A 144,179-nucleotide genomic window follows, 5' to 3' on the forward strand; every position below is an offset into this window, starting at 1 on the left:
GGTACAGCATGTACAGTTTTCAATTTGTAAGCCAGAATGACGTAAAACAGCGAATCAAAGAATTCAACTTTATTTATAACTCATAAAGGACAATGCTGTTGATTTAAAAATACTCCTTTCCAGGCCTTTTGTTTTCCAAATAAAATTGATGATAAGATGTTGAAAGCAGAGAAAACTGTGCATCTTATAATCCGCATGACTTTATCAGATGACAATACCAATACTAAAATAAAACTTAGCATAGTTATATTCTTTAATTCAATCACAGACCTGCAATATCACAGTTGTGTTCTAGTATGTATAAAGAAACCCACTTTTTTACTATTTATAAAACCAAAGGTGTATTTCCTTAAACTTATAGTCAAATGAGGAATACCAATCATGCAAGACATTATGAAAAACGATGCATGTTTTAGTTTATAAATCATTATACAGGAAAAATCCTGGAAATTTGCTAAGTCATCAATCCACTAGAATAGTCATAATAGACTGTGTTGCGAACCAATACTTGAGTTCCCTGTGTAAACAATGTCTCACTATTTTTTTGGCCACTAAGTATGTCCATATACCGGTAAATTTCAATAGATTAACGATTGTTGTTTATAACTTACAGTTCTCTCGTTTCACAGTTGTAAGATAATCAGTACGGTTTATTGATACCATCGTCTTCTGTCAGGACAATATCATGTTTTTGTCTGTGTAAGACTTGGAATTATAAATGTAGAAATAATTGGCAAGATGAACTCTTCAAATTGTAAAACAAATAACACACATTATAAAATCCAGTCGTTATGAAAGCATGCGTCGAATTTCTAATTGTTGGTTTCTATAATGTTTGCTTAGTCAAAGTCATCAGTGAGTCTAAAATTGGAAGAAAATCGACATAATAGGGCATGGAAATGATTTTTCAATGCCCAATTAAGGATGGCCAATAATATGTTAACCCAATTATTTTTTATTTAGGCCCAATTTTGTTGAGCCTGCTACAAACAGCAAAACTAGAGAAGAGACTGGGTTCCGCAGAAGCATTACGATTTCTTTTAATTTCAGCATTTTGCAAGAGACTAACATTTTTTACCTGTAAAAAAAAGTGGAACTATCCAAATCTGAGTTCTCTTTTATAAGTGATAATATCAAATGGTTGTCTATCTGTTTTCGGGGGTCTTAATTCTACATTTTCTGAGGATTTTCATACCCTTTCCAGTTACTATAAAGTTTTACAATTGATATGTAGATGCGATACATAAATAGTAAAAGAAAAAAACAAATATAAAATCGTAGTTAAATATGATTTGAAATTATAAAATCAGATACATATAATAATGTATGAAACATATACTAATGATACCCAACTGACTGAAGAACGAATAAAGGCAACAGTAGTATACCGCTGTTCAAAACTCATAAATCCATGGACAAAAAACAAAATCGGGGTAACAAACTAAAACCGAGGGAAACGCATTAAATATAAGAGAAGAACAATGACACAACACTGAAATGGACCAAGCATCAGACAAAATCCCACGAGTCCAACAAACGAAGAGTTGAACAGTTACAGGTCCCCCTTCAAAAAATCTCAGACTAAGTATAAAAAGAGGATTTAAAACTCAGATTCGAACTATATTAATTATTATAAACTATATTGAGGTGGTACCCAACACCTTTACTATTTCTACCACTGGGTCGATGCCTCTGCTGGTGGACTATGAGTCCCCGAGGGTATCACCAGCCCAGTAGCCAGTACTTCGGTACTGGCATGAAAATACGGATTTTTTGTGTTATTAAAATTTGCTGTTACAAAATATTAGAAATTATTATAAATTAAGGAATGTATCTCCCTCATGCAAAGCTCTGATTCCTTTCACGGATTTGGCTATACTTTTTGGACCTTTTGGATGATTGCTCTCCATCTTTTATGTAAGCTTTGGATTTCAACTATTTTGGCCACGAGCATCACTGAAGAGACATGTATTGTCGAAATGCGCATCTGGTGCAAGAAAATTGGTACCGTTAATTTTATTACTAAAATTAATTTAGATCGTTTAATTTTCATAAAATTTTGAAGAAGTATTTTCTTTGACTCTTTGACAAACATATAAAAATTTCAAAAAATTTGAACCAACCTTTTAATCAGAAAAGTTACACTGGTTATATAGCAGTTTGACACTTATTTTGATCACTGATCCTTATCAACACAACGTAATTAAAAATTTTAGCTGATTTTACAAAGTTATCTCCCTGTAGTGTTAGGTACAACCTTTAAGTCATATGAAACTTCAAATTAAAAAACAACGTTATGCATACGTTTTTTATAATCAAAAGAGGGACGAAATATACCAAAGGGACAGTCAAACTCATAAATCCAAAACAAACTGACAATGCTGTGGCTAAAAATGAAAGAGACAAACAATAGCAGACACGACACAACATAGAAAACTAAAGAATAAACAACACGAACCCCACCAAAACAAGGGGTGATCTCAGGTGCTCCTGAAGGGTAAGCAGAGACTGCTCCACACGTGGTACCCGTCGTGTTGCTTATATGATTACAGATCCGGTAAATAGTCTAATTCGGTAGGTCACATTCATAAAAGGGAAGGGGATTGTAGTTTCGACGTAATGAACATATCCGATATCATTTGTGAAACAGTTATTCCATAACGGTTAACCAACTCGTGATGGCGTCCGTAAAATTTACGAAGTGATGATTTCAACTTCACCATTTGAAACTCTTGCTTTAATAGCTTCCTTGTGAGGAGCAAACCTCTATCAAGAAAATCATGATAGGAAATGCAAGCACTGGAATATCGTATCAATTGGGAGATATATACCCCGTATGCAGGTGCTGCTGGAATGTTGCTACTTAGAAATAAAAAATTCACAATTGGAAAGCTGAAATCATCTCCTTTGTCGTAAAGTGTTGTTTTCAACCGACCCTCGTTGTCAATTTCTAGATGCAAGTCAAGATATGAAGCCGACTTAACTGTATCTGTAGTATCATGTATCTCTAGTTCGATGGGATAGATGCGTCACATAATTTTGAATTGTTTAGTGAAAGAACATCATCTATAAAGCGGAAATTAGAGTTAAAGGATATTGCTAACTTCTTATCTTTCTTCCTAAGAAGTTCCTGCATGAAGTCAGCCTCATAATAATAAAGAAATAAGTCGGCAAGTAGAGGGGCACAGTTTGTTCCCATTGGAATACCGACAGTCTGTTGAAAAACGTCCTCCGAACGTAACTAATATGTTGTCAATCAAGAAATCAAGCATCTTGATAATATCAGTTTCAGAGAATTTTTTGTTTGAATCAGAGCGATTCTTTACAAAGTAGGATTTATCCCTCCCTAAGACAAGATACTTGTATCTACGTTGGCCATTCTTTTTTATGAAGCAAAGTAATACCAACTCTTCCAATTTGTCTTTTAGTTTGGAATACTTGTGTAAAGAGTAGAAAAGTCAAATGTTTTAATACTGCTACAAGATGAAAGAGAGTTATATTGTATGTACTTAAAAGATCTTTGGAATTTTTAAGTATCCACATCTGATTCACGCCACCTCTAGAATAGGCAGTTTCACAATAACTTTGAAGCCCGTCTTTGATTGCTGATAAAATAGATGTTAATAATTTAGAAAGAGGTTTCGTGGAGCACTTGGAAGACCCAGCAATATACCGTTGTAAGTACACTTATGTAGTTAAGGTATCCAATACAGTGCTAGAAGATCCAGTTCTTCATCTTTGGTTGAAATTCCAAAGGAACAAAGAACAGACCTATATGATTATCCAGGGTTTCCTCTTTGGTAAGTGTCGTGAGGATATATGTTGAATGTCCAAGTGAATTGTCAATACCTACCGGTAATTCGTTTATCAAGCAGTTAATGTAATGACTTTTACACACAAAAACGATGTTATTTGAGGCTTTGTCTGCGGGAACAACATATTTGTCATGGAGGTCGGATAGGTGTTTTGCACTATTTGGGTCTTTAAAGATTGACGTAGCATGGGCATTGATGGACCCATTCAGTTTCTTAATTCTGATTTGTATCAACGACCTCATGGACTTAATTCATTCGGAAAGAGTGTCTACGTCTTCCTTTCCACGCTTAGCCCATTGCCTGGTATAATCCTCGACTGAATCCATCAAAATTTTAAAAAGTTGTATTTCCAATTGATGGATTTAGGCTCACGATATTTCGGACCTTTCGATAACACATTTCGTAGAGAAGTGTTATTAACAATGTTGAGGTCACCGGTTATAACGTGGCCAGCAGGATTATATGTGAACTGGGAATTAGCACAATAGTTATCAAAGGTACCAGGATTATAATTTAGTACGCCAGACGCGTTTCGTCTACATAAGGCTCATCAGTGACGCTCAAACAAGTACACAGTTGAAGAGCATTGAGATCCGAAATGCCAAATACGCCTAAGGTAATCTATGCCTGGGATAAGAAAATCCTTAGTTTTTCAAAAAGTTCAAAGTTTTGTATACAAGAAATTTATAAAAAAATTACCACATTATTGATATTCATGTCAACACCGAAGTGTTGACTACTGGGCTGGTGATACCAAGTGCAATCAGGAGGTTTAGACTTGAGGTCGTCAATATCGAGATCCTGCAAAACGTGTTTGTAATTGAAAATTTTAGTTGCAATAATTTTGGTATAGGTATAAGAAATGATTGGTGCAGACTGGTCTTTGAAATAAGGAGGTATTTTCGATTGAACAGATTTATGATGAAGCATATTGCTTAAGTTGACGCCATCGAGACCTTTGTTGGCAAAGGAACGATTAAGGAAAGATCCTTTCTCTTTTTCATCTTTTCCAATGCGTACTGGCTTGAAAAGTCTGTGACTTGCAATATCCAAAATTATAGCTTCAAGTTTGTATTGGTTTGAATGAGTGTTTGTAACAGTGGATTCCAAACACAAATTGAACACAGAAAGAAGTTTTGAAAGGGGTAATAAATAAAGTTTCGTGCGAATGTGATGAATACCTAACGGCTTTTGTATAAATGGCAGCAAGTCATTAGTAGAGACATCATGCAGAGAATGTGATGTATAATGACGAATACCATGACTGCGTCTACGTCGAGGAGTCGAGTTGAAAATATTCATCACATTCACCGAGTTACATGAAGGACTAGATATAATACTTATACCATCAATATTGTCATTGCAACCATAAGGTGTCGCAACTCCAAATTGTCTAATCCAGTAGTCCTCTTTTTGTCTACGGAGAGTCGTTGAAAGATTTGGATTGTTAGAGCTATGGTATATCTTTTCGATAATGCGAACTGTCATAGAAATCATGGAATAATCGGGCTGATTGAAATACTGGTATAGAATGTCGTTAGCATTGAAGTTAATGTCTGATCTATGACCGCACATACGTTTGTTTTTTAATTTGGAATTTAGTTTATACATTTCTAGTATGATAAAAGGGTGTGTATGTTTATTAATCTGGTGACACTTTATCAATGTATTCAATCCTGATATATGTATCATTTTTTTTTTTTTTTTTTTTACTATTTATAAAACCAAAGTTGCATTTCCTTCAAGTCAGACAATGATTGAGGAATAGGAATCATGCAAGACATGAGGAAACACGATACATATCTTAAAGTTTATAAATCTTGATACAGTAAAAGTCCTGAAAATTCAAGTCATCAATACCACTGGAAAAGTCATGATAGACTTTGTTGCGAATCAATACCTGGTTTCCTTAGTCTAAACGAATGACAGCAAACAATTTCGGTTTTGATGTTATATTTGTTATTCTCATCGGATTTTGTCTAATGCTTAGTCCGTTTCTGTTTGTGTTACATTTTAATGTTGTGTCGTTGTTCTCCTCTAATGTTTAATGCGTTTCCTTCAGTTTTAGTTTGTTACCCAGATTTTGTTTTTTGTCCATAGATTTAGGAGATAACTGTATAGTATTTTAAGCTTGGCCTTCGTAAAACGTCGATTTTTACTGTCGCAAATTGAGTTTAGCTAACGACGCGAAGGCCAAGCTTAAAATACAATACAGGTATCTCCATTCTAATGCCACATATTAACATAAATTTCATTTAATAAATATTTTGGCATGAAAATGCCAAAAATGAAAAAGTCCGCGTAATTGTTGCATCGTCTTAAGCATTTAAACAATGTGACGTCATATGTATGCTCTGGTTGTCAAACATGAATACTAAACGTATTTCTACCTTTCGTATTGCTTCAGAATGGTTTCAATATAGACAAAAAGAAGATTTTGAGGCTCAGAATGCGACTATCTTGTTTATTTTTTGAGAAATTACATACCCAAAAAATATCGGAATTCAAAATGGTTGCTTTCTTAGTTACGGACTGGTAGAACATGGAATCTAAACCCTCAAAATATTTGTCAACGTCCAATGAAAATTGTCGTTACAAACTTATTGCATTAGAATTACGAGTTTTGAACAGCAGTATACTACTGTTGCCTTTATTTAAACTGATTTTCATAACAACGTTAAAGTGGACAAAAATCATATATTATGTTTAATTTTATCACCTTGCACTTTAACATTTGGACTCAACAGATTGTTCAAAATTATGACCAGTTGAACAGTTTGGTTAAATACAACAAATTGCAATTTGGTTAGAATATTTAATGAATTCCAATAGTTGAAGAGCATCACTAACAGTCAAGTCACTGTAAAAGTCAGCGGTCCGTAGTCGGTGTGCATTGTACTTTATAAAGTTTGATAGATTCATGACTTTTGTTTAAAACTAATAGTTCTTTCATTAAACAATTGTACGATAAACCGGTAGGTCTATTGATTCCATCGTCTGCTGTCAGGACAATATCATGTTTCTGTCCGTCATTAGAAATTTTATGTATGTAGTTTGAATCACTCCCTGCTACATACACATCACCACGATCATCTAAAGCCACACCAACCGCACGTTTCAGGTCAGGACTGCTGTATATCTCACGTTCTTTTCCATTGGAAGTAACGACGTAGACTTTACCACTATCACGGTCTGTACAAAAGACATGACCTTCTGTATTTGCACATATATCTGAGGGATTAAAGATTGTTTGTATTGTATTCAGAACTTTACCATTGATATCTAATATGGTTAGAGTCTTTGCTACATTATTTACCCAGATGTTATTATTCTCATAGGTGATTTCTACACAATTTCCTGCAACTTTAATTTACCTACCAGACTTGAATATTGTCAGGTTAGTGATCTGAATACCTTCATCATATACAGATACTACAGCATGGTTGCTGTCATACAAGGAAATACATTGTGGTGAAGAATCCAAATTAATTATTTTGGGTTTGGATCCATCAAGTTTACAAACATAAAGTTTGCTTTCAAAAAAAGAATCAAGGAGTATCCTATTACCAGGAATAAAAAAAAACTCTAGTAATACTCACTCTATCACTATATGATTTATTATATCCGATAAAAGATATTTAGAAATATTTAGAAAATATCACGTATTAATGACTGTTAACCAAACAAATAACTACATGTAAACTATCTTTATCAAATAAATTAGTCCAAGCTATTAATAAATAATAATCTTTTTCTGCCATACTCTCAGTCTCTGTAACAGATAGTGTCAATTTCCACATACATCTCATAGCTATTTGTAACTATGTAACCTGCAGTCATCATCTTCATCCAACTGCTAATCAATGGGGTGTTTTGAGGGGGGATCATAGTTATGAAACATCGTTCTAAGGGAGGTCATTATGTTGTTCATAAATATTAAGGGGGGGGGGGGGTGTAAACAAAACATTTTGATGTGAAAAAGTAGTAAATTGTATAAATATAAACTATTAAAAATGTGATGATTTACGGCAATATCATATCGACAGTTTGCTGAATATGCAATTTATATGAATTTTTGTATTTCCGACCTTCCATAGTAACAACTTATAAAGAATTAGTGCCATATCAAACCTGACGCACTGCTCCATCGCTCTATCAGCAAATTATAAGATAAGATAAGATAATTGAAGAGAAGATACATTTTATTTTTCAAATTAGGTTCCCAGGGGGACATATATATTCTTAACATTTAATATTGATAAATCATACAGTATTTACATGCTGAATATTATAAAATAAACTATATATAACCTCGGGATATAACTGTTATATGTATTGGTAGGGATGTCAGTCTAGGTATCACTTTGCGTAAGAATATAGATTTTTAAACAGGTAACGATTGTGGTTGTTGTATCATGCAAGGACCATTTAAATTAAGAACTGGATTCGTTTTTCTTACAAACAGAGCAGCTGCTGTTAGAAATTATAGCGATAGAAACATCGAAGACCTACATTGATTCGAAGCGATACAAATTATAGAGGAGTGATACGGTCTTAACAGATTCATTGATAATTTTCAAAAATGTCAGCAAAAGCCGGTGATAATCCATTGAATGTTCTTAAAGTGAAAATGAAACAATTAAAAGCCGAGAATGACAAGTTAAAAGATGATTTAAAAGAAAAATCAGCACAACTAGAGTTTTCTCAACGGACCATTGACACCGTAGGTGTTGTCTTTAATTCTGTTTTAGCCTCTAGCATGTTTAGGGACTGGTCAAAATTTCTTGATGCATGGGACCGGTGCAAACTGTAATGGGACAAGCACTTTTTGTAGTGTTTACAGGAATGGGACTCAATGTTTTTTCATTATTGGCAAGCATGGGACATGAACTTTTTGAAACAATGTCTGTATATAAAAAAAAAAAAATTTTGATAAATTTTATATAACAAACAAAAATAACATCATGAACATCTAGCAATGTGAATTTAACAGTTACAACATAGCAAATTCATTTTCAAGATTTAAAGAACAGTGAAGGCAACAAAAAAAAATTTTGAAACAGAATAAACATGAAAAAATACTTTGATATAAAATTAAAAAAATATGTAAAAATTTGATTAGGTATTTTACATGTATACCTGTTTAACAAATGTAAAAAAACCGAATTCATGGATAGTGTTTCTGCACAAAAAAGCATGATTGTCAAATATAAATCTGTCCTCCCATAAAGCAGAGTTGTCTCCCATTTATCAGAGTTGTCTTTCCTGACAGAAGGTATTTTTCTATTAAACATCACTTTTATTTTTACAAAGGGAAAATTCTGAAAATTTGTGAAAATCTCCATTTAATATGCTTTGGAAGTTTCAATAAAAAGAAATGTGGTGTATAAACCAGACATACTTTTAAGAACATTGACAAAATGTGTGATTTCCATGTACTTTCTATACAAATTATCTCCCTTGGGTTGAAACAGAAATTTTCAGGAAAATGGCCATGCAATTAAAAGTGCTACTTCAACTATAATTAAACAAAATGAATTGTTTTAATGTTTCTGTTTTATTTTGTACATGTAGACCATAATTCCTTTAATAAAACAAAAATCTAACATGCTCAGAAATGATGTTCAGTGATGACCCCCTGAACTACCTTAATCATAAATGTTATTATCATGATTATGCAAATTCAACAGACATTGTAGAATGAAAACTCTTTTTTTTTTTATTACATACTGGCTGTAGAAAAAGAATGTTTGTGGAAATTTAACAAACACAGTAGCATACTACCAAAAGAAATGATTGGAATATTCATTCAAAGGTCATTACAAATCTGGAACCCACACCCAACAAGCTCTGAATAGCCCAGATATAAATATATAATCAATCAAGCTGCATATAAAATTATGTTGAGATAGTAAATTTTACTTTTTTCCCACTTTTAAAAAAAATGTTTAAAATACAATATTGTTGTAAGTGGAAATTGGAGATGTTCACTTCTCTAATTTTGATGCTATTTTCACATTCCTCTCGTTTTAAATTTGAAAATTTAACTGTCTCGAGATGTTCACTTCTTCTGGTATGACTATTCAAATAATGGGGAATGTTTTATTCTAAGCAGAAAAAAAAATCATATTTTTGTAATTATTTTTTTTTGGAAAATTTACCTACCCACTGTTAATTTAGAACAGTCAGATTCTAAATTAAGCTGCAATTTTTTGGAAAAAATGTATTCTACCATACACTTCATACATGTTAATTGTTTAATATTGCATGTATCATTTATTATAATCAATAACATATTGTCATCTGTTTGGGCTCCTGTGTTGGCAATAACATATGCTTATGTATTGTTTTGTTTACTTTATAATAGCAAAATAGATACAGGTCACATAGTAGCATTATTTTTTAGCTATCCAAATACATTGTAGCATGAAATGTATCCACAACTTTGATCATGTTTTTGTGCTTTAACATGGGACACACACTTTTTTACTAGGTAAAGTGCATGGGACAAGCATAATTTTATTCTGCCAGTAACCATGGGATCAAGAGAATTATTTCAGACAATTTTCTTTTTGCACCGGTCCCATGCATCAAGAAATTTTGACCGGTCCCTTAGCATAGCGTTTATAGTTAAAAAAGCTAAATGTGTATATATATCTTATAGAATTATCATTAACTGATAAATATTTGTTAGCATGCATATCAAATTTCAAGTGTATTATATATTTTCTTTGATGATAAACGTTAAAACGAGACCATAGATATAATAGCTATTTTATCTATGATGATACTTATATCTATTCATGACCTCCTTTCCAAGTTTTAAAAGGGAGACAACTCTAAATCAATATGACTATCATGTATATAATTGAATAGGTTCAATATTATAAAGAGAAAACACATTATATATCTAGTAAATTACGGCCCATAACACTTAAATTGATTTATATAACTCAATTGAGTTTGTAAAATAGGACCTACCAGTAGTGGGCGTACTATGACCCGTTGATTGCCCTAGCTAATCGGGGATCATTAGCCTGTTGACCACTTGGATAAAAGCCTGGGGAATCATAAACATTAACATTTGGTTAAAGTTGTGAACTTTTGCAACTCAATGAAGCAATATTTGATTGGTAAAAGACTTTTTTTTAAATAATGATTTGCTACTATAAATACATTTATCATTGTGTTAAAAGGTCGAGTTATCTCGCCTTACACAATATCGTTAGTTCACAATTAAATGAAAATATATAATTTCTGTAAAACCTTTCACTAATTAAAAAAATATCAACTTAAAAAAAGGGAGGAGATTATCTAATTGGGTGTGGAAAAAAAACATGATCTGAACAAACTAATGTTTTATTACAGAAATTTCTGCTTGAATAAGATTAACATTGTAATATCAAAAACTTTACGTCTGAATAAAAGTTTCTATTTTACAGAAAACTGTGATACTAAGTGAACATAATATAGAAAATGACATAAATGTTGTAAAGATACATTTATAAAAACATGGAACAAATTACAGGAAACCCCTAACACTAAATTACTTTAATAATATACTAGTCAATAAAAGAAACGTTACAAGACATTTTTTTCAAATTGAAGATAAAGTTTTCCGTTCATTGGACCAATATTGAAGGTAGTAATACTTAATCATTATGGAAATATAAATCCGTTTAAAAAAAACATTTTTTTTTGCTAACGTGACATTTTTTTTGCGAATTTTTGTTTTTTTTACAAAATTCACATGAAGCGACAAATTTAAAAACAGAAGTTCCAACTATTGATGCCAACCTATCATTTAAAGGTAAAGACAGTGTTTGCCATTAATATGTTTTTAAAAATCATACAGTTTATTCGTTTATTTAATAAGCAAAGTTCGGCACCACGAGAAATCGTTAAAATGTTTACTTTATCAACTGATTTACCATAGACAGTATGTGTAAATTGACATTCAAAAAGCGGTAACAATCTTAAAACTAATCCGAAAGGTTTCAAATTTACGGTGTGTTGTTTTCATATCTAAAGCATTGATTTGAGACGAAAATAAAATTATTTTTTTTGCAATTTTTGAGATTTAAAAAAACCCACTTTTTTTCCAAAAAAATTGAAAAAGCAATATTTCAATCCATTAGTTACAACATGAACATAACCTGATAAGCATATTGAATATTTTTTTTTAAATTTGAAATTTTATTTAGTACTTAGAAAATTATGTGTCAATTTTTTATTCAACTTTCCGCAAAACTGATTTGCACCCTATGATCGTTTTCACGGAATTTAGATACCTTCCGACAAGTTTTGATTTTCATTATTAAATGTGCATACATTGCAAATGAAAGCTTTTTAAAATAGTGTATCTCATTTTGTTTTATATCTAATACTTTTTGATCAATTTTATTTCAAAGTCGTGTATCGTTTCTTTTGTTGACTAGTATAGTTCATAAATATTAAGGGGGGGGGTGTGCCAAAAAAACAACCGTGCAATGTAAAAACTTCCATTTGTGTTGCCAACAAAACATTTTGATGTGAAAAACTTGAACCGACGCCTCCCCCCCCCCCCCCCCCAGCTGATAAATAATGACAATTCCTTAAAATGATACAACCAGAGACAATTAAGAATTAACTGACAGAAGAACAAAGAGTTGAACAGTTTGAGGTCACCCTTCAAAAATTCACGGACAACTCCGTTAATGTATAAAATGAAGATTTGAACTATAATAATCATCATAAACTATCAAAAATGTGATGATTTTCGGCAATATCATCTCGACATTTTGCTGAATATGCAATTTGTATGAATTTTTGAATTGTCGACCTTCTATAGTAACAACTTATAAAGAAGTAGTGCCATATTAAACCTGACTCACTGCTCCATCAGCAAATTATAAGATAAGATAAGAGAAGCTAAGATAAGATAAGATAAATTTTATTTTCCAAATTAGGCCCCCAGCGGGACATATATACACATAAAATATATAATTGATAAAACATACAGTATTTTAGTGGAGTTAACTATTTTTGGATTCTCATAAATTCTATCTATAACTTTTGGACTAGTTTGAATCTCGGTCTATTTCTGTAATTTATTCTTATATACTCTTGATTTTCTAACCCTGTATGCTTACATTGCCTATGTAAATTTTAAAGTTGTTTGTATGCACATTGAACGACAAATTTATGTGACGTATACAAATTTTCTGACGTCAGACACTCAAATCAATCAATGTGTTCGTAGATAGTAGATGTTTTGTGTTCTGTTAAATTGTTCCTTTTAAAATTGTTATAAGATGATGACTGATGTACTCATATTTTGACTATTTTATTAATTGTGACTGTTTATTTAACACATCATGTAAATATAACGGAATTTGATGAGACTGTTATTAAAGTGAGAGGGTTAGCGCTATAGAACCAGGTTTAATCCACTATTTTCTACATTTGAAAATGCCTGTACCAAGTCAGGAGTATGACAGTTCTTGTCCATTCGTTTTTGATGCGTTTTGTTATTTGATTTTGCCATGTGATTATGGACTTTCCGAATTGATTTTCCTCTGAGTTCAGTATTTTTGTGATTTTACCTTTTACATGCATAACATTATAAAATAAAACTATTATATATATTGGTAGGTATGTCAGGCTAGGTATCACTTTGCGTAAGAATATAGATTTTTAAACACGTAACGATTGTGGTTGTGGTATTATGCAAGGACCATTTAAATTAAGAACTGGATTCAATTTTTCATACAAACAGAGCAACTGCTGTTAAAAATGATAGCGATAGAAACATCGAAGACCTACATTGATTCGAAGCGATACTAAAAGCCGGTGATAATCCATTGAATGTTCTTAAAGTGAAAATGAAACAATTAAAAGACGAGAAGAACAAGTTAAAAGATGATTTAAAAGAAAAATCAGCACAACTAGAGTTTTCTCAACGGAGCATATACACCTTAGGTGTTGCCTTCATATCATTTCTGTTTTAGCCTTTAGCATGTTAAGCATAGCGTTTATAGTTGTAGAAGCTTTATGTGTATATATATCTTATATAATTATCATTAACTGATTATACGTATACGTATCTAAATACTTCAGTTCTGCAACACCTCTATTACAAGTTAATAATTATTCCTATATAGATAAAACATGTAGTATCATATTTTGTTTATATAACGAACAGAATTAATTAATATTTAGGTAAAGATTGAATGAAACGCAATCAAAACCTTATGGAACTGATTTGATATTTAAATCTTCGAAGACTTATCGCTACCTTTTTGATACCAAAAATATAGTGCATTGATCATAACAGTCTATAAATCTTATCCATGAACATTTCCAGAAATCTATCGATGTAATATATGCACAGATATTCAAGACCCATAATGATGTTACCTTTGTCAAGAAAATTATACAGACATTTATCGATGTAATATATGCACAGATATTCAAGACCCATAATGATGTAACCTTTGTCAAGAAAATTACATAAAGTTTGCAAGGCGCATGTATCTAATAACTGTTCTAAATAAATGAAGTCATTGTTAAAGCCATTTTTAAAAATTGGAGTAAACTTACTTTGTCTAGAATTGCTATTAAATCAACTACAACCAATGCTTTAAACAAGGCATTTTATTTAATATTACTTCCCACTGATAAATTAAAGCAATCTTTCACCCTCAGTGCTTACAAGCACTTTGATTGTTAATTATAATATGGTTAGATGTACATTTTAGCATTGTCAAGAAATCCAAAGTCTAACAAGAAAAATCAGTATGTTAGAGGAAGTTATTATGAATTCGGAGGGAGGATACACACATGCAGCAGAAAAATTAGAAGAGGTCAATAAACTATCAAAGGCTGCAGATGAAATAGAAAGGTATATATTCTTTTTTGAGCCATACCAACATCATATTAATATTGTTTAACTGTTTCCTTCATAGACTTGTCTGTATAAATCATTCAAATATAGAATAGCGTATGGTATTAGGATTTAACATAACTATTTACTTGAATTATGTCAAGCTTAAGTAGAGAAAATTTTGAAACGGAAGGAATGGTACATGAATGTATGCTTCATGAGGAAAAAAAATAATAGAAAAAAGTTAATTTTTATTTAAAAAATGGACATTCAGATTGGGTGTGTACAGTTCTTTTACATCTCAGCATGAACAGTTACATGAATACCAGTTGACTGTGTATGAGATGGTACAATTTACATTAACAAGTCACTTTCATGTTTCATTTCCTCCAAAAATATAAAATAAGATAATCATATATAACATCTTTGATATCTACTTTCATAACACACATGACTTAAAAAAAATAATTATACAGAAATATTTGCTAAAGTTGTGAAAATTGAACTTGACCTTCATTTAAACACGGACAACAACATATATGAACCTGCAGAGTAGAAGGATTTAAAAATGCACCAAGTTTGGACCATTCGGGTTTAGTTTAACCTAACTGATTGCAGAGGACTAATACTGTAAACACAAACACATTACTAAGATTGCCTTATTCATTTCAAGAATTAAACACAAATATAGCAACTGTTTATAACGAAACCATTTCTAATATAATTGATTCTATTTGATGGCTCAGTTGTCCACACAAAATCATGACATACTTGAAGTGTAGTCAAAATTAGTATTATAATTCAAATTCTTTATTTACAAAACAAACAAAAACAAGTTTTGGTTATGGAAAATACATAGACAAAACATAATAGATATGATAAATTACTTCCGCATCGGACCTCCTAGTTCTACAAAAATACCATATCTATCTGTCCTGATAAAAGCAATGGCATTTTCAAAAGGGAATATTATGTGTTCTATCTTAGAAAGAGATTTCGGCATAGCTTCAATTAAAAAACGACAAGTATGTTTTATGATTCTGCTAAGCTATTGTCCAGATGTTTTTTTCGTTTATTTCTTATAGATTACTTGCTTTGCATTATAGTCAGACGTCCATTGGAATTTCGAACCTCCACTGATGAAGAAAAATTCTGATTCTTAGGAGTTTGCCTGATTTTAAAACCATTGATGAAGAAAAATTCTGATTCTTAGGAGTTTGCCTGATTTTAAAACCATTGCTGAAGAAAATGAGACGAAGTACAATGAGCTAATAAGAAAATTAATGGCTTGCAGGTAGAATTATTTCCAAGACCGATAGAGGTCGACGAGCTTGAGAGAAAAAAAATGATTCTCGATGATGGGAGAATAGAACAGCTTTGAGCTGCATGTAATAAAACAAACATAACTCATTACAAACGAAGCGCGACGCAAATTTGACTGAGTAAAATATGTGTTCAGTGGTTGTGGCTTTGTATAACTTTTACCTTTTTTTCATTTAGTAATACCGTCAATAAATACACCTTTGTTTCTTTTTTTCAGGAATCTTTTGAAAACTAATATTTTTTTTTATTTAGATGGCATCATTTATGGCATATTTATGTTCCTGGTAATAATGGTAAAATGTTTTTAATAAGTATGTTCAAATCGTCTTAATAGAGAAAGAAAGGTACTAGAAAGTCGTAATGTAGCAGATGACGAAAAACAACACATGAAAGAGGCCAAATACATTGTGGGGGATGAAGATGACGAACAAATAGATGCTCTGGAACAAGAACTGAAAGAGGCCAAATATATTGCTAAGGAGGCAGATAGAAAAATTGACGAGGTGAAAGAGTCACAAAAATCTACTTTGAATTGCTTTTCATCTTGTTGCAAGAAATAAATACTAATTATTATTCTACATTTCCTCTTAATTATAGCTTTTTATTAATTCTTTTACTGTATTAATTTTGCTCTCAGAAATAAGAAGGTCTTGGAAAACCTTGAAAAATGATGAAAGGATATAAACAACGTGAGAAACAATTGACTGAGGCAAAACGGAAACTAGTTGAAGAAGCCGATATGAAGAGGTGATTTATTTGCATGATCATTTGGGTTGCCTAACAAAAGACACATATAGACTTAGCAGATTTGTTCTGAACTGTTTATATCTTTTATTTTGTATGCTCAATAATCCATATTTTTGCATTTTTTTTGTAATAAGATGATAGCAATATGAACCTCATTAATATGTTTGCTGATGAAAATAATCTGTACAGAAAAGAAATAAGACTTTTTGTTATTCCATACATTTTCGCACTGTCGGGAATTTAGCTCTATAACATATACATTAACTTTGCTACCAGACATTTATGTATTATGACGTTACTTAAAAATAAATTGAGAATGAAAATGAGGAATGGGTCAAAGAGACGACAACCCAACCAAAGAGCAGCCGAAGTCTACAAATGAGTCTTTAATGCAGCGAGAGTCTCCCTTATCCGGAGGCAAGCTGAATTCAGCATGCCCCTAAACAAAAATATATACTAGTTCAGTGATAATGGTCGTCATACTCAACTCCGAAAATTCAAAAGAAACTAAATTTAAAATTCATACAAGACTAACAAATGCCAGAGGCTCTGACTTTGGACAGGCGCCAAAAAATGCGGTGGGTGTAAACACATTTTTTTGAAATCTTAAACCTCCCCTACACCTCTAGCTTATGTAGAACAAACGAACACACAACAATATGAACAGTAAAACTCAGTTCAAAGGAAATCAGGGTCCGGTGGCAGACGTTGAATAAACGCAGTCTTTACACAACGCATGTATCTACCTTAAACAACATATTATGGTGCCGTAACTGACGGGAAAATGTGTTCAATATTAGAAACGAAGTTAAAGGCAATACTTGCAATCAACAAAACAGTAGCGACGAAGCTTTGGACACAATTCATTGGAAACACATAGCAAAATTGCAATGCTAAAAATAAACGTTACAATGACAAAAATGTCCATGAATCTACTGCAAATGGTATACATTTTCCAGGAAACTGCATGATAGTCTCTGATGTTAATACAATATTGAACATCGTAAAGCAAACAAAAAACAAACTATGTTTTAACTGTCTAGGAAACCACCGTGTTTTCGAGTGTAAATCACATAATATATGTACAAAAATTAAACAAGGAACATCAAACTAGAATATGCGAAGGAAAAGTAACATCTATAATGACAAGACATCAAGGAGAAGGTTGCTAACTTTCATTTACCAAATATATTACCCAGATCATCGCAATTACTTATAAGAACAGGATTAAGGGACACAATTGAAGTGTCAACTTTCGGAGACGAGGAGAAAAATTTGGAAACAGCAACCGTTCAACCATAAACTGATAAAGGTGGAATTGCAAACATTTATACATTGAAAGAGGCGCGAAAGATACCAAAGGGACATTCAAACTCATAGGTCGAAAATAAACTGACAACGCCATGGCCATAAAAGAAAAAGACAAACAGACAAATAATAGTACACAAAACAAAACATAGATAAATAACAACAAGAACCCCAATAAAACTGTGGTTAATCTCAGGCGCTCACGAAAGATGGTGGCACTTGTTGTGTTGATCATGTACATACACATTCGGTATATAGTCTAAAATGGTAGGTCATGTTCGTGAAAAGGGAACGGGGTTGAAGTTACGACACAAAGAACATATCTGATGTCATCTGTGAAACGGATTTTCCATAACGGTCAACCGACTAGTGATGCTGTCTTTAAAATTTACGAAGGAATGATTTCAACTTCACCATTTGGAAATCTTGTTTCAATACTTTCCTTGTGAGCAGCAACCCTCTATCTAATTCTGATAGGAAATAAAAGCCCGGGAATATATCTTACTAATTGTCAGATATCTACATCATATGCAGACGCTTTTGGAATGTTGCTACATATAAATGGAAAGTTCACACTTGAAAAGCTGAATTCATTTCTTTTGTCTTAAGGTTTTGTATTCAACCGACCCTCATTTTCAGTCTCTAGATATAAATTTCGAGAAACGAGAAACACTTTAGCAAACCACATAAAAAAAACTACTGCACATCAGATTCCTGACTTTGTGCAGGTGCAAGTCAATTTTTAGATTGTTTCACTTCAAAACGAGATAAAATACGTAACACGCAATTTGTCATACTTGAAATATTTAAATTCGCACATCATATTAATCGAGGATCACATATGGATAGCTTTGAAGTCCAAATACAGGCGTTTGTGGAGTGGATACCCCCCTTTTTTTAAATATTTTTTTATTACATTGGAAAATATTTTTTTCATAATTCATATGATATTAACTTAGTTTTTTTACTTATTTAAGCTGTTCAAAGTCTCTTCAATGCGATTTCAAAAATATAATTAAAAAAAGTTCCTATCTTTATCTTCCAAGAGGATTTTTGTGTTATAAAAACTTACCTGACATAGTAATAACAATGATAATCAGTCCCCTTTTAACTGAATTTGAAAAAAAAACAATTGACAGGTAGAATAGATTTTCTGCAAGTCGAAACACAAAAAAATAAAATAAAAAATACAGCAGCCAAATACTTAACTTTGTGAATTAGGTCCACTTCCATGGTCTCTTGCAAACATTGATGGTACACTTGCAAAGACAAATAAATCTGTCCTGGTTGGTCTTTTAGAAAAGGGCATTGAACAAAATAATTGGATATTTGATAGCAAGTCAGTAATTCAATCAATAAGTCTTTTTTTTTCTGATTTGGCAATCGTTGTTTTAAAAACCATCCTTTTAGTTTCAAAAAGGGCTCTCCGCATTGATCAGTATCCTACAATATCCATAACAAATTGGGATCCTTGGGAGGGCAAATCATTACGGTAATTTCTAGACCATCACATTCGTGTCCTCAACAATGGACGACATTTTTGTCAGTTGGTAGAAACAAAGTTGCTCTTGTTGATTCTTTGTGTCGGAGTGGGGTAAACAGTCCTATAAATTTACACCTGAAAGTATTATTTTTTGTATCACATGGAAGTATGTGTCATAAAATATATGTTGAAAATGAAATAGTGATAAGTGTAGAATGAACTGAGAATCTAAGCAAACAGGAAGAAGCCACCACAAAAATGTTTCTTCATGCAAAACATGCAGCTGACAAATGTTAGGGGACGACCATTTTTTGGGGAGGAGGATTTGTTTTTGATTGGTCATTTATTTTTGTAAACTGATAGGACAGATCATTCATTTTCTGCACTATTGAAGCAAGATTTTTCATTTTCATTACAGCAAGGGACTGATTATTCATTTTCACAACTATAAAATGATATTCGAAAACACACAATTCTTAAATGATTTGTTTAATATAAATAATACATGTATAGTCAAGTCATTATATACCTTTTAATCAGAATGAATCTTTTATATTCCCAACTGCATATACATGTATTGCATATATACATAGTATTAAAGATTGGTTGCAACTAACCTCTTTTGAAAGTATTGGCAAATATATTTCGCCAAGCGGAGCGTGTCAATTGTGATTTGAAGGGTTTTGCAGCCACTGAAGGCCTAAGAAGCTAAAGAATATATGATGCAAAATCATGCTTTCTGGGTGTTCCAAAGACCCTTTCATAATCTGAAAATGCAAGTTATGTTTAAATTTTAATTTTTTGACAATATTTTGGTCTCAAAGCAAAACGTATAAATTCACTGTAAGATTTTAGTTTCTAGGGACAACATCAAAAGACCAATGTGCATGTCAGATAAAGAAAAAAATGGAATTCACATAGTTTAGTTTGTGGCTGCTTGTTTGGGCCTTGAGCTGCTCGGCAAATATGTTTGGCATTACTTTCAAAAGAGTTTTAAATTCCTTGTACGTATGCAACATATGCAGTTTGGAATTCAAAAGATTCACTATTACAGGCGTACTAAATTATAATCCTGGTACCTTTGATAACTATTTACACCACTGGGTCGATGCCACTGCTCAGGAACGTTTCGTTTCTGAGGGTATCACCAGCCCAGTCGTCAACCTTTCGGTGCTGACATGAATTTTTGGAAAAACTAAGGATTTTCTTATTCCAGGCTTATATTACCGAAGCCGTATTTGGCACAACTTTTTGGAATTTTAGATCCTCAATGCTGTTCAACTTTGTACTTGTTTGGCTTTATAAATATTTCGATATAAGCGTCACTGATGAGTCTTATGTAGACGAAACGCGCGTCCGGTGTACTAAATTATAATCCTGGTACCTTTGATAACTATTATAGGAGGAGGATTAATTTTTATTTAATGCTACATAATGACTTGACTATACATGTATTATCTATTTAACAATAAAAGAAATGAAAATATAAAATAGATAATCAGTCCACTGTTTTCATGAAAATGAAAAATCAAGCTTCAACAGTGCAGAAAATAAATAATCTATCCTTTTAGTCCACAAAAATAAATAACCGTTCCATAAAAAAATCCTCCTCCCCTCCCCTTTGAATATCAAATGGTCGTCCCCTTATATGTGTCTGATCATATCAAGTACAGTGTATATAGGACGGAAATAAAACTTTCTCGCAACATAGTACAACTCCTTAATATGATGTTTTAGCGAATATTTAATTGAATTACATTTTTTTCTGTTTGTTAGTTGATGTTAATCGTCAATAGAATAATAACGATACTTTATCAGTCAGCGGTTCGTAGTCAGTGTTCATTGTACTTTATAAATATTGACTGAATCAAAACAGTTGTTTATAATCAAGAGTTCTCTTGTTTCACAATTGAAAGATAAACCGGACGGTCTTTAGATTCCATCGTCTGCTGTTAGGACAATATCATGTTTCTGTCCGTCATTAGAAATTTTATGTATGTTGCTTGAATCACTACCTGCTACATACACATCACCACGGTCATCTACAGCCACACCACAAGGATCTTTCAGGTCAGAACCACTGTATATCTCACGTTCTTTTTCATCCGATGTTACGACGAAGACTTTATTACTATCAACGTCTGTACAATACACATCACCTTCTGTGTTGGCACAGATATCATACGGATTTAAAGTTGTTTGTATAGTATTGAAAACTCTACCATCAATATATATCCATTATGGTTAAAGTGTTCTTTTGATTTTGTATCCAGATCTTATCCTTTACAATAGTGATTCCATTACATTTTCCACCAACTTTAATTATCCTACCAGGTTTTAATGTTGTTAGGTCAATGATTTGTATACCTTCATTACCTACAGATACTACAACATGGTTGTTGTCATACAAGGTAATACGTTCTGGATTATATTCCAAATTAATAACCTTGGGTATGGATCCATCAAATTTAGTAGCATGGAGTTTGCTTTCAAAAAGCGAAACAAATAGTAACCTATCACCAGGAATAAAACAACCTGTATGAATAGTATTAACTCCACCACCTAATTTCGAGATCTTGAAGGAATTGGTCAACGACAATTTTCTTTCGTCTTTGACAGGAAACTGACCTTGTTGGTCAATATCTAGTACAGACATTGGTACTGAAACATTGTCTACCGTTATTGTACCCAAGTCTGGTATTAACTTCTCTATGTTCGATTCTGACTCTGAAGGATGATATGTTAGTATAGGAACAGTTTCTGCTTAAATTTCTCTGATTTCTAATTCCTTCTTGTGAATTTTTGCATTTATACATTTTACTGCTTGAAATAAATGAATTTCAGATGTATTTTGCTTTAGTGATTTAAGATCTCTATTCCATGTAGTCAGCGAGTCAATGCTGGACTTGACGCCAACTTTATTTCGGGATACCGTCTCGTTACAGTGTGTATATTTATTATCAATGTCTTTATGTATATCTGCTTCTAATTTATCTAATTGTGTTATAACTCTTTGTTTCATTTCCGTCACTCTTTTCTTGATATTGTTTCGACTTTTCTTCAAATCGTCAAGTGCTATCTCAGTTTTACCCAGTATGTTTTCTGTTACTTTACTTAGATTGTCCAATCTTCTCTCTACGTCAGAAATAGCTGTGCCATCTTTAACGCCTCTAGCAGCTTTTTCAATTGTAATGATAGGCTTACAATTCTGATGTGATACAGGTACACATTAATCGCAGATTACTTTGTCATGTTTACAACAGAACAGTACAATCTTTAGATCGGGATGATTTGCACAGTTCTTGGACAATTTAAGTAGTGAAGAACTAAGTTGTTGTATCTCTTTCATAGGTATTACTTTGTGGGATGGGGTCATCCTTTCATGAGCTCTGATGCATGACTGGCAAACAAGTTCACTGCAGTCACTGCACCAGGATACGGCTTTTATGTCTTCGTTATGACGGTCACAACCAGCACAAAATTCACTATCTGCCATACTGAAAGAATAGAAATACATAACATATGCAGATAAAGTATGATCGTTTTGGTACCCGTCTGTAACCTCAATTTAATAATGTTTAGTAAAGAATATGCTATGCGGGACAAAGTACACGGTTAACTTTTACAAAATTGTCCCTTATGATATATTATAATAAAGGCCTGATTTTAGAATCATTTGTAAATGCTCCTTTCTCAAAACACTTAATGTCAAGAACATTTTTTAATCACTAAAGCTACAGACACCTGTATTCCATTTATTTCAGGCAGTTCAATTTGTAGATGCGATAACCCAGCAGAAGAAAGAGAATATCAGATGAATTCAAACATTGATATTTGGGAACGTATGCTTCAGAAAAGTTTTGGCAGTATGATACAAATCATTCTGTAACACTATTGTGACTACGCGTATATCGAATGCGGAAACTGTTAAAAATTATGAACAATCGGACCAATTTTTGTGAAAGTCTTAAAGTATTAATAAAATTCTTCGCCAAGCGCAACCTGATACGAACGTAGAGGTCGAACCCTGAACAGTTGGGGAAAGTATGTACACAATATTCAAGCTTGATACTGTCAGAATTTGGAATGTGGTCAACTTGTGACATAATATAGGTTTCTGGTCAAAGATTTTAAGATATATTGCGCAATACCGTACATTCACCGTGAAGATTTCTCTTTAAAACTTAAAAAAAAAATGAGATTTCATAAATTTTGAAAAATAATATATGGGTTTTGTCCTTTTTTGGCCCCTTATTCCTGAAATGTTTTTTTTCAATTATATAGAGATCCATTCAACTAAAGTTTATGTCCGTAAACCAAATGTGTCTTTGGACGACCATGCACGACGACAACAGCATAGTATTATACGAAAAAATGCGGTCGTATAAAAACTACTTTTTTTTTAAAGTTTGTTATCAGTATAGACCATATTTATTTTGTTTTGTTTTGAAATCACTGTGAGGAAGGGAAACAAGCTTTTTAAAAAAAAGAGGCTCAAACTAGTCTCTGCCGGTCATTTTTTTTACAGTAATGAAAACGAATACATGTATTTTCACTCTCCATTTTATTTCAAATAGTTTTGGCAAAATGCAACAAATAGGTAAAACATTTCATTCAAGAACAGTAACTCATACAGAGAGTCGATAAATGACTTCGTCAATGTTCAATTAATAGTAGATCATGTTCTGCTGTCTACAAAAGTTACAGAAAACACTCAAACATGGGGTTATGATCGACCATGTGATATACGATAGATCTGAATTTTACTAAGAATGCTGTATAATCTTATTAAAATATTGAACTCGGATTTCGTTATGCATGTACTACAAAAAATTTAAGAAGAATAATCGTTGTTGACACTCTTAATTCCTGTTCCTCACGAATAGAAATGTTTGACAGTTAGTAACTTACAAGTTGAATTCGAAGATTTCACCACCAAAATAATTAATATAATTCCAAAATTGAAAAAAAATGTACAGTAGTCGATGTTAAACAAAGAACAGCTATACCCAATCTGATTATTTCTCACTCCCTTTTTATTCTATTTTCTATCTAGTTATTAGTTTCAAGCTTGTATTATATATTCAAATTAAATTATTTGCAAATGTGTCAAAATGGTTGCCTAACAGGAATAATGATTCAAAAAGCAGGGATATAGATTGACTAGCAGTGATAAAAAAAACCAGCCCAGTCAAACACCAAAGATCAATTATATGAAGACTGATCGCAATTGGTAGAGTTACAAGGAGAGTAAAAGTTTATGACGATGCACGGACGCTTAAATGGTGTCAATAACTCACACAACCTATACGACCGAGTTTTAAGCATTGAAGAGTTTTAGAAATAAGACAAAATACAAAATAAAAAAAATTTAAGAAATTACTCAATAACTAAAATTATGGAGAATAGATATTGCTTAAAATACAATCACTTAAAAGTAAATCCTTTAAATTTTTATATTGAACTCGGCTATTTTCTTATTATAGAATTCTATACCAAATAATCGCTTTTTCTATTTAAGAATAACTTTTTATAAAATACAATGCATAAGGGTCAGAATGTGAAAAAAAGGGTGTCCTTCAAATCTGTCTTTAATATTTTAAGCTACTAATAGTATTAAATTAGCCCATTAATGTGTATTCTTTATTTTAAGAACCCCATTGTTCTCTATTGTTATATTTTTGTTTCTTTGTTCTCTTTATTAACGTTTATTCTTCAAATTTTGCCCATTATAAGATCTTATAGAATTTCTTCTATGTAAACCCCTATCATTACAACTTTTGTAGTGACAAAATTGAACTCACTTACCTCATTGTTAACAAACAATGCTAGGTCGTTATGAAAAATAGCCTTTCATAAATAATTTTACGTAGTTATAATTGCTTTACAAACCAAAATAATATACAACAACAAAAGTAACCATTCTTCGGCTGTTTTCTTCTCCTGCAGTCCTTGGTCGGTTTGTCGTTATTGGACTCTTTGACACATAATAAATTATTCCCCATTGCCATTCTTAACTTTATTCCTGAATACGAAGAGACTTCCTTTACAAAGCCTCTAAGTTTATTGTTTGTCCTGGTTATTATAGTGTTACTTACCTAATAAATTTGTTTTTATGATATTTTTTTCATGTTAACAGACTTCTTTCGTTTTAGGTCGGAATTCCTATTTGATTAAAGGGAGACAATTTAATTTATCCTAAAGGTAATTTAAAATAAATTTGCGCTAAAATTTAAATTGTTTGCAATATAATATATATAACAAGATGGTGTATGAGTGCCAATGAGACAACTCTCCATCCAGTCATAATTTGTAAAATTAAAACAATGCACTAGTCAAATTGCGGTCTTCAAAACGGAGTTTTGGCTCACACCGGACAACAAGCTATCAACGGTCCAAAAAATAACTGGTGTAAAACCATTCAAATAGGAAACCAAAAGTATAATCGATATGTGAACAAGAAGCTTTATGACCCAAATCAACAAATAACAACTACTGAACATCAAGTTTCTGAATAAGGAAAGCTGTAAACAATTACAACAGGTTCAAACGAGTTGAGGGGTTCCAACCTTCATCCTTTCCATAAACAATATATATATGAGAGCCCAGGTGGTCGTGTGGTCTAGCGGGACGGCTGCAGTGCAGGCGATTTGGTGTCACGATATCACAGTAGCATGGGTTCGAATCCCGGCGAGGGAAGAACCAAAAATTTGCGAAAGCAAATTTACAGATCTAACATTGTTGGGTTGATGTTTAGACGAGTTGTATATATATATATATATATATATAGTTTAACAGTTACGTCTTTACAATATTTAAACAATACACAAATTGTGCTATTGCCTGAAGCCCTATAATATATGCATGTAAGTACGGTAGAGACGTATCATTTTTTAAAAACATAAACAAAAAATATAAACAAAAAATAAAATGAAATTGCATTTCAACAGGGCAACCGCATAGTATACTTGGTGACCTCCCCTTTTCCAAAATCGTTTTTGTTTTCATTTGATATTTTTTTGCAATAGACTGCTATATATTATCAATTCCATTTAACTATCCATTTATTTATACAGCGGTCAGATGTATTATAATATAATATGCTGTTCTTCAAAAATAAATTCATAAAAAGCAAGTTTGATATATATAGTAGTAAACTAACGACGAACTGCGTATACTTGTATTAAAAAGGACGTAATATTGTTCAAATCTGATTAAGTATATCCAAACCAAAGGTATTTTCCTATAAAGTCCTATAAATATCAACAAGAATTTTTAATAATTAAATTCCTGTGGTATAATTGAAGTTTAAAGTGACACAGACTTCGAATTCCCTAAATTATTTTCCACAGATATGTTTGCATGTACGTATTATGAATAAAACATGTTTCAAACACCAATTTTGGATGAAAATATAAATTTACATTTCAAGAACATTTCCACCTGAAGCAAAGCAGATATTTAAAAGTTATTACGACGTCAAAAGGGGATATTGCAGAGTGGGACTGTTAAGTCATGCAAACCCGGTGTGAAGCATTACCTGTATATGTGGTGGCTGCCTGGAGATTTGTATATCCAAACCAAAAAATATATACACATGATATATGTTATATATATGCGCAGAAAAAAATGCGTCGACTATAGCGTGCTACAGAAGCACATATTAGATTAATAGAAGCTGATTATGTAAACATATTGCCTTCCTAATGAATGCAATGCTGTAGCGGGCAGAGTTTACGAAAAATCAAATCACAAAAGTAGCGAACTCCTAGGAAAATTCTAAACTGAAAGTCCTTAAGGGCATACGATATAGTTACAGGGAAGGTACTGACGTTGCTAACGTAATTTGTTATTTTCGCGACGTCAAACTGTGACATATCGGGAAAAGATGCATTTTTCGACTGATTTTTATCATTCAAACTGATTTAATTTGAAAACGACCCCTATTTTTCAAAACGGCATTTTGTTTCATTTTGCAAGGAGATTATGTGAACCAAATTTTATAAAACTGTAAGTAGAAGATTTTTTTTTATTTTGATAAACATGCAGTAAAAAATGACGTTTTTTTTCCTCAATTCATGACCATTTGATAAATATGAGTTATTTTTTAATACAAAAATTGCATATTTTTTAGGATATTTATAAAATGCAGAAATTACCGATCATTTAACAAAAAACAATTTGTGTTTATCTTTTATAACAAAAAACAATTTGTGTTTATCTTTTATAACAAAAAAGAAATGTCTTTCTTTCGAAAAAGAAATTACGGCCACAAATCTGAATAGTGCTAAAAAATTACAAAATTTCGACCTCATTTTACTCAAAAAGTAGCACATGAAGGTTTATTTTTTATTACATATTTGATTTAATCAGGTAAAACATAGCCTATATGCAAATTTTCATGAACTTGTACATACAGGATCAAAACCGATACAGTTACAGGGAAGGTAATGACGTTGCTAACGTAATTTGTTATTTTCGCGACGTCAAACTGTGAAAGATCGGGAAAAGATGCATTTTTCGACTATTTTTTATCTTTCAAACTGATTTAATTTGAAAACGAGTTCATGGACGCCTATTTTTCAAAACAGCATTTGGTTTTATTTTGTAGTGAGATTATGTAACCCAAATTTTATAAAACTGTAAATAGAGGGTTTTTTTTAATTGTGATAAACATGCAGTAAAAAATTACGTTTTTTCTTCAATTCATGAACATTTGATAAATATGAGTTATTTCTGAATAAAAAATTGCATATTTTTTAAAGATATTTATAAATTAAAGTTATTACCGATTATTTAACAAATAACAATTTGTTTTTATCTTTTATAACAAAAAAGTTATGTCCTTCTTTCGAAAAAGAAATTACGGCCACAAATCTGAATTTCGAGCAAATATACAAAATTTCGACCTCATTTTACTCAAAAAGTAGCACATGAAGGTATATTTTTTATTACATATTTGATTTAATCAGGTAAAAAATAGCCTATATAAAAAATTTTATGAACTTGTAAATACAGGATCAAAACTGTATCGTATGCCTCTTTGTTTTGCATATCAATATGGATACTTCCTAATGTTTGGTTGTACTGAATATGTATAGATTATAACATGCCTTTTTCCATATTGGCCCTGGTATCATCCCGAGACTCCCATATCGGCATCGAGGCTTTAGCCGAGGGCCGATATGGGTCGAGGGATGATACCCGGGCCAATATGGAAAAGACATGTTATAATCTTTTTATCACATATTTAAGTTCTGCAGAAAAGAGAAAAAAGGTCAATTATAACAATTTAATGATACATAAAAGGTAAAATCTTAAATAATTTATTACAAACGTGTCGTTCAGGATGCAATGACGTCACGTCATTAGGTACAGGGCACAATATGGATATCTCTTTTTTGCCCCGGGCAATTTTGAGATTATTGCATATGCAAAACCTAAGGTATTCATAACAAATATGTGATAAGTATGAAATATTTCCCACTGAAATTAACGTAAGCAACAAACAACAAAATATACCGTATTTGAGTAATGCATAAATCTATAAGAAATGAGAAGATATATACGGTATATGATGAGTGCCATGCAATGAAACAACTCTCTACCAGAGACCAATTGACATAAAACGTAATAAAATGCAATGTTACCCATTTAGATCCGAAAAGGAGGAAGATATATATTTTGCTTTAATATAAAAAGTTTGTCGGGAATTACAAGTTGAAAGGGTCTTGCTTATAAAATTCAATTTACTTTCTTTAATAGCTGTACATGAAAAAAGGTTAATTATAATTCATTTTCTTATTTTTACAAGCTTTGTATAATGTGGAAAGGTATATAGCAACGCTGTAGGCCCAATTTCATTTTCACTTCTATACATATGAATCTTATTGCAGAGAAATAAAAAAAATCGAAGTTTTACGCTTCCCAAATTTGAAAATTTGAAAAAGAGTATTTTTTATTCTCTCGTGATACAAACCTTTTTCACAACTTAAGAACCTCATCTATTTTATATCTTCCTGCGAAGAATGTGATATTTCACTTATCATTGTTAACTACATAAGTGAAATGTATAATTAGAGAAAAAATTATAATGTCAATATATGAACTGTGTAATTGATGGCTCAACTTATAATGTAATATATATTATAACATATTTTTTGTAACATAAGCATAATATTTTAACTGATAATTTTAAAGAGGAGGCATGATGTCAAAAATAGTATTATAATTAAAACTAATAATCTATGTTTTTTTTCAATGCTACATGTATTTTAGTAACAATCCTATTGTTTGGATTTTAGACTAATAAATTCTTATTAAGTCTTTCCACTTTTCTGTGGAAAGACTTATTGTTTTTGTTCTGATTATTAAGTCTTTCCACTTTTCTGTGGAAAGACTTATTGTTTTTCTTCTGATTATTAAGTCTTTAAGACTTATTGTTTTTGTTCTGATTATAATTATTTAGTCTTTCCACTTTTCTGTGGAAAGACTTATTGTTTTTGCTCTGATTATTAAGTTTTTCCACTTTTCTGTGCAATTGCAATTTATCTCCCCTTCTACACACAAAAGTATATGGAAACTATATATTTTTGGAATCAGTGTGAAAGAAGCTATTATCATTATTATTATTATTATTATTATTATTATTATACGGCTAAAGTGATTTATGCCCGGGATAAAAATGTCTTTAGTTCAAAGTTTTTGTGAATAGGAAAGGAGTAGGTCCGGTAAGTGCCGATTTTGGCCTCAAATTTCAGCTTCATCTGACGAAAGATTTTGAACACTTTTTAAACAGTCAAGTGTCTATTTCAGTTGATTCAATTAGTTTATGTCAACGATTTAACTGATTTAGTCATTAAAAACGCTCCGATTCAAACTAAAATATGAAAAATCTGTCAAATATGCAAAAAAGTTATACTTTTCAGATGTTTTTAGTCAAAAATGAAAGTGGCCGCGTTAGTGTATATCCTCAACCTTTATAAATGTTATGTGTATCATCAAATACAACTTACATTTCATTATAAAGAATGAACACAAATGCAGCCACTTTCATTTAAGACGGAAATCGTCAAAAATTTAACGTAAATGCTAAAATTGTTAAGATTTCAGTAATATAGCATGGCTTAATGATGCTAGGTCCCAATATATGTGCACTGTATTGTCAAAAAAAACAGCCATATTTATATAGCAGAAGCAGTCTTCTTTCCAATTAATAACTAAAGGTTTACATTTTAACATTTTTTTAAAACTGCTATATTTTGGGGCCAAAAGAGGGTTTGCTGGACAAACTCCTTAATCATGTTTATAATAATGACCATATTTATTGATATTCATGTCAACACCGAAGTGCTGAATACTGGGCTGGTGATACACTCGGGGAAGAAACGTCCACCAGCAGTTGCGTCGACTCGGTGGTGTAATAGTTTTAAACATGTAGTTTATGTAAGATTACACAATAACGCAAAGACGTTGTGACATTTTTCTACGGTGCCATTGCGATATTCAACATGGAATTTTTTTGGGGGAAAAAACTGATTATATATGAATAAAAAGATGTGAAAATAATGTATAATTAAATAACTATTTATCATGAATATACCACTGTGCGGTCTGCAACAATGCACATTGCACTTACTGTATTGTAAGTTATATTTTGTTAGTTACGTAACGCTTCACTGGTTTTGATATCCTGTTGTGTTGTCGTTGATGGAATATGTTCGTTGTTGTTCTTCATGTTGTATCGACTATTATACTATTTAGTTGTGTTTTTCTCTAATGTTCTTGCGTATTTTGTGTTGTGTTTCTGTCACGTGATATTGTTCAATTTAGCAATATGTTATTTAACGTTGTCATGAAGCAGTAGTACGGATTGGCTTATAATTAAACCAGGTTCAACCCACCATGCTCTTAAAATGTCCTGTACCAAATCAGGAATATGGCAGTGGTTATCAAATAGTTCGTTTTTATGAATGTTTGCGGTTTTTTTGTGGGGTATTTTTTGCACTTCAGTAATCCTGTATTTCCTTTGTTTTCCTATTATATATGTAATAGTTGATGTGTTTCCGTCGGTTTTAGTTTGTAAATCGGATATATTTTCTTTCAATCAACGTATGACTTTTGAACACCGGTATACTTTTGTTGCTTTTAATCATAAAAGGCACAAACATGATAAAGCGTTAAACAATTCCTAAAAGAAAACCAACGGCATGATTAATAATGCAAAAAAGCTAAAACAAATATACAGTAACCAACAACAACATATTAAAAATAAATATAAATTATGTACAATAGTTATAAACTATTCTCTGGAAACCAAATATAAATAATGGATCCCAATAAAGAAAGGCATATATCAACTGCTAACAAAACGGCATGACAAAGATGTTAATGTGTTTGCCCATGGATAATTAATTAATATGGCACACGCTTTCCCTTCTTTAAAAATAAAGGTAACGTTTTCGATAAAATATTTAATAGTATATTGATTGAGGTAAATAATTCATGTTCCTTTTGTTCACGTTTTTTTTGTTTAAATCATGAAAAATAAGCATCGAAATGAATTAAGCAAAATATGTTTTTTTAATTCAAATTAACGTTTTGGGATTAAAAACGCCGAATAAATATAGTGTCGAATTGAATGTGTTTATTCGGTAATTCTCAGATGAATCAGCTAATCTGAAGGTACGGAATCGGCCGAGTTAAAACAGATGTTCAAAACGAAAGATTTGATTTCTAGCTAAATATCATACATTAACAATGGAGGTATTTACAGTAGTAGTATTTCTTTATAATGTTGGAGTTGCATTTTTTCAGCAATGCACCGTAAGAACATTACGCGTAGATGCAGATAAGACTGGGGCTAGGTTAAACGGATATACATATATCATTTTCTCTAACATTGGTCCGAATGCATGTTACAATGAATGTATTCGAAGAACAAAGTGCCATTCATTTAACTACAACAGTATAACACGAAGATGTGACATTAATAAAATGACAAGTAGCTCAGCAACAGATTTTGTGGACGAAACTAATTGTGTTTATGTCGATATGACACAATACAGAGGGGTGAGTAAGATTGTAACTACAGACTAAAGTTTGGGGCATTGATATGGACTGTCTATGAGTTTCAGTAACTTAGGTTATTTTTTTTTTCTTCGATTTGTATATTTGTGGTTTTTACTTTTGATTGCATTTGTATGGGTTTTTTTTGGGTTATTCTTTTTTGTTGGTATTCTTTTTATTGGGAAGGGTTTTGGTGATGTGTCTTTTTGAGCATTTTTTGTTTTGTTTTATAAATGCATTTTTTGTTTTATTGTTCAGCAGATTTTATCTTGTTTTTAATAAATTCAAAAACTATATGGATTTACTCAATATCAATTTATCACTTCAACCGAGGGTATCACCAGCCCAGTAGTCAATACTACGGTGTTGACATGAATATCCATTATATGGTAATTTAAATAAATACCCTGTTACAAATTTTATATTTTCGAAAAATTAAGGATTTTTTATTCCAGGAATAGCATTTGGCACAATTTTTTTTCTTCAAATTTTGGGTCCTCAATGCTCTTAAACTTTGTGTTTGTTTAGGTTTGCAACTATTTTGATCTGAGCGTCACTGATGAGACTTATGTAGACGAAATGCGCTTCTGGCGTATTCAATTATAATCCTGGTAACTTTGATAGCTAAATAGGTATTTTTGTTGGCTGCATATTTATCTTAATAAAATAAAATATGCTTATTTGTTCATATAAATTGCCACAAATAATCTGCATACATAATCCAGCCATATGTAATGTATAAAAAGAGGTAAGTAACCATTTGACTTAACTTATTTTTTATATCGGCTTTGTTTAATCAACTCGTTATTACAATTTAGATAAGTATCAAACTCTTAAGACCCTTAGCTAACTCAGATGAAGCAATATTTCATTATCTGAATTTAAGCATGTCAATAATTTTTCGATATACTTTTATTTTTCAATATCGTAAAAAGTACATATATTAGATGCTGATGCATGCTAATATTCTTTTTGGTTATTTTTGCTGACAAGTTAAATTTCAATGATTGTTTTCTTTTTTAGAATAAGTATGTTGTATAAAAATAAGTAAAATATAAGTTTTGAATCCTTCCTTCGTCCCTCATCTGCTACTGACAAAATCAATCAAACCAAAAAAGGTTTCTGTAATTTATCTCTTCCGTTTGAACAATTCATCTAAACAAATTAAACAATGTAGATTTGTAAAAATTGAGAAATAATAAGGTAATTCAATTTATATTTCCTGTTTTACAGTTTTACGTCTTCGTCTGTTTTTTTTAATCAATTTGCACTGAAATTTAGAAATCTATTAGAAGACAATAAAAAAGTAAGTTAAGTTGATATAACGAGCCACATAATAAATATTATTATTTACAAGATTTATGGAGCGTATTATCTAATTAAAATTACTCTAAGCGCTTAGCATAAAACAATAAATACAGTAAAAAGAGGTGTTAAAACATTAAAACAATCATTACAATAAGAATGAAATAAAATTTAGAAACATATATAAAAAACAAGATGTACAGAAAAGTTTAAAAAAAACATCAATATTAAAAGGCATGTTATACTACAACGATAAGAACACAGTTAACAAGTCATTGTCAGTATAAAAAATTAAATGTAATCACTAGGAGCGATCCTTAACTAATGTGTTTTCATTTTTTCTTAAAAAGTTCGATTGAGTGTTTATGTCTTTGATGGCTAGGAAGATTGTTCCAGAGGCTAGCAGTTGCTTTGTCGAAACGTCTTTCTCCACAGATTTTGGTGCGTACAGGAGCTGAGGTTGTATAAACTGCATTGCATTTTCCGATATCTAAGGGATCTTGACGTTTGATAGGGTCAAATGAGTTCCTAAAGGTAGAAGAGCGCTAGGCCATGCAGGATTTTGAAATTATACAAAAGAAACTCCAACATGAAGTTCAAAACCAAACTGACAACACTACGACAAAAAAAAAGCGGAAAACGACAATCATTCTACGTACGTCATGTTGTGTCCTAATATATTGTGGGTTCATACATACTACTAATTCCACTTCAACAAAGACTATTCTGAATTACTTTCCTCGTAAATTATATCATCATATAGAGTTCTTGTTTATATCAATTATAACAATAATTCGTTTAAATATCGGCTTTATGTGCAAAAGCTTCGGTTACTGACACTAATTTTACTTTGTTTACCCTTTTTTTAGGATTCCTATTATGATCCATGTCCCGGGAGCGATGCTTGTGTTGAGGGAGAATTTTGTCAGACTCTGAAAGATAACATAAATATATGTTATATAGATGTGAAAGGTAAGGTAAAATTGGTTCTTTATATAGCTATCATCTAAGCTATTATTGCAGTTAAATTATCTATATCATTAAAGTACACTATCACTGAACAATTATATATTTGTTTAGGGGCCAGCTGAAGGACGCCTGCGGGTGCGGGAATTTCTCGATACATTGAAGACCTGTTGGTGATCTTCTGCTTGTTTTGTTTTTGTTTTTGTTGTTGTTTTTTTCTATGGTCGGGTTATTGTCTCTTTGACACATTCCCCATTTCCATTCTCAATTTTACTATTCATTATTCCATTCAACGTGTTTTTCGTTCTATCTTTTGTATATTTATTTGTCTTAGAAATCTACAAGGGAAATTACTTTTACAATGTATGCTTGAAATCATCGTATCAAAAATTATTGTATATGCATTTACGAACAATAATTTAAAGTTCCTGCGAAGACACTAAGTCTTGTGAAAGTGTTGAACAATTCAAACGAAAAATCAACGTCTTAATTTATGACAACAAATTCAAATAACAGGCATGGATAACGTCATTAAATGACTACCAATCACCTGACTTAAGACAGCCACATTAAGTTTGTTATAGGAATACATAGGTTTATGAGCGCGCAACTCCTCTGCTCGCCTGGAACACGGATTTAATTTTACTGCACATCCGAAGACTGAACTGTTAAAATAAGTTGAGAATGGTCGTTATCATCAGATTGGTTCAAAAGAGAGAAAACTACTTATATAAATAATAAAAAAAACCACAAACTACCGATTAATTAAAAATATAAAACGATGTGGTATGATTGCCAATGAGACAGTTATCTACCAAAGTTAAAACGAAGATGTAAACAAATGAATTCAATAACAAACATATTAACCGATATAAAGAACAAGAGATAAAATATTTTAGATTGTAAAATTAATTCGCGTTACAATAATGAAGATTCACAGGGGTAAGTTTATCAAGCATGTGATAACTAACATTTTGATTGTCTTGATATTATTGCTCTTTATAATAAAATATGTATAATGTCATATATACAATTTGAAACTCATAAACTATTGCTTTTTATTTAATTGAATTATATATTATCGATGTCTTTACGTTTTGTTTATCCTGTTACCAATCAATAGAGAATTAAATAACAAAATCTTTTGTTTTGATCAGATGTTTCATTTTGTCAACTAATATTAAATAATAAATGTACCGTACGGTTACATATCAGTTCACACAATACTAATATTTGGCAAAAATATCTTTAACACGTTTATACAATTGCGATCGCCCACAACACTAGAATGAAATGCAGAATAGACAAATTTAAAGTGTATGAGGAACCCAATCCGATTTGCGGGAAGGAAATGGTATCTTCTTGTGGAAAAAAAAGTTTCCGTCCAAAATTGATTTTTTAAATCTTGTCACAAAAGTGCCTTTTTTCTGGAATAAGTATAGTTAATATTTGACGAATGCATATGCAAATCGTGTGAAGTTTGCTGTATGCATGCATGGTTTTAAACTTTATCTTTGAACTCAAAAAGTCAAAAGTCTAAAACAACCTTTTTGTCTAACTTCGCATGAACAATTATTCGACATTTTCCAAAGGTATGACTTATGTCTTAAATTTGGTAGACAAATTCTCATCCATATTGAATTTGTATGATATTTACTCGACAAATTTCTCGACATTTTGACAAACTCTTGATATTTGAATACTATCTACTGTCTAAAAATTTCACGACAAATTCTCGACATTCGTATTTGTTTTCATGATGGCTTGACATATTCTGAACATTTTGAGTTGTGTCTAAACTTTACTTGACATTTCTAAGTTTTACAAATCTAAACCAATATACATGATACAACTTTTTCTTTATTTCTTTTATATAATATTCTGTTGTGTCAAGTTACACTTGTAACAAAAAACAAAAGTTTGGCATGTAAGGTAGTTGAAAATTTTGGGTATACAGATATTTTTATTAATACAACAAGTATGGACACAGACGCAAATTGTCAGTGGGGTTAAAGGTCGTTACAAATGTATTGAAAGCTAGACTGGAAATGTGTAATAACAAATTGAGTTGATGTGTACATGTCTTCATTCAAATGCATTGAATGATAAAAAAGGGGGCTTCAACTTCCACCCCTCTCTATGAATTAGTTGTTTGAGTGTTTGAATATGGAGTTTGTTAATAAATAGCTGCACTCTAAGCGCATGATATGTCTTGATTCCTTTAAAGCTTGCTTAAAGGTTGAACTATTTTGTTTTGTACAATTATTTGTCTATTTGTTTTCTCATTTCATTTGTTTTATATTTGTCATTTTAAGGTCTTTTATAGCTGACTGTGCTGTATGAGCTTTTGTCATTGTTGAAGGCTATTTGGGGACCTGTAGTTGTTAATCTTGTTTTAAATTTTGGAATGTAGCTGGAAGTGTTTATGTGAATAATTAAGATGGGAAATGAGGAAAGTGTCAAAGTGACAACAACCCAACCATAGAGTAGACAACAGCTGAAGGCCTCCAATGGGTTTTCAATGTAGCCAGAAACTCCTGCACTTATAGGTGTCCAAAAACTATAAAATCCCTTATTTTTTTATATATAAAAATGCATAACACAGTTTCTTGAGAGTAGGGGGAAGTGTTTTCTAGTTATTGTCTGAAGTGTGGATGATGGACTGATAGACAACAGTATACTATAATATGTTGTGTGTGAGGCATTGGTATAATAAAATGGTTTTGAATGAATAATGATTAGAAACTGTTTAATGCAGTTATTGAGGGAACGACAGTGAAGAAATTGCTGAGATCAATGCGTTTGAATCCAAAGAATTCAATTTTTGTTGAAATGAAACAAAGTTCAATTTTTGGCCCTTTGGATCTTAATGTAGACCAATTTGAAAACGGGACAATCCTGTGCAATTGAATATTTCTGGCTATTGGCAATACTGTGCAATTGAAAATTTCTTGCTATTGCGCAATATTGTGCAATTAGATATTTCTTGCTATTGTGCAATACTGTGCAATTAAAAATTTCTTGATATTGCACAATACTGTGCAATTGGAGATTTCTTGCTAGTGTGCAATACTGTGCAATTGAACATTTCTTGCTATTGAACAATACTGTGCAATTGAAGATTTCTTGCTATTGCAGAATACTGCGCAATTGAAAATTTCTTGCTATTGCACAATACTTAGTATAATAGTTTTTGACCCCGATTTGGACCAACTTGAAAACTGGGCCCATAATCAAAAATCTAAGTACATGTTAAGACTCACCATATCAAAGAACCCCAAGAATTCAATTTTTATTAAAATCAAGCTTATTTTAATTTTAGACCCTTTGGACTTTAATGTAGACCAATAAGTAAACAGGACCTAAAATTAAGAATTTGGACATGGTTAGATTTGGCATATCAAAGAAGCACAATACCGTAATTCATTTTTTTGATGAAATCAAACAAAGTTTAATTTTGGCCCCTTATTCCTTGGGACCAAAACTCCAAAATTAATCCAAACCTTTCTTTTGTGGTCATAAACCTTTATAGATTTCTATTAACTTATACTAAAGTTATTGTTCAAAAACCAAGAAAAATGCTTATTTGGGGCCTGTTTTTGGCCCCTAAATCCTACACTGTTGGAATTAAAATTACCAAAATCTATCCCAACCCTCCTTATGTGGCCATAGACCTTCTGTTTACCAATACTTAAGTTATAGAGCAAAAACCAAGAACAATGCTAATTTGGCCCCTTATTCCTAAACTCTCGAGACCAAAATACCCCAAATCAATCCCACCCTTCCTTTCATGGTCATAAATCTTGGGTCTAAATTTCATATATTTCTATTTTATTTTGGAGTTTGCAACAGTAATTATTCAACTACTCATTTTAATACATCATAAAGTATTAAAGTGTAAATGTCATACAGTCATTTCGATGATGCCTCCGCTAGCATATAATGTTATAAAGGTACATAAATCAAGAACTGTAAAAGTGAAGCTGCTAAAAATTGAACTTAAACCGAGTTTAGAGGTACCGGTAATAAGCATTGTATACACATTTCACTAAATTTAGTTGAGACAAACTTGAGAAATTTTTCCATTTGTGAAAGGGGATAACCCTAGAATGATAATCAAAGTGCTTGTAATCACTGAATGGCTATTAAAGACTGCTTAAATTTATCAGTTGGTAGTAAAGTGAATTTTGCATTGTATATTGTATATATAGCATTATTTTAAGTCGATTCAACTTCTATTCTGGACAGAGAAAGATAACTCCAATTTTCAAAGAAGATTTCATAAAGCAATGGTTTTAGGTAATATTAATTCAGCAACCATTCTGGACAAAGAAAGATAACTCCAATTTATTGTCTTGAATCTACAAAAATGTTTATTTTGGGCCCTCAATTCCTCTACTGTTTGCCCCATAACCCACAAAATAGACCCCAAACTTCTACTTATGGTATTAAATATTATGGTACAGTTTCAGAACAATTGAAATACTTATACACAACTTTTTGTACTGACACAAGATTAATGTGTGTATTGGGCACCTTTGGAACCCTTATTCATAAACCTTAGGGACTATATATATATAACCGCCCCAAAACAATCCCAAGCTTCCTTTTATGATTATAAATATTATGTTATAATTTAATGGCTTCCTTTTTACTTATACTGAAGTTAATATCTGGAAACCATCCGTCTTGGGAAGACGACGACAGGATACCTACATGTATTTCAACTGCAAAAATTTCTGTGGTTGTATAAAAATTTCAAATATGTACAATGAAATATAGTTTTAGAAATTGATAAGCCTAGAAAGGCCTTATAATTTTTTCCCCACATAGTTGAAGGACCATTTACACTCAGGACCGAGTCATAAGTAGACAGTACAGTCTACAGATGTATTAAAACAACCTAGCATCATATTGCTAGTAGTGGGAGTAGCATTCTTGGGCAAATTTGTTCTTTTTTTTTTATAATATGTTTGGTTCAAATCAAAATTGAATGCTTTTATCTCCCTAATACTTACATTGTAAATAGAGGTGGTACTACTTTGACAAATCCTTGTACATGAGAGTTTTCTGTCAAATCTTTATTTCACAAAGAATGAATTGCATAACAATGAACTGAGCTCAAAGCAAAGTACTTTAATAATACACTTAGACAAAGAGCTAAATCCAGTGATATACTTTGTACTTAGGTCCTTCATTAACATCCATTGACCAAAACCATATCTCAACAACATTCCATACTACATGGTTGGATTTGGAAGTCCTGAAAAAGAAATGATTTTTATAACATATTTTAAGTATGTATACACAGGTTAAAACTTTCTTGTTGTATAATCATTCCGTATCTATATATATATAGCTAGAAACTATCAATTTGCTTAATGCACATATTGATAATCATATATGTTGAGTGTACCTCTGTTGGAAATAAGAACACACAAACTTCAACCTAGTTTTAGTCAATGGACAAAACATTCATAACTATAAAATATTATAGATCTAAGACTTGTCAGTGTCTATTTACCATTGCCACTGAATCAGTGATATATGTATTGTACACATAATTATATACATGCAAGACTAAAACTAAAGTACATACATGTTTGTATATAAGACTAAAACTGACATTCAGTCTTTACAACATCTTCATTCCCAAAGTCATTTTCAAATCTGACTTCATGGTGAAATAAGATTCTGTATCTACAACCAATTAAAAGGAAAAATCCCTCTGATAGACTAGCATTTAAATCCGATTTCTAAAATGGAAGCTAGGACACCTTGGAACTTAGAACTAAAAAATATCGAACAATATATCTGATATATTTCAAATGCATGTACACTTGTACATGAAATAATATAAATCTCTAAAATTCACCATATTGTTCCCTATTTCATCTTCTGTTAGATACTGTATATCCAGTGGCGGATCCAGAAACTTTCTTAAGTGGGGGCCCACTGACTGACCTAAAAGGGGGCTTGCTCAAGTCATGATTCAGTGATTCCCTATATAAGCAACCAATTTTTTTCTCAAAAAGCAGCCCCCGCCCCTAAATTCGCCTCTGATATCAACCTCTAGATGTCTTTCAATTACATTCAGTTTAGTGTGGGTTGATTTTTGATTGTTGTACATGTTACAACCAGATTCCCAGCAGGGAGCAACTTTGTAAGACCACAGAGGTTCAAGCTTAGATTTTGAAATAAGGAGGAAAATGTAACCTTTTCAATTTATAAAACAGGCTCAACATCATTTCTATACATATATAAACATATTCTAAGTTGTGGACACACCTTCATTTAATATTCTACTTCAATTAGTGGAGGAGATAATTTTTTAAGTCTATATATTGTCCTTGATATTGAGGTTATTTTGACACAGCAAAATATAAAGAAAATGTAAACTATGATCTGGAAATTGACTTCGTTTTCACAAAATAAGCCCACTTAAACTGAACTTTAAATGCAAAAGACCTCTAAATGGCTAACAGATATTGCTATATAAAAGAATAGTCCATGATTATACATGTACATGACATTAAAGAATTCATGAAATTTACACTGATTCTGTCAGTTGAATGGACTAGAATGAGATAAGTTATATACATGATAGACATACAGGTTTTTTCCAACAGTTGTGTTGTAAATTAAATTAGTTGTATTTTATGGTTGATATATTTATGTATATACATGTATGTAAATCATTGGCTCTTCAACCAATGATATTTTACAATATCCATTATTTGTTTATTTTTCTATTGTTGGTATTTTTCAGCATACTAAAAATGTTTTAACACAACACGAGCGCAAGCTTGATAGGGTGTCCTCACACAGGGTTTTCGCTGGCGGTCGCCATTTTCACAATTAGCGAAAAAATAATACTTGTGGCGATAAAAATTCGTCATTTGCTAAAGAATTTGGCGAAAGAAATATATTATATAGAAAGATTTATTTTCCTCCTTCTTGTTTATTTACTTTTTTTTTCGAGTTTCTCGGACTTTAACTTATCAGACAATACTCGGAATTCACCTTGAATGACCTCATTAAGATTTTGACAGAAAATCAATTATCAGCTGATTGCAATTTACAGCTATCGACAACAAAGGACTAATTAAAAAAGGTGTTGATTGAATTGTTTGACAAAATGATATGTTGAATGGCTTTCACTAAATGTCACATACAGGAGTTATTTACCACTTTTCGACTCACGTGTTTGAAGAACTCTTTTGACGTCTCCTCTCCATGTAAAGATAGTTTCGAAAAGAAAGCTGTTGTTGTGACAATAAATGTTAAAGGGCAAGAAAAATCTCCGATTTAAAACTTGAATTATCCTTTGACTTTGGTGTAAGTAATTGATCAGGGAGACTACTTTAAAGTCGTTTGAGTGACACGCGTGTTTCAAGCATAGTTTTACATCTCAACTTTTTCATTTAAGATGGTCAAGAAAAGATGGTCAAGATGGTCGTTATGAAGATATGAAGAAAAGGGAGGGGGGTGGAATGCATTTTGGCGTCACAATTTCAAATGACATAGGATAACATATGATCTGTCCATATACATGTATGACGGTAGAAATGGGGGTATCTTATTGAAGTATTCTTGCCAAATGAAGATTAAACAGTAATTCTTAGACATGACCATAAAAGAGGGGGGATATGACCTTTATCTGGACTACAGGATCAGGTGTTTTTAAGCTCGGGATTATCCCCCCTCATAAAATGTACACTTTTTTCCAGAAGATTAAAAAATAGCTGAATTTGACAAATCACACTATTTGTTTTCCAAAAATAACCGAAATTGGATGGGGGTTGTGTGTATTCACATTATTTGAACAACTCTCCTTGGGCCGAAATAAAAAGATCCGTGTTTCTGTTCAGGTAACCCGACCGACCCTGTTTTTTAGCCCCGACCTTAACTTTTATATTGGATCTTTCAAAAAAAAATTTCAACCGACCCTGTTTTTTGACACAGGCTTCTGATAAATGACATCATATTTTTTCTCTCTTGCTTCCTCTTGCATAGAAAGCCAGTAAAACATTTTATTAATGTCAAAAGGTTTTCCAAACAGGTTAAAATCCAAGAAATTTGCACAGCAGGTGCTTCAAAAACATTGCAAATGGCCCAAGACCACAATTAATGACCCCACTGTTCGTTGTTCATGAATGTAGTTCCTTTTAATTAGTCATTAGAGTGTATTTTTCCTGAATTTTTTTTCTTTCCTTCCCCACTCATTTCTTAGATTTTATTGGGTGGAAATGAAAGATCAGCTAGGTGAAATAATTTTTTGGATGTTGTATGTCACCAAGGTTCCTCCAGAGCACTGTTAGATAAGGGGGAGCTAACTCGTTTGTGCTGGAACCAAGGGACAGGGGGTCAGTCTATCGCTAGACTTAATGTTCTGATAGGCATAGCTAAAACGCAAGGAAGGTTTTCATAATTTAATTACTGTAACAATTTAAACGAATGATGATAACAAATCAATTAGTAAACAATTCCAAATAATAATAATAATCTAATTAAAGTACAAAGTATCAAATCTAAATATCAAATCCCAAGTAAAACTATTTTTCTTTAAAATGTAAAATATAAAATAAATGCCAAAATTACTAAATCATAAAATATACTTAATCTCAAATTCAAAAATGCAAAGTCTCAAAATAAAAGCTTCTCAAAAGTATTTTCTAATTTAAATAATGAGTCAAGAGATAAATTTTGTCTCACACTACACAGTCAACTGGTAGACTGGTAGACAGTCTTATAGGGCCAGTATAATGACGTGAGTAGTGTGAGGTTACGCTTCCGAAACACTGACTGCTTTTCCAAATTTACCGACGATATTTATACTAAAATCCAAAATAAATAAATATGTCTCGACATGTTAATAATACTCTCATTAGCAAAATTATACTTTAATTGACAAAGCCTAATCCTGTACTGTTTTGATAAAATTCTTAATTTTCAAAGTGACATGTGTTAATTACAATTAATATTTCAAAATAAAGTGCTTTGACCAAACTGTGACATTCCGAGTACTAATGCCACAGCATAGGTAAAATTAATTAAACAGATTAATTAAAACTTTTACAAAATACTAACATTAAATTTTCTTTCATAAAATAAAACATATTTTTATCCAAAATAACACTAACACAAATTTAAGCCAAATTACACACCATGACATATTCCCCCCTACTCCAATATGTTTGTCCCCAAACATGATATATACATTCACATCTTAACATCTTAAAAATATATCAATACACTCTATACAAATTATATTTAACCTGGCGCCAGAAAAAAAATATATACAATAATTGTCAGCTAGCTAGCTTCTCTCAACCTTTATATTTTTGTGTAAATCTCTAAAGAAAACAAGACACTTTAACCAAAAGATGTAGTAATAAGAAATAGTATGCGTGCACTCACACTAAATCCTAGAACTACCTACCCCCAAAAAAAAGTTTTAGAAAAACTAAATAGATTTACATGCTACTAAAATACTATTTTCAAGTCTCAAACATTGTCCTAACAAGTCACAAATTGTTTAAAACAAATCACCATGGATTTATCTCATTTTGGAACTCTCTCGTTAACTCTTTTAAGAAAGTGTCAATGCACCCATTCGGCACTTCATCAAACCTCTGCCATTCTGGAGGCATATTTGGGTTCATCCAACTTAACAAAAACTCCATTTTTCCACTATTGTCAACTCTTGCTTCATGTACTTTAAATCCTTGACCACAGCTACTAAATTCCTGTTTCAGTGTTCCTTGGTGTTTTTCCTGAAGATAGTTCAATTTCTCTTTCAGCAATCTCTCCTCAAATATTGTTGTAAAGTATTTGATAAAATTATGAGCATGGTTTCGAACAGATGTAATTGAATGCCACCTCTGAATGAATCCAGTTTGAATAAGAAAATAAGCCCTTTGATTTATAAAACGCACTGCCAGTAATTTTTCAGGTTGTAAATATTCCAAAGAAGGGTTGTTGTTGGTTGATATCACATTTACAGATTCCTTTTGAGAATTGTCACTAGTTTTGTTGTTTTCATCATTTCCTTGTCTGTTGGATTTATTAAAGAATTTGTGATTACTTTGATTGAGAGGTCTTTTTCTCTTTTTCCCGCTCATTGTTCTGTCCGCATGAAATTGACGCACTATATTTGTTGGAATTTTGCATGGAAAATGCCACTCAGTTTGTCCTATTTTGAATTTTATTTTGTAATATAGTGTACCATTACCTCGATTTGAAGCCATTAGACGGTCAATGTTTTCTTCACTAAATGGAGTACAATTTCCACGTTTACAATCTTGACACGATGGTTTGGTGTTGCCAACAGGTGGATTTTGTGGTTTGTTCTGATTGCTGTTGTCTCCAATTGTCTGGTCTCTGTTTGTTTGTAGTCTGTTGTTGTCATTATTACGCTGTCGTCTAATGATGTTGTCATCATTTCTCTGTCTTCTGTTCGATTGTTGTCTGTTACTTTTGTCGCCATTTTGCTGATCTTGATTTTGTTGTCTATCATTGTTGTGACCATTTCGCTGTTCTCTGTTCTGTTGTTGTCCGTCATTGTTATCTTGTCGACCTATTTCGTCTGGATCTAACTCATCGTCATTATTTTCATGTTCTGGAGGCGGATTAGTTGGTCTAGTGTTAGGGTCATAGTATGGTTTCAACCTGTGAGCAGTTACTAGTGACTTCACTTCTTTGTTGTTCGCACAATTCCTGATTCTATATGTGTGGTTTGATCTGTTCACAAGAGTTATATAATATGGACCTACCCATTTACGATGCAATTTTGGAGCCTTTCCTACGGGAACTTTTGTACAATAAAGCCAAACTCTTTGGGTAGGTCTAAATTCAGGTTCTTGTGCTGTCTTGTCATATTGGCGTTTATTTCTCTCTTGGGCTATCTCTATGTTTTCTGACGCAATTTTTCTAGTTCTCTCTAAATTTTGTAGAATTCTTCCTAAGAATATCCTGTGATCTTGGGCCAAATGTTCCTTAGGTATTAAAGAAGTGTCTATTGGTAGACACATCTCTCGTCCAAACAACAAGAAGAACGGTGAGAAATCAGTTGACTGCGTTGCAGGAGTGGCTCGGTATGCCATCATGATTCCTGGTAATAGATGAACCCAGTCATCTTGCTGATCCTTAGCATAACTGCGTATAGATTGGAGAATAACGGAGTTCATTCTTTCAACAGATCCATTGGTTTGCGGATGATAGGAGCTCGTCAAGTGCCTTGTAATCTGAAACATTTCAGATAATGCTTTAACAAGGTTTGAGGTGAAATTCCTGCCGCGATCTGATATGAGAACTCTAGGTGCTCCGTATCGTGAGATAATCTCCCTGTACAGTATTCCTGCTACCTCACCAGCTTCTTGTGTTTTTAAAGGGAATATTTCACTCCACTTAGAATAGCTGTCCACCACTAAAAGTACATGCTTGTATTTGTCTGGAGTTGTAGGTAGACCACTAAGTATGTCCATATGCCATCTACTAAATATGTCATCACTTATTTGTGGTTTAAGAGGTGGTCGTTTAGCACCATAATTCCTTTTCGATTGTTGACACACTTCACATGTCTTAACGTATTGTTTAATATCCTCATACATTGAAGGCCAAAAGTACTTATTGCGAAGAGATGAGTATGTTCTGTCAAAACCTTGATGACCACCGCCTAGAATACAGTCATGGTAAGACCTTAAAACGTCGTCACGTAAAATTCTAGGAACAGCTATCTGTTTCACTAAACGCTCATGTCTCGGTACTTGTTTACACCTCTTTGAATAAAAATGTTTTAAAATTCCATCCTCTATTTCAAAATTGTATGCTTCGGCCACTATTGTTCTCGCTAAAATTGCATCATCTGGCAATTCTCTATTGAACTTATATTTGTAAATTTCTTCAAAGTCACGACACTGTTTTTGATGTTTGGATAAATTCATAAGTTCTGGTTCTTGAATTTCAGTTCCTTGTATGTTCGCGATTACATTTTCCTCACTTTCTCCTTTATAAAAAAACACAGTTTCAGTATACTCTTTTTCATTAATATTGTACAAATGTTCTGCCAAATCGGTTGAATCTTGTGCTATTGAATTTGTGTACTGTTGCCTGGATAGACAATCGGCAGTATTCTTAGAGCCTTCACGGTGTATAATCTTGAAGTTGTATCCCTGAAGTAGCAAACTCCATCTTCCTAGACGACCTTGACAGTCTTTGATTTTCTGCAGATACTTAACAGATACATTGTCGGTATACACAGTGAATTCTTGATTTGCCAAATAATGTTTGAAGTGCTGTATTCCATCCACTAGAGCTAGTGCTTCCTTTTCTGTAATATGCCATCTAAGTTCAGAACCACGAAGAGATCTTCCACCATATGCAATGGAATGCTCCACTGTCAACTAAACATCTCACTTGGTGGTCCTCTAGTCCAATTTCGACAAAGTTCCTCTCCATGGTTGTAGTAAACTGGAAACTTGCTGTTCCTGGTATTACACTGGATAGCCTGGCACATCTGTCTTTTTGGCAGCACCATCCTTTTGAAATCCTTTTTCTACCCATGATGAAATTTCTATTCCAATTACCAAACTGAAACTTAAAGTATTTTTGTCAGTATACTGTTTATGCTCAATTTTCTCTACCTTAAGTTATAACTTTATTAATTATGCAAATACAATCTTTCCTGAACTAAATGTTAAATTCTCTCTACTATGAGTCAAATTTCCAGATCGTATAAAATTATTTGCACAAGTACAGTTTCTCCTGAACTGAATTTTATCTCCTGTAAAGTTTTTGCACAAATAAATATTTATCTAAAGTTAACAGATTCACACCAAGAATCAACATACATCTATACTTTTCACTTAAAAGTTATTAAAGTGTATTATAATAGGCAAGATTTACTTATCTTTTAGTTGTGTGTTGTATTAATCTGCAACTTGTCTCTCCTGCTACTGGTTCTCTCTTCTTCTCATTGTCTCTCCTACTGTTGTCTCAATTTTTGAAATTTTAAGTTTTAAATAATTTTGAATGAATTTTGCCAACCTACATTCTAGCTATGCAGTTTCAGAATCTAATTTGAATCATGCCCGGGTCCTCCACCATATGTAACAAAGGGGCTGCTGGCTCAGTCGCTACGCCTTGTTACGGGGTCATAATTTTATGCGAAAAATCATTAGAAAAACGTTTACACCAATGACAGGAACTAGTTGTTGCAGTTATCAAAGATCAAACAGATTCACTTTTGTTTTCATTTAATTCCAAGTCCAAGAAATAAACATAGGACAGTGTCAATATCAAATGTACGACTCCTAACTGTAACTATCTCGACTCTCTGTTCTTACTCCTTATCCACACTATTTCTATTCTCTACTTCTACTCTACTCTACTGTTTTACATTTATTTTCACACAGTATTTATACTATTAATCAGACAATACTTCATTTGTAACAATACTCAAATTAATATGACATTTCATAACACCTAGCAATAAGTAACAGTTTTCACATAACTAATATAAAAGATAATTATAATTCCTCATATAATCTCATTAACACATATTCTCTTATATGCTTAATTCTCTCACATTAATTCTCAATCTGTCACAAATCCTTAAATTTCAAATGTCACCAATTAACTCACATTTTGTTTTGACATGTAAATTATTAAATTTGTAAAACAGTATTTTGTAAAAGTCCAATTTTTGAATAAAATAATAAACTAAAATATAAGTCCAAATTAGCCTTATGACATATGGCTCCTCCTCCACTAAACACGTCCTCGTGTTTATAAAAGTTAGTAAAATCTTCCTCCATTTTCTCTTCTATCATGTCTATTGTTTCGACGATGGTTAAAATGTCCATGATGATACTCATCTTGTTGTTGAGTCCATTGTTGCGGTTGTGGATTCCAATGTTGTGGTTGTTGATTCCATTGTTGCGGTTGTTGAATCAACTTTTGCTGGTTTTGGATCTGATGTTGTTGCTGGTACCGTTTTATCACTAAATCTTGTTGTTCATTTTTCTTTTTCAATTGCTCTATTTCTTCTTTCCAATTTTTTAGTGATTCTGTATATTGCTGGCCTACTGTTCTTTGCAATTGCTCATAATCAAATGCTAAATTCACATACTTTGGATGGTTTGCAACAATTTCCTCATAATCTTCATCAAATTTACACTTAACTAAGTGATGCTGTCTTCTTTCCTTGTTGCACGCTTCCATGATCCTCAAATTTTCACTTTTTAAAAATTCATTCCTCCAATGCAGATTAAACATATCTAGATCTTCAGGTGTGACTTTAAACTTTTCTATTTCCTCTTGTAATTCCTTAATTTGTATAACATGTGAATCTAAACTTGTCTTGATTGATTTTAGCTCTTCTTTCAGATCACTTATTTCTTCATCTTTCTTGCTATGTTGAAATTTAAATTTTCCAATGTCAATATTTTTCTCTTTTAATTTTTCTTTAATTCTTTTCAATTCAACTTTAACTGGATACGTTGTGTCCAAAGCACTTACAAAAGCTGTATTTCTGGTGTTTGTAAATGGTAATTCCAGCATTTGTCGTTTTCTGTCAAAATGTTCATTGAATCTGGATCGGTCCCTGTCTGCTCTCTTCTTACTTTTCACTTTGATGTCATTGCACTTCTGATGTCCTTTTACTTCCACTGATGGTTTATGAATGTTACACATTCTTGCATAATGTCCCTTTTCTCCACTTTTATAACAATTTTTGAATGTAGCAAAACATAATCTGCTATGCCCAATTCCACATTTACCACATACTGGTCTTTGACTTCGAAAGTTCGATAATCTCCATTGTGGTCTTAAATTAAATTCCATATTGTCAGTTGTTGTTTTTAAAGGGAAACACTCACTTGTTGCAGTAAAGGTATCTGGTATCTTTGTTGAGATGATAAGTCAACATGCCCGGGTCCTCCACCATATCTGTCACCAAGGTTCCTCCAGAGCACTGTTAGATAAGGGGGAGCTAACTCGTTTGTGCTGGAACCAAGGGACAGGGGGTCAGTCTATCGCTAGACTTAATGTTCTGATAGGCATAGCTAAAACGCAAGGAAGGTTTTCATAATTTAATTACTGTAACAATTTAAACGAATGATGATAACAAATCAATTAGTAAACAATTCCAAATAATAATAATAATCTAATTAAAGTACAAAGTATCAAATCTAAATATCAAATCCCAAGTAAAACTATTTCTCTTTAAAATGTAAAATATGAAATAAATGCCAAAATTACTAAATCATAAAATATACTTAATCTCAAATTCAAAAATGCAAAGTCTCAAAATAAAAGCTTCTCAAAAGTATTTTCTAATTTAAATAATGAGTCAAGAGATAAATTTTGTCTCACACTACACAGTCAACTGGTAGACTGGTAGACAGTCTTATAGGGCCAGTATAATGACGTGAGTAGTGTGAGGTTACGCTTCCGAAACACTGACTGCTTTTCCAAATTTACCGACGATATTTATACTAAAATCCAAAATAAATAAATATGTCTCGACATGTTAATAATACTCTCATTAGCAAAATTATACTTTAATTGACAAAGCCTAATCCTGTACTGTTTTGATAAAATTCTTAATTTTCAAAGTGACATGTGTTAATTACAATTAATATTTCAAAATAAAGTGCTTTGACCAAACTGTGACATTCCGAGTACTAATGCCACAGCATAGGTAAAATTAATTAAACAGATTAATTAAAACTTTTACAAAATACTAACATTAAATTTTCTTTCATAAAATAAAACATATTTTTATCCAAAATAACACTAACACAAATTTAAGCCAAATTACACACCATGACATGTATTTAAACTGATTTTGATATGGAATGAGTGATTAGGCCAAGTACAAAAAGGTCATATTTACAGTTTTCGGAACATCTCTTGACTTGTCCATAGGGGTATGGATGTATATTGGCTAAATTTGTAAAAGTGATTGCTTCAATCTTTCTGAATTTTGGATATATTTTTGGACTAGTGCTATACATAAGACACACAAAAAATTTGACAAAAGTGCATGGTGCAATTTTTTTAATGATACAAAATGTTCAAAAGAAATGATAGAGAAATTAATTGTGGTCTGTGGCCAAATGGCACACTTCCGGTTTTTGAAACTAATTAAGGATCCGGACTTGGAAAAAACATGATAAATACTCAATAACTCAAATATGAAATTTTGAATCATCACCAAAAAGTACAGATCATGTGACCATCATAAGAAACATCTATAATTAGTTTCATGAAATTTGGATAAGTCGTTCTCAAGTTACGGTGCCACATGTTTAGGCTGGACAGACAGAGGGACACCTGACATTTGTATACCTTTATACGTCCCGTCTTTGACGGACGTATAAAAAGCAGTACTGAGCGTGCATGTTACGCTAGAAACATTCAAAGAATAAAGTTTTATAACTTCTTAATGTCATATCCAATATTTATCAAAACCTAAAGGGGAGTTACATGTATCTTACTTCCTATATTTTTTCATGGATGTCAATACACCTAATCGCTATTTATTCCATACCGGATAAATTCTAAAATTACACAACTTTTTCATCCAGTTGAAGCTATCTGGGGGCCGTTGAAACAATTCACCATGCACAATACTTTTTAATGAGACCCGTTTTAACTTATTGTAAATACTTTAAACAAAATAATTTTTTACTTCAATTTTTATTTCGAAAAAAAGTGGATCATACTCAATTAAAGTTTCTTGATGATCGCTTTCTTAAGTTTTTCCTCCCTCAGCTCTCTACTAAAAAACCTTTATTTTCGGCCACATGACCCAAACAGGTTGTACATACAATGTATGACTGTTTTTCCCAGATTGGACTAAATAGCGATAATTAAATAAGGTGTAATTTCCGGGATTGTTGAAAACTTGCATATTCATCACTATCTGATTTTGTGGTTTTAACGATCCAGACAGACAAATAGCAATAAAATGTTTAGGAAAACATGACCTAAAACCTCCTTCATATAAGACAAAAAACATGGGAACTCATACTGAATAGTCAAATGTGTACAATATGAAAATTTGAGTTAAGATGGTAAAATCACAACTCAGCCGTTAATGTAAATGGACCATAAGTATGACTGTTGAGCAAATTTAAAGGGAAATGACGGGGAAGGGGCAAATTAGCGTTCAAGGGGAGCAAATGCTGTTTAAATTGGTAAGCGGGTTTTAATTATAGAGGGAAAGTGGAGTCATCTTTTTAGACTTTAGTTACATGTAAATATAACTTATGTAGACTTACCTTCTAATTCTATAGACTATTAAAAAAAACCACACACACAACTCGGAACTATTTCTAATTCACTTGCACTACTGATATGCAAACCTAAATACAAAAAGGAAAATATCTTAAAATAGTGATTGAAAGATTCATAACACTTTGAAAGGATAATTCAGACACGTGTTACACGGGGAGCATGTTAGTTTACAAATAATAATGTCACGTGATCGCGCACTGACCTCGCATGCTGCATCGCCATTACAATTCACTAATACATGTACATAACCATTTTCATGCAAACATGCAACGTGAATGTGATTGGTTATCAAATAATATGAAAATAATGCATGAACCGTTGAAGAAGAAATTATTTCATCAAATACAATGTAGATTGGATTTTCACTTTCGACACGAATAGGTCGAGTTGACATTCCTGTCATCGGAGATAGTATTGAGATAAATGGGATAAAACGGACCGCCAAAAAGGTCTAGAGAAGCACATCAGTAGAACCTTAACATAAATAAGTAATACTTACCAAAATTTCTCTAATTGATAACCTATAGAACTGAAATTTCACAAAAATACCGGTAAATAATTTTGCAGATTGATATGTTGCTGGTTAAGTTGGCGCGAAATAAATATTCTTACTCCTATTGCTTAATGTAAAATTTTTTTTATAAAATTGAATTTGACTACAGTTCAGCATAAAAAAAACGTGAATATGCAAAAGCCAGGTAATATGTTAATGATAAAGTGTGTATAAGTTTTCTTAAACGAAGTTACCCGTATAATTACCAAGAATTACATTTGAGCGCAAAGTTCTGTATGTGGTTTGGTTGGTTTATGTAACATTTATAATTTAGACTGGGATCCTGGCTAATCTTGACCTTACGACGCGCAGCTAGATTGGACCGAATCCCAGGCTAATGTAACATCGTAAAACTCTGGGTAACGGAATTTTTTGCGTTGCTATAAGATCATTGAGGCCATCTATTTTTATTGCGGGTTCCACATATTTAAATCGGAATTATAGAAAAAATGGAATGTTGTGAGCAGAATCAAAACAGAAATGATGAATACTGCAACATTTCCAGCAAAATATAAATAGGATGGAGGATCTGTGTACTCACATTATTTGTAAAACTCTCCTTATTCATGTGAAGCGTGTGCTTTACATCGAGGCTTATTCTTTACATCGAGGCTTATAATGCTAATCATCGACGCAACAGTACTTCAACCAATCAGACAATGTTTATTTGGGGCATTCGATCGATTTTAACTCAGATTTTGGAATATTTCAATCGAAATTATAGAAAAATGGAATGTTGTTAGTACATATAAAATAGAAAATGATGAATACTTTTAGCTAAAGATAATTTGGATGGGGGTTCTGTGTATTCACATTATTTGCACAACTCTCCTTACTGATGCCATATTTTGGAATTTCCGTGACCTAAATGGTTCGCGAAAATTAATATTTTTATATATAGTATAGTTAATATGGTATACAATTGAAAGTATCAGCAATACAAATGTTGGTATGTTGGTATACACCAATTCAAATATCCATAATATTCAATGTTCGTCTTAAAATAAAATTTTTATTGTACATGTAATAAAATAATGTTTTTAAACATAGCAAATAATAATTATTGTATTCTAATTCTTTCAAGGAGTTGTATCTTCTCACTACACATACACAAGTTGCGGATTAAACAGCAGAAAATGTAAATAATGTCATCTGTTGAACTATATATTAAATATTAGACATAAACAGAATATTCCCCATAAAATTAATTATGTATAAAAGGTTTTCCACATAAGTTATACACAATGGATATGGAAAATTACTACTTTACCTGTTATCAGCCATGCCACTTTTCAGCTGACTGGCCAGGCCGTTTATCAGTTGACTAACTATGCCACTGCAATTTCAAAAGTTTGTTGAAAGATTAAAGAAATTCATCATTTTAATTAAAAATTTCGGAATTAAAATGGATTTTCTTCATCAAAACTATGAGGTGTAATAATTTAAAATAAAAACAAAATGGATAATTTCCATCAGATTAAACAAAATTATTATCTACTCCGTACTCCGGGAAGAATATCAAACTGTATTGATTATCAATGATTTATATAGTAAGCAATGGTCTTATGAAATTATTCTCAAACAGAATCTGACATATTTTTTGTTCTATGATTTCTTAAGAAAAACATTCCGGAGGGAAGATATATCAAATATTTAGTTTTGATAAGAAAAAAAAAATATGAAATTCAACACTCTATATTGAATAACAAATAGTTGTTCTAAAGTTTTTAAATCACGATGGGAGCAAATAATTTGTTGCATACGAAAGCACACCCCCCTTTTTTTTGTAGCCACATACGAGCACAAGATGAATGATGGGATTCATAAGCACATGATCACATTTTAAAACGGGAACAAGTCACTCATTTTAGAAAAGCAAAATTGACTGGCATTTTTTCGACCAGCAAAAATCTAGAATGCTTTTTGTTAGAAAGTACGACATATATAATATATAAATAATTTTGTAAAACGTTTCATAAAAGATTAATCAAAGTTACTCACTAATCAAAATTATAATAAACACATTTTATACCGATGGTAATTATCGATTTGTTATTACAAGTGAATGGCAATATGTCGACTTAAGGAGATAACTTCCAAAAATTTCTATAAAGAACTGTCTCATTGGCGATCATGCATGTACCACATCTTCGTTTTTTTTAATGTTACACAAGACGTCACCGTCAAGGACCATAGTTAATCTTTAATATAAGTTATAGTCAAGATGATTTTTTTTTTTGATAACAATTGCCAGAAAGATGTAAAGTTGAATCATCGGCATAGAAAACAGTGCAAAAAAATTTCAAATAAATAGGAAGGTCGTTTATGTATAATAAAATCAGAAGGGGGTCTTATATCGTACTTGGTGAGTTCTTTCATTCAAATATGATTTCAAAAAAAAAAGAAACAGCAGTATTTTCAAATCAATAAATTTCAAGTTTTTTACAGAGAATATCATTATCTACTACATCAGAAGCTTTCTTAAAATCTACCAGGACTGCTAAGTGGATATTACCATCATTCATATCCTGTATCCATTTATCTATGATGTTGATAAGGGCAGTTTGGCAAAAGTGTTCTTGTCGAACCCAGATTGTGCTGGGTGTAAAAGATCTTATCTTTTTAGATAGTCATACAAATGTTTTGAAACATGCTTTTCTAAAAGTTTTGATAAAACGAGAAGTACAGACGTTGGTCTATAATTTGTTGCCACGAATTTTTCACATGCTTTCAAAACAGGGGCTACTCTTGCATTCTTTAGAACACTGGGTACTGTACTTGTACATGTTGTAACTATTATTCTGTTAAAAATGTGAGTTAGAGATGATGTTATGAAAGGAGAACTCAATTTTAAAATTTGTGGTCCTATGTTATCAGATCCGGGAGATTATTAATGTCAAGTTTGATCATCTCATTGAATAGACCATTTATTGTGACTGGTGGAATTGAAAATTTTACTTGTTCTGACTTAGTAAATCTCTTTTGTTCAAATTAAGTTAATTTTGCTTATTCATGAGTTTTGCTCATACGTCTGTCAGTCCTCAGGTTTTCAATACAAGGTGTATAAAACTTATTAAAATCATTACAAATGTCACTGACGTTATTGGTTTTAACAACATCTTAATTTAAAAGTTCATATGGCTTTTCTTGTTGGGATGGGTTAAGACTATGAATACATTTCAATAAATCTTTAGAATCTTTTGAATTATTTACCATCTTTGAATACAAATTTCTTTTTGATTCATCGATTATGTATTTTGTCCTGTTTCGCCAAAATTTGTATTCGGACCACATTCCTAATTTATGGTATTTTTCTCTCATTTTTCTGGCATATGCAATTTCATTATTGAACCATTCAGGTTGTCTGTCTCTTTTTACTCTTTTAGTAACAATAGGTGCATGTTTATCTAGAACTGCATTAAATATGTCATTCCTCATCTGAATACATGTATTTGAGTGACTTTCATGTCCAAATTTATCAAAGGGTGCAACAGGTCAGGACCACTACCTTATATGGAAATGCATAAGTTAGCATACTTATGTTCTCGCACATGTATATGTTTATTTACATGTGACGCAATTTATTTTTACCTAGGTTTTTAACCAATCCACTAAATGAGTCACAATGCATGATGGACTACTACGTGTTTACAATCTTCTAAGAACACGTGTTATTTACTGAAATACAACACATTTTTTCGTGCAATGCGGGATTCACAATTTCGCTTAGTTTTTCATTTTGTGTATCCTCATTTATAGTTCGTGATATAAAGTATTACTTCCATGCTCAGATTAACGAAGAGTTGTTTCTATGCGAAGAAAACAGGGTTTGAATTATCCGATAAATAGCCATTAACATGTTTGACGATGGCACAGAGATTCATGTATTTGTCCACCAGAAAGCAACGAAACAACAGCGAAAAAAACACAATTACCCATGAGACAAACTTACTAGTGTAAAGTAAGCTGTCGATAACAGCCGGTGCTGATATTCACGAGTACAGCAATTTTCGTATAGATAAATGAATGCAAATGTGTGATCCTTGAATTTTGTGTTCTTAAAAAAGGCATAGAAATATTTACATACATGACAGTGTTAACAAAATCTATAATTCCAAACTGTTCCCTTTGCTTTGAAGGTAATGAAGTCAGCAACTGTAGTTTCAGTGTGTTCGTTTTTAACAGGCTCAGACTTTTGCCAAACTGAATAAATCATTACAGCTGATTTCGTATACCTGCAAAGTAAAACTTTGGTTGGCTTGCTTGCTTTGTTTGTATAGTTGTTTATACAAGCTTTGAAATAAGATTGACATCTTTAAACAATATATATATATAGGCTTAGTTTAACTTGTATATTTTATATTTTGTACAATATACAAACAAAGCAAGCAAGCTGACCAAAGTTTTGCTCTACATGCATTAGGAAATAAGCTGTAATGATGTTATCCATATGTATGTGCGACATGGTGGAAAATTTTATATGTTTTGTGAAAATTGCAGCGTTGGACCTATAATAAAAAAGAAGATGTGGTATGATTGCCAATGCAACCGCTGTCCACAAGAGACCAACATGACACAGAAATTAACGTTTATAGATCACCGTACGGCCTTCAACAATGAGCAAAACCCATACCGCATAGTTATAAAAGGCCCCACTATGACAATGTAAAACAATTCAAACGAGAAAAAACTAACGTCCTTAATTATATAAAAAAATGAACGAAAAACAAATATGTAACTCATAAACAAACGACAACCACTGAAATACAGGTTCCTATCCAATATATTTATTTTGATGGGATAGATTTCTTCTACTTTTATACATTTAGTTGGGCCGAATTTTTTTTTTTTTATTGTTTTACACAAGTAATTTTTGGGTCATTTATAGCTTACTTTTCAGCATTGAACCTATGCCTGCTTACTTTACTGAAACAGAATAAGTCTTTGTTGGTAAAATGTCTCTTTGGCACTCATACCTCATCTTCTTATTTCTATATACAAAGCACGTTTTCGAAAAAAAAAATATAATAGGTAATATGGCACCCACTATGGGGTGCGTCTAAACACTGCTAAGGAGTCCTTAGTGCAGTAAGGACTTATAACATGCCACTAAGGACTAGATGGGGTGCTGTTACATGCAATTTCTTTTCATATTATGGTAGAGAATGATATTTAATGCATAAATTTCAATTTTTGTAGAAAAATAATCATAGATGAATAAGATATTCAACATTATTTAGACACGTGCCCGTATTTCTCTGATGTGCCGAAAATCAATGAACCGTTTGACACGTGTCATATTACATAACTGATTACACGGGAATCATTGTATTTGTTGTGTTTAATGGACAAGATTGGTAAAAAAATGAATTGTTGTTGAAATACTATTAATGTGTTTTTTTCAGAATGAAGAAGTATTTTTTCTTAAGTGTATTGAAGGTTTTTTTTAATTTGATGTTCATATATTAATAAATGACAGAATACGGGCGACGACGGACATGCGTTCGAACAGGTATGGAGCCGAAACACATTATTTTGTTTCTTGTGGTGCACTTTTCAAAATTTATTTTCTTATATGGAGACGTTAAGCAATGTATTACTGGACAACAAGTAATCAATAAGATAATAAACTTTTTACTACATGCAACCACCCTTGTACGTTTGCTATGGTACTTTTTCAAAATTTTATCCTTTTTTTTTAATTTACATATGAAGACGTTTGAGCAATGTATTTGGGGACACAAAAAAATCCATCTGATAAAATATATTTACTACATGTAACCAAACTTATTTAATGCAAGCTACAAGTAAACAGACGGATTTAGACAGAAATCATGTTTTTGTGCGTATGCTATGGTTCATTTTCAAATTTTATTAGTATCATATGAAGAACACGTTTGAGCAATATATTTCTGGACAAAAACGAGTTCAATACGATAATAAATTTTTGCAACCAATATAAAAAATGATGTGGTAGGGTTGGTAATGAGACAACTATTCACAAGAGACAAAATGACACAGAAATTAATAACTTTAAGTTACCCATACGGCCTTCAACAGTGAGTAATTTTTACAAAGCACTCTCAACATTATATCTTTAACTTTAAATTAACAAATGCAGGAAATTATTCGTAAATAATGTACTAAACACTGTGGAACATTTTGAAAAACATTTCTCTTTCATATATTAGAAATAAAACCTAATCTGACTAAAATTCGTGAAATGATTATTTTAAACTTCTTTTACTTTTAGAAGAAAAAAAAACAAATGTCAAACAATTTCAGATTAATAAGTACCGCCTTTGTAAACTGATATCAAACTGGTTGAAAACTAGTGGTTTTGATAAATCACAAGGACGCCACATGATTTTTTATCAATTCAATCGTTTTTCGTACTACATGTAGTACGTAAAAAGCAGTAATAGAAAGTGGACAAATAAAAATCATGATTTATAGGTGTTTTTTTTTCGGAATTTACTCATGTTTTAGTGAAGCCACTCGTAACGCATCTTTGTCGGAATTAGAATAAAAACAAAAAAGTTATAAATATATATATTCATTTTGTCTTCATGTCTCTTACATAAACATTTTACCAAGCTGACCACACTCTTACTTATTAGTTGGCGCACATCAACATTAAAACCTATGGCAAATAACTATGTCGGGAAATAAATGAAACAAAAGCAAAATTATTTGTCCTTTTAATCATTTTAACTTTTAAATAAGAACAACACATTTTATTATGATAATCAAGTATTAATCTTTTCGATACAATTGTCAATTTCTTAAATTAAAGAATATATGATTGTTTAATCAGTTGTTATATTATTTGGCACGTGTCAATCGGTTCATTGATTTTCGGTATATCAAAGAAAAATGGGCACGTGCCTAGAAAATGTTGAATATCTTTTTTATTTATGATTATTTTTCTATAAAATTTATGCATTAAGTATCAACCTTTAACAGAATATGCAAAAATAATACGTATAACAGTAGTCCTTCTAGTCCTTAGTGGCATTGTATAGTCCTTAGTGCACTAAGGAGTCCTTAGCAGTGTTTAGACGTACCGCCCACTATGATCCAGAGACTTTTAATATTGGAGATATTTTACATATGTCAGGACAGCAGCCAAATGATAAAAAAACCCTGAGGTATATTTTGTGATAAAATTAGCAACAAACGGATATTATCGATGGATGAAACTATAAAAAAAAAAAAAATGAGCTATAAACCGTACCTCCCCTTTTGTCCAGGGTTAGGACCCCCTTTTAAAATGGCTGGAAGCGCCCCTGCCGCTTTCATAAAACTTAATTTTAGCATACTGAATATTATGATGTTCTAACTTTAAGTTCAGGTCCTGTTAAAAAAAATTTACTCATTCAGTACAGAAAGAAGTGTTTCAATGAAAGTTTCATGTTTTTCTAGGCAGAAATGATTTTGGAATTACATTTAAATACTGGTTGAAAAAAGCTTAAATGATTTTCTTACTGGACAGTGGTCACTTCATTGGATAGTTCACTGTTTCGTGTCGTGAAATTAATGCAGGTCCAATTCATACAAATGTCATAACAATGCACAAAACCGGTTCAACTACTTTTGCAAGGCGGAAAAGAAAGTCGAATCCTGAAGCCAGTAAACAATATTTTTTTAATCTGAGCATGCAAATTGAAGATTACGTTATATATTTTACATTAAATATATTTGCAGAATAAAAATATTGGTAATGAGAGTCCCAGACAATATATCAGTTGACTGTTTTTCCCACTATTTCCACGTGTTTTAAGTAGTATTTTACTCGTAGTAGCCCACAATGCATTGTAGTTCATTGAGTCGATTGGTCAGTTTTTCAAGGCCATATTGGCCTTGTGTTTTGGAAATTACTATGCAAATATATTCTGACGTCAGAAAATCTAGAGTTCTCGACCTGTGCAATAGCTAGGTACTTTAGAAAATTTGTCTGATTGATTTTTTTAAAATTCTGTAAGAAATGGTATTATGAATATCTTTTTTACTATAAGAGGGATTTTTGTCTTTTCTTGTTAAACAAACAGGATAATGTTATCATTGAAAATTTATCAACATGCGATTCTAGTATCAAATCTTTATTGGTGACATAAACATGATCAATTAGTGTACTATAATCAGTTGCAACTCTTGTTACGTCTTGAATTATCTGCTATTATCTGAGTATAGGTTTCTAAAAAAACTTATCGTTTTTTTGGTTGTTTATTAGGTATACTGGTTTACTTTGATAAATTGTTATCTTGAAGGAGAGTTGTCTCATTGGCTCTCGTACCACATCTTCCTATATCTATTAAATAATACGGTGCAAAAATACTAAGAATTGATTATAATCGTATGCTAAAACAAAATTATATACAATAATGGTAAAATAAATAAATAATTAAAAACACGGTGTTACAAATAAAAGAATAAAAAAACGAGAAACCCAATCTATACCTTCGTCAATTTAAATTGAATAGCATAAAGATTCTTAAAGACCAAACAGCCTATTGATTTCTACCTGTGATTTTTTCTTAAACTTTTGACGGAAGAATTCATATTTCAATTGTGTATTAAGGAATAAAATATAAAAAAAATGAGGGTTACAGACTTTGTTTTGTCACTATGGCAATCCCAGTTTTGTGTGAACTGCAATATGTACAATATTAGGTTGTTGTTTATAATTTTCAGTAATTCAATAATACCGAACCTTCAAGCATAATTATTTTCCACATTGAACTGTAGATATGTATGTATCGATTTTAGATTGTAGAGTTAAAGATTATTGGTGATTACATTCTAAAAGTAAACATTCGAATGAAAAATGATTACATTATTATCACCCAATGATTTCTTCTAAACAGTTCAAGAAAGAATGTCATTTCTGTTATCTTTTAAAGAAAGTCACTAAAACTTTATGTCACCGACCTTTCAAAAAATTTATGAGTAATTTTTATGTGTTTTTCATTTGTTTTTTTTTTAGAAAAAGAGTTGTCTTTCTATAGAACACCGAATCTAGCTGACATCAAAGTACAAGTTTCTATTAATTTTCCCACATTAGTTCATTGTATTACATGACGTTTGAAACATACCCAAACTAAAATTATAGCAACAATATACATCTATTTTATTTTTATCTATTTTATAGTATAACATGTATATAATACAAGAAAACGCATGTATGCATCAGTTTTTGTCAGATGTATGTTTATAAACCGAGAATCTCAGCTTTCGGGGACACCTTTCTTGAAACGTCACATTTTTTCGAAATCTCCATTTACTCCGTTTTAAAAATTAGTTGTTATTTCTCCTACCTCGCTTTGAAAAAATGATTGAAAGTAAAAAAATAAAAATGGCAATTGACACTGCCACTGCCATGGTGTGTACGGTAACCCTCTGTGTTATTTGGTCTCGGGTGGATAGTTGTCTCATTGGCAATCATATCACATCTTCTTATTAGAATTTAAGACTATATAGTGTTTAAGGACGGAGTAGTTTATACCATTCAACTTTCTGACTTAGTCGGGCATGTAAAAACTATTCCATCTCATTGGTAGATGTATAATTTTTAGACATAAAAAAATTAAGTAAGTTGAAATGATAGGCAGACATAGACAATCAATTTTTAAATGTTACATGTTAATGGCAATTTTATTAAGAGCGATTTAACGGGCCTTGAATACAGTAAACACATAGAACAAATCAACAGGAACAGACGCCTACAGGTCTATACTTAACAAATAAACATTTTTCGTTTGAACTGAAAGAAATAATCTTCCATCTGAAACAAAAAGTATTTCTCAGAACAGAATAAATGTAAAAGATTACAGTTTTATGAATGGCGGAAAATAACATATCGATATTTTTCAATCTTTCCGGTCTTTGTAGCTTCTTGTCTTTTGCGTTTATTTTTTTCAATTTCTACTGAATACTTATAGCTACTGTATCTCATTTTAACTTTACCTAACCTATTTTGACGCGTACATCATATTCGAATCCATGAAATATACGAAATGGGACGTTCGTATCTGCCACATTTTACCGAGCTAGACAAAACATCATAGAGCATTCATATCATAATCCAGTTGCATTAGCTTATGCGCATATATAAGCGTCATATCAATATGTTTCTTTATTTTTTTGTCTTTCTTGTACCCACTTTACCCAGGTAGACAAATCATCATAGAGCTTTCATATCATAATCAAGTTGCTTTAGCTTATGCACATAAACAAACGTCATATAAGTATTTTAATTTACCTTTTGTCTTTCTTGTGCCATAAAATGATCATTATTGATATTCTTAAATTAGTTCAATGATATTTCAAGTCTACATTACATTTTTACAAAATACATTTTAATTTACAGAATGCTTGAATGATTGGATTTCATTTTCTAATCACTGTTATTTGTTTGTGTATACGAAGATGTCTTGGGAAAATGCAAAGGTAATTAATAATAATATACAATTATGGCCCGCTGTGGAGGTACATATCTAAAATGATGTACCCCAGTAAGGGTCATAAAAAATGAAAACATAAGCAACACGACGGGTGCCACATGTGGAGCAGGATCTGCTTACCCTTCCGGAGCTTAAAGGTTGTTCCTAAAATTCGTGTTTTGTGCATAGAAACATAATTGGTTGTTTTAATACAAAAGTGTCGATACGCTGCTCAGTACACATAGGATACAGTGCTTTGGTATTCGCCGTTCAAAATCGAAAGGATCATGGTTAATGTCAAAGATATTGACCCGAAAATAACGTCACATCATTGACTAAATTTCTATTGTTTATACGTTATTATACAAAAACACGTTTTGATAAACGCTTTTGAAAAATATTGCCCATAATAAATTTGGTAACGTAGCTTTTTAATTGCGCAAATCTGACGTTATGTGTCAGTTGTTTTGATTTATATATGCTCTCTGTATTGGCCTGTAACACTTGTGGTCATTAGTGAAATTGATAATAATAATTCTAGAAATACTACTTCGATATGTTTGGTTGAACTGCTGTTCAGTCTTGTATTTTGTATCCGTAATTTGACAAAGATTTTGTCTATTTCTCTTCGACTTATAGGTATCTCCTGTCACTTTTATATTAAATAGTAAACAAGTTTTTTATTCAAAAGTTTTAAATAATCCGATTTCTTATAACGTAATTTCATAGCACTTTTGTGTCCGACATTGTATATTTGTGTTTGTAATATACACTTCTCATTCATGATGAGAACAAGTTATCAGTAAATGCAACAAAAGTAGATCAGCAACACATACAAGAGAGATGTATCTGTAATATTAACTGAACTTTTAAATAGTGTTCTATTGTAAGGGTGCATTGAGCTAATTGAGGATAAAAAAAAGATTTTTCTCAAACTGCTATATATCCAATGAAAGTGTTGTTCAATTTATTTTTGAAATTTTTATATTTTTGTCGAAGGATAAAGGTAAATTTTATGTCTATTTTTTCCTAAATGTCACGAGCAAAATTAATGTTAGCAAAAGTGACTGCTACCACTTTAAGTGTTGAACAAAAGCGGCAGTAGTATATCTCAGTTCTATAGCCATACTTTGATTAAGCCAAAAAAAAAAAACGGGTTACAAACTGAAACACATCAACTATTAGAGGAACATTATGGAATACATATTCACTGAACTGGAACTTAAGTAAACTTCTACACAAATAGAAACTGATTAATTGAGACGGGTCTAGATCACTCATCTGCTGATATGGCACCTGCTGATTTTGCACCATTAACCTGCCAATTTTACCCCTACGTAGAACAATTAAAGTTGCTTCCCTTTGTACACTAACGGGTTGTAAATTAAAAATTAATGCCATGTTACTTTATTAATTAAGTTAAATAACAGCTAGCATTGGTTATGTAAGATTGCAGGAAAGTATGATTTAAATGGTTTGTAAAATTTGAATTTACTTTTAAAAGTTTTGTCTTTTTTATAGTACATAAAATATTGATTTGGGAAACAATAAATTGTAAGATTTGTATTAATCTTGCAACGATAAAAAAAACCAACAAGTGAAATGAAATTATTTAAACTAAAAGGAGGAAATAGGTTATTTCTTTCTTAAAATTTTATTGTTTATTAAAAGAAGTTTGCCACACAACTAATATAATTGTATCCATGATTTTATAATGAATGCAAAACGATGATTTGAGTAATTTACAAGATGCAAAAAGGGGGAGGATAGTCATTTTAAAATTTGACTTCGTTCACAGTGAACATGATTGTCATGATAAATGTAGGTTATCCTTACACTTTCAATGTAATCATGGTGTAAATGTATTTTATAATTTGTACATACAATCATTATGTATTTTATTCACATATATTTTTATAGAGGAACCTTGATATCACTAGTGTTAATTTGCTTTATCTTCTTTTCTTGTGTTCCAAGATTTGCTTTTTTAATTAGTAATGACTCATTTCTTCAATTATTCAACATAAACTGACTCTCAGTTTCGCTGTGGTGTTGTCCTAATACGGGTGGAGACAGGACGTTACGAGAGTCTTCCAATAGATCAAAGAACTTAAAAATTGTTTTGTTTGTGACGATATAATTGAAACGGAGGAGTATGTATTGACTGTATGTCTGTTGTACGATGATCTTAGAGACGAACTGTATAAGATTTTAAACTTTTAACGAAAACGAACATTTTAGTCTATTGCCGAATTCCTTGAAACTTTCATTTATTTAAACGAGTGAAAATATTAATGTGATACAAAAATGTGTCAAAACCTGTAAACTTATTTTAGATCGTAGAAGACGAGTTTTTATACCTATAATTGATGTAAATATGTTTTAATATTTAACTTTTGTTTTATAATAGCTTTTTGGAAATTTGTAAATACTATAGTTCCTTTTTAATCCGTCTCTCATAATTCCTTTTAGAATGGCATTAATAATTTTAAGGTTTCCTTTTATAATGTGAATTGTGTATACTGTATTATTGATGGTGAGATTATTATTGTATTATTGTATTGTACAACACTAGCAGAAGAAGTATATTTAATTTACACTGATACAGTAATATTAAATTAATTGAATGTGGTTTGTTTTACGTTCAGCATCAAATATTTCATGCATGCTCATAATGATATCAAATCAATAATCATGAATACAACCGGAAGGTCTTTAATCGAAATCAATGTCGACAAAGGACTAGGGGCTATAAGGGCCATTTTTAGCCCCACCCCCAAATTTCATTTAACTTGTTATGTTGTAAGTCTATACCATAGACCTTTTGAAAATAATTGAATTTTGGGTCTAGCTCGTTTATTATGTTGCCTAGCAACCACTATAATGGCGGAGTTTAACTCATCAAATATGATTATTATACAGCTTTAATATATCTATATTTGAAATTGAACCTGTTTAGCATGTAGTGAACTTTACACGTGTAAACTATTTAAATATTACATAATTAATTGTGAAATTACACTGGAAAATGAGGGTATATTGGATAGAGAAATTGAAATTCAGCCTTGACACAGCCCACCTCCATATCCGGCAAGGAGAACTTCTTCCAAGGGCTATTAACGTACAGAGAGCCTGGCACTCTATCTCATCACGAGACAAAGGATGCAAAATCTCCTTTCTGACTAGACGTGGCTGCGTATTTCTTCATCCAAAGAACGCCCAACATTCTCAGGGACTTTACTGTCGGTTCAAAGACAAAAGTGATCATATTTCTGCAGTTCCTGAGTCACTTTTGGGGTTTAACACAAATATAATATTAAAAGGGGTCTTACGGGACTTTGCTTTTATATCAGAATAAATTCAAATACAAATACAAATACTTTACTGTAACAAACACAATTACAATAATTGGCAATGGCCCATACATATTTCAGTAAATTATAACAACATAATTCAATATGTTATAGTTTTAAAAGAAGCCAAATACACATTTCTATATACCAGATATTTATGTAGATAAGAACTTGTCACTTTCAGGACTTTTAAAGAATTACTATTAATGCAGCTTTTACGATATTAAGCTGATTTTCACAACAACATGTAGGAAGTATATTTAATATAATAGTTTTAAAGTTTATTCTGTAGTCGAATTACTTTTTTTTCACATTTCAGTAAAAAGTTATTTTTATCTTCTACCTCACCCGATTTACATACATTACAAACTCGTACATCGGCGCATGGGTAAAACTAAATGTCGCCCTTTTCAATAGCAAGATTGTGTGCACTTAATCTTATTTTACACAGAGATGACATTTCTAATTTATTACTTAGAACAACAACATAAGACCAACGCTGACTTGAATTATGAAATTGTTGATAAAGTTTTAGTTTGGCTGAATCGTGCATTTTTGATGATTGATCATGTGTGCACTGATCAATAAATCGTTGTTTAAAATACTTGTTAAACATTGTTTAATATAGACAACTTCCCCCCAGCTAGGTTTGAAAATCCTAGATTGTTTAAAATAGAATGCATTTATTTGTGCACGGGTTCTTTTTTTTTCAGTTGCCAGAAAATTTTGGATACAAGTGTGTTTTCAGACCTAAACATATGTTAAAAAAACTTAATAAATAAAATGAGATTTTTTACCACAACGGTAGCGTGCAAAGTTCGGCTCTACAATAAAACAGCATTAATTGCTTCGCAATGAACACCTAGAATTTCTTTTATGATTTCATATGGATTTTTTCCAAAATGGAATTGTCTCCCGAATTATCAAAAACACCACAAATCTCACTACAATACAGCAATATCGGATTTACTAATAAATCAAATAAATCTTTCTAAAAGTTTACAAGGATTATCCAATCATGTTGTTTTCTTAATCTTAAAACATGCTTTCCTAGCTTTTTCCATTGGTAAGGATTCCGCTAAATTTAAGTTGCCATTACACTTTAACATTATTCCCAAGTAACAATTTTAAATTGGGATAAAAGATGACACCATGATGAAGATGTGGTTAAATATTTTCTGCACAAGACATGATAAATATTTTGTAAAATTATTCTAAATTCTTTCGGTATTTTTTGTGAAAGATGAACCACGAGACGGCGTGCACAAAGTTGACGGCAACTGTAAAATGCGCTTTTTAATAGCTTAAAGCATAAAATATTTATATGTATTTTTAATATTTTTTTAAGAAGATTTTTTTTCATTATAAAATGATGAATGCATGCCATAAGAATCCTCATTACTAGTAAGGTAGATTAATATTTAATCTATAAAGCAAGAAACGGACATATAGAAAACGGCAAAAAATCGGTGTAACTTGTAACATTAACTTAGCAAAAAATAGAGTTTTATACAAATTAAACATTTTATCCCACATTTTCGTATAATAGAATTGTATAGATTCAGACTCTGACATTATATGAAATTTACCGCAAAAAAAATCAAAAATGACCATAGTAGATGTGCTTGGAATGATCTTCGTTATGTGTAAGAAGTAGTAATTTGGAAGGACTAATAATCAAAATGGAAGAATCGGTAAGAAACAATATGTAATTGCTATCTTTTTATTTTCAAAATAACTTGGTATTCGTAATGTGAAAAACCAGAGGTATAATATTAAAATCTGCAACATATGAATGATTTGATAGTCCAGACTGAACACCTGGGGCCGTGTCAATGAAAGTATCCTAGGATATGTCCTAAGATAGGTCTTAGGACATTATTTATGATGGTCTTAGGACGTGTCTGAGACATGTCTTAGGATGTAAAACAAAGCTGTCCTAGGACTGTCCTAACTACGATGGTCCTAGGACCTTCCTAACGCATTTATTTAATTGAAAATATATGTAAAGATTTGTATGACATAGATTGAATTGTATTTTATATGTAAAGACAATATATAGAAAACAATTAACGCAAAATAAAAGTTTAAGTTTTTACGGAATACTAATAAATACGTTATTAAATATGATAAAAGATATAAATGAATTTAATACGAAAACAGAAGTAAATGGTCACAAAACTTTGTGATATTCGTGCTGCAATTTTAGTACATAAACTAGTTTTGTCCTTAGGTCCACTCGACTACATTACATGTATCGAATCAGGATTAGGTATTTTAAAAGAGAAGTAAACGTTTTCCCATATTTGAATTATTCAAAATATATTGCTTATGAGGATAGTATTGTTTAAGCTTCAAAAAAGGCAGCACGAAATAATTTAATATAATACAATTAAATCTTTAACAAACATTAAACAATATTTTTTTATTATTAATTTTATCTAATGATAATTTAATATTGTATAAGTATTTTTAGTATTGAGTTTATGCCATATTTGTTGTTTTTATTACATTTTAGGACATCTTAACTTTTAGGACTATCCTAAGACACCTTATTGTATATCCTAACTTTAGGACCAAGTTTAGGACATATCTTAGTTTAAGAGACTTTCGTTAACCCGACTTAGGACTAAGACGTGTCCTAAGACCATCCTAAGACATGTCTTAGTCCTAGGACAGCTTCGTTGACACGGCCCCTGAATTTTTTAAATGTCCAGCTATGATGTTACAATCTAAAGAAATGGCGTTTTAACTCTGTTATCTGAAAAATATCCACGACATCGTCGCTAATTATTTCCATTATATTGCTCGTAGCAAATATTTATTTATATTTTCAAAATGTGCATTTGCTGCACATTTTGTTCGAAAAAAACGAAATATGCTGAACGTAAATGTTAAGAATTATGTGATAAACTAAGTGTCCAGTGTTTTTGTTACGCTTACGTTTTCTGAGGGAAAATACCGACGTCATAAACGCCGTCTATATATATAAAGTGTCTCTTTTGGCTCTTTCTTTACTTCTAACCTCATCGGCTGAAATGACTTCTTCCTATAAACAATTCTGAAAGTTTCTCTATTGATCCTTTCTTTATTTATAATATCATCTGCTGATATGACCCCTTCATATAGACACCATAGAAAGTGTCCCTGTCGACCCTTTCTTTACTTATAAAATCATCTTTTCATATGGCACCTTCGTGAAGACTCCAAAGACAGTGTCTCTATTGACCCTTTCTTTACTTATAACATCACCTGCTGATATGACCCCTTCCTATAGACATCTTAGAAAGTGTCTCTATTTGACCTTTCTGTACTTATAACATCACCTGCTGATATGACACCTTCTCATAGACATCTTATTCAGTGTCTCTATTAAACTTTTCTTTACTTAAAACATCCCCGGCTGATAAAACCCTTTTCTATAGACACCATAGAAAGTGTTTCTTTTGATCCTTTCTTTACTTATAACATCACCTGCTGATATGACACCTTCGTATAGACACCATAGAAAATGTCTCTATTAATCCTTTCTTTACTTACAACATCACCTGCTGATATGACACCTTCCTATAGACACCATAGAAAGTGTCTCAATTATTCCTTTCTTTACTTATAACATCACCTGCTGATATGACCCCTTTCTATAAATATCATAGAAAGTGTCTCAATTATTCCTTTCTTTACTTATAACATCACCTGCTGATATGACCCCTTTCTATAAATATCATAGAAAGTGTCTCTATTGATGCCTTCTTTACTTATAACATCATCTGCTGATATGACCCCTTCCTATAAACATCATAGAAAGTGTCTCTATTGATGCCTTCTTTACTTATAACATCACCTGCTGATATGACCCCTTCCTATAGACATTATAAAAAGTGTCTCTATTGATCCTTTGTTAACTTATGACATCACCTGCTGATATGACCCCTCGATATAGACACCATAGAAAGTGTCTCTATTGATCCTTTCTTTACTTATAAAATCACCTGATGATATGACACTTTCGTATAGACACCATAGAAAGTGTCTCTATTGATCCTTTCTTTACTTATAACATCACCTGCTGATGTGACCCCTTCCTAAAGAAACCATAGAAAGTGTCTTTATTGATCCTTTCTTTACTTATAAAATCACCTGCTGATATGACACTTTCGTATAGACACCATAGAAAGTGTCTCTATTGACCCTTTCTTTACTTATAACATCATCTGCTGATATGACCCCTTCCTATAGACACCATAGAAAGTGTCTCTATTGATCCTTTCTTTACCTATTATATCACCTGCTGATATGACCCCTTCCTATAGACAGCATAGAAAGTGTCTCTATTGATCCTTTCTTAACTTATAACATCACCTGCTGATATGACCCCTTCCTAAAGACACCATAGAAAGTGTCCCTTTTGATCCTTTCTTTACTTATAACATCACCTGCTGATATGACCCCTTCCTATAGACACCATAGAAAGTGTCTCAATTGATCCTTTCTTTACTTATAACATCACCTGCTGATATGACCCCTTCCTATAGACACCATAGAAAGTGTCCCAATTGATCCTTTCTTTACTTATAACATCACCTGCTGATATGACCCCTTCCTATAGACACCATAGAAAGTGTCTCTATTGATCCTTTCTTTGCTTATAACATCACCTGCTGATATGACCCCTTCTTATAGACATCTTAGAAAGTGTCTCTTTTGGCCCTTTCTGTACTTATAACATCACCTGCTGGTAAGTCACCTTCTTAAAGACATCTTAGACAGTGTCTCTACTGAACTTTTCTTCACTTAAAACATCACCTGCTGATATGACCCCTTTCTATAGACATCATAGAAAGTGTCTCTATTGAACCTTTCTTTACTTGTAACATCACCTGCTAATATGACCCCTTCCTATAGACATTATAGACTGTCTCTTTTGATCCTTTGTTTACTTATGACATCACCTGCTGATATGACCCCCTTGATATAGACACCATAGAAAGTGTCTCTATTGATCCTTTTCTTACTTATAAAATCACCTGCTGATATGACACCTTCGTATAGACACCATAGAAAGTGTCTCTATTGATCCTTTCTTTACTTATAACATCACCTGCTGATATGACCCCTTCCTATAGACATCATAGAAAGTGTCTCTATTGATCATTTCTTTACTTATAACATCACCTGCTGATATGACCCCTTCCTATAGACATCATAGAAAGTGTCTCTATTGAACCTTTCTTTACTTGTAACATCACCTGCTAATATGACCTCTTCCTATAGACATTATAGACAGTGTCTCTATTGATCCTTTGTTTACTTATGACATCACCTGCTGATATGACCCCTCGATATAGACACCATAGATAGTGTCTCTATTGATCCTTTTCTTACTTATAAAATCACCTGCTGATATGACACCTTCGTATAGACACCATAGAAAGTGTCTCTATTGATCCTTTCTTTACTTATAACATCACCTGCTGATATGACACTTTCCTATAGACATCATAGAAAGTGTCTACATTGATCCTTTCTTTACTTATAACATCACCTGCTGATATGACCCTTTCCTATAGACATCATAGAAAGTGTCTACATTGATCCTTTCTTTACTTATAACATCACCTGCTGATATGACCCCTTCCTATAGACATCATAGAAAATGTCTCTATTGATTCTTTCTTTACTTATAACATCACCTGCTGATATGACACCTTCCTAAAGACACCATAGAAAGTGTCTCTATTGATCTTTTCTTTACTTATAACATCAATGGTGATATGACCCCTCGATTTAGACAGCATAGAAAGTGTCTCTATTGATCCTTTCTTTACTTATAACATCACCTGCTGATATGACCCCTTCCTTTAGACACCATAGAAAGTGTCTCTATTGATCCTAAAAGTTTCCTTACTTATAACATTATCTGCTGATATGACCCCTTCCTATAGACACCATAGAAACTGTCCCTGTTGACCCTTTCTTTACTTATAACATCACTTGCTGATATGACACCTTCCTATAGACATCATAGAAAGTGTCCCTGTTGATCCTTTCTTTACTTATAACATCATCTGCTGATATGACCCCTTCCTATAAACATCATAGAAAGTGTCTCTATTGATGCCTTCTTTACTTATAACATCACCTGCTGATATGACCCCTTCCTATAGACATTATAAAAAGTGTCTCTATTGATCCTTTGTTAACTTATGACATCACCTGCTGATATGACCCCTCGATATAGACACCATAGAAAGTGTCTCTATTGATCCTTTTCTTACTTATAAAATCACCTGCTGATATGACACCTTCGTATAGACACCATAGAAAGTGTCTCTATTGATCCTTTCTTTACTTATAACATCACTTGCTGATATGACCCTTTCCTATAGACATCATAGAAAGTGTCTACATTGATCCTTTCTTTACTTATAACATCACCTGCTGATATGAACCTTTCCTATAGACATCATAGAAAGTGTCTACATTGATACTTTCTTAACTTATAACATCACCTGCTGTTATGACCCCTTCCTATAGACATCATAGAAAATGTCTCTATTGATTCTTTCTTTACTTATAACATCACCTGCTGATATGACACCTTCCTAAAGACACCATAGAAAGTGTCTCTATTGATCTTTTCTTTACTTATAACATCAATGGTGATATGACCCCTCGATTTAGACAGCATAGAAAGTGTCTCTATTGATCCTTTCTTTACTTATAACATCACCTGCTGATATGACCCCTTCCTTTAGACACCATAGAAAGTGTCTCTATTGATCCTTAAAGTTTCCTTACTTATAACATTATCTGCTGATATGACCCCTTCCTATAGACACCATAGAAAGTGTCCCTGTTGACCCTTTCTTTACTTATAACATCACTTGCTGATATGACACCTTCCTATAGACATCATAGAAAGTGTCCCTGTTGATCCTTTCTTTACTTATAACATCATCTGCTGATATGACCCCTTCCTATAAACATCATAGAAAGTGTCTCTATTGATGCCTTCTTTACTTATAACATCACCTGCTGATATGACCCCTTCCTATAGACAGTATAAAAAGTGTCTCTATTGATCCTTTGTTAACTTATGACATCACCTGCTGATTTGCCCCTCGATATAGACACCATAGAAATTGTCTCTATTGATCCTTTCTTTACTTATAAAATCACCTGCTGATATGACACCTTCGTATAGACACCATAGAAAGTGTCTCTATTGATCCTTTCTTTACTTATAACATCACCTGCTGATGTGACCCCTTCCTAAAGAAACCATAGAAAGTGTCTTTATTGATCCTTTCTTTACTTATAAAATCACCTGCTGATATGACACTTTCGTATAGACACCATAGAAAGTGCCTCTATTGACCCTTTCTTTACTTATAACATCATCTGCTGATATGACCCCTTCCTATAGACACCATAGAAAGTGTCTCTATTTATCCTTTCTTTACCTATTATATCACCTGCTGATATGACCCCTTCCTATAGACAGCATAGAAAGTGTCTCTATTGATCCTTTCTTAACTTATAACATCACCTGCTGATATGACCCCTTCCTAAAGACACCATAGAAAGTGTCCCTTTTGATCCTTTCTTTACTTATAACATCACCTGCTGATATGACCCCTTCCTATAGACACCATAGAAAGTGTCTCAATTGATCCTTTCTTTACTTATAACATCACCTGCTGATATGACCCCTTCCTATAGACACCATAGAAAGTGTCTCTTTTGATTCTTTCTTTAGTTATAACATCACCTGCTGATATGATTCCTCGATATAAGTAAAGAAAAGGTCAACAGGGACACTTTCTATGGTGTCTATAGGAAGGGGTCATATCAGCAGGTGATGTTATAAGTAAAGAAAGGATCAATTGAGACACTTTCTCTGGTGTCTATAGGAAGGGGTCATATCAGCAGGTGATGTTATAAGTAAAGAAAGGATCAATTGAGACACTTTCTATGGTGTCTATAGGAAGGGGTCATATCAGCAGGTGATGTTATAAGTAAAGAAAGAATCAAAAGAGACACTTTCTATGGTGTCTATAGGAAGGGGTCATATCAGCAGGTGATGTTATAAGTAAAGATAGGATCAATTGAGACACTTTCTATGGTGTCTATAGGAAGGGGTCATATCAGCAGGTGATGTTATAAGTAAAGAAAGGATCAATTGAGACACTTTCTATGGTGTCTATAGGAAGGGGTCATATTAGAAGGTGATGTTATAAGTAGAGAAAGATCAATAAAGACACTTTCTATAGTGTCTATAGGAAGGGGTCACATCAGCAGGTGATGTTATAAATAAAGAAGGCATCAATAGAGACACTTTCTATGATGTTTATAGGAAGGATCATATCAGCAGGTGATGTTATAAGTAAAGAAAGGATCAAAAGGGACACTTTCTATGGTGTCTTTAGGAAGGGGTCATATCAGCAGGTGATGTTATAAGTTAAGAAAGGATCAATAGAGACAATTTCTATGCTGTCTATAGGAAGGGGTCATATCAGCAGGTGATATAATAGGTAAAGAAAGGATCAATAGAGACACTTTCTATGGTGTCTATAGGAAGGGGTCATATCAGCAGATGATGTTATAAGTAAAGAAAGGATCAATAGAGACACTTTCTATTGTGTCTATAGGAAGGTGTCATATCAGCAGGTAATGTTATAAGTAAAAAAAAGATCAATAGAGACACTTTCTATGGTGTCTATAGGAAGGTGTTATATCAGCAGGTAATGTTATAAGTAAACAAAAGATCAATAGAGACACTTTCTATGGTGTCTATAGGAAGGGGTCATATCAGCAGGTGATGTTTAAAGTAAAGAAGGCATCAATAGATTCACTTTCTATGGTGTCTATAGGAAGGGTTCATATCAGCAGGTGATGTTATAAGTAAACAAAAGATCAATAGGGACACTTTCTATGATGTTTATAGGAAGGGTCATATCAGCAGGTGATGTTATAAGTAAACAAAAGATCAATAGAGACACTTTCTATGGTGTCTTTAGGAAGGAGTCATATCAGCAAGTGATGTTATAAGTAAAGAAAGGATCAATAGGGACACTTTCTAAGATGTCTATATCGAGGGTTTTATCAGCAGGTGATGTTATAAGTAAAGAAAGGATCAATAGAGACATTTTCTATGGTGTCTATAGGAAGGGGTCATATCAGTAGGTGATATTATAAGTAAGGAAAGGATAGACTCTATCCAGTTATTGGAGAAAAAAATTAAATTGATATTCATCTCAAATGATGTACAGTATACTCATATCTTTCACAATATTGAAATATACAGCAATTTCCCCCCAATTTATTTAAATAACTATACATGTATATGTTGCTTTGGAGAGGAACCAAGAATATATTAACAAAATTTCAAATGCAGAATTTTTCAGGAGGACATTTGTCATAAATTCGGTAAAAGGACAACAAGCATTCCTAAATTTGGGTTTAAAAGCGGGTTAAACACACGTCATTACCATATAACTTTGTAGGTTTAACTGCACGAGAACTCGTTTAAAGTTTAAATATATAAAATTATAAATCTATGTAGACTTTTCATTTCTGTGTCATTTGGTCTCTTGTGGACAGTTTTCTTATCAGCAATCATATCGCTTATTCTATATATCTGTTGCACTATCACGTAGCTTCTTTGATAACAGATAAAAATCTACAAAATCTAAATCAGACCCTAATTATATGCAATGGAAAGTATGATTATTTTGTATTCGGTTGCATACATGGTGCTTATCATAGTGGTCAGAGATGAGCACCTGTTACAGTTGTCAGCTAATGAAGACATTATTAATTACTTCAATGACATCTTTATTACATCTGTGTCTTGATATGTATAATATTGGACATTAAATTGCATTTTATTTGCATTTGATTGCTTTATTATTGAGAAACTTAACAGATGATTAACCCTCAGTGAAGTTAACGTTGTTACGCTTATTCGCCAATAGTTTCCCCTTTAATGAAATAACTGTTTATAAAACGTCTATATCCAATCCATACATCAAGGTGAAAAATTAAATAATAGTCCATGCGCGTATTATTTTGATATGATGTTAGTATAATAATAATGAAGTATGACCGTTTATTCATACAAAACGTTTTTGTAAAGAAATAGAAAAATCCAAAATAGTTGAGACACCAACTGATAATCTATTCAGTATATTTTTTTTTAAGTTGATGTCTCAACCAGACATGTCAAACGATATTTGAGATGTTTGTCAAAGAATGACAAAAATAAAATGAATAGATAATATTAAATTCTATGCTATATGCAGCACTTTCCCATTTAAAAAAAAAGACATATTCACCCTCGTAAACATAAAAGATTCAGTTTTTATATTTCTATAGCTGGGTAAAATGGCGTTCCGGCTAAATGTAAATCAAGAAGGACTTTCTCGCTCCTTATCTTTTATTTTAGCAGTCCGGCAAGATAGAAAAACAAACTCCAAACTAAATGCAATATAACATGCAAACAATAACAATATATATAAGCACAAGCAATTAAAGGATTAAGAAGATTAATATATATATTTATTTCTCAACAAACCAAATTACAACGGTATAGAGATACACACACAATAATTACATAGTGTATATGTACAGACATACAAAAAATATACGAAAGCAAGAGGAGGTACATATAATATATTACGATATACATATCAAACTAAATGATATCAAGTACATGCATTACCCAGGAGAGCCTATATGAATATTTACAAGTCTTATATATTTGCACAAGTTATTAAGATCAGAAAGAATTTTACTATTCACCAGTTCATTAAATGTCAGGTTGATTTCTATATTTTTTTCTCAAAAACTGTTTACGATCATCATTGAATACAGAACACATAAAAATATAATGAAATTCATCTCCGATGTCGCCAGAATTACAAAGTAAGCATTTTCTATTTTCTCTTGCAACATTTTGCCATCTTTAGTCTCAATAGGAAATCTATGACTTAATTTTAATAATGCCTACCCATGTTATAACAACAATAAAGAATAGCTTGCATCAATTATTTCGATTCTGAATAGGAAAATTAAGGTAATTTCTATGTCCGATAAGTATAAGTGTAAAAGCGTTCGTGTAGGCTCTTCGATGAACTTCCCTTTTTTGTTTGTAAAGAAGCAAACGGCCTTACTGTGATTTTTCAGAGGGAGGAGTTTGAACAGCCAGCATGATTGTAGTATCTAGGCAGTCAAGTATGTCATTTTCGGAATGCAACTCATTATAAATGAATAAGTAAAATCATGTGCACCATTTAAGAGTTTGAAAGTGTTTTTTAAAAAGTTAAGGAAATATATTAAGTGCATGATAATTTGATAAAATTCATTATTCTGAAGAGATCAATATACGCATGTGCAAACAAATTTTATTGGATTTAGAGCATGGGTTTGTTCACAAAGCGAAAGAAGCACGTCAAATTAGAATATAGTATGAAGTTATATTACTAATGCCTGTTTATCGAAGCAGTCTTATGACAATGATATGTCCGAAGGCCATCGTAGAACACATCAAACGTGTCGCAACCAGGAGAGCCTATATGAATATTTACAAGTCTTATATATTTGCACAAGTTATTAAGATCAGAAAGAATTTTACTATTCACCAGTTCATTAAATGTCAGGTTGATTTCTATATTTTTTTCTCAAAAACTGTTTACGATCATCATTGAATACAGAACACATAAAAATATAATGAAATTCATCTCCGATGTCGCCAGAATTACAAAGTAAGCATTTTCTATTTTCTCTTGCAACATTTTGCCATCTTTAGTCTCAATAGGAAATCTATGACTTCCTGTTCTCAATCTACATAATGTAATAATATTTCTATCATCTAAATTTTTAAAATAATATTCAAATTCACAGTTTTCTTTATACTTACGGTAGTTTATAGCTTTTGGAGATTCTTGCACGTTAGTGTGCCATTTCTGTTTAAATTGATCAACAAGATTTTGTTTAACAATAGTGTATAGCCATGTATCGTTTACAAAATATTGGGTATCCCACACAAATGATAAACCAGATTCATCAAGAATGGATTTAACATGTTTCAACCAAGTAATATCATTTTTATATTTATACAATGAGTACTTGTATAGTATTGCAGGAAGTTTTTCTTCTTTTCCAGACAACAATTTAGTCCAGTAGATAATTATACGGAGTTTTATATCAATTTCCAAAGGATATCTGCCCAATTCTCCGTATATCATGAAATTAGGTGTAGAATTTTTAACCTTAAGCAAAAGTTTGCAGAATTTCATATGAACCCTTTCTATAACCGAATTATTAGCAAAACCCCAGACTTCACTCCCATAAATTAAAAAAGGTTTAACAATCTTATCAAATAATTCAATTTGACATTCAACTGAAAGATTGTGCAATCTGCCTTTTTTTATAACGTCGTACATAGCACACATTGCTTTATTTGCTTGTGCTATTTTAGCCTTTAAAAAACTTCCTGTTCTACTGAATAAGACACCTAGATAAGTAAACTCATTAACAATTTCTAGTACAATATCTTCATAATTAAACTTAATATTATTATGTAGTCTACAACAACATTATCGGAATTATCATGATGACTTTCTGAAATCTCAAAAAAATCTGAATCAGTACTGGTTCTACTGTTAAAATCACCGGTGAGCAGGATATATTTATAATTCAGAGAAACGTTTAGAAATTCCTGCTCAAGCTCGTTAATAACATCTTGAGTTTTGTATATAGAGTTTTCGGGCGGAATATAAATACAGCCTTCCTAAGTACCAAAAATTTCTGAAGATATTTTTAACCAAAGCACCAATTTACTTTCTGTTTCAATAAGATGTACTTGTTTTTCATGTTTTTCTTTATAACCAAAAGCTATGCCACCAGATTTTACTTTTGACTTAGTTTTTCTATTTTGCATAATAAATTTATAACCCGGTATATCTTTCATATCAAAGTCATCTGTTTTTGACTCAGATAAACAAATAAAATCATGCTTATGAATAAGTTCAACAAATTCCGGATATTGCATCCTATTTTTTAAACCACAACAGTTTAATGATAACACATTACATATTACTTCGTTTACTTTGTTTTTTTGTTCATTTTTTATTGTCTCTCCGTGGGGATCCTAGTAACCTTAATAGATGCCAAATTAGAAATAACCGTAGATTAAAAGAGTAATAAGTGTCCGACACGTATTTGTAAATTATAGTCCAAACTGTCACAGAAAATAAATAATAAACTAAATAGAGTAAATGCATTTAAGACCTTCGTCCAAGATTATGACACATAATCCGTGTAAAACGCTAGCTTAGCCTAAATTTACGACAATATCTAGACTAATAAAATAAATGCAAAACCTAAACATACATTAACAACAATTGAATTAATAAAATGTTGTTTAAAAAAATATTTCACACGCCTGCACAGTCCAAATAGTCCGGTCATGCATGTATTTCTACGGAAACTTGCGATTTGTGTTAATGTTTTGGTGAATAAAAAAAACGCTAAAAAATAATTTTGACACAATGAAAGTATCATAACAAAGTACGCAAATCTACAGATATGATATAAATTATATTAAACAAACGATCAATAGAAATAGAACACTTTTACTGAATGAAAACATGGATAATAACTGCAAATTTGAGATTGTTCACATTTTTTGAATTAACTGATTTAGCAGTTGTAAAATTTAAGAACTTTCTGTATAATACACTGATTATAGCATAAAATTGAGAAATGATTGATGCAGGCTATACTTTATTGTAGTTTCTTTTTGCCCGAGCGATAGTGAGGGCTAAAATAACACGAATATATGTTGTTTATTCTTTAGTTTTCTATGTTGTGTCAAGTGTACTATTGTTTGTCTGTTTGTCTTTTTCAGTTTTAGCCATGGCGTTGTCAGTTTATTTTCGATTTATGAGTTTGACTGTCCCTTTGGTATCTTTCGTCCCTCTTTTTTTTTTTAATAATGCCTACCCATGTTATAACAACAATAAAGAATAGCTTGCATCAATTATTTCGATTCTGAATAGGAAAATTAAGGTAATTTCTATGTCCGATAAGTATAAGTGTAAAAGCGTTCGTGTAGGCTCTTCGATGAACCTCCCTTTTTTGTTTGTAAAGAAGCAAACGGCCTTACTGTGATTTTTCAGAGGGAGGAGTTTGAACAGCCAGCATGATTGTAGTATCTAGGCAGTCAAGTATGTCATTTTCGGAATGCAACTCATTACGGTCATAATAAATGAATTAGTAAAATCATGTGCACCATTTAAGAGTTTGAAAGTGTTTTTTAAAAAGTTAAGGAAATATATTAAGTGCATGATAATTTGATAAAATTCATTATTCTGAAGAGATCAATATACGCATGTGCAAACAAATTTTATTGGATTTAGAGCATGGGTTTGTTCACAAAGCGAAAGAAGCACGTCAAATTAGAATATAGTATGAAGTTATATTACTAATGCCTGTTTATCGAAGCAGTCTTATGACAATGATATGTCCGAAGGCCATCGTAGAACACATCAAACGTGTCGCAACCTAGAATATATCACAGGAATTTTCCGGAGTGAGGACGCAAAAGGGACCAAAATTTAAATTACCAGGAATTATAACACTTAATTATCCCGTTTTTACGCAAAAAAGTTATGTCCAACGTTTCATTTTGTGTGCAAAAGATCAGAGTTCCGTTTTTTCCTATGGTATTTTTTCTCTGATCATTGTAAAACTTCACAAGAATATTGCTATTGTTATAGATATTCGCGTATTAAAGCAAAATCAATATCACTGAAACCGTTATCCGAAAAATATAATTTTTGTAAACGGTCTGAAAAATGTCCAAGCATAACAAGGTTATACATAACAAGGTCGATACCTCTGCTGGTGGACTATCAGTCCCCGAGGGTATCATCAGCTCAGTAGTTAGTACTTCGGTACTGAGACGATTTAACAAACTTTACTAAAATTGTCCGTTTATAAATTTTGAAATTATTAAGAAACTAAGGTTTCAACTCCCTCATGCAAAGTTGGCTTTAGATGAATTTGGCTGTTTATTTTTGGTATTTTTGACATAGCTCTTCAAGACAACGGTTTCGGTACTTATACATCTTCGGATTTCCAATGTTTGGCTTTGAGCGTTTCTGATGAAGGTAAATCCAGAAAAGCGCTTCGGACGCAAGAAATAATTAAGCGTGTTGTTTTCAATTATTTTATTCAAGTTCGAGTTTGCTCATTTATACTGTTATATTGAAAAAGCTTAGAGGAAACATATTAATTATATTTTGAAAAAATCACATATCTATACCTGAAAGCGAGGTTGAAAACCAGATATATTTTTTTTGGAGACAAGTTCGAGAAATAAATGACAGGGAATTCAACCTCATCGTAATAAGTATCATATTGTAGTGATACAAATCAGTATACTCTGGTTTGTTGTTATATATTAAATTAATATTTGTATATCATAGTTATTATCATGTATATAAAATTGTCATCCATTTGTATATCCTTCTATTCTACTATACTAATCATAGTGCAGTGCAAGTGCATGGTGGACACTCTTCTGTAATAATTCGATTTTCTAATAGATTGGATTTGAGTAGGCATTCATATTTTCCCGCAAAACGTTCAATGTCACATGCAGAGTTATCGGTCTTTGAGAGAGAGCAAGGACCAATAACTCTGCATGGGAGATTGTTAACACACGTTTTCTTTGCGTGTGCATAGATATAAAAAAGATTTGTTACTTGTATATATATTTCTAACGACACCACATTTTCATATTCTTAATTTATGTTCTAAAAAAGTATTTTTTGGAGTATCCATTAAAAAAATGAAATTATAACAAGCCATAGGGAATGTTATTTTGCACTTGATAATGTCCGCGTATTTTTCATGGATCGGTTACAATCCCAACACGAAAGTTACGTTATGGAAATCTAGGCGACATCAATACACTGGAATGCCATCACGGTTATCCGAAGTAAAAATTATAACAACACGTTATAAATGTATTTGCCTCCAAACACATTTTATTAACTCACTGCCGGGGCACTTCGGGCCCAACGTGAGCTTATTTCAATACTTTTCATCCGTCGTCGTAAACTATTAAAAAATCATCTCCTCTGAAACTACTGGGCCAAATACTTTCAAACTTTAACTAAAATGTTCCTTAGGATCTTGTTTATTAAGTTTATCCGAAGTTTTGATCCATCGACAAACATGGCCGCAATGGCTAAAAATAGAACATAAGGTGAAATGCAGTTTTTGGCTTATATCTCAAAGGCTTTAGAGCAAATATGACAAGGTTTAAATTGTTAAATTGGTCAAGATCTATCAGCCCATAAATTTTCAGACGAATCGAACAACCCATTAATGAAATTTTGCTGTTCTTTGTTGTTTTCTTGACTATTATTATAGATATATATTAACTGTAAACAGCAAAAATGTTCAGCAAAGTAATATCTACAAAAAAATTATGTGACCAATATTTTGAAATGACCCCTTAAGGACTTATTGTCCTTTAAAGACAAGTTTACAAAATTTGTTCATCAGGTTTGCTAACATTTAAAAATCTTCTGCTCTGAAACTATTGTGTCTAATACTTCTTAACTTATAAAAATATAAAAAAGAAGACGTGGTATGATTGCCAATGAATGAGACAACTGTTCACAAGAGACAAAAAAAAACACAGAAATTAACAACTATGGGTCACCGTACGGCCTTCAACAATGAGCAAAGCCCATACCGCATAGTCATCTATAAAAGTCCCCAATATGACAATGTAAAACAATTTAAACGAGAAAACTAACGGCCTTATTTATATAAAAAAATGAAAGAAAAACAAACATGTAACACATAAACAAACGACAACCACTGAAATACCTGAGGCTCCTGACTAGGGACAGACACATACATAAATCATGAATGTGGCGGGGTTAAACATGTTAGCGGGATCCTAACCCTCTCCTAACCTGGGACAGTGGTATAACAGTACAACATAAGAACGAACTATACAAATAAGTTGAAAAAGGCTTAAGTCATCAGATGGGAAAAAATATAAGTGGACGTGGAAAGAATGTTACTTTAGTAATTTAGTTTATGAACTGTGTCTGAATATTTAGATCCATCAACAAACATAGCCACCAGGGCTAAAAATAGAACATACGGGTCTAATGCAGTTTTTGGCTTATATCTCAGAAACTAAAGCATCTAGAACAAATCTGACATGGGGTAAATATGTTTTGTACGTCAAGATTTATCAGCCCTGAAATTTTCAGACAAACCGAACGCTCATTGTTGGGTTGCTGCCACTTAATTAGTTATTTTAAGGAAATTTTGCAGTTTTGGGTTATTATCGTGAATATTATTGAAAATAAGAAAAACTGTAAACAGCAAAAAAGTTCAGCAAAATAAGATCTACAAAAAAGTTTGACCACTTATTGTACTTATTGTACTTTAAGGACAGTTTGTCACAAGTTGTATATGTTTTTTAAAACTTCTCAAATGAATCTAGTATAAATTTTGTATTTTATTTCCTTGTACGTCAAGAAACATACACACTTTGGCTAAAATGGAACATATGGGTACATTATTAATTTGCTTTTGAAGAAAATATGACAGATGCAATGAACATTTAAATGGCATTTTTAAGCCACTCATTAATATATATTGAAAAGCAAAAATATTCATTAATGAAAGATTTAAGCCAAAAAATAACATGAGCGATTCAGGCTCTAGAGAGCTTCTTGTTTATTTAATGTGTAAGAACTGAACAAGTTGAAAAGATATACGACCAAAGGTATAGGTGCTTGAGGACATGCAGGATCCTATCTTGAGCCGCATAGTCCCTTCCTCTTTTTTTTTTTTATGAATCCCCGATTTCTACTTGAGACCATTAACGTTCGTCGATCATGCGATTCACTATAGTCTGTTCGACTTTTCTTATTAAAACAAATTTTGGATATGTTTGATAAACGTCAATAACCTGAGACATATAATATGTCTCTGATTAGACAATACTATTAATCCAACAACACAAACAAATCTATATACGGCCTAAAAAGATTGAAATTCGCCTCGATTCTAGTTAGTTTGTCGAGTAATTCATTTTGGGGGAAAGATATTTTGTTATCATATCAGTGTTTCTTTTTTTTAATGCTTCTAATTATGATTAGTGAAGTGGTGTATCTTGTGTTTTTTCTGAATTGGTGATTTTTCTTGCTTAATGAAAAGAAAACGTAAAAAAATCCCGATGGGAAAAAAAAGTATTGACAACCAATAAAAAAACATTGGAACGATACATAGAAACTAGGATACACTTTATTTTTATGTAAAAAATGACCGAACCCCACAATTTATAGAGTCTTTCTCGTCCGATTACAATCCTGACGAACATTGTTGGTATTAACGTCAGAAAAGCATTATCATATATGCTCTACTAGACTTTGAAAATAATAAATACAAATTCAAAGTTGATGTGATGTGATAAAACTGGCGGAAAATCTGAAGCCTGCATGGATATACGATTCGAACAACGCTCTTTTAAAGTTAGCTGTAGTCAAGTCCTACGGTTTCTCAAAATTAAATTGTCCACAGAGCTTTGAATGTAACGCGCTTAATTCTTCTCTGAAAATTCAATCTTTTAGTCGTGGATTATTTTTGTATAATAGAGAGAATTAGAAATATCGTCACTCATTCAGCAAGCTGTTTTACTATAATTGAAAACACATAAGAAGCAAAAGATATCTCAGGGGTATTCAAACTAACAAGTCAAAAATAAACTGACAACACCATGGAGAAAAGGAAAAAATGACCAACAAACAAAAGTACACAAAACACACACATATAAAACTTAAGACTGATCAACACGAACCCCACAAAAAACTGAATTTGTTCCGTATTTAGAGTGCATTTCTTTCTAACAAAAACGATAAAAACGGTTCAGCGAGCACACGTTTATATCCTTTGTTTCTAACATTCGTTTGCAAAGTTTGCATAAACTTTGACAAACTATAAATTCGCGAAAAATGCGTCTATAGTTTCACTGTTGACCAGCGGATGATGGTAACTGTAGTTTTTGTCTGAATAGAACTTATCACCTAGTTAGTAAAATTGTTTAAGATACCGTGAAAAAAAACCTTACAAGTGTTATTTTTAAGCGGTCTTGATTTTTTTCCGATTGTCTTCTTATTAGAATAGTTGTGGATATCCAAGTGTGTATTTGTTGAACAATCTAGCTTTAGAAGCAGTTATTTCATTGTGCTTTAAATTCAAATAGAAAAAAATGCTCCTGCTCTATCTATATGTTCATTATATTTTCTCTTCTTCCCCCTTCCCCCATATTATTATCTATTCATTTTTGTCTATTCTGTCTTCTATTTCCATTATTTTCTGTTATATCAACACCCCATCCAGACCTTCATGCATGTGTATGACAGGCACCATTGTTTGTCTAATTAGAACGAGGTTTACATTTTTGTCTTTAAGTTGTTGTTTACATATATTATTCTCTATTGTTATCCTATTGTTTTTTATTCCCTTTTTGTGTCCATTCTGTTGTCTTTGTCTATTATTCTCTAATATATATAAACATCCCATTCAGAAATTCATTCATATATATTTGACGGGGCAGGCATCTTTTTTGTAGAGTTATATGAAAAATATTAAGAACGAAAATTAAATCTTATTCTTTTAGCTTATAGTTTACATATTATTTAAATCTAAAGGAGATACTACAAAGCCAATTACAAAATACTTACATTTTCAAAGAATTTATTCAAATAAATCCCGACAAAACAATTTAAATTATCTTAAAATGAGAAGAAAATACTAAGTAGTTGTAAATTAGATCTGTTTGTGAAAATACACATTTGTGGATATATGTTATTAAGTTTTAAAATGGTTGTGGAAGAACACAATGCTTTTTTTGGCAAATAGTTAAATTATATCAATAATAGTTTTTTCTCTGAAAACTTAAGACACTGTGCAAAGGGAGGCAAATCAAATTTTCCCAAAAAGGTGCCGTATTGCCAGCTGATGGTGCTATATCAGCAGGTGCTTAATCAGCAGGTGAGTGATCTAGACCTTACTGGATTAATTAATAACAACTGTTAAATTCATGACTTGGAACATGACATCTTATGAATAAAATGGTAAATAAAATTGTTACATCCATTAGTACTAAATTATTATATAATATTTGTTCACTAGAAAAATAACTAAAACAAGACCTATGTTAAATTGATATGAGTAGCCAACTGGATAATGAATATAGAATACAAGACAACCAACCGAGCGTTGTTTTTGTGGAAAGGGATATGTTTTTTACTTTATTTAAACAGTGACTATCAATATTAAAATCGGTCGCCAATTTTAATGGAAGTAACATATCTAAGTGTTATCGTTATGAAAAAAAAAAAGATTACTTAGATCATGTCTAATCGCTACAGATCTTACTGGTGTAATGTGATTCCAGATTAGCTATGACAGAGAAATGTCTTTTTATAGGTTCAATGTCAGACAGGAGAGGGGCACTTGGTGAAAATTGAAAATAGTGAGGAGAGCACATGGATTAAGTCCATAATTAAAGGTATACTTTGTAATTATCATACAATGAACCAAAACTGACATATTGCTGTCTCGTTGACATATCCGTGCATTTCTTTTTATTCATATAAACAACACTTATGTCGGAACCCATCCAAAGTTATAGAAATAACCTCAGATCTAATATCAAGATTACTACTAGATGTATGTGTAAGGTAAAGTAACAAAAATACTGAACTCCGAGGAAAATTCTAAACGGAAAGTTCCTGATCAATTGACAAAATAAATGTATGCTACCAATTGCGAGTATCTATGGTCTTCAGGAACCGAGGATAGACCGTCGGAATGACATGATAAATGGCTGACCCGTGCTCGCAAAAGACATCCTTTTAGATTTCGAAAAAAATAAGCTTATGCCGCTACAAGACAGCACTCACACCCACAATGTGTAAAGGGATTAATAAAAGTTGCAATAACTTGTTTCCCAATCCACTTCAAATAAATATGTTTCAATTAATGTATGTTAAGTATTCAGTTAGAGAAACATGTCATTGAGGCTTTATTCAAACTACACTATAACCTTCCTCATCCCTCACTCTAACCCAAATAATTATCTCCAGGTCAACATACAGACTTTTTTCATCTTTCAAGTCTTTAAGACGTTAGCCGAAGTGATTACAATCTTTGTAGTTAGCACTCCGGTGTTGACATGAATATCAATTATTATATGGTCATTTTTATAAATTTTCTGTTTACAAAACTTTGAATTCTTCGAAAAACTAAGGATTTTCTTACCCCAGGAGTAGATTACCTTAGCCGTATTTGGCACAACTTTTTGGAATTTTTGGTCCTCAATGCTCCTCAACTTTGTATTTGTTTTGACTTTTTAACTATTTTGATCTGAGCGTCACTGATGAGTCTAATGTAGACGAAACGCGCGTCTGTCGTATAAAAATTTATAATCCTGGTACTTTTGATAACTATTTACACCACTGGGTCGATGCCACTGCTGGTGGACGTTTCGTCCCCGAGGGTATCACCAACCCAGTAGTTAGCACTCCGGTGTTGACATGAATATCAATTATATGGTCATTTTTATAAATTTTCTGTTTACAAAACTTTGAATTCTTCGAAAAACTAAGGATTTTCTTACCCCAGGAGTAGATTACCTTAGCCGTATTTGGCACAACTTTTTGGAATTTTTGGTCCTCAATGCTCCTCAACTTTGTATTTGTTTTGACTTTTTAACTATTTTGATCTGAGCGTCACTGATGAGTCTAATGTAGACGAAACGCGCGTCTGGCGTATAAAAATTTATAATCCTGGTACTTTTGATAACTATTTACACCACTGGGTCGATGCCACTGCTGGTGGACGTTTCGTCCCCGAGGGTATCACCAACCCAGTAGTTAGCACTCCGGTGTTGACATGAATATCAATTATATGGTCATTTTTATAAATTTTCTGTTTACAAAACTTTGAATTCTTCGAAAAACTAAGGATTTTCTTACCCCAGGAGTAGATTACCTTAGCCGAATTTGGGACAACTTTTTGGAATTTTTGGTCCTCAATGCTCCTCAACTTTGTATTTGTTTTGACTTTTTAACTATTTGATCTGAGCGTCACTGATGAGTCTAATGTAGACGAAACGCGCGTCTGGCGTATAAAAATTTATAATCCTGGTACTTTTGATAACTATTTGTACTATTATGGTAATCGATGAGCAGGATATCCTGAACTCTAAATGAAGAATACATCTATTTGAAAGAACGTTTATAAAAACACAAATAGCTGAAGAGCTATATATAAAAAAGAACGTAGCAAAACAGCCAAATCCATCACATGGATGCTTAAGGTATTAACTAGTTTTCCCTTTTAGCTCACATTTCCCAATGGGTCATGTGAGCTTTCTCATCTTTTTGCAACCCCTGTCCATCGTCGTCCGTCGTCGTATGTCGTCGTTTGTCATCGTCTGTTGTTGTCCCTCGTATGTCGTTAACCTTTACAAAAATATTCTTCTCTAAACTACTGAGACGAATATAACTAGATTTGGGCACAATCATCATTAGGTATCTAGTTTTAGAAAAATGTCCGATAACACCGCCCCCAAAAAAATTATCTAAAATGACTATAAATAGAACATTAAACGCATTTTGTTGCTTATATTTCTGAATCTTCAACGGTTAAAAACGTTCATCAGGTTCAGGTCTATATATTTTCTTTGATTCTTTGAAATTTGCAGACAAATAAGACAGCCTGCTACCCGAATTGGCAAATTCTGCAGTTTGTGGTTCTTATCTAAAATACTATTATACATGGAGATAAACTGTAAACAGCAACAATGTTCACATGGTTCAGCATATTACGAATTACAAATAAGATAGTTAGACCAAAGCTGTTAATTGATCCCTTACGGAGATAACTCTGCCATTTCACCATCATAGTTAACACTGCTTAACATAGAACATAAGGGTTTACTATATAAGTATATGAGAAAATTGTAAAACAAATCCCAGTTTTTAATGGTTAGGACTTGAAAAGTACTTCAAATAATGATAAGGGGTCTTCGGTAACTATTGTAAATAGTTATAAGAAGATGTGTTATGGGTGTCATTGAAACAATTCTCCATCAAAGTCATACTTTGTAAAAATTAATTATTATAGGTCAAAGTACGGTCTTCAACACGGAGCATTGGCTCACACTTAACAGAACTCTATTGCGGATCCCAAAACACTCTGACGGGAAAACCAACGGCTTAATTTATATGAAAATAAGAAACACATGAACAAATGACAAGCACTGAGCATCAAGTTTCTGACTACAATTAATTTAATTTCGAGACTAAATTAAACAAAACTTTGTCTCAAACTGGATTAGGGTATATAATGCTAATAATTATGATAATTCAATCATAATTTACAGGATTTCCAAAACCACTGTACATACAGATGTGCTACACGGGCTCTTGAGAGATTCTAGTATTAGATATAGGAAGGGGAAGCATGTTTTTCTTTTTTTCTGAAATAGCTTTTTTTCTAAATTTAAAAAAATGGTCGAATTTTGTATTGTTGATTGACAAAATACCCTCTTCCATAAAAAAGATAATGGTTTGTGCTTTGCTAAATGATAGAACTTTCCCATTCAGTTTTTATGATATTCTTTGCTTGTAAGATGTGAGACAATTTAGTACATGCTTTTAATGTAACGGCATGTGTCCACTGTCTGAAATCAATGTTGACCTCTTAATCGCCTAAATACTGTATGTATTGCAAATAAATTAGGCAAACGTATGCTAAATATTTCTCATAAAATGAAATTGATATTATGTTGTTATATATAGAATTGCTTAAAAATGAATAAATAGAGACGTGGATATTGTGAACCAACCAAACTACTTAAAACAAAAACAAAAATTAAATATTGTGATATTATGTAAACATGTGTGTAAGATTATTAACGATTGCTAAAGACCTATCCACATTGGCTTCTAGATATATATGTTTACCTTTTTTATGACTTAGCCATATGCAACGGGAGCTTGAATTTTTCATCTTTCATCCGTCCGTTCGATCGTCTCATTTCCTTTTCCACACTCCTGCTTCATTTCGCTCGTATATGTTCAATGTTTTAGATTTTAATGAGAGAAGTTTATGTATTACTGAAAAATTATTACACCAGAGTTTTCGATATAACAAACTATTTAAAACATTTACTAACTTTATCATCGGTATAAGCACATCATTCGTAAATATAGCTCCACATGTAGACTTATAATACGTTCAGGTATTTCACATTCAATTGTGTATGGAAATATTCTTTATAACGCAACAAAATTTCAGTATTCACCTCATAGCTAACAAATTCTTTAAATAGTCTTATCAAGAAGGGACATTGTTACGCTACTGTTGTCAGGTCATTAAAGACTGCATGTTTTGGTGAAATATTCATTCACTTGTAGGGTGGTTCTTAGCATCGGAATTAAACACATGTATTTAAAAACCAGTTGTTGGCATGACACGGGTTATGTTCTTTTCATATATGTTATGATCCTATGGTGCTAAACCCCTAACGGGAAAAATTGTGCCTAATATTGATATGATGAAGACATAATCTTTCAATCACTTTGATTGAAATTTGGAGCTTGCATGTAAGTTAACTGCTAGTACAAATGTAGTATGTTTATTTTCTTTGGTTACATCTTCTGACATCAGACTCGGACTTCTCTTGAACTGAATTTTAGTTTGCGTATTAATATGCTACATTGGTTAGAAGTATAGAGGAGGGTTGAGATCTGCTAAACATGATTAACCCCGCCGCATTGTTGCGCCTGTTCCAAGTCGGGAGCATCTGGCCTTTGTTAGTCTTGTATTATTTTAATTTTAGTTTCTTGTGTACAATGAGAAGTTTAGTATGACGTTCATTACCACTGAACTAGTATATAAATTTGTTTAGGGCCGAATGAAGGACGCATCCGGTTGCGGGTCTCTTTGACACATTTCCCATTTCCATTCTCAATTTTATTAATGACAATCATACACAATGCTGAGAACCACAACACACAGACAGAGTTCGAATTAGTGTTTTTAGTCATTTACTTTTCTACAGTTATGTACCCTTTAATCAATTTGAAAATTTAGACCTCTAAATTGCATAAAGTCTCCTCCAGCTCGAATCAAATTTGTAAAATTTTGTTAAACATTTCTCATAAAATGATGTTTTGTGCAGGTTTGCATCTGTTAAAAAATAAACAGAGATGTTGGTATTATATAAAATCTGACAACACAAATAAAAAGGGTGGAGATTTTCATGAATAAAAACATGTTTCTATAATACGACGTCAACTTTTCCATTTCTGCACCCACTGTATAAGAAAATTAAATCAACGTGTAGTTCGTTTAATCTCAGTTCTTCATTTGTTAAAATCCAAGTGCGACGTTGAATTTTGTTGCTTTTCTCCTAATTTCTGTGAAGGCATGCAAAAGGTGATTTTTTGGCAGATAATTAAAAAAGAAGGGATAATTATCCACAAAATCTTGTGTAATACGATATTTATCCACTCTCGAAAGTCAAATTGTAACTATTTAAAACGCTCGACAAGCCTCGCGTTCTATATTTGAAAATTTAACTGTTTCGAGTGGATAAATATCGTATTACACTCGATGCAGTGGTAGAATATAAATGTCTCATTTTGTTAAAGACCTTTATATATATTTGTTTCTTGACACATAATGTTTTTACCTTTTTAATTTTACTTATTGGGTTGTTGTCTCATTTACATATATTACCCATAATCATCTTTTTGTCTACTTACTTTTTTTTTTAGATCAAATGTGGATAGGATTGAATGATCGTCAAACAGAAGGACATTGGGTTTGGGATTCTGATAATTCAACACTCACGTATAACGATTGGTCCCCTTCTGAACCAAATGGCGGAGAAATAGAAAGCTGTTGTATGTTTTGTAAAGCTGCATGCTGGATAAGTAGTTACAGATGGAATGATGCTCCTTGTTATTTAAACTATGGATATGTGTGTGAGAAACTGTTGTGAAGAGATGTATTTCATTTAGCCTCAACATTTTGTTACCCTCTATTTTGGACTTTTCCTTCCATTTTAAGTCAATTTATTAAATTAGTAAATAACTGTATAAGATGTTCTCTCCACTGTTTCGAATTAAAACCGGTTTAAAAGACTAGCTGTTATAAATTGATTAAATGCAAATAAGGGAATTTAAAAATGATTAATTATAGATTTGTGTCCTTATTTTCAGAAGTATTCAATTGAAAATTTCTAAGGAAGTGATTGTCTCTCATTTCATGCATTTGAAACAGGCAAATGTTTTTTTCTTTTAAAAACTATTAAGAAAGAAAAACGGCATTTTGTTAGATTTGTTCACCTTTTTTTAAAAAGAATATGCAATATAGTCAATGTAAAAAACATTGAGCGGGCAATTGTGGATTTAAAGTATATCCAAATATTTATTTATTGGCTATTTATTGATAATATCTAAAAATACCAAATTTCTGACAAAAAGTCGACATAACAAGTGTAACATAACTTCTTTTAAAAGCACATGTGTGAAATGTAATTTGAATTTTAAAACATATATGTTCTTTAAAGATTCCTATGGTCATTCGAGAATTTCAGAATCATTGGGCTTTACCTTTTGAGTGTGAAATTTCAAGAAGAGTCGGAACCACCATAGTCATTGAGTTTTTTTTATATTTTTATAAATACACGCACTTGTTATATACAGTTATATATGAGAACATTTTTATTGGGAGACAAGAGACCGTGTCTTTGAAGTATCTATCTATATTGAAATCATATGTGAACATATGAAAAAAAAGAAGTCTTTACTCGACGACTTGTGTAAAGAGAGTGCATTTTGAATTTACATTGTATCACATATCAAATTTACTCGTTCATTGTGTGTTCATTTGTGTTACTACACTTTTTTAGTGAGTAACGCCAGTCCAATTGATATTGGTTTTATGGTGTGTCTTTCTATGTTGTGATGTTATACTATTGTTTCAGAAAAGGGAGAAGGTTTTATACCATTGAAACGTTTAATCCCGCTCCGATTGTTTGCATCTGTCCTAAGACTGGAAAACGATGTTCAATGGTTGTCGTCTGTTTATGTGTTTCCTAAGTTTTTTTTATAGAGATGAGACCGTTTGGTTCAACCCGTTTGCATGGTTTAACATTAGTAATTTTAGGGCCCTTTATATCTTGCTGTTCGGTGTGAGCCTAGGCTCCGTGTTAAAGACCATACCTTGACCTTGAGAGAGAGAGAGCTGTCCAGTGTTCTTTTATACCAATGCTTCTTATTCCTATTATAACAAAAGAGATTATTAAAAAGATAAATAACGAGAGAATAAGTTATCAAAAAGCATAGTTTATTGGTGATTTTTACACACGCAGTTTAATGAGGTAACAAATTTGATATTACTTTATGCATGATATTGTAGTTATTTCTTTTTTAAATATTTTTCTTAAGTTTTCATATTCATAGTTTCCAAAAAATCTAATGCTGAGTTCACACGTAATTCGAATTCGATTCGAATTACCTAATTCGAATTAGTTTTATTCGCATTCGAAACATTTCACGTTGTAACGTCAAATTTAATTCGAAGTACATTGCGCGTCAAATTGGCTACATACTGTCCAAACTACGTTAAGTCTTAATTCATATCCACAAAAACGTATTTCTAACGCAAATTAGATAATACGAATTGGCCAATTCGAATTAAAAAGTAAGAGTGTGTGAACGCGATTAGCGAATTCGATTCGCATTCGATTCGAATTCAATTCAAATTAAATGTCCGTGTGACCGATGCATAAATAAATACTTGTTGTTTTCCTTTTTCTTCATTTTTGGTCGTGTTGTTTTGCTTTGACATATTCCCCATATCCATTCTAAATTTTATTGGAAATTGAGATGATAAGTAATATGCATTCTATGTTTTTTTTTTTAAATATAGGTTTCAATAAATACTGAGTATTTTAGATAGCACATGAAATTTTGATTTCTTGCAACAGTTCAATCCAAGTTAATATTCTGGACTATCCCGTTCCTATCCTAAAAGTACAATTTCAAATTACAAAATCGTGTTTTCAAATTTAGTAGATTGGTTGCATTTGTGATGATTTATGTGATTGAATATTTAAAGCGACAGTAGTTTCTATGATTTCAGTTTGTTTACACAACACAAAAAGAATTGATTCTTTCTATTGGTTCAAGGGCCCTCTTTTGTTACATTGATCTGTCTTTCATACAAAGTCGATTTTAATTTGTAACAAGCATTTGTTAATTGTTGTATACGATGCATTACAGTATGTACTTGCCCAAGTCTTTTGTAAAAGTTCTTGAAAAAATATGATAACAGAGGCATATATCATGTATATATTGAATGCTTTTTCATGATTTACATCAGATAAAGAAATATAGGAAGCATGATAGTTATATAAACATTTCAAAACGGCAGGAGTTTTTCATTACCTTTTTATATTTCTTTAATACATAAATGACGTGGCTCTGTAGTTATCATTTGGTATTGAGCTATGGTACATTTGTTTTTATAGTGATTATGATTATTATAACACAATGTTTACTGCGATATCCCTATTTTGGACATTTTCACCTATAACATGTATAATGTCTGTTTGTTTTGTTCACACATCGTTGTAACTATATAATGGAATTTAATATAACTGTCATACAGAGAGAGATTTACCTAGCTTTAACATCAGATTTAATCCACTATTTTCTTTTCAATTACTATTCTTATTGTTCTTATTTTGATATGTTTATATATATTTTAGTATGGTTGTAAAATTATGTAAAGCAGTTTCACTAGGAAAAACTTAATTTAAGTTAGATACCGATTAAATGGTAATATTATAAAAAAGAGTCATGTCCTTTGTTTAGATTCTTGTACGAAACTCTTAATATAAAGTAAGTGAGACTGCTGGTAGTGTGTGTGTAAATTTGTTAACGTTTTTTATTACTTTTTTTTCCTTTTAAATAAAAGTGTTTATGAACTATAGATTTCTTTCTGCCTTACACAATGAGATAAAAGTCATCATACAGGGTAAATGAGTCAATACGACAAATAATAGCATGTTGTATGTGTACAACTGTTCATGTGTATTTGAACTTTTGTTCAGTACAGGCCCTACAATTTCGGTGGGGAGTAAAGTTGGTTTTTTTTGCATTTTTCACTACTCTGCTCCGTTAGCCAAAAGTCCGCTGCCCAAGACTAAACATTTATTTGGATTAAATTATAAGCAAAACATGTTAAGACATATAAGAAAAATTACCGAATATTGATCTTCGGACTCACAGTTGGAACAAAATTTAGAATAACAGCCAACTCCCAAAAATCCAATAATCGATTCATATTAAATACATGCCACAGTAGAATACCACTTGTCGAGACTCATAAATCGATTGAGAAAAAAAAACAAATCCGGGTTAAAAACTAAAACTGAGGGAAACACATCCAATATAAGAGGACAACTACGAAAAAACACAAACTAGAGGCTCTAAAGAGCCTGTGTCGCCCACCTTGGTCTATGTGAATATTCAACAAAGGACACAGATGGATTCAGGACAAAATGTGTTTTGGTGATGTAGATGTGTTTGTAGATCTGACTTTACTGAACATTCTTTCTGCGTACAATAATCCTTATCTATAAGGATTGGCCCAGTAGTTTCAGTGGAAAATGTTAGTAAAATTTACAAATTTTATGAAAATTGTTAAAAATTTACTATAAAGGGCAATAACTCCTTTGGGGGGTCAATTGACCATTTTGGTCATGTTGACTTATTTGTAGGTCTTATTTTTCTGTAAATTATTGCTGTTTACAGTTTATCTCTATCTATAATAATATTGAAGATGATAACAAAAAAAACGGCAAAATTTCCTTAAAATTACCAATTCAAAGGCAGCAACCTACTAACTAGTTGTCCAATTCATCTGAAAACTTTAGAGCAGATAGATCTTGACATGATAAATATCAACCCCTATCAGATTTGCTCTAAATGCTTTGGTTTTTGAGTTATAAGCCAAACACTGCATTTTATCCCTATGTTCTAGTTTGAGCCATGGCGGCCATCTTGGTTCGTTGACCGGGTCACCGGACACAATTTTTATACTAGATACGCCAATGATGATTGTGGCCAAGTTTGATTTTATTTGTTCCAGTAGTTTCAGAGGAGAAGATTTTTGTAAAAGATTACATAGATTTACGAAAAATTGTTAAGAATTGAATATAAAGGACAATAACTCCTAAAGGGGTCAAAAAATCATGTTAGTACTGTTGACTTACTTGTAAATCTTACTTTGCTGAACATTTTTGCAGTTTACAGTTTATCTCTATCTATAATAATATTCAAGATAATACCCCAAAACAGCAAAATTTCCTTAAAATTACCAATTCAGGGGCAGCAACCTAACAACCAGTTGTCCAATTCATCTGAAAATTTCAGGGCAGGTAGATCTTGACCTGATAAACAATTTAAACCCATGTCAGATTTGCTCCTCATGCTTCGGTTTTTGATTTATAAGCCAAAAACTGCGTTTTACACCTATGTTCTTTTTTTAGCCAAGGCGGCCATCTTGGTTGGTTGGCCGGGTCACCGGACACAATTTTTAATCTAGATACCCCAATGATGATTGTGGCCAAGTTTGATTTTATTTGGCCCCGTAGTTTCAGAGGAGAAGATGTTTGTAAACTTAACGACGGCGACGGACGCCGGACGACAGACGCCGGTACCAAGTGATGGGAAAAGCTCACTTGACCCTTTGGGTCAGGTGAGCTAAAAAGTAACACACTCAGAAACGAACTATAATTATTTAACAATGGCCATGTTTTGACTTGGTACAGGATATTTTAAGAAAAAAATGGTGGGTTGAATCTGGTAATTAAAATGACAACATTACATGACAGTACTACAATAGGAAACAGCAACCGTTCAACTATGAACTGTGAAATTGTAAACATTTATGCATTGAAAGAGGTGCGAAAGATACCAGAGGGACATTCAAACTCATAGATCGAAAATGAACTGACATCACAAGGGCTATAAAAGAAAAAGACAAACGGACATATACTAGTACACAAAACAAAACATAGAAAACTAACACGAACCCCAATAAAAAAAGTAAGCAGATATTGCTCCACATGTGGCACTCGAAGTGTTGATCATGTACACTCAAACCCTATAAATAGTATAATTCGGTAGGTCATATTCGTGAAAAGGAAACGGGATTGTAGTTACGTCACAAGAAACTTATCCGATTTCATCTGTGAAAGGGATACTAAGTATTCCATAATGGTCAACCGACTCGTGATGGCGGCTTTACAATTTACAAAGGAATGATTTCAACTCCACCATTTGGAACTCTTGGTTCAATAGCTTCCTTGTGAGCACCAACCCTCTATCGAAAAAAATCCTGATAGCAAATAAAAGCCCGGGAATATATCGTACCTAGATACATACTTCGTAAGCAAGCACTCTTGAAATATAGCTATATAAAAATGGAAAGTTCACACTTCGGAAGCTGAATTTCTTTCTTTTGTCGTTAGGTTTTGTTTTCACCAACCCTCATTGTCAGTTTTTATATGTAAATCTCCAGGAACGAGAAACACGTACGAACCACATAAACAAACTACTGAACATCATATTTCTGACTTTCTGCAGGTTTAAGTCAATTTTTAGATTGTTCCAGATATTGTAGTTTCACTTCAAAGGGAGAAAAAATACATAACACGCAATTTGCCATACTTGAAAGATTAAAAACTCGCTCATCAGGTGAATCGCTGTTCATAAATGGATAGCTTTGGAGTCAAACCACAGGCGATTGTAGAGGGGATCCTCACTTTTTCATATTATATTTGATTTTTTTTTTTCATATTTCAACTTATATAAAATTAGTTTTACTTATCAAATAGTCTTTCCAATGCAATTAAATTTAAAAAAAAAGTTTAAATGAGTTTTAACTTGATCAGTTTTTCTAATCACCGTCGAAACGACCGGAGGAAGGCCTCTCATTTTAAATATAACTACTAACGGATGGAAAAAGACTGTTAGGGAGAGGGTTGGGATCCCTCTAACATGTTTTATCCCGTTTATGTATGTGCCTGTCCCAAGTCAGGAGCCTGTAATTCAGTGGTTGTCGTTTGTTTATGTGTTACATATTTGTTTTTCGTTAATTTTTTACATAAATGAGGCCGTTAGTTTTCTCGTTTGAATTGTTTTACATTGTCTTATCGGGGCCTTTTTATAGCTGACTATTTGCGGTATGGGCTTTGTTCATTGTTGAAGGCCGTACGGTGACCTATAATTGTTAATGTTTGTGTCATTTTGGTCTTTTGTGGATAGTTGTCTCATTGGCAATCATACAACATCTTCTTTTTTATTTTTTGTCTAACATGTATTTGCATTAAATTCATAATTATTGATCAGGTTGAAAATGCTATCTATAACACTAACCACTAATTTTTTAGAAGAGGCAAAAGACAAAACAAAACATAGAGGTCTGATTCCGTTCGATTCCGTTAAATACCAATTCCACAGAGCAATTGGTACTTTGCGGAACGGAACGGAATAACAAATTCAAAAACTTAAAATCAGAATCAGTGTTTCAAATCATCGTCTGAAAGGACGACGGGAGGTCTGTCATCTTAGATATCCTAGTGAATGAAAGGAGTAAGACTTTTTCTCTCTGAAATTTGTCAAATTCATGATAATTTATCGGGACATGAATATATATTTACAGGATATTTCCCGATGTTATACATTATTGCACATTTTACATGTGAAGACGAGATTCAGTATACAATTGTGTTATCTGAATATTGAAACCCGTAAACACAGACATTTAAAGTTTGTTTTGTTTAAAAGTTGTTTTTGAAATTATGATAGAGGGCCGTATTGATACCTCAAATGAAATTCCGTTCCGTTCCGTAAATTACCAATTGCTCTTTCTTTTGTCTCCTACACATTTAGCCTAAAAGTACATGCCTGAATTATGTCACCATATATAGAAACACTTGTAAGGTGAAGTATTAGATTGTGTCAAAAATTGAAATATTAATGACAACAACAAAAAGCATAACAAATAATATATCTCGCTTTACAAACGGATTTATCTAACCGTTCAAAACTAACATCTTTAAGTGGCAAAATGATGAGCAGCAATACAAGCGGTTTTTTTTTTTATTTCACCGTGTAGTTTCATATCGGGCGCACTGCATCCTGAACACGAGGGTCGTATAAGATCCCCCTAACCAATACCTAAAATTAAGTGAATTTCTCATTTGAAACTGAAGATCATTTAGTAATTAAATGGATGTAAATAAACTTGTCATAGATACCAGGATAAAAAAAAAACATTTACCCCAGATGCGCGTTTCGTCTACAAAAGACTCATCAGTGACGCTCAGATGACAAAAATGTTTTTAGGGCCAAATAATGTACAAAGTTTATGAGCATTTAGGTGTTTGAGGTGACATCTGTCCATGTTTTAGTTGACAGGATGATTTTTATTCAATATATTATAATCCTGGTACCTTTGATAACTATTATGACCACACGGAAAACGGAGATATACAGTAAAAACCTACAGCGTCGAAAGGTATGTAGAGAACAAAACCATTATAAAAAAACATGGAATGAAGACATCCACGGTATAGACTAGCAGAAATCCGAATCTGAGGAGTTTTAACAACATTTCGAAAAGAAACTGTTACACTACTGAAAATACTACCATACTAGGCTATTATCATTATGCTTTACCGCAAACGAAAACGAGAGCGGATGCATAATGTGTTGAATTATGATGAGTATGTATCACAGGCACTTGTCTCAGGAAAATATTTCCTATATACCTTAATATAACATGTGATATATTAAGGTATATAGGGAACCGAAATTCTGAAATAAGTGCATGTGGTATGTATTACTACACGTATGGTATAAACAACAAAATGTGTTTTAAAGTTATTCAAGTATACACCTTTATTAGTTATACCTGTATTGCAGGTGCAATGATTTATTTTGGCGCAAATGAAATACGGTATGTGGTGCAAATGAAAGGCACCTCTCATCATTTTATCATTTTTCTTTAATGTTTTGACATATGGTTTTGTGAAATAATATCCTGTCCCAGAAAATGTTTACATACGTAAGACGCCAATAGACTTGTATATAATCAGAAAGTCCTTTTTATTTATTTTCACAGATGGATATCACATGATTGTTTTTTACTTTGTCGCAATGTGTTTCATTTTTTTGTTTACTATTTCTGATAACACAATTCATCATAATGTGTTTTGATGCGAAGAATGAACAAAAGGTAAAGTAGTAAGTTATGTTTTCTTATGAAAATAAAAATGTTTTTGTTCAAAAAACATTATTAAAGCTGACTTAGTGATTTTAACTAGACCTCCGATTAAAGGACCAATTTATTATATGCGGGTGTAACACTTATTGCTCAAATGTATTTCCAGAATCCGTTATTAATCAAACAAGGGATATTTACCAAAATGTCAGACTGTGATGTTTTGTTACTGGTTGTATCTAAATTCTACATTTGATCGATTTGTCCAAACAAGGAAGTATTTATATAAAAAGAAGCCATTTCGTTGTAAAAACAGACTCGTTTTAGCTGAAGTACGTAGCTGTAGCAGTACAAGCAGATTCGTCTAGAAGCCAGAAAGGCACGACAAGATGAACAAACAATTATTGCTTGGAGTATTGGTTGTTGCTGTACTGTTGCAGTGTGTAAAAGGTAAGATACTGATAGTTATATAACAAAAAAATATTAAGATATAAAAGAAAACAAAGATAACAAACCAATAAAAAAGCAAATATCACAACAACAAGATAGATAAGCAGGATCAAATTGCTTCGTGGTCGGAAAGATCTTTTTTGTAAAAACAATCTTAAGTGTGATTATTTTATCTTAAAAACAATATATTTGCAATAAAATATAATCTAGATTCTCATCCTCTATATCCCGATATTTGTAAATGTTGTTTTTTTGTTGTCAATAAAAATAAAATCATGGAAAAGAAATTAAAAGATAGGTAAAAAGAAAAGAAAATCTCATAAACAACAAAAAAAAGTTTAATCAAATGTATAGGCATGGTAAACTTATATCGTACTCAGAAACATCTACTGATTAAGAAAATCTTAGGTCATGTAAGTTTGATTAGTGTTTATAACAAAAATGTATAATACCAATAACATGAATTCCAGATTCTCGTCCACCATCCCGAGTTTTGAAAATAGTTCACTCAAACTTGAAAGACATATTTGACCTTAAAGGTTTTTATGAGTCGAGGTCTTTCCAAAATTTAGTTTAACTATTTAAAAAAGACAAAATAAAACCAAATTTCTTTAATGGAAAGCCTTTGGCTTATTTTTAGTCAACAATGAAAAGATTCTTGAAGTGAGGCTATTTTAGCAGTTTATGCGTGAAAACATGGTTCCTGTAGGTTGCATTTCTGTAAATATTAACAATGCATTCTCCCTTAGGAACTGCCTTTATGGCTAAAACTGTACCACTTTTACTATGAAGTTTTTGAAAAAAATCATATCCTAGAATGCAAAGGCCAAAATATAGGGCTATGCGGCATATTTTCAACGTTTATATGCCCCGAACTTCTGAGAGTTTAAAACCACACTAAATTTCTTAACTACCCCAACCTTGACTCTTAGGTCACCACAGATTTCAAAATAAACAATATTCCCAAGTATATGCACTGGAAATGTGCCCAAGATATCTCTCTTTGAGATGCAACCTACAGATCAGAACTTGGAACCATTAGTATGCATACACAATTAATTATCTATGAATATTCTATAATGTTCCCCAAAAAAGGTGTGGTTTGAGAAACAGCTGTATTTACAAAGTACAAATACACATAATTTTGAATAAATCAGTGGTTCTATATTTATTGAAGCATTCATGCACCTTTTTTTACTTTCATTTTAAATGTTGTTAAAAGATGCACACCTTGAAGACCAATAGATCCTTTTATATAAATAATTGATTAAGCAAACGCGGACCTCGAAGAAGACAACCACTGACTTGTCTGTTTGAAACAATATCAAGTATAAACAAAAAACATTATTTAATCATAAAAATCATTCATAATTTCTTAAAACACTTCATCGAATGCAAGTCACCTCATGAATATAATTGACAGCTCATGAATAGTATTGAAGGCTGGCCTCATAAATATTAACGCCTGCTACTATCGGCGGCTAGCTTCACACTTGTCAGTTTAAGACGTAAAGGGAGTTACCCTTGAAAACAGCATTGTCAATATTTACAGAAATGCAACCTATAGATATTTGATATTTAATGGACTAGAACATTAGTTATCATCAGTAACTTATTATTAACTATAGAAAAGTCACTCTTTTATAGGCGTGCCATATGGTGAAAGACCTTTATTTGAAATTGGTAAGTTTAACATTTTCGTTTGATTATAACAGAGTTCTAAGTATAAAAAAATAAGAAGATGGGGAATGATTGCCCATGAGACAACCCTACAATAGAGATCAAGTGACAAAGTAGTTAACAACTATAGGTCACCGTACAGCCTTCAAAGACGAACAACACCTATTCTGCACAGTAAGAAAAGACCAATGTAAAACATTCCAAACGAGAAAACTAACGGCTGATTTATGTACAAAACAATAAACAAAATCAAATTTGAAAAAAACAACAGCAAACGACAACCACCTAATAACTAGCCCCATGACTTTGGAATGGCACATACATAACCATGTTTACTGGAGCCCAACCATCCCCTAACCTTGGATTAACAGTGCAACCTTAGAACAAACTATGAAAATCAGTGATCGTGATGAAACGATGTGTTATGTTTTTTTTTGGTGTTAAGTATACCTTAAAATATCAAGATTATTCATTAAGCTAGATGTGGTTATGAAAAGAGTGTTTATTATAGGCTCTCTGTGGGGTGCACGTACCTGAATGTAGAAGGTTACAAGAGCGCAATTATTCGTAATGCATTTTCCATAGGGTACCACTAGTGTTCCGTATTTTTTTTCTCGAAGACTACACAAACTAGGGAAAAACGGGTGGCAGTTCCTGTTACTAGAAATGCCAGTGTTGCATTACAACCCCAAAAAAATATAGGGTCATGCGGCTCAAATTGACTTAAAATGCAGTTGAAAAAGATAGTCTACTTTTTTCGCTTGATGAAAAAGGCATATTTTTAATGGCTCCGACTTGCAGAAATTGAAGATATTTTCTATACTTCGTAAAATGTGAATATGATTTTCGGCAATTTTTAAACCTAATTGGATAAGCTCTCGATTAAATGTAATTCCAATCCTGTATCAACCAATCAGAAGCCGTATAGGATTCTATTCTGAGTACCATCTAGGGGTAAAAAACTTGCCGGTAAGGGGTAAAAAACTTGCCGGTAAAATGTAAACAAATAATTGCGCTCTTGTAACCAGAGAATCTATATTTTTTTTTTATAAACTTCCGTAAAGTATATTAATTTACGTAATACTACCACTACATTATATATCTGTCTTTTCGGCCGTTATGAACACAACGGCTTTGCGAGTACTCGTTGACGTTTGCTTATTATTTGAGAAGTATAAACTTATAATGTATCCATTCATTTATTTCTAAATCATTTTCAAAATATGATAATCGAATATCTACAATATGCATACATTTATTTAAATTAGAATTAAGATATTCAACTTTTATCAGTTTTTCTATGTTTACACAAATTTTACATCACGATGACGGAACGGGTTTATATGTGCTTAAAAATTAATCTTTGCTTGCAAATTATACGACCTCAACATTTGTGTTGTCGTATACTGGTATCAGGTCGTCGTCGTTCGCGTCGTCCGAAGACATTTGGTTTCCGGACAATAACTTTAGTAAAGGTAAAAGAAGTAATTTGTTCAATAGGTAATCCTGTGTTATCAAAAACGGGGATACACATTAAGTTTTAAATGGTAGAATCATTAAATATTATAGATACGTTGATAAAAAGGAACAACTCTGTTAATGTGTTTAATTTTCAGGAAATTTAATTGACTTTATCAATGATCTTCATGTTTGTCGATAAGCGGGAACAGAATATGCTTGCTGTCTTACTTTTACTTTTAGTTTATTAAATTGCTACCACACAATTAATAACTTTCGATCAATGCATGTGATAAAAATAATTACAAGTAAATAGCCATTAGCAACAGGCAAATTTAAATACATTTGTAAAGGATCTGGGTTTTTTTTTTCTTCGTAGATGGCCGACTGTTTGGATGTGCCGATACCTTAGGGAGAGGTGATGGTTATGGTAGTAGCAGTGACGACACGAGTGATGACTTCAGTGATAGCTGGAGCAATGAATGTCTAGACTAGCTGTCATTGTTATTCGTTCTACGATTGGCGGAGCAATGAATTTTCTGACTATATAGCTATTAATTTTGTTATTCAAAGTGCCTTATTCAAATAAAGGTAATTAGAATGAATTTTGGTCACGTTGTTCTAACTGATCATGCACGTTTTGAAAAGAAGAATAGTCACAAAGGAGAGTAAATAATTCATTCGTAATCTAATAATGTATAAAAGGGAGCTTTGGTATGATTTCATATGAGACAACTAAAGACCAATGATAGGTTAGGTTTCCGAAATTTCAGTAATTAGAATCTTCTGTTACTTTATTTTCAGTATATAGGACAATAACCATGCATCACTAAAAATATCAGGCATTGCAAAGTTTGAAAAAAATTATTGCAGAGTAGGAGAAATTTGAAATATATCAACAAGATCGACAATTACCTTTGGTATTTATGTTTTTATCTGATTTTTATGTAGTAAAAAAAACACTGCGCGTTTGATTTCTCATAGGCTTCAAATAAGTTCATATATCTAGGATTCTTTATAGTGGGTCTATCATCATCATTTGAATGATTGATTGGTTTATTGGTGTTTTCTTCGATTAATTGATTGCATGATGTTTGCTTTACGCTTAGCTGCAAATATTTCATGTTAAATAATTTCAAAATAGCTTCGGAGGAAAAGACATTTGAATTTTACAAGTTTATCTCTAACGGCCAATTTTTGTTTTATTGGAACACAATTATTAATACGTTCAAAAAGCTTTATTGTTTTAATTGTTTGGTTCTGACTTTTCTTGTGCTCCTGCAGAAAATGGGAACTTGTGTGATACCATTGTCTCAGTTTTGCCTGTCCTTCGTCGGTTTTATGCATAGTCGTTTTCTCTCTTCGACTTATGAAGTTTTGATTGTCCATGTAGTGTCTTCCGTCTATACCCGATCGTCAGTGGAATAAGCAAAAGTTTTTTTGTAGATTATGTCAGGTTTCATCAACAAACACTGAATATTTGTAACTTAATATCACAACAAGACTCAATCATAACTTAAGTGCCAGTCTTTGTACGAATCAGGCAATTTAGGTAAAAATCAAAACATGATCAGAAAAAACCACCGAGCTAATCATGCTATTTAATACTAACCATCGTCCTGAGTTAAAAAATAACCATCGTCCTGAGTTAAAAAATATTAGTCTTTCGTTTGTGTGTCTCTGGTAATATCAAATAACTTGGTTAGAAAATTGGTTAGAATGATAGCAAATTACAGAGTTAGCTACCCTTGTTCGTTAATTTCTAATGCATTTCAACCAAATTGTATCTTCTATTACCAGAACAGAAAACGGAAATGAATGTTATTTTTGTACATAACTACATATTATGAACTGAAATCAATGTCAAATTGGGTGGTTTTTTTTGGTCATGTTTTTACCACTGCCTGATTCTTAGGCAGACTGGCACTCAATAACACAACAAAAATCAATCGTAACATCATTAGTAGACGAGAGACATACGAAACTATGCACACAAAAAAATCCGACGAACGAACTGAGAAGACGAAGCAACTCATTTCGTATTTATTGGAATGGCAATGGTATATAAATAAAGGCAACAGAAGTATACAGCTGTTCGAAATTCATAAATCGATAGAGAAAAACACAAAACAGCGTTAAAAACGAAAACTGAGGAAAACACATCAAATATATATGAGGAGAACTACGACATAACAGAAACACAACATTTAAAAATATAACACACTCAGAAACGAAATATTATATAAATATGGCCATTTTCCTGACTTGGTACAACCCAAGTTCTCATTTTCTCTAGAAACACATTATGTCAAAACCAAACGATTAATATAATAGAGCCTTTTGAAAATACTTTTTATTGTGTTCCAATAAGACAAAACATGGCCATTAGAGTCGTTTTTCTTTCTTTCGTGTCACCATGTAGTTTCTTGTCGGGCATTTGCACCATTTTAATAACAAATAACATTTCATTTGCGTCATCTGATTATTTGTGTACATTTAAATATTTATTTTATTTAACATGTAACACGACGAAAAAGTTATATTATATCCTAAAGACGAGGGACGGATAAGAACCCCCACCCTTCCAAACCAGGAAAATTAAATGAATTTCTCTTTTAAAACTGGGAGTCATTTAGTTATTAAATTGTATGTAATCCATGCTAGATGGGACATGATGATATTCTCCAATATGTTATAATCGGATGATGAACAGAAAAAACTACAAAGACAGCTTGGAAAGGTATGTGGACAACAAACCAATTATAAAGCATTGAATAAAGACATCCACTGTATAGACTAGCAGCAAGCCGAATCTGAGTAGTTAAACACTTCAATAAGCATCTATAGCTGCAACCTTTCTGAAAATACTACAATAGGCTTTTGTGCTTTATCGAAAACGAGAGCAGATATATATCATGGATGTGATGATTTATGTTTTTTAATGTGGATAAATATACGTTGCAAACAAACACTGTGTTTTAAAGTTATTCTTGTTTTTATAAACAATGGATAAATATGTTGTAGAGTTGTCACTGGCTCAGACGTACTTATAAATATAATTATTTTCTGTGACTGTATTTTACATTAATTTGTAGGATCCTTTGCTATAGATAATTGGGCTGATCTGTAAGAATAACATCTTCATGCCTTATACATCATGTTCTGTAGTACGACGCTAGATTAAAGCTGACGTGGAAAAGTAACACCCGGCCATCGAAGCTTCAATTTAATGAAGCCCAGGTGGTCGTGTGGGCTAGCGGGACGGCTACATTGCAGGCGATTTGGTGTCATGATATCTCAGTAGCATGTGTTCGAATACCGGCGAGGGAAGAACAAAATACTGCGAAAGCAAATTTACAGATCTAACATTGTTGGGTTGATGTTTAGACGAGTTGTATATATATCTCAGTAGCGAATCCCGGCGAGGGAAGAACAAAATATTTGCGAAAGAAAATTTACAGATCTAACATTGTTGGACTGATGTTTAGACAAATTATATAAATATATAAATATATATTTATACATTTACATTTATTAATTATACCTGTACTGTTGGGGCAATTGAAACATTTTATTTTAGGTCTATTGAAAAATATTGTATAATTTTTCATTAATATTTTGACACATGATCTAGACCAGAATAAACACAGGTGAGAATATGTATATTGTTAAACCTTGAGAAAATGTTTAAATATATGAGAGGTCAATGAACTACTATATTATCAAAAAGTCCTTTTTAGTTCACCTGACCCAATGGGACAAGTGAGCTTTTGTTACCAATTTGCGTCCGTAGTCTGCCGTCCGTCGTTCGTCGTCGTCCTTTAACATTCACAAAATTATTTTCCTCTTAAACTATTAGGCCAAATTTAACCAAACTTGGCAACAATCATCACTATGGTACTTAGTTTAAAAAAAACGTTCGATTACTCGGTCCGCCAACCAAGATGGCCGTCATGGCTAATAATAGTACATAAGAATAAATAAAGGCAACAGTAGTATACCGCTGTTCAAAACTCATAATTCCATGGACAAAAACAAAATCGGGGTAACAAACTAAAACTGAGGGAAACGCATCAAATATAAGAGGAGAACAACGACACAACATTAAAATGTAACGTACACAGAAACGGACTATAAAATCGCTTATATACTTGAAGTTGAAACTAGGGATGTCAAAAGATCTGAAATTCAATACTGCTCGGATAGTCGGTCATGATACACTCGAGTACTCAGGTGAATCTTAAACGTATATTCAAAATTTAAGATCATAAGTGGGATGCGGTGTTTTTGTTACCACCTTTCATAAACATATTAACGTAAAATAAACGTACTACAAAAATAACTTGATCCTCGGTTATGTGTATCGGTCCTCCTTTTTTTGTGTCATGAATTATGAATTACCGACGGCCGTTTCTACAAATAACCTATCATAAATAGTATTTATTGTTATGTACGTGTTCATAAACCAAATTAGAAACGTGTCAATAAAACCATAAATGTTTGCATATAAAAGTCCGACAAAGTAGACAATATATATCATCTGTTCCAGTTGAGTATTTTTTATTTTTACGACTTGACCATTAATTTGTCAACAACAATATTGGACTTAAAATTACTTGTGCTTGTTCGTGTTGCTAAGTCTTACGTTTTCTGTTAGTTTTTTGCACTATCGTTTGTCTGTTTGTGTTTTTCCTGTAATTCTCTTCTGAAAAGACGCCGAAAAGTTTTATATTGTAAATAATAATTGAATAATTTTGTTGTATACTTTTAACATTCATTCTTAATATTCATTATTTACACAAACATATTGTTTTAGTTGATTATCGTCTATCATAAACTTGTACAGATTGGCTTATGTATACAAAATGTATCTTGTATAATTAGTTATCAAAGGTACCAGGATTATAATTTAATACGCCAGACGCGCGTTTCGTCTACATAAGACTCATCAGTGACGCTCAGATCAAAATAGTTATAAGGCAAAACAAATATAAAGTTGAAGAGCACTGAGGATCCAAATTCCCAAATAAACGTGTCATGTAATTTTATACATATGGTGAGACGTAAATAAAATATTGATTCGACTTTTCCTTATTTTTTTAGCTATGAAGCTGTCATTTTATTTTCGAGTTTTAATTTCGCCTCTCTGTAAATTATATTTTAAATAATAATTAAGTTTCAATTATTACATTGGTTGCAATGAATTACATTGATTTCCCTGTTAAAAAAAACCCGACAATTTCAGATGTGAAATAAACGTGGTTATTTCACTCTCTGATGTCATGCAATAATAGTCGTTGTCAAGACGTTGATAACAGAGTATCAAAACAAATTGTGAATGCGTAGAAAAAAGATATAGTTCCTTACATGTTTTACATTAATTTCTTTAAAAAAAAAAGCCATTTGCCAATGTAATAAAAAAGATAACTAATTAAAGAGTTCATCACATATGAATAACGTTTAAATAGAAGTCTTGATTAACAAACAAAGGTAAGTTTACGGCTTATGATGAGTTATTAATCCATTGGGCGATATCGTTTTGCGCAAAAAAAATAACTCATTTGCACCACAACTTGTTCAAGGTTCAGTTAAATCTAAAGGGGATAGGTTAACAGTTACATGTATTATATGGGGGAAATATGCAGGTAAATGTAGCGCAATTTCGTTCTATTTATTGGCGCAATTATTACCACTAGAAAAACAGAGAGTGGCGGACTTGATACCTTTTCAAAACTGCAATTGGCGCAAATTGGTTCTGTCCCATCTATGAAAGTGTTGATCCGTGTTCAAAAACCGTTAAAAATGTCTCTAATCAGTAGGGTTCACCGCAGGGCACTTTGATTTTGTTCTTGTCAAGAATTATGATCGAGCCAACAACTTAGTTATTCAGACGAAAGACTATTTGACTTTCTTTTTTGTTACAAGTAGTGCCTATGACAACATCCCCTTGGTAGGAACGGACTACTTTATACAATTACCATGGAAGTAATATAATTGAAATATAATACTTCCATGTTAGTACCAAATAAACGTCTCAGAATAAACGTATTTACGCCGTTGTTTATGAATTTTAAATAGGGTTACGAAGGAGATATTTTCAACGGAACTAAAGTAAGCGGAAATGTAAGGAGAAATATCTCAAGATTTATAACAGACAAACGTGTTTCCGAGTTCTAAAACTGAACTCGCGTACACGGCCTTCCGAGCGCGTACTCGTTGCCGTCTCTATAATTGAAACCAAAGCATTGAAATCAAATATTATATGGGGTAAAATTGTTTATCAGGTCAAGATCTATCTGCGATGAAATTTTCAGACAAATTAGACAACGAGTTGTTGGGTTGCTGACCCATGATTGGTAATTTGAAGGAGATTTTGCAGTTTTTGATTATTATTTAGAATATTGTTATTATAGATAGAGATGAACTGTAGGCAACAATTATTTTTAGCAAGGTAAGATCTAAAGGTTACAAGAGCGCAATTATTTGTTTACATTTTACCGGCAAGTTTTTTACCCCAAGATGGTACTCAGAATAGAATCCTATACGGCTTCTGATTGGTTGATACAGGATTGGAATTACATTTAATCGAGAGCTTATCCAATTAGGTTTAAAAATTGCCGAAAATCATATTCACATTTTACGAAGTATAGAAAATATCTTCAATTTCTGCACGTCGGAGCCATTAAAAATATGCCTTTTTCATCAAGCGAAAAAAGTAGACGATATTTTTCAACTGCATTTTAAGTCAATTTGAGCCGCATGACCCTATATTTTTTTTTTGGTTGTAATGCAACACTGGCATTTCTAGTAACAGGAACTGCCACCCGTTTTTCTCTAGTTTGTGTAGTCTTCGAGAAAAAAAATACGGAACACTAGTGGTACCCTATGGAAAATGCATTGTTGTTCGCTCTATGGTCGGGTGGTTGTCGCTTTGACATATTCACCATTTCCTTTCTCAATTTTATTACGAATAATTGCGCTCTTGTAACCTAAAGATACGTTAAATGACCAAGAGTTATTGCTCTTTATAGTCAATTTTTCGAAATTGATTGTAATCTTTACAAAAATGTTCTCCTCTGAAACTACATAGACAAATTTAAGCAATATTGGCCAAAATCATCATTAGGGTATATATTTTGTAAAATGTGTCCGATACCAACGCCTTCCAAAAAAAATGACCGCCATGGCTAAAATTAGAACATGTGGGTATAATGCAGTTTTTGGCTTATATCTTTGAAACTAAAACATTTAGAGCAAATTTGATATGAGTATAACTGTTCGTCAGGTAAAAACGTCTATCTGCTCTGAAATTTTCAGACAAATCCAAAATTGCCAATTGACCCTTTAAGGAATTGCTGCCTTTTAAAGTCAGTTTTTTCGTAAATATTTATAGTCTTTTACAAAAATCTTCTCCTCTGAAACTACTGAGACAGTTGCCACAATCATATTATTGTGATGTTACGCTATTGTTTCAGAAAAAGGGAGACGGTTTGGATCCATTAAAACGTTTAATCCCCTGCAAATGTTTGCACCTGTCCTAAGTCAGGAACCTGATGTACAGTAGTTGTCGTTTGTTTATGTAATATATACGTGTTTCTCGTTTCTCGTTTTGTTTATATAGATAAGACCGTTGGTTTTCCCGTTTGAATGGTTTTACAATAGTAAGTTTGGGGCCCTTTATAGCTTGTTGTTCGGTGTGAGCCAAGGCTCCGTGTTGAAGGCCGTACTTTAACCTATAATGGTTTACTTTTTAAATTGTTACTTGGATGGAGTGTTGTTTCATTGGCACTCACACCACATCTTCCTATATCTATAGAATATCAAATTTAAAAAAATGTGTCTGATGACCCTGTCTACCAACCATGGCTGAGATGGCTTAAAACAAAACATACAAATGTTGGGGTAAAACGCATTTGTTGTCTTATATTTCTGAAACTAAAGCAAAAGTATAATGGTTGCATTATTCCATACATGAATTGTAAACAAAGCTATCAGGTGAACGATCTTAGAGCCTCTAGTTAATTATTTCACAGATGGAAATCACACGGTTTATTTTTACTTGGTCGCAATGTGTTTTTTTTTTTTATTATTATTTCTGATAACACAATTCATCATAATTTGTTTTCATGCGAAGACTAGATCAAAGGTAAAGTAGTAAGTTATGTTTTCTTATGACAATTAAAATGTGTTTGTCCAAGAAACATTAATTAAGGTGACTTAGTGACTTTACCTTGACCTCCAACTAATGAACCAATCTAAATGTGGGTCTAGCACTTATTGTTCAAATGTATATTGCCAGATTCCGTTATTAATCAAACAAGGTTATATCAATCAAAAATGTCAGACTGTGATGTTTTGTTACTGGTTGTATCTAAATTCGACATTTAATAGATTTGTCCAAACCATGAGGTGTTTATATAAAAGGAAACCATTTCGGTGTTAAACAGAATCGTCTTAACGTGACTGTATCAGTATTAGCAGATTCGTCTAGAAGCCAGAAAGGCAGCGCAAGATGAACAAACAATTATTGCTTGGAGTATTGGTTGTTGCTGTACTGTTGCAGTGTGCACAAGGTAAGATAAGAACTGATACAGATATAAGAAAACACATTTAGATATATAAAAAAAAAAATAAACTACTAAAAAAAATAAAAAAAGGAAATTTCACAAATAACAACATAATTTATATAGTCAGGATGAAATTGCTTCGTGGTCGGAAACATCTTTTTATAAAGACAATCTTAAGCGTGATTATTATTTTTACAAAAAAATATATTTGCACTAAAACATATTCTAGATTCTCATCGTCTGTCTCTATCCCGATATTTAAAAATGTTTTTATGGCACTAGAAATAAACATGTTTGACCTGAAAGGGTTCTTTTTAACAACTAGTTTCTTTTTTATCTAATAGATAATTTCATCCACTTTTCCAATATTTCTTTTAGTGAAAGGCTTTGGATCATTACAAACTAACAATCACTCAAATCGATGCTATATCAGCATTTTATGCGTGGGAAGCATAGTGCCCGTAATAAGCTATTTATCACAGATTTTTCAGCTGGTAAAAAAGGAAGCATACATTTTAAATTATTTTTAATAATTTCAACAAAAATTAAAAAAAATAAACATTCGAGGAAAATTTAAAAATAAATGTATCACAGTGAGTTAAGGATGGTGTTATTAATTGATGGGAGTGAAAGTCGGGGGCACGATATGTAAAGCCCTCTGGCTTGATATGGGAGTCTAGGGCTGATACCAGGGTCAATATGGAAAATGCCATTTAATAATTTATAAATAGGCTACGCTATAGCCAAAAATAAATTTGCAACACCGTTTATTAAATTATTATACTTGATTTATGTCTTTTAAATAGAGAAGATAAGATAAGATATTTTTTTTGATAAATATGTGAAGGTATTATTTCTTAATTTTGAATTCATTGGATTTAAATAGTAGCATTACTATTCATACTCTCATCTATCCAAAGATTGCTTTAACTTTAAATAACGTTATTTTATAGACTTGAACGCTATATATCACCCGTAACTTATTGTTTACTATACATATGTCTCTCTTTTGTAGGCGTTCCACATGGAGAAAGACCGTTAATTGAAATTAGTAAGTTTTACATTTTCGTTCCATAATCACAACAGCACGACATTATAATAAACTTTATGAATCATTTGCCGAGACCATGTTACGTTTTTTGTGTGTGTAATTTTAATATTCAATATTTGCAAACATTCAAAAGAATTCTTAAGCATTGATGTGCTAATTATAAGATTGGTTGTTATGCGGCTTTCAGTAGAGTATTCGAATCTGAGGGTGTGTTTTGGATATACGCCTGAGGCGGCATATGGTTACCGTCCCATACGTATAAAATATCAAACCATTGTACCTATGGGTAACCATAGGCCGCCTCAACCCAATATGTAGAAGAAGTGATTATTTCATTCTTATAAACTTCCGTATATAGTATTTTCGTCCTACAACCACCAACCTATTATATCTGCTTTGACAATTACGAACACAAACCGCTTTTCGAGTGCTCGACAAAGTTTGTTAGACGTTTGTTTATCACTCTGAAAAAAAATTAGGCGTATTATGTACCATTTCATTTTTATCTAAATGTCATATTCGAACATCAAACACAGGGATGACACTGTTTTAATATATATATGAAGATGTATGAGTGCCAATGAGACAACTCTCCATCCAAGTCACAATTTATAAACTTTATGAATAAGTAAACCATTATAGGGTTAAGTACGGTCTTCAACACGGAGCCTTGGCTCACACAGAACAGCAAGCTATAAAGGCCCAAAAAGTACTAGTGTAAAACAATTCAAAGGAAAAACAAACTGTCTAATCCATATAAAAAACAAGAAACGAGAAACACTTATGACCCACATCAACAAACGACAAATACTGAACATCAGATTCCAGACTTAGGACAGGTGCATTCAATATTCTAAATACGTTAATAAAAGGAATATCGTTGTGAAAGTATTTTTAATTTTCAGAAAATTTCATTTATGGTTCTCATCTTTGCCATTACAAGGGCACACAATAAGGTGACGAAAGGTCAGGATGCAATAAATTGAACGCGTACATTGATAGAATTTGCATATTATAGATCATATACGGTATATCATATGTGCATCATAAACTCCTATGAACAAGTGAAAGGGGTCCAACGCCCTCAGATCTTAAATATGTTTGCTTTATTTTATAATAGAATTGATGTTCATGTACCAAATTAATTCATTAATTTAAAACTAATGTCTTCTAAAGGAGCACATTTAACAACATGCAAATCTAAATATATTTGTAAATGACCAGTATTTTTTCCATTGTAGATGGCAGACTCTTTGGATGTGCCGACACCTTAGGAAGAGGTGATGGTTATGGTAGTAGCAGCGACGACTCGAGTGATGACTTCAGTGATAGCTGGAGTAATGAATGTCTAGATGACTAACTATTTTTGTTATTCTTTCAGTGATAACTAGGGTGGTGAATGTCTAGGCTAGCTTTTATTGTTATTCAAAGTGCATTATTCAAATAAAGGTCTAATACGTGAGTTAATCTCACGGAAAATTATTCGATGATTGTTTCTGACATTCGGGAGTCTGAATAATAAGGAGATTTGGTACGATTTCCAATGAGACAATGATAGTTCAGTTAACCGAGTGGCAAGGTTAGGTTTCTTAAGTATCAGTAATTGGAATCTATGTTGCTTAATTGTCAGTTTATATATATAGCACCATTACCATACATCAATATAATAATCTTTATTGTCATATAAACAAATTATACAAACTAAACAAAAAAAGAGAACAAAACTAACATACGCTCATACATATAACATATATATGTATATATAAGAATATAAGGCATTGCAAAGCTTGAAGTAAAAATTCAGAGTATCAGAAGTTGGAAATGTTCAACTCATATCAACAATTGCGTCTGGTGTTAACGTTCCTTATTTGATCAGATTGTTTATGTTGTTTTATAGAAAACCTAGCCCATGTGATTCCCATCATAGGGTTCCAATCAATTTGTAATAAATATATAAATATAGTATTCTTTATAGTGGGTCTGTCGTTATCATTTGATTGATTGATTGCATGATGTTTGCATAACGTCAAGCTGCAAATTTTCATTCTATGAATTTAAAAATATATATAATTATATAGAATAGCTTCAGAGGAGAACATTTACCAGTTTGCCTAATGACCATGGTTTGTCTTATTGGAACACAACTAATAACATGTTTAAAAGGCTTTATTATTATAATTGCTTAGTTCTTACTTTTAATGTGTACCTAGAGGAGGACCTGTGTGGTACCATTGTCAATCAGTACAGAATAAGTTGCCCAGTCTTGTCTAACGGTTCTTTCATTGTTCTTGTGTGTCTCTCTTCGACTTATGAAGTTTTGTCTGTCATTGTAGTGTCTTTCGCATGTGTCCGATCGCTAGTGGAATAAGTAACGTATTTTTGTTGATTATGTCAAAGATCTATAAGGGAATAGTGCGGATTCTACGAAATTTAAGTTTAATATAAGAAAGAAGATGTGGTATGATTGCCAATGAGACAACTCTCCACAAGAGACCAAAATGACACAAAAAATTATAACAACTATAGATCACCGTACGGTCTTCGACATTGAGCAAAGTCCATACCGCATAGTCAGATTTAAAAGGCCACGAAATGACAATGTAAAACAATTCAAACAAGAAAAACATTAAAACTTACGGCCTAACTTATATACAAAAATTGAAAGAAAAACAAATATTTGACACATAAACAAACGACAACCACTGAATTACAGAATGTGGTGGAGTTTAACATATTAGCGGGATTCCAACCCTCTCCTAACCTTAGACAGTAGTATAACAGTACAACATAAGAACGAACTATAACAAAAATTAAGAACTATCTTTAAAAAAAGATATCCGACGTATTTAAATTTGAGTATATGTTTAAAACTATCATTTCGATAACCTTCAGAAGCACAATGACTTAATGATGCAGGACCTCTTTAATTAAATCTCCAGCTGAACCCCGCGGAAATCTCACATGCGTAGGTGCGTTCAAAAGTCATGTACGTTCGTACAACAAAGTTTACATTAAAAGATATATAATTGTCCCGAATAAACAGCTGTCATGGATACAAAGAGCAATTGGAGAAACAATTATTTTAATAAAAGTATAAATATTTGTAAGATATAGTTCAAATATTTATAGTTTTTCACTTGCTTTCCATCACGATATAATTAAAGAGACGTTTTTTTCAAAAACAACCAAATCACCCACCATATGACAGCATTTTGTCCAATCACAGAAAGGATTTTCGAGCATGCGTATTCGTTGTCATAGTTAAGCGTCCTTAAGTTCAAAGGGCACAAACCGAAACTATATCGACTACGTCGGAAAAATCAGTTGAGAAAGGCTGCACTCATCAGATGGATAAAAATACAAGTGGATGTGGACGGGTACTTGTACATCTAAACAACAACAACAACAAAAAGACACTAGGTACACGTATCTGAGAGTACTTGCAGTTTACTGACAGCTAGTTCAAAGCCTCTTACAACTAATTAAAATAATCATGCATCTAAGACTAAATTATTTTAAAATTCGTACACATCCAACATTAAAGTCTATTATTCAAGTTAGATATTTAAAATTAGTTATTTATTTTCATGGATATTCATAATACTTAGTTATTACATCTATAGAGAAAGCCGCAGACGAAATCCGATACAATTCCAACATTATATCATCATACACGTTATCTTATGTAAGAAATAAATCATAGTAAAGCTGAGTACAACCGAGTTATTATAGTGTTTTCAAATATAAGAAGTTGGCCCATCTCAGAATAGAATGGGAAAATTCTTTTTGAGTCGGATGTACATGGAACATAACAAACAAATATAAGCTCTTAAATTTTGATTATTTTGCGAAACATTTATAACTGTTACAATAACAATACATACAGATCTAGTTCTGCATGCAACTTCAAAACTTACACTGTTGCAACATAGAGATATACATATGCTAAATTTGTACTGACAGACAATCTGTGCATACAATTTAAATAATTAACTGACTAGAACATTATAGTACATTGATGATAGCTAGTCTAGGTTTCATAAACACTGAATACTTTGATACGTAATTGTAACAAAAAATTTGTTCCGGCGTGACATTTGTTCCTCCGGAACAAATTTTATAGGAAATATGTTCCAGCGGAACTTATGTCACAGAAAATATGTTCCAGCACTATAAAATTTGTTCCGGAACTAATTTTCTAACCAAGTGTGAAATAAGTTCCGGAACAAAAATCACAGCACTATGACAATGTATGAGTTTTGTTCCAATATTAGAATTTAAAAAAAAGTGAATTAAGTTTGTGTGATATTAGTTTTGAAAGAAGGTATTTTATAGAAATCAATGAAAATGTTCTGCTGGAACCTATTTCACAGGAAATAAGTACTGTGCTTGCATGGGCTAATTTGCAATTAAAGGCATGACTTTAGGATGAAGATAAGAAATAAAAGCGATGAGAATCATAATGTTTCATAATTTGTATCTATTTTATCATTTAAGTGGTATTCCACCTCCTTATTTACTGTTGATCTGTTATGGGTGTTCTAATCATACATGTACTTAGCTTTTGTCATTTCACAGTTTTTAAAGAGAGTGTCTTTTGTTTCTCTATGTCTTGAAATATAATTGATCCGTCACTTTGTCCATTTTGAAAAAGTACAAATATTCATCTTTAACTATTATAATTCTTTTTTTTCGGAATGACTTTTATTATTATTTCTTATTCTACTCTTTCCTGGTTCATAAGTGTCATTTTTAGTATTATTTATTGAGAATAATGTTATTAACTTTTGCTTTACTCCACATGATCCAAATTGATGTTTACACTTTTTATTTATTACCTTATCAATTATTAAACATGTTTTTTATAATGACTTTAAACTCACTGATGACAAGTGCTCAGTATGTAACATAACTTGTTTAACCAGTGGAACAAATTTCATAGACAAGGTACTTATTTCACCAGATGAGGAACAAATCTCACAAATCCAGAACTTATTTCACCAGGTAAGGAACAAATCTCACAAACATGGAACTTATTTCACTAGGTAAGGAACAAATTTCACCAACCCAGAACTTATTTCACCAGGTAAAGTGTGGAACTTATTTCATATAGATGGAACAAATTATATAGAAATTGTCTGTGAAAAAAGTTCTCCCAGAACATATTTCCTGTGACATTAGTTCCACTGGAACTTTTTTCACAGGAACAAATTGTGGCTCACATAATAACACAACAAGAATGATCAATAAAAACTTCATTTATGGCGAGATATATACGAATTAAACCATGCACACCAAACGACGAAAAGACAGAAAACTCAAAGACTGAGCAATTAACTCATTTCGAATTGAAAGACATTGGTACCATCAGAGTTCACCTGTTCTCTAGAAACGCACGTAACGTCAGAACCAAACCGGATTAGAACCATTAAAAGCCTTTTGTACATATCATTTATAGTGTCCCAATAAGACAAACAAAACGTAGCCATTAGAGGCAAAAATGGTCAATTTCTCCGAAGCCATAGATAGGCTAGCAGTGGCGGATCTAGAACTGTAATAAGTGGGAGGCCGCTGACTGACCTAAGGTCACTTCAGTCATGCTTCAGTGATTCCCTTCCCTATATATTCAAACATTATACCAGCCCCCCCCCCCCCCCCCCCCCCCCGCTCAGATCAAAATAGTTATAAAACCAAACAAGTACAAAGTTGAAGAGCATTGAGGACCAAAAATTCCAAAAAGTTGTGCCAAATACGGCTAAGGTGATTAACAACAGAAGTTAACCAAAATTATCGGATAATCCAATCAATAAATCAAAACAAAAATTAAATTAATCAATCAATAAAATGATGAATGACAGTCCCACTATGAAGAAATTTATTTGAACCAGGCAAGGATTTGTATAGTCTAACTATACATATCCTTGAACCAGGGTACGAATTTTCTCACGGTATACTTACTAACTTTAAAATAGACTGTCCCTTAACTATATGTACATTGTTTGCTATAAAACGACATAATCGGCTGTTATTCACTGACGATTTGCTTAATTTTTTTTTCAATAGTTCATAAACTTCTCAAAATGTTAATTTGTCTTTCTATCGATTTGATATTCTTTTAAAACATAAAAGACAGATTACCGCGGGAAAAGTTGTTATCTCCCTTGGAAAAATCGAGTTACTGTTCTTATTGAATGGCGGATGTCCAAAAAATGTTTACATTGACGACCTTGAAAGAAAGTGCTGTGATATTTATTTGACTAATCGTTGGATGTGTTGCATTCAGACCAACGCTTTGTATAAAGTATATATTTTACAAAAGACGATCATTCATTCAGAACACCATTGTGTGTCGCCGATCATTATCAGCTGATTATGGTTCACTTCAGTCATCATAACAAATGCATTTGAAATGGACAAATACATGTATGGCCGTATTTTCACCTCAAAAACTACTCTGTGTACAGACTTATCTGTGCTGTTTGGAAAGTTTTAATGCATAGCATCCACTAGATATATAAAAGTTAAATGCATTTTGTGTTTAAGAAAGATAAAATCTTTCTTGGTTTTTGATGGACATTTTCCCCCTTTCTGCAGAAGGTGTAAAAATAAACAAACACCTGAATTACTTTGAAACTGTCCACTCACTGACTCAGATAAACTCACCTATAATTGTGAAGATACCTCTTGTCCATGTCAATTCAGGACAATCAAAACAATACAAACAAGTTTTTTTTAATTTTACCTGAGGGAGCATCTCAAAGTGATACCACAACTAAAGTTAATTTTCACACCTTAAATTATAGCTTGTGCATGAAGGAAAAAAATGCCCATCAAAATCCCAGAGATTTTATCTTTCTGAAACACCAAATGCATCTAACTTTAATCCATCTAGTGGATGCCAGGCATTAAAACTTTTCCAACTTCACAGGTAAGTCTGTACTAAAAGAAGTTTTTGACATGTAAATACAGCCATATTTGTCCATTTGTTATGATGAACCTATTTTGCGCACCTGAAAAATATAGCAAAGAGAACTCTTTTAAAGAAGCTCAACTACATGTATGATAGTCGAGTTCGGCATATTTATACACCTTGACTGCTTGGATTTCAAACTCCTGTGAATATAGTCTATAGAATAGATCAGATGGTACATTATCAGGAAACTGATCCGACCCTAGTTGATTTGTCATACGTTGAACTGACCTGGTACTCATGGTACTAGGTCCGTTCGCGTCCAATACACTTTCCCACCCTACACGTTCGCGCCCAAATTTTATTCAAATTTCAGTTGAATTATAAGATGAATATTTATACAGTAAATTATACATGTTATATGTATATAAAAAAATACACCAATTAATTCTATTTACTTGAATAGAATTTGAGAAATTATGTGCAAAATAAAGGAAACCCGTTTTAGCTCACCAGGCCTGATGGGCCACATGTGAGCTTATGCCATCTCTTGGCTTCTGTCGTCGATCATTAAATTTTAAAAATCTTCTCCTCTGGAACTACTGGGCCTAATACCTTCAAACTTTAACTTAATGTTCCTTCATGTTCATTCCTGAGGGTATCTAGTTTATAAGTTGTATCAGAAGTTTTGATCCATCAATAAACATGTCCGTAATGGCTAAAAATAGAACATTTTTTTTTTTTTTTTATTTTTTTTTCAGTAGTCAGGCTTTTACAATCCCTTTACATCACCACCTGACTATGGTGTTAAGAGGTTTGATATATATATATACAACAAAAAATTGACTACATTTTTTTCTTCTAATGTGAATACATTGTATATATTATTTAAATATTAACATTATAATAAAAAGTGGAAAAGAAACAATCACACACACATACACACACTCTCGCACTTGCATTAACATAACATAAATCAACTTGTGTATTGCAAAGAAAAATGTTATCTTTGTAAAGATCTGCTCTTTATGAACTGTAAGTTTCATTTTTTATTTTATATGATTTGAATCAAAAGTAATGGTGACTAATCAGTAAAAATATAATCTAATGGGGCCCAGAATTTTTGAAAATAAGGTGTGGTACCATTTTTCTTTGCTATATAATGTTCATTTTCCTGATATTTTCTTATTTTTGCTAATAACCCTATAATACTTGGTTTCTTTTCATACAATTTACATTTGTATATATAGTTCTTTGCAATAATAATAATCAAATTCAACAGTAAACTCTCATTTTGAAGACCAAGAAAAATGTGCTTCTTAGATAATGTAAAGTTCACAAAATATCTTTTCAGTTTTTGTGAAAAAGTTTGCCATATAAAATGTGTTATTGGACATTCATAGAATAAATGCTCCATGGTTTCATCAGAAACCTTACAAAAAGTACAAAGCTTTGAATCTTTAAGTTTAACTTTATATAAGAAAGTGTTAGTTGCAATTATTCTATGTAAAAATTTATATTGAAAAGTTCTTAAATAAGTGTCTTTACATGATTTTCTTAAAATAACATAATATTCTGACCAATCTGCAAATTCAATACCTAGTGATTCCTCCCATTGTAAGAACTTTTCTGTTGGCAGTTGCACATTTCTGTCAACAAGATCTTTGTATACAAACTTTGCCTTTTCACGGTGGGTATGGTTGTCCTACGAGAGAACGTACTGTGCTGGTGATTCGGTCCTGACGGGTGCTGGTGATCAATGAAAAAATGTAAACAAAGACGAAAATGATGATTTTTGACGTTTTCACTTATAAAAAATGGAAGAAAACAGTTGAGATTTTTCAATTCCGTTTCTTATGGGTTCATATATAAACCATCAAAAAATTGACCCTCTAAACTGTTTCAGTAAGCGTAACACAAAAATGTTCATTTTCAGAAAATCTCGAACTGAAAATATAAAACAAAAATGCTCATTGAGTCCGCTTTCTATACCGCAATCCACAAGACAAAACAATTTTGTAAAAAAACATTGCAATTTATTAAAATTTAGCATTTTCTCAATTTATTCATGTCCTGATACTGTGCTGGTGGGTCCTGTCATTGTGCTGGTGGGTCCTGATACGGTGCTGGTGATTTTGGATAAGAAGTTGGTCATATTTGAAACAAATGTTACAAAATCAATAAAGTTAGCCAGATAATTGTTGCCGACAGGATCTATAACTCCTATTTTAGCGCTTGTGCATCCATTTGGCTGTTTAATATGTGTTTTCAAATGATCTGAACTTGTATTACATAATAACATAAAAGGGCAACATCTTTCGTCCAATATCAGATAACAATATATAATATCTAAAATAAGTTAAAAATTCCACAATACTATATAATTCATTTTATGTGTCGATTTGTTAGAAAAAAGTCGAAAAGAAGAGACTTTTTTTAATGTCATGATTATCTGTCGCTTTCTAGATCTATGCTTAGCCTTTATTTCAGATGACGTGGACTCCTCTCCCTGATGACCCTGCTGCCTTTCATAACTTTATCCGTATACATATATTATAGGATAAACGAAAGGCTGCAACACGTATTTTTGTATTTAAAATGATTCGTTGTAACGAGAATATTTGTGGTGAATGGAAACTGTGAGGGCCACAATCTTAAATTGCTTATAAATGTTGCTGGACCCAGTTTCGTTATCTGATCTGAATTTTCTAAAATGTGCAAGGTAGATAGACATTTTGATTTTTTTACTCGGTAATGAACCATTGTGTTGATCCCATGCTAAACATAACAAAAATCTCTGTACAAAGCCGTCTGTGAATTCTCTACAAAAATAGTGATTTTATTTTCACTAAATTCTCTTTTTCTACTAAATACAATAATGAACCATAAATAATAATGCTTTGCAAGAAGTTTCCCCTTGATATATGTACAAGATTATATCTCTATTATTCATTGTCTGTGCTGTTTTGATAATATTGCAGTTTGCACATTTCGGAATTGACAGGCCACAGGATGGGTCATAAACCGTACACGAAAAGATAAAATATTGATATAAGTACTTAATTTGCATCTTTGAACCCCCACCCGGCTTGTTTTTTTAGGAGCCTGTGGTGTGTTTCTAACCAAGTGTGAAATAAGTTCCGGAACAAAAATCACAGCACTATGACAATGTATGAGTTTTGTTCCAATATTAGAATTTAAAAAAAAGTGAATTAAGTTTGTGTGATATTAGTTTTGAAAGAAGGTATTTTATAGAAATCAATGAAAATGTTCTGCTGGAACCTATTTCACAGGAAATAAGTACTGTGCTTGCATGGGCTAATTTGCAATTAAAGGCATGACTTTAGGATGAAGATAAGAAATAAAAGCGATGAGAATCATAATGTTTCATAATTTGTATCTATTTTATCATTTAAGTGGTATTCCACCTCCTTATTTACTGTTGATCTGTTATGGGTGTTCTAATCATACATGTACTTAGCTTTTGTCATTTCACAGTTTTTAAAGAGAGTGTCTTTTGTTTCTCTATGTCTTGAAATATAATTGATCCGTCACTTTGTCCATTTTGAAAAAGTACAAATATTCATCTTTAACTATTATAATTCTTTTTTTTCGGAATGACTTTTATTATTATTTCTTATTCTACTCTTTCCTGGTTCATAAGTGTCATTTTTAGTATTATTTATTGAGAATAATGTTATTAACTTTTGCTTTACTCCACATGATCCAAATTGATGTTTACACTTTTTATTTATTACCTTATCAATTATTAAACATGTTTTTTATAATGACTTTAAACTCACTGATGACAAGTGCTCAGTATGTAACATAACTTGTTTAACCAGTGGAACAAATTTCATAGACAAGGTACTTATTTCACCAGATGAGGAACAAATCTCACAAATCCAGAACTTATTTCACCAGGTAAGGAACAAATCTCACAAACATGGAACTTATTTCACTAGGTAAGGAACAAATTTCACCAACCCAGAACTTATTTCACCAGGTAAAGTGTGGAACTTATTTCATATAGATGGAACAAATTATATAGAAATTGTCTGTGAAAAAAGTTCTCCCAGAACATATTTCCTGTGACATTAGTTCCACTGGAACTTTTTTCACAGGAACAAATTGTGGCTCACATAATAACACAACAAGAATGATCAATAAAAACTTCATTTATGGCGAGATATATACGAATTAAACCATGCACACCAAACGACGAAAAGACAGAAAACTCAAAGACTGAGCAATTAACTCATTTCGAATTGAAAGACATTGGTACCATCAGAGTTCACCTGTTCTCTAGAAACGCACGTAACGTCAGAACCAAACCGGATTAGAACCATTAAAAGCCTTTTGTACATATCATTTATAGTGTCCCAATAAGACAAACAAAACGTAGCCATTAGAGGCAAAAATGGTCAATTTCTCCGAAGCCATAGATAGGCTAGCAGTGGCGGATCTAGAACTGTAATAAGTGGGAGGCCGCTGACTGACCTAAGGTCACTTCAGTCATGCTTCAGTGATTCCCTTCCCTATATATTCAAACATTATACCAGCCCCCCCCCCCCCCCCCCCCCGCTCAGATCAAAATAGTTATAAAACCAAACAAGTACAAAGTTGAAGAGCATTGAGGACCAAAAATTCCAAAAAGTTGTGCCAAATACGGCTAAGGTGATTAACAACAGAAGTTAACCAAAATTATCGGATAATCCAATCAATAAATCAAAACAAAAATTAAATTAATCAATCAATAAAATGATGAATGACAGTCCCACTATGAAGAAATTTATTTGAACCAGGCAAGGATTTGTATAGTCTAACTATACATATCCTTGAACCAGGGTACGAATTTTCTCACGGTATACTTACTAACTTTAAAATAGACTGTCCCTTAACTATATGTACATTGTTTGCTATAAAACGACATAATCGGCTGTTATTCACTGACGATTTGCTTAATTTTTTTTTCAATAGTTCATAAACTTCTCAAAATGTTAATTTGTCTTTCTATCGATTTGATATTCTTTTAAAACATAAAAGACAGATTACCGCTGGAAAAGTTGTTATCTCCCTTGGAAAAATCGAGTTACTGTTCTTATTGAATGGCGGATGTCCAAAAAATGTTTACATTGACGACCTTGAAAGAAAGTGCTGTGATATTTATTTGACTAATCGTTGGATGTGTTGCATTCAGACCAACGCTTTGTATAAAGTATATATTTTACAAAAGACGATCATTCATTCAGAACACCATTGTGTGTCGCCGATCATTATCAGCTGATTATGGTTCACTTCAGTCATCATAACAAATGCATTTGAAATGGACAAATACATGTATGGCCGTATTTTCACCTCAAAAACTACTCTGTGTACAGACTTATCTGTGCTGTTTGGAAAGTTTTAATGCATAGCATCCACTAGATATATAAAAGTTAAATGCATTTTGTGTTTAAGAAAGATAAAATCTTTCTTGGTTTTTGATGGACATTTTCCCCCTTTCTGCAGAAGGTGTAAAAATAAACAAACACCTGAATTACTTTGAAACTGTCCACTCACTGACTCAGATAAACTCACCTATAATTGTGAAGATACCTCTTGTCCATGTCAATTCAGGACAATCAAAACAATACAAACAAGTTTTTTTTAATTTTACCTGAGGGAGCATCTCAAAGTGATACCACAACTAAAGTTAATTTTCACACCTTAAATTATAGCTTGTGCATGAAGGAAAAAAATGCCCATCAAAATCCCAGAGATTTTATCTTTCTGAAACACCAAATGCATCTAACTTTAATCCATCTAGTGGATGCCAGGCATTAAAACTTTTCCAACTTCACAGGTAAGTCTGTACTAAAAGAAGTTTTTGACATGTAAATACAGCCATATTTGTCCATTTGTTATGATGAACCTATTTTGCGCACCTGAAAAATATAGCAAAGAGAACTCTTTTAAAGAAGCTCAACTACATGTATGATAGTCGAGTTCGGCATATTTATACACCTTGACTGCTTGGATTTCAAACTCCTGTGAATATAGTCTATAGAATAGATCAGATGGTACATTATCAGGAAACTGATCCGACCCTAGTTGATTTGTCATACGTTGAACTGACCTGGTACTCATGGTACTAGGTCCGTTCGCGTCCAATACACTTTCCCACCCTACACGTTCGCGCCCAAATTTTATTCAAATTTCAGTTGAATTATAAGATGAATATTTATACAGTAAATTATACATGTTATATGTATATAAAAAAATACACCAATTAATTCTATTTACTTGAATAGAATTTGAGAAATTATGTGCAAAATAAAGGAAACCCGTTTTAGCTCACCAGGCCTGATGGGCCACATGTGAGCTTATGCCATCTCTTGGCTTCTGTCGTCGATCATTAAATTTTAAAAATCTTCTCCTCTGGAACTACTGGGCCTAATACCTTCAAACTTTAACTTAATGTTCCTTCATGTTCATTCCTGAGGGTATCTAGTTTATAAGTTGTATCAGAAGTTTTGATCCATCAATAAACATGTCCGTAATGGCTAAAAATAGAACATTTTTTTTTTTTTTTTATTTTTTTTTCAGTAGTCAGGCTTTTACAATCCCTTTACATCACCACCTGACTATGGTGTTAAGAGGTTTGATATATATATATACAACAAAAAATTGACTACATTTTTTTCTTCTAATGTGAATACATTGTATATATTATTTAAATATTAACATTATAATAAAAAGTGGAAAAGAAACAATCACACACACATACACACACTCTCGCACTTGCATTAACATAACATAAATCAACTTGTGTATTGCAAAGAAAAATGTTATCTTTGTAAAGATCTGCTCTTTATGAACTGTAAGTTTCATTTTTTATTTTATATGATTTGAATCAAAAGTAATGGTGACTAATCAGTAAAAATATAATCTAATGGGGCCCAGAATTTTTGAAAATAAGGTGTGGTACCATTTTTCTTTGCTATATAATGTTCATTTTCCTGATATTTTCTTATTTTTGCTAATAACCCTATAATACTTGGTTTCTTTTCATACAATTTACATTTGTATATATAGTTCTTTGCAATAATAATAATCAAATTCAACAGTAAACTCTCATTTTGAAGACCAAGAAAAATGTGCTTCTTAGATAATGTAAAGTTCACAAAATATCTTTTCAGTTTTTGTGAAAAAGTTTGCCATATAAAATGTGTTATTGGACATTCATAGAATAAATGCTCCATGGTTTCATCAGAAACCTTACAAAAAGTACAAAGCTTTGAATCTTTAAGTTTAACTTTATATAAGAAAGTGTTAGTTGCAATTATTCTATGTAAAAATTTATATTGAAAAGTTCTTAAATAAGTGTCTTTACATGATTTTCTTAAAATAACATAATATTCTGACCAATCTGCAAATTCAATACCTAGTGATTCCTCCCATTGTAAGAACTTTTCTGTTGGCAGTTGCACATTTCTGTCAACAAGATCTTTGTATACAAACTTTGCCTTTTCACGGTGGGTATGGTTGTCCTACGAGAGAACGTACTGTGCTGGTGATTCGGTCCTGACGGGTGCTGGTGATCAATGAAAAAATGTAAACAAAGACGAAAATGATGATTTTTGACGTTTTCACTTATAAAAAATGGAAGAAAACAGTTGAGATTTTTCAATTCCGTTTCTTATGGGTTCATATATAAACCATCAAAAAATTGACCCTCTAAACTGTTTCAGTAAGCGTAACACAAAAATGTTCATTTTCAGAAAATCTCGAACTGAAAATATAAAACAAAAATGCTCATTGAGTCCGCTTTCTATACCGCAATCCACAAGACAAAACAATTTTGTAAAAAAACATTGCAATTTATTAAAATTTAGCATTTTCTCAATTTATTCATGTCCTGATACTGTGCTGGTGGGTCCTGTCATTGTGCTGGTGGGTCCTGATACGGTGCTGGTGATTTTGGATAAGAAGTTGGTCATATTTGAAACAAATGTTACAAAATCAATAAAGTTAGCCAGATAATTGTTGCCGACAGGATCTATAACTCCTATTTTAGCGCTTGTGCATCCATTTGGCTGTTTAATATGTGTTTTCAAATGATCTGAACTTGTATTACATAATAACATAAAAGGGCAACATCTTTCGTCCAATATCAGATAACAATATATAATATCTAAAATAAGTTAAAAATTCCACAATACTATATAATTCATTTTATGTGTCGATTTGTTAGAAAAAAGTCGAAAAGAAGAGACTTTTTTTAATGTCATGATTATCTGTCGCTTTCTAGATCTATGCTTAGCCTTTATTTCAGATGACGTGGACTCCTCTCCCTGATGACCCTGCTGCCTTTCATAACTTTATCCGTATACATATATTATAGGATAAACGAAAGGCTGCAACACGTATTTTTGTATTTAAAATGATTCGTTGTAACGAGAATATTTGTGGTGAATGGAAACTGTGAGGGCCACAATCTTAAATTGCTTATAAATGTTGCTGGACCCAGTTTCGTTATCTGATCTGAATTTTCTAAAATGTGCAAGGTAGATAGACATTTTGATTTTTTTACTCGGTAATGAACCATTGTGTTGATCCCATGCTAAACATAACAAAAATCTCTGTACAAAGCCGTCTGTGAATTCTCTACAAAAATAGTGATTTTATTTTCACTAAATTCTCTTTTTCTACTAAATACAATAATGAACCATAAATAATAATGCTTTGCAAGAAGTTTCCCCTTGATATATGTACAAGATTATATCTCTATTATTCATTGTCTGTGCTGTTTTGATAATATTGCAGTTTGCACATTTCGGAATTGACAGGCCACAGGATGGGTCATAAACCGTACACGAAAAGATAAAATATTGATATAAGTACTTAATTTGCATCTTTGAACCCCCACCCGGCTTGTTTTTTTAGGAGCCTGTGGTGTCTAAAAATGGTCAATTTCAGACAGCCGAGTACGCATTTTCCAGGCGTGTTCTTGTTGAATGTTAAAGTCCTGAAAACGGATAGATGGAAACAAAAATGTTTGATATATCTGGCTTTAGATTCAGTTTTTTTTAAATATAAATTAAGGCTACATTATAATATAATAATTCTATGAATTCACAATATAAAAAAGTGCAGAAAAAAAATGAATGAAGTGAAATATCTTAGTGAGGAGTCATTACAACAGAGATGGTGTGTTTGACACACAAAACTTAAAAGCTTAGTGATATTTCCAATATTAAAATAAAAATGTATTTTAGTTCGGTATTTTTTCCATTTACTCATTTTCAATTATAATCAAGGCACATTTTATTTTTATTCATGAAAAATATTTAAATATAGAAAAGAAGGACACATTGTTCACTTCCTCCCCCGTAATTCTTTATCAAAAATATTTATTTTGAAATGAAAAAGCTAAAAAATCTTAATTTTGTTAGTGTTCTCTAGGTTATCTCGTCTTCATTCTCTGACATATTCTAGCCTGCCCTTTCATAAAATAGTGATTTTTTTAGTGTTCTATCGAACTTTCGAAAAAAAAAAATACCTGATAACCGTTTAGACAACAAAAAAATATGTTGGAAAAATCTAACAGCAAGTGATTCTTAACAGCTATAAGATACATTTTTCTTTTACAATACAACTTTTAAATCTTACGGGAAACTATTCCAAGCTTTCACTATAACCTCGCACTAATTTATCCCCATCCCTCCCTCACCCCCACCCCCCAAAAAACACCAAACAAACAAACCCGCAATACTATTGTCATTCTTATAGTCAGCACTCAATTGTTCACAAACAAATGTGTTTTAAGCTGCTAAATACATGATTCAAACGCTCAGAAAGTCCTTTGTTCTATATTTTTGCTCTTCATTTTTATGTAAAACCTTTTACATTTTTATGTTATGGGTTATTGTTGAAGGTCGTACGATGACGTATGGTTGTTAACACATACTTCCTTTGGTTTCTTATGGAAATTTGTCCATTGACAACAAACATACCACATCATCTACTTTATATAAGTATTGTATAAACTACAACGTATTTTGGTGATCTTGCAAAATGATCGTAATCCCGAAAATCGTAAACATATTTTCTTATCATAAAAGGGGGCAAGAAGGGTTCCGTTAACAGGCCAATAAATAAGATTACAGTTAATTTAAAAAAAATAAAAAAAATACCCCTATTTTTTTCTCTCGACATAATAACAGTAAACAGATTCACAACAATGTCAATTTCAAGAAAGCAGACAACAGCTAATTAGTCAATAACAGTACAGCATCAATGATCTTGAATATATGCCATTTTTAACTAAAATATAAAAGCACAGAACCAGGACATAGGAGCACAGAACCAGGACCGTTTTTCTTATCACCAGCACAGCGTCAGGACAATTCTGTTTTACGAACTTGCACGACTTTTGCAATATAATATTGTTGTAATATACTTTGCATGGTACTTATGACACATCAGAGAAAAATTAAGCAACAAAACAGTCGTTTTATTGCCGTTCTGATACATTATGTAAACAAACCCACCAGCACCCGTCAGGACCAAATCACCAGCACAGTACGTTCTCTCGCAGGACAACCATACCCACCGTGCTTTTTGTTACACAATAATCTTTCCAAAAAAATATCAATACAGTTAAAAGTTTCAAAATTTACATGAGCAATCTTTTCTTTAATATATTCTCTCATATACTTTGGAATGTTAGCAATGAGACCATAATACTTTAAAAAATTATTTGTTTGAAGTCTTGGTCCTATCTGATCAAAATTACAAAAGTCCTTAGTCTCTAAGTTAATAAGGTCAAACAAAGACTGCACTCCCCTTCTATGCCACTGAATAAAATACGGAAAATCTACTAGAGGTGCAAAATTTAAAATATCTAATGACAAAATATCTTGAACAGAAATATTGGTAGCAGGCCTTGCTACATGAAAGCTAAAAAATACATCCTTCCAAAAGGGATTGCTAAGACTATCAGAGATTTCTCTGAGTTTCTCCTTTTGAAAATGCAATACCCTTTCTCCACCATACTGTTCAAGGTTTTTTAATAATAATGATTGCCAACTACCATATAAATTGGATGAAAACCTCTTTATCCAGCCAATCTTAAGGTATATATTAAAATAATGTATATTAATCATATTTAAACCTCCTTGTGGAATATCTCCGATTAAAGTACTTCGTCTAATTCGATCAGGTTTTCCATTCCATATGAATTGAAAGAATAAAGTATTCAACTCATTTAATTTTGATTCTGGCAAGTTGGGTAGTGCAGTCAACAGGTGAATTAATTTTGGAAGTGCCAAAGTCTTGATAACAGTAATCTTTCCCATTAGGGTTAATTTTCTATGTTGCCAACTCTTAAGAATGCCTGACACTTCCTTTATCTTTTTGGAGAAATTAATTTCTGGCATACTATCAAGATCTAAAGAGAATTCAATTCCCAAAAGTTTAAAATTTGAATAGCACCACTGAAGTTTTAAATCAGGACAGAGAATCAGATCTGAATACTTTTTATTCCCAACCCACACAGCTTTAGTTTAAGAAGAATTAATTTTTAACCCAGATACTTTTTGGAATGAGTCGAAACAATTTAAAGTCTCCCTCAAAGATGTTTCAGTTCCATCCAAAACAAGGAAAGTGTCATCAGCATATTGACTCAAAAGGGATTCATTTTCATGAACAAAAGTTCCCTTTATTTTGGGGTTTGACCTTATTTTCATAGAAAGTAACTCAACACCTATAATAAAAAGATAAGGGGAGAGGGGGTCACCTTGTCTACAGCTTCTCTCCAAATTAAAGAAGCTTGAAAGATGGCCATTATTTATAACACAACTTGATGCTTTCAAATAAAATACTTCAAACCATCTGCATATAGATGGCCCAAAATTGAAACTCTTCAATGCTTTTTTCAAAAAAGACCATTCAATAGAGTCAAAAGCCTTTTCAAAATCTACTAGTAGTAAAAGACCAGTTTTGTTATGCTTTTCCAAATAGTGCATCAAATCATACAATAGACGTGTATTCTCACCCATAAATCTATCTTTAATAAAGCCTTTCTGACAGTCACTGATAATAGATGGTAAAACAGGTTTTATTCTATTAGCAATAACGGCAGATGCAATCTTGGTGTCAGTATTCATAAGGCTAATTGGGCGCCAATTAGCTAGATAACGTCTATCTTTATCTTCTTTTGGAATACACGTAATGACACTTTGATACTGAAATTTAGAAAATTCCCCATTTTCATAGCCAAAATATAATGATCTAAAAAGAAAAGGTCCAATATCTCTCCAAAAGACTTTGTAAAATTCTACAGTATACCCATCTGAGCCTGGACTCTTTCCATTTGACATAGATTTTAGAGATTCTGCACATTCTTTAAAAGAAATATTACCCTCACACAAATCCTTCTCTTCTTCTGTGAGTTTAACATTGTGCTTGAAAAAGGAATCATCATCACATTCCAGATTTTTACTTGAGTATAATGTTTTATAAAAATTCATTTCTTCTTGTAAAACTCTAGATTGATCTGATATATGTTTTCCATTTTCATCTATGAGCTCAGTTATCGTTTTTTTAATAAAATTTTTCTTTTCCAATTTACAAAAAAACTCTGAACACTTTTCCCCATTCTCTTGCCAGTTAGCGTGGGATCTTAAAAAAACACCTTCAATTTTTCTTTCTCTTATATTTTCTAATTCTAAAATAGAACATACATGTAGGGGTCAAATGCAGGTTTTGGCTTATTTCTAAAAAACTAAAGCTTTTAGAGCAAATCTGAAATGGTGTTAAATTGTTCATATATAAATCAACCCTGAAATATTCAGACAAACTGAACAACCCATTGGTGGGTTGCTGCCACTAAATTAGTTATATTAAGGAAATTTTGCAGTTCTTAAATATTATTGAAGATAAAGATAAACTGTAAACAGCAAAAATGTTCAGCAAAGTAAGAGCTACATGTACACAGAAGTGTTATGACCAAATTGTCTGTAAGGACAATTTTATACAAGTTGTTTATGTTTTTCAACTTTAATATCTTCTAAAATGAATGTACATGTACATACATTGTGATAGTATAAATTTTGTATTTTAATTCTTTGAACATGTACAAAGTATGTCAAGAAACATAAAATCACTATCATGACTATATATATGGCTTAAACATGTTAAATGGAGCATTTTGGAAAATGCATTTATTTCCTTGTGAAGAAAATATGACAGATACAATTAAGGCACTCATTAATATATATTAAAAATCAAAAATTATCATTGATGAAAGATCTAAGTAAAAAAATAACAGGTGAGCGATTCAAGCTCTTCAGAACCTCTTGTTTTTGATGTTCTTCAAAAGTCAGTTGATTTCGCATTCCATGCATGCCTTATTAAAATAGCTTATTTTGTGAAAAGAAAAGAATTAGTACTTTAATCAGGATAAACAGAATTTGTAAAAAGTATTGATGGTATATGGCAGTTCAGGTATTAGAAAAAAAAGTACTTAATACTCTAATGTTAAACTTTTTTACAGTTATATATTATAAAATTTATAAACATTTTTATATTGGGGGGACAGAAGAATTTGAATATATGGGGCCTGATCAACTTGGGCAAGATCAACTTAGGACGGATCAACTTCTGACTGGATTGACTTGAAAGCTAAGGTACATTTTGTACACAGGGATGGTTTAGTGGTTCAGACAAAGTTTTACTTCCAATAAACTAGCCCCGGTTGGTATAATACCAGCAAAATTGCAACCCTCAATCCAAAGATTTAAGCAATAAGACAAAGCTCTAACCAATTGAAAAAAAGAAGAAATTCCATGGCCCAGATTCTTTGACTCTAAAACTTTTTGACTTCTAAATTTTAACACAATTCATTTGATGCACAGTTATTGCAAACAAATAGCAATAATTTATACAGTCATCATATTTTTTTTGCATATTTATCATGTTTATTGCATTTGTGGATATATTTGATTTTTAGCTCACCTGGCCCGAAGGGCCAAGTGAGCTTTTCCCATCACTTTGCGTCCGGCGTCCGGCGTCGTCCGTCGTCGTTGTTAACTTTTACAAAAATCTTCTCCTCTGAAACTACTGGGTCAAATTGAACCAAACTTGGCCACAATCATCATTGGGGTATCTAGTTTAAAAAATGTGTGGCGTGACCCGGTCAACCAACCAAGATGGCGGCTAAAAATAGAACATAGGGGTAAAATGCAGTTTTTGGCTTATAACTCAAAAACCAAAGCATTTAGAGGAAATCTGACATGGGGTAAAAATGTTTATCAGGTCGAGATCTATCTGCCCTGAAATTTTCAGATGAATTGGTCAACCCGTTGTTGGGTTGCTGCCCCTGAATTGGTAATTTTGTGGAAATTTTGCAGTTTTTGGTTATTATCTTGAATATTATTATAGATAGAGATAAACTGTAAACAGCAATAATGTTCAGCAAAGTTAGATTTACAAATAAGTCATAATGACCGAAATGGTCAGTTGACCCGTTTAGGAGTTATTGCCCTTTATAGTCAATTTTTAACCATTTTTCGTAAATCTTAGTTATCTTTTTACAAAAATCTTCTCCTCTGAAACTACTGGGCCAAATTAATCCAGACTTGGCAACAATCATCTTTGGGGTATCTAGTTTTAAAAATGTGTCCTGTGACCCGACTATCAAATCAAGATGGCCGCCACAGCTAAAAATAGAACATAGGGGTAAAATGCAGTTTTTGGCTTATAACTCAAAAACCAAAGCATTTATAGCAAATCTGACACGTGGTAAAATTATTTATCAGATCAAGATCTATCTGCCTTATAATTTTCAGATGAATTGGTCAACCCGTTGTTGGGTTGCTGCCCCTGAATTGGTAATTTTGTGGAAATTTTGCAGTTTTTGGTTATTATCTTGAATATTATTATAGATAGAGATAAACTGTAAACAGCAATAATGTTCAGCAAAGTTAGATTTACAAATAAGTCATAATGACCGAAATGGTCAGTTGACCCGTTTAGGAGTTATTGCCCTTTATAGTCAATTTTTAACCATTTTTCGTAAATCTTAGTTATCTTTTTACAAAAATCTTCTCCTCTGAAACTACTGGGCCAAATTAATCCAGACTTGGCAACAATCATCTTTGGGGTATCTAGTTTTAAAAATGTGTCCTGTGACCCGACTATCAAATCAAGATGGCCGCCACAGCTAAAAATAGAACATAGGGGTAAAATGCAGTTTTTGGCTTATAACTCAAAAACCAAAGCATTTATAGCAAATCTGACACGTGGTAAAATTATTTATCAGATCAAGATCTATCTGCCTTATAATTTTCAGATGAATCTGACAACCCATTGTTGGGTTGCTGCCCTGAATCGATAATTTTAAGGAAATTTTGCTGTTTTTGGTTATTATCTTGAATATAATTATAGATAGAGATAAACTGTAAACAGCAATAATGTTCAGCAAAGTAAGATTTACAAATAAGTCAACATTACCGAAATCGTCAATTGACCCCCTAAGGAGTTATTGTTATTTATAGTCAATTTTTAACAATTTTCATAAAATTTGTAAATTTTATTAACATTTTCCACTGAAACTACTGGGCCAAGTTCATTATAGATAGAGATAAATGTAAGCAGCAAGACTGTTTAGTAAAGTAAGATTTACAAACACATCACCATCACCAAAACACAATTTTGTCATGAATCCATCTGCTTCCTTTGTTTAATATTCACATAGACCAAGGTGAGCGACACAGGCTCTTTGGAGCCTCTAGTTAACACATGCTGAGGCTTAAAGATAGATCTGAGCATAAATCTATATAGAAAACATGGAAATCGGCAGCCCCTGGGGTGGCTAATTTTTGTCTTAGAATAGTTATATATCCATTTACAAAGCTAAATATTGAAAGGACGAGATGCCAGTGGAGGACAATTTTTTTGATTCCTCATTCATTAAATTCTTTATAAATTAGTTACATATGTACATATATGTACTGAGTGCTTGCTCATTTGGGGTACTACAAAAATGTATGTAATAACATTTACATGGGGATTTTATTCCATTATGTTGTTATGGTTAGGTTGCTGTCTTAGTAATTTTTATCTTTATTTTACTTGAAGCTTTATTTTAACCAATGGCAAGTGGAGGCTCTAACAACCGACCCTATAGTTTATCAAAAGATGAGGCTCTAGCTCGCATGTTACAAGAGGAAGAATATAATGCAGCAAACCATGAAGATGAACAGTTAGCTCGAAGATTACAGGTATTGATTACAAAAAATGCAGATTGAATAAATTAAAATTTGGAGTTTCGATCCACATTTCAAGAACAATAAGCTTTGTTTACTTTCCAATAGCTCCTCTGAAGTTGGATAGCAAAATTTTACATGTGTTGCCCAAATCCCCATCTTTCACCATTGCCATCCTTCCTTGCAGAACCTAATATAACTATTGTATGGCATGTAGTTAATCATTGATTCTTATCAAGAAAAAAAGATTATAACAGTTGGTATGCCACTCTGGGTTAAAAATTATGACTTGAGTAAAGATGCCATTCTAGGTTTCAGGATGATGAATTACCCTGACTGCCACTCTGGGTAACAATATTTTGACTTATCTGCATGTCACTTAGCTGAGTCCAAATATGACCTAGATTATGAATTGTCCTGACTGCCACTTTGTCTAACAATATTTTGACTTGTCAGGCTGCCACTCAGCTGAGTCCCAAAGTGGCATAGATTATGAATTAGTCTGGCTGCCACTCTGAGTACATAGATTATGACTTGGGCTGACCACCACTTTGAGTACCATTATAATGACTTGGTCTAGCTGCCACTCTGAGTACCAATATTATGACTTGCTCTAGCTGCCATTCTGAGTACCAATATTATGACTTGGTCTAGCTGTTACTTTGAGTACCGATATAATGACTTGGTCTGGCTGCCATTCTTGGTAACAAGATTATGACTTTTTTTATTGTCTCTTTTTTCACAAATTTATGACCTATTCTGATTCCTCTCTTAGAGTAAGAAACTGTAGTACATACAGTTAATGAGTCATTTTGCATATCAAAATAGGAAATAGACTTTCAGCACTGAGAAAAATACAAATTATGTATATCACATAGCAAGCTATAAAAATATCCAACATAACTAATTTCCAAATTGTACACAAGAAACTAAAATTAAAATAATACAAGACTAACAAAGGCCAGAGGCTCCTGACTTGGGACAGGCGCAAAAATGCGGCGGGGTTAAGTATGTTTATGAGATCTCAACCCTCCCCCTATACCTCTAGCCAAAGTAGAAAAGTAAATGCATAACAATACGTACATTTAAAATTCAATTCAAGAGAAGTCCGAGTCTGATGTCAGAAGATGTAACCAAAGAAAATAAACAAAATGACAATAATACATAAATACATGTAACAACAGACTACTAGCAGTTAATTGACATGCCAGCTCCAGACTTCAATTAAACTGAGTGAAAGATTATGATTTCCTCATATGAATATCAGGCACAATCCTTCCCGTTAGGGGTTTAGTAATATACCATCATAACATATATGAGAAGAACATAACCTGTGTCTATTTAAAGGTTTTGTTAGTTTCTGAGGCGAATACTGACATTTTTATGCTTTATAAAGAATATTCCCATAAAAAATAGATGTGAAATACAATGTACCTGAACGTATAAGAAGTCTGCATGTTGAGCTATATTTACGAATGATGTCCTTATACCGACGATAAAATTTAGTAAATGTTTTAACTAGTTTGTGATATCGAAAACCCCTGGTGTAATAATTTTTCAGTTATATATAAATTTCTCTCGTTAAAATCTAAAACATTGTAACATACACGAGCGAATCCTACAAGTTGAGATTTATAAACACTGTAAGATGGGAACGTCACCATCTAATAATGGATAATTTAAAACTATTAAAGTATATGTTTTTTCATTTCCTATAGTCTATAGGAAATGAAAAATCATCTCTTTTATCATAAATTTTATTATTAAGCTTTCCGTTAGTGATATAGATATCAAGATTGAGGAAAGGGCAGTGGTCCTTGTTAGTATTAGCTTTATTTAAAGTAAGTTCAACAGGATAAATTTCTTTAGTAAACATACTGAAGTCTTCATTATTGAGAGCCAAAATATCATCCAAATATCTAAAAGTATTATTAAATTTGTTTATGAGATGTTGTTTCGATGGGTCTTTGCTGATTTTTGTCATAAATTGTAACTCATAGCAATACAAAAACAGGTCTGCAATAAGTGGTGCACAGTAAGTCCCCATTGGAATTCTGATAACCTGACGATAAACGGAATCTCCAAAGTGAACAAAAATGTTATCTAGTTAAAATTCAAGGGCATATATACATTGTAGTATCAAAGCATGTCCAATTGACATAGTTTTTTTGTTTATTGCTACTCAAAAATGACCTAAAAGAGTTTGAACATATATATTCACATTCTGACTTTTTAAATGCCCATTTAATTAGGTGGGTGAATTTTTTCTTAATGAGAATGTAGCAATGTGGTACGTATACAGGGTAGAAAAATCAAAACTTTGAACAGATTCAAAATCACCAATATAAGCATGCAATTTATCAAGTACTTCCAACAAGTTCTTGACACTCCAAAAGTAACTAATTCTACTATTTTCAAAGGCCTTATTTGAACAATTTATTATCAGGTTTTTGATTGTACCAAGTGTACTGGTAAGAACAATAGACAATTTAGTAGTGGAACAGATGATTCAGTTTGATGGAATATATCTTTTTTTTGAAGAACCAAGCATGTTATTCTTCTTTTTCTTACATGGAGAAACAGGATTTATTGTGCTCTTTTGTTTTAGGGAAACATGATGTTTGGTTCAGATGAAGACCCTCTCAGTGCCAGAGGAGGGAATTCAAGACCTCCTATGAGGGCCATGACTCCAATAACACAGTTATTTTCTACTTTGGTTAATGCCAGCTTACAACACAATCCCAGGCAAGCTAGAAGATCTCTTGGTTTACTTCAGGTAAGATGACACAATCCCAGGCAAGCTAGCAATTTCTTGGGTTACTTCAGGTAAGATGTCACAATCCCAGGCAAGCTAGCAATTTCTTGGGTTACTTCAGGTAAGATGTCACAATCCCAGGCAAGCTAGACAATCTCTTTTGTTAATTCGGGTAAGATGACACAATCCCAGGCAAGCTAGACAATCTCTTGACTTACTTCAGGTAAGACGAAACAATCACTGGCAAGCTAGACAATCTCTTGGATCACTTCAGGTAAGATCAAAAATTAAATATTTGCTTTTACAGTCATCAGATTCCACACGTTTTATATTGTCAATCCTAAACATATTCACTGAACAGAATGAGTTATCTCTCTTTGCCAGAAAATCATGTCTATACCAAATTACCAAATTTGTAATTTAGGCTGTAATTAGAGATTCATTTGTAAGAGGGCTGTTAACATTAGGAAGGATATAGATTTTCTAGGACAAAGAAAAGCTAGTTGAAAAAGCAAATTTATGTGTGGATAATCTTCAATCTTTTATGTTATTCTGATCTTTTAATTACTTTTAATAATCACTTGATAATTTTAACACGTTTTAATATCAATATTTGACATTCATTTCAAAATGGTTAATAGCTAAATATATGGCTTTCAACTTATCATGCTTTGAAGGAACAGCAGCCAATTTGTTTTAGTTTATAATTGTCAAAAAGAGGACAACTTGAGTTATTGGTGTGAAATGGAGGAAGAATTAAATCTGTAATTGGCAAATAGACTATAAATGATTTAAACAAAAGTGAAGTTTTATCTAAAGGTTAAATTATAACATATTACATAAATAACTTTCTTGTTAAAACAAGATGAAAAGCACCTGAAGATTTTCTTTTTTTGTAGTTATCTTCAGATGAAGAAGACCATAATGATTCTGATAATTCAGATTCTACTGTAGAAGATGAACAAGGACTGAGTACATCAAGAAGTGGTGTCTCATCCACTAATGTTGTTGGCAGAGGTGCACCAAGGGGAGGATTAAGAGGTGGGAGGGGGCGTCTTGGATTTCGGCCTTCAGAGACTTTAGTTCATGTTTCTACAGAAAACACAGTGACACCTTCAGATACGGCAAGATCAATGTTTTCTGTGGGGTCAGACAACCAATCATCAAGATCAACAACATCAGTTAGAGGGAGGCCACCAAGGGGTACAGTAATAAGAGGAAATAGGAGGGGAACTACAACGAGAAGAGCTTCCAATACTGGAACAAATAATTCAGAAACAGGCGAGCCTCGTTCTAATGCTGCAACTAGTCAGACAAGAACAACGGGGCGGAATGCTCCACCTAGAAGTATGGAACCTTCAGGTAAATATTTCTTAAAGATTGATATATTTTTTTAATATAGAGTTATACTCCTAAGAAGTATGGCACTTTTAGGTAAATATTTCTCATAAATTGAATACATTTCATACATACAGTTATACAAGTAAAAAATTTATGACAATTTTTTTATTTCAGTGACTTGATAAACTTATCAATTTCATAAACTTATATTTTACTGAATTGATGAACTTATATTTTACTGAATTGATGAACTTATATTTTACTGAATTGATGAACTTATATTTTACTGAATCGATGAACTTATATTTTACTGAATTGATGAACTTATATTTTACTGAATTGATGAACTTATATTTTACTGAATCGATGAACTTATATTTTACTGAATTGATGAACTTATATTTTACTGAATCGATGAACTTATATTTTACTGAATTGATGAACTTATATTTTACTGAATTGATGAACTTATATTTTACTGAATCGATGAACTTATATTTTAATGAATTGATTAACTTCTATTTTATGACATGATGAACCTTTTCTGACTTTAGTTCCCCCTCTTTCTATGGCAATCAATCAGCCCGAGTTACCTGATGGTGAAGTAGAACCAGAGATATTAATATTAGACAGAGGAGGAACAGGAAGTGATGCTAGATTCTTACATATCATGGTATGTTTAAAATTGTCATACATGTACTGTCAATTCATTATTCATATGACAGTGTTTTTCTTCTTTCACTAAGGTAAGGTGGGTGTTTTAAAAAGATTACTTGCAACCGGGTGGGTTTTTTTTAAATGTCCAACTGGTTTTTTTTATTTACTGTCGGTGCACGTGGGGGTCACAAAAATAAAGATTAGTATAATATTCACCTTCAATGGAGAGTTGAACAAACATAAATAGAAGATAACAGATGGCTCTTGCAGGACTCCCTCCTCCTGCAAATGCAAGGCCGTTTGATCAAGGTTTCTGTCCTGTTTCTTGCTTTTGTCCCATATTTTTGGCATGCAGAACAGTAGTATGCTTCCTCTGTGACTATAGGCTATTTGAAGTCTTGCTCATATTTGTCTTCACTTGCCTGTCTTTTCTGTTGTTTGGTTGACTTTTGTTCAATTTCCACAACTTCAACATTACTATCAATTTTATTCAACTTATTTGGTCTGGTATTTTCTTTATCATCATCGTCATCTGCCTTTCTTTTTCCCCGATTGATAAATGAAAACATTGAAATTTGACGATTGGACGCCATCTTTGTCAATGAAAACAAATCAGCGAGGTGATTAGTATTCAAATTTTAACTGTACTGAACCGAAAAAAATCCAGAATTTGAAAAAAAAAAAGCCGACCACCTCCTAAAATTGAAAGGTGGTTGGCTTTCAAAAAGAAGGTGGTCGGCACACCAGGATTAAATGCTGAATGGAAAACACTTTATGTGAAGATTAACCAGGAACTTAAATGTGATATTGAAGTATAAATTTTGGAATGCAGACTTCGGTAAATCAACTAAATCAAATATGGATGAAATTTTTTTCAAGTCCACAAAAATTGGTATCCACAACAATTGATCTCCATAAATATAAATGAATCCAGTCTGTCACATATTTTGCTTTAATATATATAGTATAACATAAATCTAGTTTATGTTTTAATTATTTCAGAGAGATCCAATGCTTCTGTTGTTATTTTTAATGGGTAGAACACCACACCTCCTTGTACCAGATGACATAGATCCTACTGATTATGAGGTTTGTTTTACACAAAGTTACAGTTCTCTTGTATTATGCTTCTTTTAAATGGTTAGAACAGTTGACCGAGATCCTACTGTTAACTAGGTTTGTGTTACAGGAAATGACTTGTCTTCAATGTTAAACCTGTTGAAGAGAACATTATCCAACACTTTTCTCCCTCTAGTTTCCTGTCAGCCTTTCTTTAACTCTCACATGAACCTCATTTATGTACTCCAGTGTTTGTTTCCTATCTTTATATTGTCCTAAAGACGCAAATCTTTAAGTGGCGAAAAATTTCAACTACAATAAAAAAAAGCTTTGTCATAAAAATAAACGTAACCGGGATGCAATAGATTGAAATTATGAGGTTTTAGACAACCACAGCATTCTGATGACTTTACCAACTTGAAACCTAATAATGTGTTACTTGACTTATTGGATTGCATTTTAATATCAAAATTAAATAAAGGGGAGACATATCTTTTGTTTGTGTCTAATTCTTGATATTACATCTCCAATTTACACATTTCTATTATTTGTGAGGTTTAAGAAAACTGCAGCATACTTAAGTCTCCATTCTGTACTAACCAACTTGTACCCAAAGCCTAAATATTAACATTATATATTCCTTTCACAAATTTCTTTTATTTTCTACTTGATTTTTAATTATGAGTTGAGATTTTTTTCAGGCATTATGGGAACTAGCAGAGAGAATTGGAGAAGTAAAAACACGTGGACTGAGTGAGAAGGATCTGGAATCCTTGTCAACAAAGAAATTCAAAGGAATAAAGAAATTTAATCAAGAAGGGCCTCAGTGCCAAGTTTGTTTATCAGAGTATAAGAATGGAGATGCCTTAGTAAATCTTCCTTGTAAACATGAATATCATGATAAGTGCATCAAAGAATGGCTAAAGGTTAGTAAGGTCAATATTTGCATAATTCTATTTATGCCATTGTTGAGCAATGCACAAAAAAGCAAGATAAATAATTCTGTATACCACATATGGACCATAATTTGCTATTGGGC

General features: G+C 32.1%; 3 protein-coding genes across 3 annotated transcripts in view; all 3 read left to right on the top strand.

The window, feature by feature from the left end:
* The first annotated feature begins 8,166 nt into the window (after nt 1-8,166).
* On the top strand, nt 8,167-17,058 carry LOC134705382 (tropomyosin-like). Its single transcript, XM_063564123.1, has 3 exons — nt 8,167-8,538; nt 14,555-14,697; nt 16,337-17,058. Exons 1-3 carry the CDS (start codon nt 8,398-8,400, stop codon nt 16,560-16,562), a joined length of 510 nt encoding a protein of 169 aa, XP_063420193.1. The 5' UTR covers nt 8,167-8,397; the 3' UTR covers nt 16,563-17,058.
* Nucleotides 17,059-34,783: 17,725 nt separating this feature from the next.
* LOC134705383 (perlucin-like protein) lies at nt 34,784-92,854 on the top strand. The gene is made up of 4 exons (XM_063564124.1): nt 34,784-34,885; nt 63,106-63,185; nt 87,070-87,151; nt 92,433-92,854. Exons 2-4 carry the CDS (start codon nt 63,165-63,167, stop codon nt 92,657-92,659), a joined length of 330 nt encoding a protein of 109 aa, XP_063420194.1. The 5' UTR covers nt 34,784-34,885; nt 63,106-63,164; the 3' UTR covers nt 92,660-92,854.
* A 33,320-nt stretch (nt 92,855-126,174) lies between these two features.
* LOC134707941 (uncharacterized) overlaps nt 126,175-144,179 on the top strand; it is a 25,187-nt gene continuing 7,182 nt past the window's right edge. The window contains exons 1-7 of the mRNA XM_063568112.1: nt 126,175-126,293; nt 137,201-137,343; nt 139,937-140,104; nt 140,983-141,445; nt 141,979-142,097; nt 143,084-143,170; nt 143,842-144,066. Coding sequence (XP_063424182.1) covers nt 137,215-137,343; nt 139,937-140,104; nt 140,983-141,445; nt 141,979-142,097; nt 143,084-143,170; nt 143,842-144,066 — 1,191 coding nt within the window. The 5' untranslated portion in view covers nt 126,175-126,293; nt 137,201-137,214. The remainder of the gene's footprint in view (nt 126,294-137,200; nt 137,344-139,936; nt 140,105-140,982; nt 141,446-141,978; nt 142,098-143,083; nt 143,171-143,841; nt 144,067-144,179) is intronic.

Source organism: Mytilus trossulus, chromosome 2 (assembly GCF_036588685.1).
Source record: "Mytilus trossulus isolate FHL-02 chromosome 2, PNRI_Mtr1.1.1.hap1, whole genome shotgun sequence".
Classification (NCBI taxonomy): domain Eukaryota; kingdom Metazoa; phylum Mollusca; class Bivalvia; order Mytilida; family Mytilidae; genus Mytilus; species Mytilus trossulus.

Bases quoted from the DNA above. Each gene is read 5' to 3' on its own strand.
- LOC134705382 (XM_063564123.1), top strand. From the start codon at position 8,398: ATGTCAGCAAAAGCCGGTGATAATCCATTGAATGTTCTTAAAGTGAAA. The intron at 8,539-14,554 runs GTAGGTGTTGTC...TGTACATTTTAG, and splicing joins CTCAACGGACCATTGACACC to CATTGTCAAGAAATCCAAAG. The intron at 14,698-16,336 runs GTATATATTCTT...TCGTCTTAATAG, and splicing joins GCTGCAGATGAAATAGAAAG to AGAAAGAAAGGTACTAGAAA.
- LOC134705383 (XM_063564124.1), top strand. From the start codon at position 63,165: ATGTCTTGGGAAAATGCAAAG. The intron at 63,186-87,069 runs GTAATTAATAAT...GTCTTTTTATAG, and splicing joins TGTCTTGGGAAAATGCAAAG to GTTCAATGTCAGACAGGAGA. The intron at 87,152-92,432 runs GTATACTTTGTA...TTTTTTTTTTAG, and splicing joins GATTAAGTCCATAATTAAAG to ATCAAATGTGGATAGGATTG.